This window comes from Mercurialis annua, linkage group LG7 (genome assembly GCF_937616625.2).
Source record: "Mercurialis annua linkage group LG7, ddMerAnnu1.2, whole genome shotgun sequence".
Classification (NCBI taxonomy): Eukaryota; Viridiplantae; Streptophyta; class Magnoliopsida; order Malpighiales; family Euphorbiaceae; genus Mercurialis; species Mercurialis annua.
Genome location: NC_065576.1, coordinates 43,493,759 through 43,637,155, shown reverse-complemented (window position 1 = coordinate 43,637,155; position 143,397 = coordinate 43,493,759). Strand labels below are relative to the sequence as shown.

The window sequence follows — 143,397 nt, the reverse complement described above, 5'->3', positions numbered from 1 at the left end:
GAAGATTTTATCAAAGCAATATTTACAGATTCACCATTGCGAAAAGAATGCTTATGGAGGATAGAAAATGTGAGCATATAGACATCACATTTTCCCCAAGATTTTGAATGTTCGAGAGGTAAAGAGCAAGACAAAATTGACTGCCGTATTTGTAACGCTACGGCAGCTGAATTAAAATCCTGCTGACTGATTGCATTTATTATGCAATGTAGAGAGTTTGCGGAGCAGCCTTATTTATTACTGAAAGTAGCTTAAAAGTAGAATGTGAAGTAAACAAAAGTGTTTAGTGTACAATCTTTTTGTGACCGACTTTGATATATAGTTGGAAGAGGAGTATATTTGAAAGGGGTGAAAATAATGGAAACATTAATTTTTCTCTTTGAAGCAAATTTTATGAAGTGGTTGTTATTAGCCATTGTCTTATTACTGATTATTGAATTGACAGGTTGCATGGACATCTTTGATATAATTTTGGAAGTTTGGTAATGCATGTATTTTTCTGTCTGCTATTAAACATCTCTCTTCAGATCTTAACTAAAAGGACTACCTGCCTCTGCATCTGCTTTCAGAAACTGATGCAGAGCGATCGTAGTTAAGGCTATAAACAAACAAGTCTTCGGTTTGAGATTTGCAGATTGAGATCAAGCTGGTTTATTTAAAATTTGTAATATTGATATTTAATTAAGTCTGTATTTATTTAGAAGCTAAATTTGAGCTTAGCTCAGACTCGTTAATTAAGGTGCTAAACATATCGTGAGCTTGGTTCGGCCTGTTTGGCACTTAAATGAATGAACTAAGATAATTTAGCATCTAAACGAATGAACATAGATTTTATTAGATTAATTAACTAAAAGATATTTTATCATTTTATTTATGTATAACTTAGTTCACGAGCTCTTAATCGAGCCAACTCACGAATTCATAATCGAGTTCATATACAAACAAACAAACCATTCATGCATGTAAATGGGTTAAACATTAATGAGTTCAAATGCAGCTTGTTTAAATAAATAAATATAGGTTAAAGTTTGAGCTTGTGCATTTAGACCAGCGAACATGGTCTAAACTTTTATCGAGCCGAACATGAAACTGCTAACTCACAACTCGATTCATCTACATTCCTAATAGTGTTAAATAAATTTTGCATGGGCATCGTCTGTCTTTTTGATGTAGGTTCATCTCGGTGTGTGAAAAATATTCTCCAAATCGTTGCACCAAAGTTGATTCCTTGTAAAGATGATTCAACATTTGAACAAGACAAATATCGTTGCAAAAGTCCATTTAACTAAAGGAATTCAAATACTGTCATTGGCTACACACCCACACACTCATTGTTTCTAATATCAAAATCGTTAAATGGAATTAATCTCGTCATAGCTCATCCTTGGTTTCTCCAACATCTTCCCCCATTAGTTCTTCAAGAGAGAACTCCATCTCTTCGAGGAGCTCTCCATCTTTCCCGTCCCATGCTTCAGTCTTTACTATTTCCGGAGCACCATCAAGTGCCAAATTTCCTTTCCCACCACGGCCAGCTTCCTTCACGAACTCTCTGAAACACAAACCGGATTACGTTTCAGACTCCAAATGCTATATATAAAAAAGAATATTGCCAAAATGATTCATTTATGACACTTACATAATATGCTCAAGCTCAAATGCACTTTTAAGTGGCGCATACACTCCTTTCTTCACGTTCAAGGCCACTAAAGCTGGATACCCATATCCGCCAACACTTACACGCTTCTCGAGATCTGGCTGCTTACCTGCTGCTGCCCAGACATAGCTGCATATACCAATTGTTATAATCAGTAACACATTTTGCTGATCAGTCTAAACTAACAAAATGTTTTGGATATATTGTCCCATTTGCAAATTCAAAAATGAGTTATAACCAGAACTAGAGGTATGCACAGTTTGGTTTAGTTCAGTAAAATCTAAAACCAAACTATTCAATAAGAGATAAAATGCAAACGAAACCAAACTACACCAAATATTTATATAAAATGTTATTCGGTTAATCAAAATTTTAAATTTTTTTAGGTTTAGTTTGGTTCTGTTAGATTCATATAGCTATAGGCTAAAAATAAATACGTTAAGTAAATACATATTAATTCACACATACATATATATATGCATATAATTAAATATTAATCAAAATGACGCTGTTGAAATTCGTTTTTTCCTTGGGTTTGGTTAACCAATGATAGAAATTAAATCACAGCCGAAAACTAAACTTTATATACATTCACATATAAACCCATCGTTTTAACTATTTTAACTGAACCAGAATAAACTTTGATCTGATCTAGCTTAAAAGAACCGTCTAGTTCGATATGCATAATCAGAGAATCACAATAAATTTCTCAATGAAATAATTATTAACTGCTTACCTGTAAGGATTCCTTTTAAACGTCTGAGCTACTGATAACAACTGCTCAAGGTACTTGTTCCTTCCTTCTGCCTTAGTGTCCAAAATGTCAGGTAAGAAAGCAACAAAACAGATGGCAGCTGGACCGCACTTCTCTTCCATTACATCCTATGTATTAAAATGACCAGTTTTAACAATCGATAAAAGAAACATGGCCTCAATTGAATTATATTTCACAGATATCAAAAGGCTTACTGGTCCAGTCAGCTCAGTCACTTCAGGTGGTGCACGATTGGTTTCCAGCTGCTCCAAAGCAAATGATTCAATTGCTGACGCAGTTCTGGCACCTTCATAAGGAATTGGAGCATCTTTGTCCGCACCAAACACCAATATGGTGGGAAATCCTTCCACTTTGAATCTGCTCTTCAGAGACTGAAAATGCCAAACCATTGCAATCATGTTTTAACAATTTGTTTTAAAAAATGCCACCCCATTACAATCGTGTTCTAATAATTTGTTTTTGAAAATGTAGAACAATATCTAATCTGATTACCAGAGATTTTGGAAACATTAGTATCTCAAAAAATATTTCATAATCTGGATAACGTTTTATCCTTTCACGAGATATCAATCAGGTTGAAAGCTATCAAAAGTGGACCAATTGCTAAGCCTGGACTGTTTTATAAGGAATATGTCGACTTTATCAGGTCATATGACTGCCATCTAATAACATAACACTTGTCTTCCCTAGGACTGCTGAAAACTGATGTGATTAAATTGGATAAGATGACGTAGCATCTGACTAAGATCCACGGATGAGCGGAGAGAGTAGGAATGGCGACGGTTATGCATAAGTTGTTTCTAGAAGTTCATAATTCTGTTAGAGGGAGCAAGGCATGTGAGGATAAATTGATTATCTTACTGTTATATATACAGACTATTTGGATTTGTATTTGTATGTTTTATCCATCTTGTTTGATAATGAAATATACATAGCTTTCTCTGTCCTCTATTTCTCTAAATTCTGGTATCGAAAACCTAGGAATTCAAACCAAAGATAAGGTGATTCAAAAATCGAGAGAGAAAAAATTTAACTGATACTCTCTACTTCAGAAACAGTTAGTATATTATGAAAAAATATGTATGATACTATAAAAGGTAACAGGATGATATCTTTACAAATGAAATATCTGAAGATCAAAATTACCATGTCAGCATCACAGTCCACATGACCCAGCTTCACCTTCCCTTTCAAGTTGATAGAAGCCCTCTTCCACTCAGGCGCCAGTTTTTTACAGTGTCCACACCTTGGAAATCATATAATGGATAGCTTTTAGTACCAATTTTCAAAACACAAATTTAAAGTCCAGATTATGCAAAATCAAATAACAATGCAACATATGCTTCAACTCATATTTTGCAATTCAACTTAAAGCATTCAACCAACCAAAGACCCAGCTATAAAATAACATCCACAGTCGACATTCTGATTTGTATTGCGTAGAAAATTGAACTCTCGCGTTTATTAATTTAAGACTATCCTCTAGACAGACATCATATAATCAGAATCATCAGAATGACAATCAGATAACATAAACAGATTCCACAATTATGCCCCTTCCACTGTTACTGTTGTTTCAGAATCAGAACAATTATTCTTCACAAATCCAAATTCTCAGAGCTTTTAATCTGGATTTGCCAACTTCATTCTAATCAACTCTTTTTGATAGCGTATTAAGTGCCATTCTAGGAATATTGGAGTTCATATTTCACATAAAGAGAGAAATATTGTTCTACTAGTTTTATACAATTTATGATATGAAAAAATGCTTCATTTAATCAACTTAATGCCATGCAGACTGCAGTCATGATATGAATGTGTGTTTAGATAGACAAACATATTTACATAAACAACAATAAAAAAAAGTCAATCTGTTTGCTGCTGCTGCTATGCAAAAAACCCCATAATCCCCTCAAACAAAAGAATATGGCACAAGCTCCATTATAGGACAAGCAAGGTAACATGCTTACCAAGGTGCAAAGAACTCCACGATCCAAAGTTCTTTACTTTTAACCACCAAGTCATCAAAATTGCTGGAATTTAGTTCTACTGATGCACTAGCAGCGCTACGTTCAGATTTCTCACTAGACCCTCCAGTTGATTTTCCATCCAAACGCTCCTTCAAAAGCACCCTTATCTGGAAAAAAAAAAAAGAATGATGAGCCCAAAACAAACAAAAACCAGAATTTTCCACATTTAATAAACAAACATTACAAACCTGCTTGAGTACAAATGCAGAAATAGATTTGGCATCTCTAGCACCTTGATAATCTACTGGAGGCTTTCCAGATGCAAAGACTTTTATGGTAGGAAAACCTTTAATCCCATATTCCTACAATCAAACACCTTAAATTCACCATCAACATTGGACAGTATGCAGAAGTAAAAAAAACACATAATGCAAAAAAATCGGAAATAACAGCCAAGATAAAGTCTACAAAATTGTATAAATTGCAAGGATATGGCACCTTACACATACCAATGATGGAGCTCAGGTAACCGTTTCAATGTTTTATGTTAAAAAACATGAAAAAAATGTATAATAAACAGCTAGTAATAATTGAGACAATAATGCCTCTCAATACAGCTCGTATGATCACCTATGTAGCGGACACGGACACGGAAAAATGGTGTTATCTTAAAGTTTTCTATGTTAAAAATGAAATTTCATGTCTGAAATGCCGAGTTCTCGACACGTTTCCGGAACGGGAAACGTTGATCGAATGAAGTGTCGGTGCTACTGCTACTTAGATGATCACAACTGGACTTGACAAACATCACTAAAAAGCACTTCTTGAAATAGGAAAAAGAACTTAGCCTCATTGAATGAGAAATACTGAGAAATCAAGAACTCGTAAATTTCTCTAGGTTCCATTTCTTCATGTAAACATTATTCAAGTAAATCAATGTGAATAGCCAAATCAACAGTATCCAACCAATTTCTAAGCTAAACAAGCCCTAAACGTCTCCACCAATAGCACAATATAGCAAAAAAAAGTACTCCCAACTCTGAAGAAAAACAAAAAACCTGAGCCAGAGCTTGATGTGCATCAGCATCAAGAGCTGCCACAGTGGCGACGCCCTTCAAGGTAGCTGCCGCCTTCTCCCATATCGGCGTGAGAGCTTTACAATGTCCACACCAAGGAGCAAAGAACTCAACCAGAACTACTCCATTTGCGTTCAAAACCTGCCAATTTCACAGCACACTCACAATTAATCAGATCCTTCCTATTCTGAAGCAGAATCAAAGTAAAAAATTTGATACTCTTATTTTTCTCGGCAGCCAAACAGATTATTTATTCATTACCTTGGACTTGAAATTGGAGGGAGTAAGCTGGAGTACAGGAGATGATGGTCCGTACAATGCGTGGCATAGATTAGATGAGAAGAATAATGTAATTGATAGAATAATTAGATTTAATGTTGGTGATCTTGATTGGATCATTTTCCTTCACTTTCTCGAGAAAATTCTCGTTTTGTTTTCTAAATTAGAGTGAAGCGAGAAATTATTTTCTAGAGTGAGTGACCGGGTTAAACTAAGAAAAAAAACCCATTCCTTACCAGAGTATGCCACGTGTGCTAACCAATAACGTGAAGACACGTAAACCATCTCAGGAAAGTGTTATTAAACATTTATTTACAACGAAATTTCTTATCTAATGTGTTGGTAAAAAAGTGCAAAACTCGCCTTGATGTTTTAGGTAAAGAGCACATATGCCTCTTATGTTTTTTGGGCTAAAAATAACCCTAATATTTTCAAAATCTAATTAAGTTTATTATTTTTCTTTTTAATTATTTAATTATATTTACTTTTAGTCACTATTGTTTTTATCTTTTGTGACTACCTACTAATATCAAACTCAATTAAGGATGGAAAATAGTTAAAGAAGGGTTTAAAGGGATTGATAATTTTCAATCCAAATATGATAATAAACTTTTTATATTAAAATAGTAATTTTAAAGGGTTGAAAAAAAATCTTTAAACCTTCAACTTTCAATCCACCAAAATTAGAGAGTTGGAAAGACATAAAAAAATATTTACAAGTAAAAGTTATTTGTGTTTACTTTATCCATATTCATTAGAGAATAAAAGTGTGATTATGCCTTCAATGAGAATTATCCATTCCCTCTTCACTCATCATTTTCATGGGATTCAAAATTTAATTAATTGTTTTAACAATAATAAATAATATAGAATTGTTAAAATAAAAAAAATAAAAAAAGAACAAAAAATATATTTTTAAAAAAAATAAAACATAACATTTTTTAAAATAATTTTTAATAAAAATAAAAAATCTTTTTAACTTAAAAAATGTCTAAAACAGAAACAAACCGAAATTTTATTTTATAATATTCAAATCGAATCAAATTGGTTCAATTTTTATACAATCCTACTCATTCTCATTCCTACACTAATATATTGAACCAAATAAGATATGAAAATACTCATTTCTATTTGTTCTTATTTCCATTTTTATTTTGATTCCAATTCCAAACTTTGAATCAAATGGCCTCTAAGATTAACTGTTCTAAATTGATATTTTAAGTGGAGCTCATTTAATTTAAGTATTTTAACAGTGATTTAAATACCGGACCGTGAATTGAACCGACGGTTTAATCAGTGATCGAACAAATTAAACTAAAGTTTGATTGGTCGAACCAGAAATTTGGCATGAATCATACAAGTTAGGTCTATTTTTAGCTTTTTTGCAATTTTATTTAATTGGTTCAAAAGCCGATCGAATCAGGAATCGGTTTGGTTTTTTAAATAACTGATTTTTCAATCTCAAGGACTAATTCACAATAGGTTCATTTAACTTATACCCCGGTTCTCAAAAAAAAAAAAAAACTTATACCTCTGATAAAAGTGATGTTAAAAGCACAAATTTAGAAGCTAAGATCGACGCCACCTTTCAACAAACTAATAAATAATACGTAACCTTCTAAAGCAAAAGCTTCTATTTTTCGCTAACAAACTAAACAATTATGTAACCTCCCATTTCAAAAAGCCTGCACAAATTTTTTCCAAAAACTAAGTTCATGAATTATAATAAGCACACGCAATTCCTACATTTATAGCACAGATTTCATGTGATTCAACTCATTTTTTACCGCTCTACTAGCTAGCTCAACTACAAAGAGAAAAATGGGACTACTAAAATGTGCAAGAAAGCTGAAGAAAATTTTGTTAGAGTCCTTGAAGAGGAGATGTGATCATGATGATCCAACTGTTTCGTTTTCGGGCTCGAGTCGTCGCATTGTACTCTGCGAGGAGCTTTTTTTGTCATCGAAAGGGGAAAATACGACGATGAGTTATTGTGAGGGTGATGATCATGGAATTATAGCAGCTCATATTGCAGCGCAGAATCACTTCAGTTTTAGGCCAAATATTTATATTTGAGGTAGTTTAATATGTTTTCATATGATTTCATGGACCTTTGTAAAATGTAAGAATTGAAAGATATCGATCCTCTTCTTGTTGCTGTTGTTAATTTGAGAATGGCATTGTCATAGCTTTTGAACTTTAATTTCATTTATTGTTCTAAAAAAAAAAAACTTTAATTTCATTTGCTTTACTCAAAAAAATATTCCTTAATGCCATGCTAGGCTTTAGCGATATGTTGTACGGAACTAGAAATGCTGAAACGGAAACGCTGAAATAGAAAATGGTGGATAGATTATAAGTCTAAAGTTTTGAAGTTTTAAAAGTGTGTTTTTTTTTGGAATAGAAACTAAATGTCAAAACAAGTTTGGAAATATTTATATTTAGGTCCTTGTATTTATCCAATTTTGACATTAAATTCCTTACTTTTTATTTATCAAAATAGATTGGTGTTGCGAAGTTGCCAACCCTTCCTCAAAAAAATTGATATACTCTCTGTCTTTCTTCAGATGATTCGAAGGTATCTTTTACTTCTTCTTTTTTTGCTCACATGATAACCTATTTAAATTAGCTGCAATATTATTTCCCTAGGCTTAAGATGTTCCTACATCAATATACTTTTTTCCTCAATTACCTTAGTACTGTAGCATAATCACCTTTTGACAAAAAAGAGGAAAAGTATATAATGCATCTGTTTCTATATCTTAATCTTCCTTTTTTTTATAAAAATTATCTTCCTTAATTATTTTATTCATCGTTAGAACAATATTACAGTAAATTACTATAATAACTTTAGTCAACAAAATTGTAAAAAAATCTTAAAATCCAAAAAAATTATAAATTTTAAAAATCCATCATTTATTAAAAAATAATATTAATTTCCTGGTTTGTTTTACAATTTTGAATGTTTCAAAATCACATGCATAAAAAATTAAAATTTGATATGTTCTTATTTTTAATTATGCTTTAATTATTATTACTTTGATTGCTAATATAGATGATTAATCCAAATTTCAAATCTATTTATGCTTTTAACACCTCTACGAACTCAACTCACGAAATAATACTGGCATTATACATCAATTAAACTAATAAATATAATTTGATTATCACTTATTCTCTCTTAATTCGTTTAATAAACTTTTTATCATCAATTCATATTTAGAGACTCATCAAGAGTTCTTTTAAAATAAATATCAGTATAGTCATAAAGATATATTTTTTACTGAAAAATCTAATCTATTGATTATACATTGTTGAAATATGCCTAGAATTATAATTCTTATTTGTATTAGGACTCTATTAATGAAGTGTTTGGGAGAAGTATAACTTTGTTATCATTAGCTAATTAGGATTTATAAATCCAATTAGGATTAATATTCTTAATGCTATATAGACTATTTATTCACTATATATACACTACCTTATGCACCTTTTAGAAAATACCAAAAACCGAACACACAATGTAGTCATTGATGTGAATAAGGGGAAAAGGGGGTGTGTGTAATGTGAGAAATATAAGTTAATTCTTACCCTTTTGGGTTACTTCTTGTAGAGAGTTAAACATTTTGTGGATTTTTCTTCTAAGGGCATATTTACTAGAGATGTTCTCTATTTGGTGATTCTCCACCAATTTTGTACTCCTTTTGATGATTAGTGGATGGCTCGAATCTTTCGTTCGTGGATGTACGCTTTAAAGCAGAACCACGTAAATCTCTTGTGTTATTTATTATTTTGCTATATTATTGTTTGTTGATCAAATCCATTGTTAAATACCTACCGAATGGTTTCGATTCCGCTGCGCATACCAATCCGGTCAAGAATCGGTCACGACAATTGGTACCAAAGATTCAACAGCCGGTCTCAATGTTACAACATATATAAAATACGTAGTATAGTTATAATATAACCACTTCCTCCACCTTATTTAAGAAGGGACATATCTATTTTATACATAGATTAAGAAAATATTAATTAATATTTTCTTTAATTTATTCCTATTAATTAAGATACTCTAAATTGAATTTTGAAATATAGTCATTAATGTTAGAAAGAGAGTGATGGATAAAAAAAATTCAATACAAATTGGCATAAAAAATATGATATGGATATAAATTTTATATGTAATACAGAAAAATAAAATATTTTCCTTTTTAAATAAGACGGAAAGAGTATAAATTAATATTATTGACATCAATTAATTTTTAAAATTAAAATATAAAAATATTAAATTTATTCCTAATAAAAATTCTAGCTAATTTAATGTTGATTGTAAATAAAATAAATTAATGAATTTATAATGAATTTAATTAATACATAAATCGAAAAATCACGTCACGAGCCACGTGTGTAGCACGTAACGCAAAACTAGTTTTATAAATATTAGGTATCCAGTCACAAAAATAAAATGTAACACATCTTCTATATTCTGATCCTGCACACATCAAATTGAAGCTACAAAAGTTGTTACATAATTCTGTTATGAAGAATGCTGAGCTGGCAGCAGTTACTTCTTCTTCTTGAGCATGCAGATGGAGTCAGCTTAGTTTGATTAGCTGTCAATTAGCTGGCAGCGGTTAGTTCAAGTCCTAGAGCTAGTATAAGTAGAGGTCAATAACTGATTTATCAGATTGTATTGATTATTCTTAAGATCAATAAAATTTATTCTTTTCTCTCAAGATTGTTATGGTATCAGAGCTTAGGCTCGCAGATTGATTAATCTTCTTTGATTGTTTTGATTGATTGTTGATTGTTTTTCATTGTAATTTGTTGATATTTGATTGATTGAAAGCTTCCGAATCATTATCAATGGCGAATCATCATGTTAGACCTGAAGAATCAATGTCCAGTCCCTATTTTGTACATCCAGGTGAAAATCCTTCACTTGTTCTTGTTTCTAGCTTGTTGAATGGTAGTAATTACCATAGCTGGTATAGATCTATGCGTATGGCATTGATTTCAAAGAACAAATATAAGTTTGTGGATGGTTTTATTGTTGTTCCTGATTTGAATGATCCTGTTTTTTCTGTTTGGGAGAGATGCAATACACTGGTTATGTCTTGGTTATATAGAGCTGTTGCTCACAATATTGCTGAAAGCATGTCATGTCTTGATAGTGCATTGGAAATCTGGATTGACCTGAGAGATAGATTCTCTCAAGGTGATGCTTACAGGATAGGAGATTTGCAGGAGGAAATATATACATATAAGCAGAATAATGCTTCTGTTACTGAGTATTATACTCATTTGAAAACTTTGTGGGATGAACTGTCAAACTTGAGAGGATTGCCAGTTTGTATGTGTGAACCTAAATGCAATTGTGGTGCCTTGAATGCTGTGAAGATTAATCAGTCTAATGATTATGTGATCAAGTTTGTTAGAGGATTGAATGATTCTTATTCAGTTGTTAAAACTCAGATTTTAATGTCTGAGCATCTTCCTGTGATAAATAAGGCCTTTTTCATGGTAATTCAATATGAGAGACAACTATCTTTGGTGAATGTGAAGCAAGGAGTTGATTCTAGTGTTTTTATGACAAAAGGCGACTTTGAGGAGCAATATGATACTGGTTATGAGTCAAATGTATGTTATGCAAGAGGCAGAGGAAACAACATTTTCAGAGGAGGTTTTAGAAGGGGCTTTTTTCAAATAAATCCAGGATTTAAGCAAAAACTTTGCTCTCACTGTGGCAACTCTGGTCATACTGTGGACTATTGCTACAGAAAGCATGGCTTTCCACCAGGCTTTCAACCAAAATATAAAGGAGAATCAAGCTATGCTAATCATGTTCAATATGAAGAATGTGATTATCCAGATTATGATGAAGACAGATCTGTTGAGAATAAAAGTTACAAACATGAGCCTGCAGGATATAAACATGAGATTAATGCCAGTAATGTTCCTAATTCTGCTATTGCTCCTAATAATCAGACAGGCAAAGTATTTCCATTTACTCCTGAACAGTGTCAGCAACTAATGGCCTTGATTCAAGGTGAAAAATCTGCTGAGAGGGAGAATTCCTATGTCAATTCTCTCACTGCTTCATACAAACCAGTGCCAACCTCTTTCAAACCAATTCCAGAAGAAAAAGGTATCATACATGCTTGCTTCTTTTCTTCTAAAACTTATGGAGATTCTTGGATCCTTGACACTGGGGCCACTGATCACATTATTTGCAAACATTCTCTTTTCAAGGAATGTGAACCAGTAAATAATGTTCATGTAAAACTCCCAACTGGACAACTCATAAGTGTCACTCATACTGGTTCTGTGCACCTTATAGATGACTTGACATTATATAATGTGCTTTATGTTCCTGTCTTCAACTTTAATCTAATCTCAGCAAGCAAAATGACTGATGACAAAAGGATATGTTTAATCCTTTATCATGACTCCTGCATTATTCAGGACATGGACAGGTGGAGAATGATTGGTTCAGCTGAAAAGAAGGAAGGATTATACAAGTTTGTCTCTGCTGCTAAACTTACTTGTAATTCAGTTAAGTCTAGTTCAGGAAATATTGAAAATAAGGATATTTGGCATTACAGATTAGGCCATTTATCAAATAGTAGAATTAAGCTTTTGCAAAGGCTAGATTCAAACATAAAGTCTCCTTCTCATTCTCTTTGTGAAGTTTGTCATTATGCAAAACAAAAAAAATTGACTTTTCCTGTAAGTTCTTCAGTTACAGATAGTATTTTTGATCTGATTCATATGGATATTTGGGGTCCTTTTCCAACAGCAACCATTCATGGACAAAAATACTTTCTGACTATAGTGGATGATTGTAGCAGATATACTTGGATCTTCCTGATAAAACACAAGTCAGAAGTTAGACCTCTTATGAACAAATTTGTGGTTTATGTTCAAACACAATTTGCAAAAAGGGTCAAGATAATCAGGACAGATAATGGTGCTGAATTTTCTTACACAGAATTATACAATCTTCATGGTATTATCCATCAAACAAGCTGCATCTATACCCCTGAGCAAAACAGCACTGTTGAGAGGAAGCAACAACACATTCTAAATGTGGCAAGATCTCTTAGATTTCAGTCTTCTTTTGCCACTGAAATTTTGGGGGTACTGCATTCTTCATGCTGTGTTCTTGATAAACAGGACACCTTCTCCAATCATTGATGACAATACACCATATCAGATTCTTCATGATAAGGTACCAGACTTTAATAGTTTAAAAGTATTTGGTTGTCTATGCTTTGCTAGAAATGATGATATCCACAGAAACAAGTTTGATAAGAGAGCATTAAAGTGCATTTTTCTGGGTTTGCCTCCCAACACCAAAGGATATTCTGTGTATTGTTTAGAGACAAAACAAATCATAGTTTCTAGAAATGTTATTTTCTATGAAACTGTGTTTCCTTACAAGCAAAAGGATGAGTTCTGTGATCTTTCTCATGATTCCACTCCACACCCTGATTTTCTGTTTCTTCCTTCAGAAAAATCATTTGATACTTCAACCAATTCTTTATCTCCTATCATCAATCCATCATCTCCTTGGCAAAATACAGAAACACCATCTACACTTCCATCTTCTGTTCCTTCTACCTTATTTCAGGCACATGATTTTCCTGAATTAAGAAAATCAACCAGACAAAAACACTAACCTTCTCATCTAAAAGACTTCTCTTGTTCTCTACCTCCCTCTTTTTCTACCCATACTACATCTCCACATCCCATTACCAATGTTGTTACTTATAACAAACTATCACCCTCTCACAGAACTTTTGCTTTAAATATATCTTCTCACACAGAACCACAAACATACAATGCAACAATCAAACATAAGTGTTGGCAAGAAGCTATGCAGACAGAATTAAATGCATTAGAGGCAAACAATACATGGATTCTTACACAGCTACCAGTCACTAAGAAACCAATAGGTTGTAAATGGGTCTACAAGATCAAATACAACTCTAATGGTACAATTGAAAGGTACAAGGCAAGACTAGTGGCAAAAGGGTATACACAGCAGGAAGGATTAGATTTCATTGACACATTCAGTCCAGTTGCTAAAATGACAACTGTCAGAAGTCTTATTGCTCTTGCTGCTGTCAACAACTGGCATTTGCATCAACTTGATATCAATAATGCATTTTTGCATGGTGATCTTCATGAAGAAATATATATGTCTCTTCCTCATGGCTTTGCTTCAGATACAAAAAACCAAGTCTGCAAATTGCAGAAATCCTTGTATGGTTTAAAGCAAGCAAGTAGAGAATGGAACTCTAAGCTCACAGCAGCTCTCTTATCCAAAGGCTTTCAACAAGCAACATCTGATCCTTCTTTGCTCATCAAAAGGACAGACACTTCATTCATTGCTTTACTGGTTTATGTTGATGATATGATTCTAGCCAGTGATTCTCTTTCAGAAATTTCTTCAATCAAAAGTTTTCTGCACTCAGAATTCAGCATCAAAGATCTTGGCATTCTCAAGTATTTTTTGGGATTAGAGGTTGCAAGGTCCACTACAGGTATTAGCTTGTCTCAAAGGAAGTATACCTTGGATCTATTGCAAGATACAGGTTTTATAGACTCAAAGCCTGTGCCAACACCCATGATCACTTCCAAAAGGTTGGTCAAGGATGATCAAGACCTTATCTCAGATAATACTGAATACAGAAAACTAGTGGGCAAGCTTCTCTATCTGTGCACAACTAGGCCAGATTTGTCTTTTGTTGTGCAGCAGCTTTCACAGTTCCTTGACTGTCCTACAACAACTCATCTTCTAGCAGCACACAGAGTCCTTAGATACCTCAAAGGATCTCCAGGCAATGGATTATTCTTTTCATCTTCTTCTAAGTTGCAACTGAAAGCATTTGCAAATGCTGACTGGGCCACTTGTCCAGATACAAGGAAATCAATCTTAGGGAATTGTATTTTTCTTGATGATTCTTTGATCTCTTGGAGATCTAAGAAACAAAATACTGTTTCTAGGTCCAGTTCAGAGGCAGAGTACAGGTCACTAGCTGCCTTAACTTATGAACTTTAGTGGTTATCCTACTTATTACAAGATTTGCATCAGTCTTGTTCTTTTCCCACTCCAGTTTATTGTGACAGTAACTCAGCTATTCAGCTAGCTCATAACCCTGTGTTTCATGAGAGGTCCAAACACATTGAGATAGACTGTCATATTGTCAGAGAGAAGCTTCATTCTGGATTACTGCATTTACTACCTGTTTCATCTGCAAACCAGTTAGCAGATTGCTTTACAAAGGCATTGCCACCTTCTGTTTTTCATTCTTCTATTTCCAAGCTTGGTCTCTGTGACATATATGGCCAAGCTTGAGGGGGGGGGGGGGGGGTAACACAGCTTCTCTATTCTGATCCTGCACATATCAGATTGAAGCTACAGAAGTTGTTGCATAATTCTGTTATGAAGAATGCTGAGCTGGCAGCAGTTACTTCTTCTTCTTGAGCATGCAGATGGAGTCAGCTTAGTTTGATTAGCTGTCAATTAGCTGGCAATTAGCTGGCAGCGGTTAGTTCAAGTCCTAGAGCTAGTATAAGTAGAGGTCAATTACTGATTTATCAGATTGTATTGATTATTCTTAAGATCAATAAAATTTCTTCTTTTCTCTCAAGATTTGTTAAAATGCGTGTATTTCACGCGCCGTTAGTGCAACTATAACAAGTTTTATCTGTTCTTTGCCTTCAAATTTATTAAAATTTATTCTCTACGCTTCTATTTTTACTGTCATTAAGTTCATAAATTGATTTTTTGCGGTTTGAATTATTAATTTACTTTTGACACTTTTTGTAATAGAGAAATCCCAAATCTAGAAAATTAAAAGTGTAAAGACTTGATACATAATGAATAAAAATGGAGGGATCCCATGCTAAAAATAAGACAAATACAGGGATCGAACAATACGTTATGCCCGACAAGTTTTGGTACAACTAGCTTTAGTCTACCGAAAGAATACTGCAATGTGTGATTTAGGTCTCGAGTTTGAGTCTAAACCGAAATTAGAGAAGTGATAAACTATATATATTTTAAATGGGAAACTCTATAAGCAAATGAAATTAATATGATGTATATATTCTGACATTTAATTTATCAAAAAAAAAAAATATTCTGACATTTAATTGATCAATTATGTGCGTGATGACAATGTGGTAATCAAATACAGATTGTGCCAGTTTTTACAATGAATTAATTTTAAAGAAATCCATTAAAGGATCATATACAACTTGATTAGCATTTACACCAAAAACAAAATCAACATGAGCATAATCCTTTACATATAGCAGCACCAGCTTGTTGGAATCATGATCTTTGAGCTTGTTTAGCAGAACTTGCACATCTTTTACATCCGAAAGAGAATCTTTTCCTCCGTACGCGAGCAAAAGTGGGAGATCATTCGGAATTGTTGTCATGTCGTAGACCGGAGGATTTGTCTGATTGTAGTGTTTTTTGTTGTCACCTTCATTTCCATAATCATACATTGCTAATGTCCCTGTTCTGATCACTGTTCAAAACTCACTATATCAGAACATATATATATAAAAATCAAATCTTATACCCTTTACTATGATACGCTATTTTGCGGAAATACGTTGATATGGAATATACCGAAATGTGAAATGGGCGCGAAATAATATTTTTTTATAAGGATGTGTTATAAATATAGAGTTTCGGATTTTTATAGACATTTCTGAAAACACAAATGTATACCGAAATATGAAACACTGAAACAGAAAAGGTAAAATAATTTTATATATTCATAATTTTGATCCTTTTAATTCCTAAAAAAAAACTAGACAGTTTGGTCCGTTAATCTGGTGAATTAGAATAATTATATTCAAATCTCAATTCGATTAAAATTATGTAGCTTCTCTTTTTGGTTGGACAAATTAAATAAATCCACGTAAGCAATCTAGGTCAGACTAGAAACATTTTGATTGTTTTAATTCGTAAAATTAATGGACCAATCTGTTAAATTTTATTTTAAAAAATGCATTTATTAAAATGACCAAAGTTATGGATATACAAAATTATTTTGCCAATAGAAATTGGTCAAATGATATTTTGTTAGAATTTGTCATAAATGTATAAGCAAATTATTTTAAAGCGTCCTTCTTATTTGAAAATCAAACAATATGGTCTCTTCACTTATGTTTCCGTCAACAATTTAGTTTTACTATCTATTTTTGCTCAAATATATATAGTTCTTACAAGTAAAATGAGAAGTTAGAGAGGCTTACTTTGAGCAAGGTGAATAACATTTTTAGTAGCAGTTGCTTGAGGTTCATTATTTAGAAAATTAGTTATTCTTGAAGAATTTACACAGCAATTAGCACCAGTAAAAGCATCCATTAAGTTGGAGCAATTTATTCCAGGATTATTGCATATATCTTCCAGAAGCTTCGAAACGGCCAACCTTCTCATTTCCAAAAACAAAAATTATATAAATTCTTTTCAGTTTCTTAAAAAAATGCAGATTGCACGATAATTAATTAGTAGCAAGGAAAAAAAATGCTGAGATATAAAACGCTCAAACGAAAGAGAATAGGAAAACAATATTTTTCATAAGAATTTGGATTAATGTTATAAAATTCATCAACTCTACACGTTTTGTTAATTTAATCACGCTGTTTAAAAATCAACTTTTCACACACCAATTACTAATTTTTTCAAATCGATACACTGAGTGAAAATCTGGTAAAAATCATTGAATTGACAACCGGATAGTGACATGTCAGAATAAACTAGATAGTGACACGTTATTGGTTTTCACTGAATTTTGAAACGGTGTATCGATTTTAAATAAATTGGTAGTTGATTTATGAAATGACAATTTTAAAACAACGTTATTAATGTGACAAAAAATGTACATATGATGAATTTTTACAGCATTATCTCTAAAAATTCATTATAAATATAGAATTTTGGAGTTTTAAAAGGGTTCGAGAAGTTCCCCAGCACCATAGCATGATAAGGCAAAAGAAAGTCGCTAAATTTTACTTTCTCACCCTCCGGGAATGAATTCGCGTAGGCCTAGCCAATACAACTCCTGAGGCAGAAATGAAAAAAAAAAGTGAAAATTTATGTTTAAAAATAGAGACAAAAATTAAAATTAGTTAAATTACCTCAGCTAAGAACAAATCAGCTGCAGCTTTAGTAAGTGGTGATGGAATCTGATTAAGGTATGCAATTGGGCTAAGCAAAGCAGCTGCTCTTAACATGTTTATCAACTTTTCTTGTGAAAATGAAGCCAAAGCCATTAAAGTTCCCTGAAAAATCAATTTTTGTTCATATCATCCACAATAATTAAATGACATTGAATTTAGAAAGCAAATTAGTTTTATATATCCACACTTATTATTAAAAAGTGATTGTATCAGCTTAATCCATCAATTTTACAAGTCAAAAACAATTATATTCAAGAAGAAAATAAAAAAAGATAAAAAATCTAATTAATAAAGGTAAGATATGATATAGTATTTCAAATTAATTTTATAATAAATTAGTCCACAATTAAAAAAAAGTATTATGTTTTTATAATTATACAAATATTTTGATAGTAATAATTATATTTTCAAAATAAATAGATAATTTTCTCAAAGTTTAATGATCTTTTTTTCAATTGCAGACTAACTTATTATAAAAATAAATTAAGAGCCTAATTTTTTTTTTATTTTTGTCAGTTAAATATGTAATTTTTTTATTTATCATTTTGATATAATTATCATGATTTTAAAATGGATGGATCAATCTGTCAAAATCATTTTTTATAGTTTTTTTTATCAATTTGATCATCTTTATGGATATATAAAATTATTTTTCCAAATTAAAATAAAATCAAGCAAGTTTAGAATTTCACCAAAGAATGTCCAACATAGTAAAGTTTCTCCTCTGTTTGATCATGAACATAGTTGAATGTAGCAGGAAGATCATATGCTGCTAATTCATCCCATGACCAATTCCAATAAACCTGCAATTATAACCACTAAAATGTATATTCATTAATAACGAAAATTCAAGAAATAATCCCCATACACGAGAATCTTTGTTCGTTTTGCGCTATGTAGCACGAAAGTAAAAACACTGAAACAGAAAGGTGACATATATTTTTAACCATAATATTATATGGATTTAGAATTTCAAAAGCATTTTTAGAAATGAATATAAAAAATATGACTCGAGAAGTTTCCATGCCACATAAATTTTGCACAAAATGCAATGAAACGAAAGAGACCGGATCGTTAGGATGAAGTGAGGTATGTCCTTGACTATGTCGCGTCCCGCGGGTGTTACTAATCCACACATCATAGCCATTGTCTGCCAATATGAAAGCCAAAGATTCATCTGGAGAATTGAATAGCCATGTTGAACCATCCTGCAACAATTTTTACTCTGAATCAACAAAATCTTTGTCATTTTCTCACCATTAAACGAGAAGTAAGCCTAAAAGTTGACTCAATTTTTAATTAAACTTAATGATTTTTTCTATCTTAAAGTGGTATATAATGTTATTAAAAAAAAGATTAAAATGAACCATCATTAAACATTTTTCTATTTTGGAGTTGTTCATACTCTGGACAACACATGACATTCACATAGGGTCCAATTTATACTTTCTTAATAACGTTAAGTTTAAGATAAAAATAAATCATTTATATCCAAATTGAACAAAATTCCACATGTATGTTATATGTCATTCACAAAATAAGGGCGAAATAAAAATCGAAAGGACAGTCAAATATTAAGGTCCAAATTAAAACCCGAATCTTATATCAAAATTGTATATTTGTCCTACAATTAAAATCAAAGAGCAACCAAGTAGTACTAACCGACATTATCCCGTGCTGCAGAAGAACCGGTGGTTTATCCGCAGGCTTACCATACCGATCAGCCGGCATTCTCTGCATGCTAAGAATATAGCCATCTTTTGTTGTCACCTAAAACAAACAAAAAAACAGTTTCAAACCGTTCCGGAATTTTCAGCAGACACAAATAACTGAAATAGAGTTGAGATTACTTTATGTTCTTGGCAAATGTAGCCCTGTGTGACTACCATGGAACTGCAAATACTATCATTAGCACCAGAATTGGTGCTATCATGTTGACCAATGGTGGAATACAGCTTAGTTCTTGTTGCTGCAGTTGCTGAAAAACATAACATAATTGGTATAAGAATAATTGTAGTTAAATTAGCAACCATTTTGAAGTACCTAAATTCAGCAGCAAATTTCTATGTTCCGGTATTTTATAGCGAATCCGAAATTACATGTACAAACAAAACAAAGCATGTAATATTATTTCAGTTTATGAGAATTCTGTTTTAACTAATTCAGAGAATGTCAAAATAAAGACATATAGTAGGCCCATCTCTAATACTTTTCTTCATCAGGAATAAGCTATATGACAAGGTAGTTATCCTTTTTTTATCTAGTATTAACTCGATTTTGGGGATTTGCAGGATCCCGATTCACGGATCTCTCTTTTCGAGTAAGAAAAATATTCATAGGATCAAAATATTTCTTCCGACTCCATTTTAAAATTTTGATTTAAAATTCGATAAAAAATTGTGTCAGTATTTTTTTTATCTAGTCATAGATGCTATTTTAGATTTGAATCAGATTGATCTATCTAATATATTGACTGACTACTTTCAAATTGCAATAATCGCGTGCTTGGTTCAAATGAATACTATAAAATAAATTAATGGAACTCCTTGATTGATGAATATTAAGATATGACTATGTTTGATTCATTTAAAAATTCATTTGGAAGTTGATTATTAAAATTTTATAAAATTAGAATCGTAAACTAATTATAAAATTACGATATAGAATCTTTACATTATTACTTATTTTTTATTATTAAATATTTTGCATGACTAATGCATTATTATTTTTATTGCACAGTGACGCAATGATTCTTTTGTATATATTTTATATATAACACATTCTCAAATGGTTGATATGAACTTTGCCCATTCCACTATAAAAAAAGTATATAATTTTTTTTTTTTTTGGTAAGCCCATCCGGTTTCCAAGGCTTCGCCCTGACTAATCCGGATCCGACCCGTGTCGCGCACCTGGCATGGTGGGTGAGTCTTCCAGTGGGAATTTTCTGCATTCACAAGGACTCGAACCCGAGACCTTGCTTAAGCGATACCAAGCCGCTTACCACTTGGACCAACTCCCATTGGTAAAAAAAAAGTATATAATTTAAAATAACGGTCAGTTACAACAATTTTTGAAATTAATTATAAACTATAGTACTTTTTATAGTGACTACTATAATACTATTTTTATGTATAAGTATATGACAAAAACATTATAAAAAAATTATATATTTAGTAATGACTTACTTTATATTGTTTCTAAATATAATTGTGTTACTGTAAAAGTATATTTTCTCCTATTCTTATAGCATATGAATGAAAAAGTAAAAATATTAAATTTTAATAATATTTAAATTATAAATGATTAATATTAAAAAATTATTTTAAAAAAGATTACAATGTATCAACACGTACAATTACTTATTTCTTTGTTAGTAGTAATTATAATCTGAATATTCATAATGATGACATCGCTAAAAATTATTATTTTTTGGCCTAATGTCTTAAAAAATCCTGACTTTTCATTCCCTTTTCAACTCTACCCTGACGTTGCAAATCAGTCAATTTTACCATATTTTATATTTTTTTCATTTCAATTGTACCCTATAGCATAAAATTGACCTTTTTTTTATTTGACAAAAATTCTTTAAATTTATCCTTTTTGCATTAGATTAACTTTTTATATTAAATTGACCATTTTTGAAGAATTCTTTTGAATTTTTGTCAAATAAATAAAGGTCAATTTTATGCTTCAGGGTACAATTGAAATGAAAAAATGCAAAATGGGGTAAAATTGACAAATTTGCAACGTCAGGGTAGAATTGAAAAAGGGATGAAAGATCGCGGTTTTTTAAGACATTAAGCCTTATTTTTTTAATGCTCCAAGCATATTTTGAGGTGCTAATAGGCCATCTAGCCAACAGCTGGATTTAAATATATTTTAAACTCAACTGATCTGATCCAACGTTTCATTTCGTATTCCTCTGTTGAAAACTGATGTAACCACAAATATAGAGACAAATTACAGGTAAGATGCTTAAGCTTTCCACAATGTCCTTTTAACCAATGTGTGTGAACTCAACATTAGCTAAGACAAATAGCTTGTAGTGCAAGAAAGACAAATTAGGAGCTACCACATTTTTACTTAGGCAAAATGTATATATCTACCCACAAATTTGACATATTTATCATATATATACCCACAAATTATTTTGGACTGACGCGACACGATGCTATCTGTCTATATATACAAACAAATCCTATACGGCGTATATAATACCGCGACCTTACATAATGCTACCCAACATTTATACCATTTGAATTATAACTCATTGGTATTTATGAATTCTACTTAAATAATCAAATTAATAGCTAATGATATAGTAATTCAATTCGATTTCGGTAAAAACTGAATCATAAAACTAAACAATAGTTTGGTTCAGCATGAAACATTTAATATTTTATAAAATCAGTTTAATGTTTAAAAATGAAAATTACGATTCAGTTCATTTCGAACGCAATGCACACCCTTGAGAATGAATTTTACCATATTGTAAACTTTAAGTTTTGACATTGAATATAAGTAATAAAATTTAAAAAACAAAAATATATTAATAATATATGAACCTCATCAATTATTTTTTATGCCAAAGTTAGAGGTGGACCGTACAACTGAAGACAAGTCCTCCCGGTTACAGATAAAAATAACATTATAAATATAGAAATCAACCAGGTTTCCGAGGTTAGGGGTTCCCTAACCTCGGAATGCACATTGAAGTGACATAGCCATTAGACTACGCCTTCACTTTCTTCACTCTCCTGAACTCGTCAATTGAATCTAGAAAATCCATAAGAGGATCATAGACTTTTTCATTGGCATTCTCACCGAAAACGAAATCAGCATGAGCATAATCCTCTATTTTGAGGAGAACAAGCTTTTCCAAGTCATGATATTTGAGCTTTTCTAGCAGCATGTGCACATCTTGTAGATCAGCAAGCATGTCCTTTTCTCCGAAGGCCAAAAATAGAGGAATATCATTCGGAATCATTGTGAGGTCGTACGCTGGCGGTGTTAGCTGATTGTAGTGCTCCATGTTCTCTATTATATTTCCATAATCGTACATTGCTATATTTCCTGTTCTGAGCACTGCAAAAATCCCATCGGACCATAACTTCTCATTTTAGTAAAAAATATTGATGTAAATACCGGAATATTGATATGGTAATCTAATCAAAAATAAATTTTATCAAAAGGAAAACTGCGATTTGAGCTCATTGTTTGGCCGAAAAGGATAAAGTAGTTTTGACCGTCGAATTGTTAATGTAATGAAATTCTATAGGCAACTAGTTCGTGATGTAAGTGGTTCATTTACAGACTACGTTTATTTCATAAAATATGTAACGAATAGAATACATATTCCATATAATGACTCTTCATTGTTTTGGGTTGTGGAATAGTAATTTAATAAAATAATAATTCCATAATTTTATGGAATAAGTACTCCCCCTCCTTCTGTGTGTATTCCATTGCGTGAACCAAACATAGCCTATATTTTTTATTACTCAAGAAAGGCATAAACATGTGAAAGAAAATCAAAATTCAAAAGTACCTATAAGATTTAAAGAAAGTTAGGGCTCCAATGTACAAAAATGTAAAGTTTCAGGAGCTAGATATTCAAAATTGAAGCAGAATTTATCAAAGTATAGAGCGAAAGGGGCTTACTTTGAGACAAATGGATCGCATTTTTGGTGGCAGTTGGTTGAGGTTCATGATCTAGAAAATCGTTTGTTCTTGAAGAATTTATACAGCAATTTGGGCCTGTGAATAGCAACAGAACATTTTATAACTCTAGTCAGTAATATGTATAAGCTATGTCGCAAAGGAAACACAAAATTGCCGAAAAGAAAAAAGACTGAGTTATCAATTTTAAGGATATCTTGTTTTGCAATTTGATAACTAAATATTAATTCGTTTGGTAAACAAACTTTAATTTTATTTTAACGGGAGGTTTTTGGCTAAATTGCACACGGGGCAGCAAATTTTTATTTATTTTTGCCACGTGACAATCAACTTTTGGTTTTTTGTTTGTCAAATAAACTTATCACATAAGCATTATTTCATTTTATCGAAAAGTTTTCAAATCAAATTATGCATATGCAGCAAGTTCTAAAACAAAAATTAGCAAAAATCGGTTGCTAAATATGCCTTTCTAGACAAAAAAAAATTCCCGTTGAAATGAAACTGAATGTAAGTAACTAATATGAAACGAGTCAAAGTTTAGTCAACAAACTGCAACGATAGTTTTGATATCATGAATATCAATTATCCAAAAAGGGTGAATCCAATAACTATTTTTTTTTAATAAAAAGTAGACTAAATAAAAAATTTGAAAGCTTTAGAAATATTTTCATAAACGAAACTTCGGGCAGCATAGTATACGTACCGGTAAAAGCAGACATTATGTCAGTGCAATTAATTTCAGGCTTAGTGCAAATATCTTTAAGAAGCTTGGTGGTAGCAACTCTGCAGATAGGAAATTGTTAATTGTCTATTTTGTAATTCAGATACATGAAAATTGCTAAATTTTGCTTTCTCACCCTCCTGGTATAAGTTCGTGCAAACCCAACCAATAGAACTCCTAATAAGAGAGAAATGGCAGATGAATTTATGTTGAGAAACATATAATTCTCTTTGGAAAAATAACCCGAAAAATATGTAATTCCCTCTTTATAAGTAATATATGTTACCTCACTTAAAAATAAATCGGAAGCCGCTCTACAACAGGACGATGTGGTGTGACTAAGGTATGCAATTGGACTAAGAAAACCCGCACCTCCTGTCATGTTTAACAACTTATCTTGCGAAAGGGCAGCCATCATTGTCAAAGTTCCCTTAAAAATACTATTACATCAGTACAAGGATCATGGCATATTATATACAAACAGAGACTTCAATATTTAATTTAGAATTAATTGTAAAAGAAAAAAAACTCAACCTTTCACCTTCGTAGCGATTTGAGTACGCCTTTTAAAACACAACACAAAAAAGTCAAATTTTTCATTTTTGGCATTTCTAGTCCAAAAGCATAATCTAATGTCGTTTCAGTCATTAAAACCCGCCAATAACAGCGCCATTCGGTGAATGAAAAATGTTTCTGGGACAGAAAAGCCGAGAAATGAAAAATTTGGCTTTTCGTGTCATGATTTAAAGGACGTGCTTAAATTGCTGCAAAGGTTAAAGGTGAAGCTATTTTTGGAATTATCCCTTTATTCTACTCTTTGAACTTGCACACAATCAACAATTTATACTACAATTGACTTTTTCTTATTTAATAGTCTCCCGAACTTATTAATTTTTATCAATCAGACCAAATATATCAATTCTGAAAACACTTTTAGGAGGCTAATTCATCAAATTTTAAGGTAAAGACTAGTTGGCAAAGAAAAAAATTTGTGTTATTTGTCTATCGGAAGCAAGTTCAGAGGGCATTTGATATTAAAGTCTAAAAACAAAAGTAAATCAAGTCCAGAGATTCACCAAGGAATGACCAACGAAGTAAATTTTCTGCGCTGTCTGATTATGAATATAGTTGAACATAGCAGGAAGATCATGAGCAGCTAATTCATCCCACGACCAATTCCAATAAGCCTGCAATAATAATAAGCACGGAAAATTTCAAGTAATGCCTGTCAATGGCGTATTTAATAGATCGTAATGAAGCGAACAACAGACCGGATCTTTAGGACAGAGTGAGGTATGCCCTTGACTATGTCTAGTCCCACGAGTGTTACTAATCCATACGTCGTAGCCATTGTCTGCCAATATGAAACCTAAAGCTTCATCTGGGTCATTGAATAGCCATGTTGAACCATCCTGTCATAAACACAGCAGAGACAGTTTAGCTCTGTATCAGTTTTGGTATAATGCCTACAATTAGGGGTGTTCAGTTTTCCTCATAACCGAGTTTATCCTCCTAATCATACCAAACCAAAAAATTTGAGTAAAATTTGATTTTGTTTCAGTTATAGTTTTAAAAAATTTGGTTTAACCGAACTGACCAAAAATTATTATATATAATTGTCTCAGCAGTTAAATGCCCTTCTATATTACACAAAAACAGAAACATTGATACTCTTATTAGTTCTTCTAGTTCTAGGTCATATTTTCGAATTATAAACTTCAATCGATTTTAACCGAATCAAAGTGACCTTTTCAATTTGGTCCCGTTCATCTCCAATTTGTTTATTAAAAAGATCAGTTTGGCGATCGAACTGACCTATGCTCACCCTGAGACCGAATCTTTTAGTTTTCATCTTTAGAAAACAAAGTAATAATAGAATAGGTAGAAACTAAAACTGACCGACATAATCCCGTGCTGCAGTAGAACCGGCGGCTTGTATGCTGGAGAACCAGAGCTGTCTGCAGGTAATCTCTGCATGCTAAGAACATAACCATCATCTGTTATAACCTGAAAACACCATATTCACAGATTAATACAAACATATAGTCAAATACTAATTAATTATCTCAAGAAATAGAGTTCAGTAATATTTAAATTTACTTTATGTTCTTGGCAAAGGTAGCCTTGTGAAACTACCATGGATTTGCAAATCCCATCAAGATGTTTATAATGACCAGCTGCTGCAGCTGCTGAAAACAAGAATAAAATTACTACAGCAATTGAACTTCCCATTCTCAACATGAAAATCCGAAAAAGCTTCAGATATCTTTGTAATTCATCACTTACTTGTTACTCAAGATACTTTATACTCTATATTTTGTTAGGGCACCAATATTGTGACAAGGTAGCTTAGTCCATACGTATGAAGCACTTGGTTTGCCAACCCTATTTACCTGGAATTTGTTACTTTTCTGGTTAGTTGGCATAAATAGTATAATTCCTCTTCTATTGTTCTGTTTTAAATTTATTTAATTTAAATGCAGAGATAAATTGCAGGCAGGATTTATAGGGAGCTGTCTGTAGGATTTATTGGGAGCTGTCTGTAGGATTTATAGGGAGATAAATTGCAGGCAGGATTTATAATTCAAAAAACCAACAAAACCGACTAGCTCAGTGTTACGATCCGGCCCAAAATCGTGAAAGGCGCTAGGAAACAGAAAAGCTAAATACTTTCCGAACCCGCAGCAAGCCTAAATTTACTGTACTTTAACAATTACACTAATATCAAATTCTTTTTTTTAAGACTAAAAAGTGTTTCCACTAAAACACACCAAATGAAAACGTGTTAAGGATATCTAATAGCATATATCATCTCAATTACGATGCATCTTCATCTTAAAACCATGACTATACATTCCAGTAATAGGAACACATCACGATCAACTATGACATTAATTTTGATGGTACTTAACATAGTATAAACGACATACTACCTCGGCACTAGAATTAGATAAAATATAATACATAAATCATCCGAAGAAGGACAAGTCGAGCGCAGAAAATGACTACTCAAATATTGTATTAAGAAAACATGAATAATGATTGAGGAGAGTCACAGAAATAACACAATGCATACACGTTACCGCTAAACATTCACAAAAAAATACAATATAAAAATGTATATACATATAGAGTACGCATATCTATGCAAATATTACAAGCATCAACAAACAAAGACAAATATTTACGAATTTACGATTGAACACCTAAACCTTAACTCTACGTATCAATCCTCTTATATTCAAAGGATTGGCTCCCGCGAGAGACTCAACCGAGCTCGCAGCAACCAAACTACTGTGGCCACTTCCATCAAAAAATAGTGGACTAGCCCCCAAGACAAACTCAACCAAGCTCGCCGTGTTCCAACTACTAATTTGGCTTGCCCCCGACAGAATACTCCCTCGAGAGCCATAACCAATAAGCTCTCCAACATTAATGATCAATAATGTGTTCACAGTCCTACTAACATTCACCAAGTAACTCGTCTTGCAATGATTCTCCGTCCACAACATACACGTTACACATCACATCATGTCCAAATAATATTTTTTCATAACATAATCCAACAGCATTAATAATAAAAGCTGTAATGGTAATAATACCATCAACAAATGTATTTTCAACAAATCAATGATGAATGTGTAATGCATGTACAAAATACTAACTCGCACTTACTGCATCACGCACTTCTTTGCGCTATTTTTATTATTCCCGATCCATGACTCTACTCCTGAAATATGTAAAGAATAACAAAAGAGTATTACTTTATAAATCTTTATTAAGCTTGTTTTTCCTTATTTGATTTCATGTTTTTCGAATTTTCCATCAAAAATTTGACAACATCTCTCCAATAACTAGTACGGTCCCCCTGTTTAAAAGGTTTGTTCATCTAATGACGACATTTTTAATATCTCAAATAGCATAACTAGAGTCAGTGACGGAACTAGAAATTTTATCGAGGGGCACAAATTTTATTTAATAGAACAATTTGGCGTTCGTTTTATTTTTTAGTCAAATTACACATTGTTTAGCCAATGTGAAGGACGAAGTGAAATAAAAGTGAATATATTACAAGGACTGTAGAATAAGTTTAGCCATTTAAAAATTAGACTATTTTTTTACAATTAATCGTAACACAATTTTTTACGATTAATTCCGCTAAATTGAGAATTAATATGGTTAACTATTTTTAATTTACGAGTTAGTTGATTAAGGATTTAATTTAAAAGTTCATATAATCTTTTTACAATATCTAGAGTGTTGAAATGAATATTTTTTTCAGAAACACATAGATTTCCTTCATATTTAAAGCAAAAATAGCTTTCGCCCCTTGTTCACTAATGGAGCGGCAAAGCTTCTGGCTAAGGGGTGGTCGACACACATCATATCTTCCGGCAGAAGAAGGGCATCCGACCCTCCTCGAATTCCCTAAATCCGACTCTGATTAGAGTCAATTTTCCCGAACTATATGATGTGTTTGCCTAGATAATCATCAATCAAATATTCAAAGCTATGTAGTCAAATTATAAATATTGTAGCATTTTAACTTCTCATTTCACATATTTATTTCATAACTAATTCACACTTTCTTCCCTCAAGTTTGAAATACAACCGTTTATCCGTCGCTAAACGGTTAGATGTTCAAATAAGAGAGATGAAAATATAAATTGTGATATATATGGAGGTTTCAAGGTAATTTGCTCTTAAATTTTATCCGACCATTATAACATATACATCTGTTGTTTTTATATTTATTAATAATTTAGACGCGGCGCTATTGTCAAAGCAACATTTGATAATGACAACATTTGATAATGACAGAGCAAAATATTATATTTTAACAAAATCACCGTCTTTTATTGGAGAAATTATTAGGTGGATTCAAATTAGAAAAGGATAATTTTGTCAAAATAAAAAAAATTGCTCGTTGCCTTGTCAATTACTGCTCTGGTAATAGAGCCATCCTGATTTAATAACACTATAATACTACTCCAAATCTCTGACTTGTTTATCTATTGCACAATTTCATTTCATATTCCAAATCTCTGATTGATCTTTCAACAGTCATTAGAAAGCGTTAATAATTGCTTTATATAGTTTAAATAATTAAAACAAAAATTACAGATTCTCCTCTGAATTTTTTTTCCAGAATTTTATAATTATGTATTTTATTAAAAATAAAAAAAAATGCATTTTGAACAGGATGCACCTTGACCTACCGTCACTGGTGTAGCGTTGTCCCCAAGAGCCGCCTCTGTTTTGCGGCTTTTTGGCCAGCCAAAGCCACCAAAAGAAGCGCATGAATTGCACAAAAGGGAAAACATACCTCCAACGCGCCGTCTCAGTCGTCGAAACGCCGTAGATCTTCCGGCGAAGCCTCGCGCCGCCGTTCGCGCTGTCGAACTCGTTCGGCCGCCAAACGCCGCTGAAAATATCGAATGAAGGTTTTCCCTCATGTTTTACCGCGAAAAATGTCCAGAAGTTTTCGCAGGAGGCTGAAAGTCTCAAATTTTTGAAGTCTTACTAACTCGTCCCTCTTTGTTACTTTTTCTTATATTCACATCCTTGGCTCTTTAAATTCTTTAATTTTCATCATTAATTCTGAAAAAGCTTCTAATTTACAGAATTGACTATAGATTAAATACATTTTTAAAAATTAAATTAATTAATTATCGTGAGACTTTACAATATTTATTTAATGATTTTAAGCTCAATTTTAATTAGTTTAACCAGCTAAAAACCATAATCAAGCAAAACTATTAATAAACGATTATCAAATTTTCATCTATGCGTTCCTTCAAATTCTACTCTAGATTACAAAATTATTTATCTATTATATATATTGTAATCCATTTTATTTATCTATTATCTAATCCCAATAATATTAATAAAACAGTATTAGTATACAACTTCTCATAACTATTTACATTAGTATAGGAAATTAAATTAAATTATAATTTAGGCCTACAACTTTTAAAAATCGTCTCCCCATATATAATGTGTATTGCATTTCGGCCCTTTTAATGACGGATTTTTAGCTCCATCACTTATTATAAACTTCCAGTTATGAAATTGATTATATATATCACTGACCAACTGAATCTAGAAAATCCATAAGAGGATTATAAACAAGTTCATTAGCATTAAAACCAAAAACGAAAATCAGCATGAGCGTACTCCTTTATCTTTAGTACCGTTAGCTTGTCACTGTCATGATCTTCGAGCTTGTTTAGCAAAATTTGAAAATCCATTCCATCATTAAGAAAATCCTTCTCTCCGCACCCAAGAAATAGCGGAATATCATTCGGAATCATCGTCAAAGTTCGACTGGGGTCTTAATCCCTTTAAATCTATTGATGCTTGGTTGAATCATGCCGATTTTGAAAAATTTTGCGTCTATATTTTGAGAATATATTAATCGAGTTGTGCATTCTTCCTCTCTTGTTGAAAAATTAAGAGATTTAAGAAGGATTCCTAAAGCATAGAGTATCATGGTATTTAGATATCAAAATTAAAGAACTAGAATTCTTTTTAATCATATTAATTTGCTAGATCAAGATGTTAAAGTAGATTCGCAACAGCTTTCAAATGCAGAAATTGTAGAGCTTCACTACCTGAAATTTAAGTTATGGAAAACAAAAAGGATTCTTGAATCTCAGTGGCTTCAAAAATCTCGTATAATATAGTAGCACAATAATGACAGGAATGTAAAGTTTTTTCATAGCTCGGCTTAGATTCAAATTCATAATAATAAAATTGTTGAAGTTCAAATTGATCAATTTGTTTACAGTACGCTTTGCGAGATAAAAAAAATAAATTCATGACTTTTTTGGGCTCATTTTCGACAAAATACCTTGGGCTTCCTCTAGCAAATTGGATTACTACGACTGGCACTTAGGACTATGTTATTTAAAAATTGAAATCTCGACTAGCTAGGTGGGTTCTCTTCTTTCTCCGGACGGAAGATTAGTCCTAATTAAATTTGTGTTATTAGTAGAGGAATTTACACAAAATACTCTTTTTTAAACTTATTTGTTCTCAATACCTGTTGGTTAATTTACAGACTCGTAATACTCGGTAAGTACGAGATCGATCCCACAAAGATAGAGGTTAAGCGAAAATGATTTTCATTCAAACCTTAATTCGTCTAGCAGTAGAAAAAGAATTTGTTTGGTTTTCGATAAGTAAAATGAACTAAAATTAACAACTATTGAACTAGAATGGAAAACTAGCGCAACGATTAATTAAAACGGATTTAAACAATAAAAATTAAAAGTGTTTAAAGGTCACTATTCATGCCAAGCGATTCCTTGGTAATCCGGGTTGGAAATGGTATTGAATTGGGTCAAGCTATTCAAAAGCATCAATTCCGCTCTCTCGAGTCTAAAATTGAAAGAATTGCAACTTGATTAATACACAAAAATCTAAATCGCCCTCGCGTAATTAGATTTCGGCAATACCAATCAACCACAATTAATTCCGCAAACTTACAAGACCGCCTAAGATCATAGATTAAGAGATCAATTCATTCTAAGCATTAGGCCTAATAAGCACAACAAACCCTAACACAAATCTTAACCTAGTCACCTAATCACAACAAGGCAATCATAAGCAATCCCTAAATTAGGGGGTTTAGCTACACATAATCAACATCACACAACTAATTAAACAAGAGTAAATAGTAGACATTAAGTGAAGATTAAGTATCTTTGGATAATAGATAAAAGCTAGGAACATTAATTAGAAAATGAAACTTCAATAATGGAACTACTACTTGTATTAATGATAATTTAAGAACACCAAAATCTGGAAATTAATTGATGCACCAACATTCAAATCTCTACTCTCTAGAGAGAACAAAAGGAATAAAAACTACTCTAATTGATTGATGTCCTATAAAAGTGGATATGATTCAAAACCTAAAAAGATAAGGTGACTTATATAGTTAAGACAAATAAGAAAAGTATAAACATCCTAGTACAAGAGTGTTGGGTTAAATTTATTTAATATATTCTATTTATAACAAAAACAATCAAAAATCTGAAACAAATAAAAAATTAACAATGAAAAAATCAATCGTATTCGTCTCAGAAAATTTGAAGCAATGAAACATTGCATCGCCACCATCATATCCTATTATTTTGGATCTTCTTCTTCCTCTTTCTATTTTTTATGTATTAATTTTTAATTTTTATTAATAATTTTGTTCATACGTTTGAAACTATTATAAACCGTTTGAAACTGTTTTCAGAAATCATTTTAAATTGTTTGTTTGAAATTTTTATAAACTGTTGAAAATTTTGTAAACTGTTTTTATAACTAATTAAACGTTTTTATGAAATGTTTGAAAATGTTTTTAAAATCCGTTTGAAACTGGTTGAAACCTTTGTAAACTGTTAGAAACTTTTGTAAACTGTTTTTGAAATTTTTGTAAGCTGTTTGAAAATGTTTTTTTTTAAACTGTTTGAAACCTTTATAAACTGTTTGAAATATTTTTAAATTGTTTGAAACTATATTGAGATAAAATTTGCAAATTGTGTTTTATGAAACTGTTTGAAACACTTGTAAAGTGTGTGAAATTTTTGTAAACTGTTTGAAGCTATTTTTTTTAAATTGTTTGAAACGCTTGTAAACTGTTCGAAATGCTTGTAAACTGTTTGAAGCTGTTTTTTATACTCTTTGAAACACTTATAAAATGTTTGAAACCATTCTATAAACTTTTTTTAAATGATAATAAAACTGTGTTTTAGTATTTTTTTGAAATTGTTTGAAATTGCATTTAAAACTGCATTTGAGTTTTTAATAAATTTTTAATGAGAACAAATAAATTAATAATTTATAGTTTTTTTTGTTTTTAGAGAAAGTTATGATCTTTGGATTTGAATTCGAAGTTAAATCTGATTAAGAATTAAAAATTCGAGCGAATCGGAAAATAAATTCGAAACTCAATAAATTTTTAAAAAGTAATGATGGAATTAGAGAAATCAGTTTGTTTAATTGTTATGAGCTGAAAATTTTGAATTTAATTGTTCAATTTATTATCCTTATTGCTCCATTAAAGCATCATCAGTTGTAATTTTTTTCTTGCTTTCGATCTTCGTCTTTCTAAAGGCGGCGGCGACGATGAGTTATCGATCGAAGGGTTTGCTGGCGTCGGCGTCGGCAATGGATTGTGGAATGATGGGTTTCATGGCGGCAATGGTGGAGGCGGAGATGGGTTGTCATTGTTGGTTCTTATGACGGTAGTGCTGGCAGAGGTATTGGCAGCGGGAGCAGCAACAACCACAATTTAACACATAGCCATCAGTTTGATTTAAGGTCGTGAATGTTCTGTTTAGCCATGGATGTTCTGTTTTAGCAAGATTTCGAAAATAAACCAATATGTATTTGGAGTTCTATAATTTAAAAACAGATTATTACCTTCTGTAACTTGAAATACGGATTATTACCATCTGTAATTTTAACAAAGGGCATCGTTGTACCACGCTTGGATTGACATATAATTAATATTGTAACTCACATCACGAATACATTAATAATATGTTGATAGATATAAATCCCTTTTTATATTTATCATTGATCAATTTGAATCTAGAAAATCTATGAGAGGTTCATAAACAACTTGATTCGCATTAAAACCGAATAGGAAATCGGCATGAGCGTAATCCTTTATCTTCAGTACCGTTAGCTTGTCGGTGTCATGATCTTGAAGTTTGTTTAGCAAAATCTGCATATCCCTTTCATCAACTAGAAAATCCTTCTCTCCACACCCAAGAAATAATGGAATATCGTTCGGAATCATAGTGAGATCGTAAGTTGGTGGAGTTAATTTCTTGTAGTGAACCATGTTCTCTATTATATTCCCGTAATCATACATTGCTAAATTTCCTCTTCTCACCACTGTTCAAAACCCACCATATCAGAGTTTTTCTTTTCGGTAAAAACATTTCTAGGCCTTAAACTTTAAATTTTGTATATCTAACCCCTTTAACTTGACCTCAAAGTAATCTAACTAAAAAAAAAAACAAATATAGTTCTAAATATATCTTTAGAAAAAACATGAATATTTGATATGTTAATTTACGCTTTATGCATGTATAATAATTATAACCAACTCTAATTTTAATCTTATTTTCAAAATTTGCTTTTATAGTTTATGCTTTAGTTTTAATTTTATAAATAATTATTTTATATTCTCTTTATTCCAAATTAATAGATAGTTTATGACAAACACTAATATTAAGATATTTAATATATTTTTCATGAATATTAAGATATTTAATTTATCTAGATAAATGAGTTGACTTATAAAAAAATCCACGATTAATTTTTATTTAATATAATTTTAACTTTTATTTTTGGTGTCTTGTTTTCTTTTAATGCATTACACTATAATTAATGAGAATATATATGTGGATATTAAACTTCGCGTGTTACTGAACTTACCTATTATTATAAAAAGGATATTAAAGTTTATTTTTTTTATAAAATGGCCACCAAGTTATACCTTTTATTACAAACAAGTTTATGTTGTTATAAATAGGATACTGAACTTTTCGTGAATTACAAAAATCACCGAGTTATACCTTCTATTTTACAAAGGTCACTAAATAGTGTACCTTTTTGTAATTTTTGGCTTGCCACGTCAGCAAAAACGACATTGCTTTACATGTGTGAACTCCCTTTGTAATAAAAAGTATAAGTCAATGATTTTTTTTATAATAAAGTAAAGTTTAGTACTCTTTTTATAATAATAGGTAAGTTCTGTGACCCAGAAAGTTTGATATCCTATAAATCTCAATTGATAATCTTTTTAGTAATAAATTAGTGCTTATAATTTAACACAAAAAATTACAACATTAATGCTTATCAATTTTGGAAAGAGGATATATATTTTACATTTTTATTTCAGTTTAAAAAGGGACATGTGAGTTTAAAATAAGAGTTATGTACTTGAATATGATTTCACTTAGATATAGTTATTACAAATCATAAAATTTACAGATCAAATTGTTATAACTTTTTAAGAATATTTTTGTTATTTTAGTTAAGAAAATAAATATAAAAATTAATATTGTCTAAATAAATTATATACAAAAATTGAAATTTGAACTCAATGATGAATTCATATCATGATTAAAGTATATGAAATGAAATAGTATAAAACAAATTATTTCATAAAAAATAAAATAGTTATTTTTAATTTTATGAAAAGAGTATTTATTTCACAAATTTATAATAAAAAATTATGCAAAGTAGTTATTATATTCTGAATATATTTCATGAACTAACATAACCTAAGAATCAAAGAAAGTTAGTGATCTTGATTTACAATAAAGTAAACTTTCAGAAGCAGAAACTATCAATGAAATAAGTGGTGTCTAGTCCCTTAACTTGTCATTTAAGATTAAATATTATCATTTTAATCAATTAAAAATAATATTTATTATTTAGTTAAAAATAATACTCTCTAATTTCTAATCAACTAAAATAAAATTTAGACATTTTAGCTCCTAAACTTTTTATGTTGTATAATTTATTTTTAATTTATTTAAAATAAAAAAATATTATTCTAAATTGATTAAAATAGCGGAAGGTCTAAAAATTGAATTTTTATTTTTGAGACTATTTTAAAACTGAATTGACCTTATGTTATATTATCAAGATAAAATTACGCCCTATGCGCTTTTATTGAAATTTTTGCGACGATACACTGTAATTTTTTGTTGTTGCAAAATATGTTTTTTTAACTTATTTTATTAAAAATATATCATCTATTAATAATCTATCAATAATCTACCAATAATCTATTAAAAGAGCATATTTTTATAAAAAAGATAAAATAGAACAGGTTTTTACAAAATTTAGTAGGTATTTTTGTAAAAATTCTTATTATTATCATCAATTTGGAGAGAGATGGGCTTACTTTGGGACAAATGGATCATAGTTTTTGTGGCAGTTGGTTGAGGTTCGAGAACATGTTCACTTGAAGGATCGATACAGCAATTTGGGCCTATGAGTAGCAACAGAACATTTCATAAGTCTTCAGAGGTTAAATATTTTTACTACTAATTAATTACTAATTATTAATTATAATATTTTGATAATTAAATTTTTATTTTCCTAATAACAGGAGGTTTTCCGATCAATTTCGGTTAGTAATATATATGTGGCTGACGAATTGCTGAATATTTAACTTTACCACATAAACAAATATTGATGGAATATGATTAGCTAACGTCATTTGGCCGATTTGGTTAAAATCCAACCGAAATATCTAAATTTGAATTAGTCAATCTACCAGACGCTAAAAAATGAACGGACCAAATATGTAATTCTAACTGATATATCAAAAAATATATTAAAATCAAATTGGCCGAAAACTGATGTTTTATTTTAAAATATCGCCTGTTCCAGTAAACCCTAAAAAAATACAAAGAAAAGGTCAAAATACAAAAAATTGATTATTTAATTTTAGTTTTCTAAAGTCAAAATTGAACTGGATTACCGAAACAATTAGAAATCAAAACTGAAACATCCTCAATTTAATCAAACCGAACCTACCATCGGTTCAGTATGTTAAATTGATTGGATGTTTTACTCACCCCTGCCTCTAGGAAAAATAAAAATCCAATTATTAAAATACAACAAACACAACACCACTAACCATTGAATAAAATAGTCTAATGATTCAAAAAGGTCAAACCTTTAACAAAAATTCTCATTTTGTCCAAACGTCTCAATAATAGCCAATATCGTATTATATAATTTAAAAAACATCCCAAATCGAAAAAGAGTGTGTTGATGCTGACATGTCATTAACGTGGACTGCCACCTATTTACTATGTATTCAAAATATGAAGTGAAAGATGCAAACCCGAAAAGGCAAAAATGTTTAGCGAATGTCTTTATTATATATGTTCAAATCATAAAATATTTTTCATACATGTAAAATATGTGAAAGTATATGTTAGCTACACATCAACACACCCTTTTGTTTCTATAATTGGGGAGGGGGGGCGTTTGTGTGAGAAAATGAATCCACAACCTTGACAATTTGTTGTCCAGCGCTTATATCATTTGAGATACAGCTCGTTGGTTCAGCACACCCTTTTTGGGTTGAGACATTTTTAAAACGATATAATACGATTTTGGACAGATTGAGACGTTTTAAAAGTTTTAATATAACGGAAACTTTCGACAAACGTTTGATTTTTTTTTTGTCAGTAACCCTTATAAAAATATAAGGTTCAATAACTGTAAATATTCAACTCCAAATATATATATATATATATATATATATATATATATATATATATATATATATATATATAAAATATATGGTTTAATATATTATTTAACCTCTAATTGCGATCCCTAAACTAGTTTCGTGTTCATTAAACCTCTTAACTACAATTTTTGTTATATTTAACCCTTCAAACTATACTATTTGTTCTATTTAACTCCTTAACTAAATGTTTTTCCTACTGAATATCTCAACAATTTGTTTTTACCCATTTAACCTCTCATACAATGTATTAATTCTAAAAAGGATATAAATATGTTTTTTACATTTAAAATAAAGAGCAATGTCTTTTATATATTATTTAAAAATCCATTTAAGGATTGATTACTTTAAAAACCACAAATTTTAGCGTGTTTTGCGATTTAAACACAAACTTGAAAGAATCATAATTGATTTGAAAAGTTTGAAATTACAAAAAAATTAAAAGTTGGTATTTTAAAATTTTTAAAATTAGAAATTCGAGTTAAATTTACGAAACACACTAAAATTTATAATTTTTTTAAACAATTAAATATTCATTTAATATTATCAAAATATAATAAATTTATTTATTTTATAAATATTGTCAACAAAAAGAGACAAACACCTTTTATCATTGTTGAAATATAAAAAAAATTAAATGATTAAGAAGTAATACAATGTAATAATTTGATCAAATTTAATTCCTTTTTATTTATTTTTGTCCCTTTCTGTCTAATTTCTACTGTCTCAATAATTTACAAAAATATTATTAAAATTTTAAATAAATATATTTTTTAAAAAAGTATATGTCATCGTACATAAATTAATTTATATGCTTTTAAGCATTCATGCTAGACATAATATGGTTGAAAATTAAATAATTGTATTTGTTAGGATGTTAAATGGATAAAATTTTAAAGTGTAAGTAAATAGGCAAAAAGGATGGTCAAGGGGTTAAATAGAACAAACAATATAATTTAAGAGGTTAAATAGAAGAAAAAAACTTAAGAGGTTTAATGAAATACGAAATTAGTTTAGAAGTCACAGGGAATAAAGTGGTACAATTTAAAGGTTAAATAATATATTAAGCCTAAATTATATTGTACAAAAATAGAAATAACTGAAATCGATACAGTAAATCTTTATAATAGTAATAAATTTTAAATAGTTTGTATTACCGATATCATATACTTCCTCCGTTTAAAAACAATAGTCTATTTTTTTCCTCAAATAATCGTCTATGTTTCTAGTAAATACCAATTTAAAATGTTGACTTTTTTATATTATCCTTTTTTAAAATTTATCATTTAATGCCATTAGTTTAAAAAGTAAATTAGGCATAACTTTAAATAAGGATAAAATAAGAAAATTGCAGATAAAATTGTGAAAAGTTGGATTATCAATTGTGTTTTTTAAAATGTATAAAAAGGATCGAGAAAGTGAATTATTGTTTTGGGACGGAATGAGTAGAATAATAAAACAAATTAAAGTACCTGTAATAGCAGACATTATATCAGAACAATTAAACCCAGGCTTATTGCAAATGTCTTCAAACAACATGGAAGTAGCAACCCTGTAATATGGATGAAATTTTTAACTACTCATGTTTTTTAAATTCCTATAAGTCCTAAATTGCTGAAAATTTGCTTTCTCACCCACTTGGCAAAAACTCGTGCAGACCCAACCAATAGAATGCCTAAAAACAGAAATATATAAGCGTTAAATTTTATGTTAACATTTTTTAATCTTCATTTTAAGGACAGAAGGAAAGTTTATTGACATATTTTACCTCAGCTAAAAATAAATTGGAAACGGCTTTAGCCATTAATGATTTGGTGTGACCAAGGTATGCAATGGGGGTAAATAAAGCAACTGCTCCTACCGTATTTAACAACTTTTCTTGCGAAAGGGCGGCCAAAACCGTCAAACTTCCCTAAAATACCAGCATGCATTGGTACAAAAAAAACACGGCGTTAAATTTAGATTACCCGAAAACATAAATGGAAACGAAACGAAACAAATACTGCGAAACGGCTTTCTTGAAAACAAAAAAATATGGAGAAATGTGTAAAAATTAAATACATATATTAAAAGAATTAAAATTTAATTTATAAAAATATACATTTTTTTGCAAATAAATTACCAATCAAGATTTTATTTCACACTTCTAACATTGGCACAAAAGATGTGGTGATTTTGGATAAATAAATCCACGGTTTAGCAAAATTTGGTCATTATATCCTAAATTTTTCAAAAATAACTCAGCAAACATAAACCAAAAGTATCCATTTTTAGAAATTTCACAATAATTGATCCAACTTCATCAGGTTATGAGTTTATTATCTAAAAATTATCAAATTAGACATTTGTGATCTTTTATGCCAAATTGAGGGGTGAAATGAACTTTTATTAAATTTAGTCCAAATGATTTAAAAAGGCCAAATCTTGAAAGAAAATTTCACAAAAATCTAAACCTTTCAATTTTATTCGTATTGTCCTGGAAAGCAAGTTTTCGTTTCAATAATGTCCAACTACAAGATTTTGTTGATGTGGCGACTACATGGCGCTGATGTGACAATGCCATATATCAGCGCCACATAAGGAAAATCGTTAATTGGATATAATTGAACAATATCTTGCATTTCAGGACAAAATTGAAAAATGTGAACTTTTAAAAAAAAATTGGGATTTTTTGGTCATTTGCCCTTGAAATTATTACTATGAAGATATGATAATCAATAAAATAAATCGTTTAAATATACCGAAAACAACCCAAGTTTATACATTTACCAAGGATTGGCCAACATAGTGAAGTTTTTGTGCTGTCTGACTATGAACATAGTTGATTGTAGCAGGAAGATCAAATGCAGCTAATTCATCCCACGACCAATTCCAATAATCCTGCAATTGTAATAAGCACAAAAGAGTTCAAGACATGCTCGTCGAATGTGTATTAAATAGGTCGTAATGAAGCGAACAACAGACCGGATCTTTAGGACAAAGCGAGGTATGTCCTTTGCTATGTGTTGTCCCGCGGCTGTTACCGATCCATACGTCGAACCCATTGTCTGCCAGTATAAAAGCTAAAGATTGATTTGGAGAATTATATAGCCATATTGAACCATCCTGGCATCAAGATCAGTTGCTACAATCTTTTAATATTCATATATAGTGTTAGGAATATCTTACACTTTATTACATGTATAATAATTAATCAGTTTTCTAACCTTTTATTTTTTTGACATTTTACAGTCTAAACGTCTTATTTAATGTCATTTTACTTATGTAAAAATGACATTGTTATTTCGAGGAAAAAATGCCTTGGTTGGTGCTAGACAATACCAAAAATAAAAAGCTGAACCTTTTGATGCCAAGTTTTAAAAAATATGATCGAATCGTAGAAAATACTAAAAGTTAAAATTTTATATAAAAATAATTAATCCTATGCATTAGTTTTTATACTATTTAGACAATTTTAAAAGTTGAGGTGGTGGACCTATGGAGTTTATTATTTTGAATATGTTTGAACCCAAATTTTGTAATTCTTGCACTCTAGTCTATTATAAGTAATGTTTCCAACAATTATTCAATAATAATTCTAACATTGAGAAACTAAAACTGACCGTTAGAATTCCATGTTGCAGTAGAACTGGCGGTTTGTATGATGGCGTACCAAAGCTGTCAGCAGGCAATCTCTGCATGCTTAGAATGTAACCGTCTTCTGTCGTAACCTGAAAACGCCATTTTCGCATATTAATAATATAAACTTCTATTCAGATTTTAGTTAATTATCTCAAAAAATAAATATACTTTCAAGAAATATAAATACTTTATGTTCTTGGCAAATGTAGCCTTGTGAAACTGCCATGGATTTACAAATTCCATCGTCTTGTTTACGAGCTGCTGCAGTTGCTGAAAACCAAAATAAAATTACTACGACAACTGAATTTATCAGACTATAATTAGCCATTCTCAAGTTTAACATGAAAATATAAAAACCCTTAGATATCTTTGTAATTTATCAGTTTTTCACATTTTGTGAGGGCGCTAATTTTATGACAAGGTTGCTTGGCCCATACGTATGAAGCACTTGGTTTCCCTAGCTTATTTAGCTGGAATCTGTTATTTTTCTGGTCAGTTGGCATAAATTTTTGGATTTCTTCATCGGCAAATTAAACTCCTGATTTGCAATAGAGTGCTTAATTTGTATTATTTCTTGGGTGTTCAAACCTTTCACAAATAATGAGTGTTAAAACATTTTGCGACAAAAAAGGGTGTGGCATTCAATTGTTCCGTTGCCACATTATTGGCCGAAATTGAACAGTAACCTCCCGCTTTAAAAAAATAAAAAATAGACTACCAAAATATTAAAAATAAAATGAAGGAAATTAAAATGTGAAAAGTTTATATTTCAGCAACAGTCATTTATATAAAAAAATTAATCCAATTAGGACAGTGTATTTCTTTCGCGGCCAAAATATGTTGTTGATTTGTTAGCGAAGGCACAATTTATAAACCCGTTGGTACACCTATTTATAGTAAACAATTACAATTAATCTTGACAAATGCTACATTAAATCATTCATCTTTGTATCATGGCGTGGTTGTCGAGCATAAGAGCATCCTCAATGGACTCTTTAAAATTGTCAAACTCTTTAAATTAAAAAGTTTGACAATAAATTAAGAGTCCAATGGTCTGTTCTGAGGGCCGGAAAAAAATATTCCGGCCGTGGGGGGCGGGGGTGGCCGGAGGTTGGTGGCCGGCGGTTAGGGTAGGGATAAAGCGGGTTGGTCAAGTTTATTAAGGTTTGTTTGAATGGTTGGGTTGTTTTAATTTTTAATTTTTTTTAATTGTATTATTGAAGGGTATTTTAGAATTTTTGGGTTTTTGGTGAGGTGTCACCTGACACCTAACATGGACTGACATGAAATCAGAATTTGTTCAGTCTGACATTTGAAAATCGCTGCCACGTCACCCTTTTTAAACAAAAATCGGCGATTTTGGGTCTCAAGGGGTTTTGTGATCGCCGCCACAAAGATCAGGGGGTTTAGCGCCCGTTTTTAGACATCAGGGGGTTTAGCGCCCGTAGCCCTTAAAGTCAGGTGCCATGGGTGATTATTAGCCTCATTTTTCAAATAGTAAAATTTTAAATTTTAAAAAATAAGATGGTTATTTTTACTTTTAAATATTATATTTTTACTTTTAGTAATAAACTGAATAAATAAATGAATAAAAAATTAAATAAAAAAATTTATGTTATTAATATTTAATATTTTATTAATATTTTTTATGAAAACAAAACAAAATAAAATCTAATATTAGAGAGGCAATTAATTTAATATTATTATTATTTAATACTTTTATTTTATTATTAATTATTAAAATTATATATAATAAAAAACTGATATTAGAGAGTCCATTGGAGTAAAATTTTAAATATCACTTTTTATCTTTAAGATGCTCTTTATTTTACAAAAGATGCTCTTTATTTTAAAGAATATCATTGGGGATGCTCTAATACCTCATTTTTACTCGACTAGAAATGAGGTTGTGCAAAATAGTTCATATTATACCGTACTGTGAAGTGATGACGTGACACATATGAGAAAAGTTTAAAAATATTTTTAATATTTAAAATACTTACCATTTTTATATTTATAATTTTTTTAACCATTTTCACTCTCTTTTTTATTTAAATATCGATAATAAAATAATATTTAATATTTAAATGTTTATTAATCAAAATTCAATTAAACACCAGATTACGAAATCCAATTAAACGCCATAGTACAAAATCCTAAACTCTAATTAAAATTAATTTAAAAATTATAATTAATTTAAATCAAATAAATTTTTTAAATCTACTTAACATTTAATTAAATTAGTTTATCTTGAAATTTAATTTTTATTCTAAAATAATAAAAAAAATTAATTTCGCTGCCGCCTACCGCCGCCTTCTTCCACATTATAATTAATATCGATTGTTTTAATAAATATTAAATTTTAAATATTATTTAATTATCGATATTTGACTGAAAAAGAGGGTGAAAATGGTTTTAAAAAGTTATAAATTTAAAAGTGGTAAGTATTTTAAACATTAAGGATGTTTTTAAACTATTTTCATATGTACCACGTCATCATTTCACAGGAAAAAACTGACGGAGTCAGCGTCCGGTGCAATATGAACCATTTGGACAACCTCAGGGACCAAAGTGAGCCAGCTTCCACCTTAAGATCTTATTAATTCTTTTAGTTTGACTTTAAGGGCTAAAATGTACATTTTGCCTATATATAACTATGACTCAATTGAATCTAGAAAATCCATAAGAGGATCATACACAACTTCATTAGCATTGACACCGAAAACGAAATTGGCATGAGCGTAATCCTTTATCTTGAGTACCGTTAGTTTGTCATAGTCATGATCTTTGAACTTGTTTAGCAGAATTTGTACATCATTCATATCAGAAAGCAAATCCTTCTCTCCACACCCAAGAAAAAGCGGAACGTCATTCGGAATCATCGTCAGATCGTACGTTGGTGGAGTTAGCTGCTTGTAATGTTCCATGTTCTCTATTATATTGCCATAATCATACATTGCTAAACTTCCTGTTCTGACCACTGCATGCTCAAAAACCCACCAGAGTTAGAGTTTTTTTTGGTTAAAACATGTCTAGCCCCTAAACTTTAATTTTGTATATCTAACCCATTTTCTAGCTCTCAGAGTAATTTGATTTAAAATAAAATTTATCAAATTTTCAATTGGAACTCATTGATGGATTCATATTAATATGTATATTATGATTAAGGAGGAGTTGTTTTTTTTTTTGGGATAATACGTATTTAGATTCACACACTTATCCTGTTTTTGGTATTGGATTCATGCACTTCTATTTGTCAATATTGAGTTCTTATATTTTTAGTTTTATAAATAGTGGGTCTTTCCATGACAAAAACTATTAACGATGACAGTTTAGAGCGGAAAAAATCAGTTTAGGTACTTAATGGCAATAAAACTAGAAGTACATAATGTTAAGATATGAAAATGAATAGCTTTTTTTTATCTCAGTTTGACTAACAGTTCATGAAGTACATGCACTTCATTTTGTGACCGAATAATCTAATGTCCACATAATTAAAAGTGTAGGAACCCAAAATTATCAAATAAAAAACTGTAAGAATTTAATGTCAAAAATTGTATAAATAAAGAAATTTCAATTTACGTTTTGTCGTTTTATTAGAAGAGTCACTGTTCTGTCGGCAAAAGGATAGAATAATTTAGACAACCTAATTTTTAATGTCAATAAAATTGTATGAAAATTTATAGGGAACTAATTTGTTGTGCAAGCTGTTCATTAATTTACATCTATATTGATTGCTCAATTAATACATAAAAAAAAATCAAAACTGTTTCTAAGATTTAAAGAAATCTAGGGGCTCCGATGTAAAAAGAAAGTAAACTTTCAGGGAATATGTATACAAAATTAAAGTTTACGGGACTCAATGCAACTATGTATTGCAAGTTCAGAAGCTTATGTGTGTATTTCACCTCAGCTTGTAAGGAAAAGCAAAAAAGAGGCTTACTTTGAGACAAATGAATCACATTTTTGGTGGCCGTTAATTGAGGTAGGAAATCGTGTGCTCTTGAAGAGTTCATACAGCAATTTGGGCCTATGTCTAGCAACACAACATTTCATAAGACTAGTCAGTAATATGTACACTATCCGTTTGCCAACTCGGCAATTTTTGCAAGATTTTTGAACGGTATATGGATTTGAAAAAAATTGATAGATCGTGTATGAAAATAACTATTAAAATGAGAAAACATATAAAATTGGTAAATTTTATTACATTAACCCTTGATTTAATCAATTCAACTATCGGTTTAATGGGTTAAGTAAATTATATATAAAAAATTGAATATGGTTCAACCATAGGAATAGTTCAGGTCAACCAGTTCAATCTGGTTGAGTAGGACTTTTGGATTTTATAATTAGTTAAACCAAATTGTTTGTTGTTTCTCAATTCAATTAGTCTAGCCCGTCGCTCCAATTTTATATTTTAATCACGATATGTATAACTGAAACAAACAATCTATAAGAATAAATTATAATTGCAAAAAAAAAGGATTTATAAAAAAAAAACGAAATTCCAAAACCTAAAACTTTAAATTTCCATGCAACATACTGTATAATTATTCTGTTTTTTTAAGGAAAATATAAGTATTCTATTTTGTTACAACATAACTACTTACCTGTAAAAGCAGTTACTATGTCAGAGCAATCAATCTCAGGATTAATGCAAATATCTTTAATAAGCATGGAACCAGCAACTCTGTAAATGAAAAAATGGTTTAATATCTATTATGCAAATTCAGATACATGAAAATTGTTGAAATTACTTTCTCACCCTCCTGGAATAAATTCGTGCAAACCCGACCAATAAAACTCCTGATAACAGAGAAATGACGATTAAAGATATTTGTATTTTTTTTACGTAAGAGTTTATTAATATGTTTTACCTCGGCCAAAAATAATCGGAAGCAGCTAGCTCGAGCGATGGATGATGTGGTGTGATTAAGGTATGCAATTGGGCTAAGCAATGCAGGGGCGCTTAACATGTTTAACAATTTTTGTTGTGAAAGAGCCGTCATAACCATCAAAGTTCCCTAAAATATATTTCGCCTTACATTAAAAATTATAGGATCTATCTGGCCTTAATAAATAAAATTAGATTTAAATGACGCACAAATTCATGGATCAAAATGACTTTTTCTCAAATAAAATATAAAAACTTACCCAATAAGAAATTAATATAAAAATTAAGTTTTTATCAAATAGTTGAACGTGTCAATATTTTATCAATTAAATAACATATATCAATTTTGAAAATAACTTTGAGGAAATTACATGTGTTACGCCTTTTTTTTAATTATTTGCAAAGATACTCTCCTAAAAATGGCCATCTCAAGCGTACCTCATTTAAATTTTTGGTTTCCATACATACGCTTTTTTTGCTAAGTAGACACTTCTTCTTACCCAACATGCAGCTACATGCTTTCTATTTGCATATTTATTAACTATTTACTCTTATAATAACACATGTCCACTATTTTTATGTAATTCATAATAATTTTGCCAAACCAACGTTTTTACTTTATTTTTCTTTTATAATAATTTGTATATTATTACAAATATTCAGAATACTTAATTACCATTTTTGTCGGTTAGTATTTTTATTCATATATTCATTATTTGTTTATGTATATCTTTTTATGTTAGTAATTTTTGATTTTTTTATTATTCAAATTACTCATTTTGATCCTTGTTAAAATTTAATAATTTCATTTTTTATATTTTTCTTTATCTATTATTTAGTTATTTCTTATTTACATGATAAATATTAAAATAAATTCATTCTTAATAAGTTTAAATTACCTTGCCAAAAAAAATAAGTTTAAATTACCCAAATTGTACACATGTCTTTTCAAATTAAACACTTAATTTTTATAATTGGGAACTTGTTATTTAATTTTATACACATGTATTGAATAGTTAAAAATTTATTATTTTATCTTTTTAAATTTATACAATTGTTTTCTATATATGAATATTTTTTTTATGTTTTTTTAAACTGAGACACTTATCTTTTATTTTTATACATTTGTCATTTTAATTTTAAATTTTAAAATTATATTTTAAAAATTTATTTTCATCTTTTTTTATTATTATTTATAGGTTTATTGATTAATTATTTTAAATTTATTTTTTATATGAAGACAACTTCCTTCATTATTTTAATTTAATATAAAAATATTCTTTATATCATTTAGTTAATCTTTCTATCATTATTTAATTAAGTCAATAATTAAAAATAATAAAATTGTGTTACTTTTAATTTTGATAAGATGATATCATTTCTTCACTTAATATTTATTTTTATTTTTTACTTTTTATTGCTTTGTAATGGTTTTCTGGTTGCTTTTTAGTTGATATCGAATTGCTTATTAGTTGCTCTCTAGTTGATTTCTAGTTGCTCGTAAAACTTATAATTTCTATTAATGTTATATATAAAGAATATTTTGGTGAAATTTTAATATATTTTTGGCTTAATCACCAAAAAAACTCCCACCTTTTAACCCCTTTTCAAATGGACCCTAACGTTGCAATTTTTTATCAGCTGCATCCTAATTCACACATTTGGTTTTCAATTCCACCCTCAAATACTAAATTGATCTCTTCTCCATTTGAAAAAGTTAAAATAAATTATTCATTTTTAACTTTTTGTGTGAAAAAGAGTTTAAACGAGTACTTTATAAGGGTTTTTATGAATTTTTTTCGACTGAAAAAGAGTCCAATTTGATTTTGACGGTGAAATTAAAACCCAAATATGCGAAGCAGCTGACAAAATTGCAACGTCAGGGCGCAACTGAAGGGGCTAAAAAGTGGGGGAGTTTTTTTGTGATTATGCCTATATTTTTTAGTTCTTTATAGATAGAAGAGTTGTATTTTTTTATTTTAAAAATAATTATTTCACTTGATATTCTATTATTTTTACTTTTAGTTTGTCCTTGGCTTACTCTTTAATAGCTACCAATTTCTACATACTTTATATTTAATTTGGTAAATAGTTAAAATATAAAATTATATACTTTGAATATTATTTCTAATTATATATAAATTAGGCCAAATAACCAAAAAAGGACAAATCTTTGAATTTGTTTTTTTATAAAAATCCAAATTTTTCAATTTTATTCAATTTGCCCTAAAATACATGAATTCGTTTCAATAATGTCCAACTACATGATTTTATTCATGTAGCGCCTATGTGGCGCTGATGTGTCATGCCACACATCAACGCAACATAAAAAATTGCATAGTTGGACATAACTGAAACGATTCGTTTCAGGACAAATTGGATAAAATTAAAAGATTTGGATTTTTGTGAAACTCGCAAGAGAGGTTTGGCTTTTTTAGATATTTGGCTTATAATTAATTAATTTGTATTGTCAGGAATTTGTTCTACATTTAATATTTGATTTTCTTATTTTTTTTAAGTTGTTGTTTTTTATTTTTCAGTGCTTTTTTAATTGCTCTTCTGTTATTTTTCAGTTGCTCTCCGATTGCTTTTTAATTGCTCTCCGGTTGCTCATATAATTATTTTTTAAAATTATAATTTTGGTGTATCTTATGCATGAAAAATACTATGTGTGTCTTATATATATTTTTTAGTTCTTTTATAAATTTGAAGTTATTTTTTAATTTTTTTAAAGGTGTCTAACTGTTTTTCTAATTAAAATTCTTACTATTTTATTGCTATTTAATTGTTAGTTGGTTGCTTTTCACTTGTTTTTTTATTTATTTTTAGTTTTTCTTATAATTTTTCAGTATATTATAGTTTTTTATTATATTATGTAAAGTGCACTTATACAAGATGGGTAACTTTAAGTCAAAGTATATGTAATGGAGTTGCATTTTTTATATTTTTTAAAAGAGTACAATCATTTTTTGCATGATTTTGTTTTGTTTTTTTTACTTCTGATAGCTTTTCATGTCGTTTTAGCTGCATTTCAGTTCATCGCACCGTTTTATTATAAAATATTAATGTAGTATTCTTTTTAGTATTGTTTCTATTATATCTAAATTACTGTAACTCATATATTGAGTTCGTCCTTCATCTAATGTATACAGTTTAAAAGAAATGACAGTTAATTTAATATATTTATTTTTGACAAAATAACTAAATATTATAATTAGAATAAAAAATTGATATATATTTAACTTTAAATTAGATATAAATTATCTATTTAAATTAAATACATCTAAATTTCTTTATTCTACCACAAAACATCTTACTAAAAAGAAGTCACAAGAAAAAAGATATTTTTATAAAAAATGCAAAAAATAAAATAAAGATGAGATAATTGAAATATGTACAAACATTTTTAATTGTCTATTACTGAAACAAACAAATAATTCAAATTAATATAAAAAAGGAAGAAATTACTTTTTAGTGAAACAACTTAATGACTACATAATAAACACTATTTAAAGTAACTTTTCTAAACAATTTATCACATTTATAAATTTAATTAGTAATGCAAAGTTTTAGTTATCATGTCAATCCCTAAATAAATGAGCACAATTATGATGTTCTCATATTTTTTGTCTTTTAATGAAAATATTAGTCCAGCTTTAGGAGTAGAAATAATATTTTTAAAAGAATATACTTGAAGAACAATTTAATTAGAGCTGACCATTTTCTATTCAAATTTTTTAGAGTTTTATTTATTTGGAAGGTGCAAATACTGACATTATTGAGAAAGAAATTAATATGGCAAGGGGTAGAAGGAAAAAAGCGTAGGGATGAATGTATATTTCATGGAAAAGCGTATTTGTGCCAAAAAATTATTCACAGCGTATAAAAGCTAACTCCTTTGCTAAAAAGGGTGTTTATGTACAAAGCCCAATAACTTTAGGAGTCCAATGGGCCAAAAAAATTAAGTTGCTTGATAAAAATTAATAAGGTCAGGAGACTATTCGATAAAAGTGTTATAATTTTAGTGTTAATTGTCGATCAAATGCAAAGTCCAAGGGGCATAGCGATATTATTTAAGTTTAAAAACAAAAGCAAAATACATTCACCAAGGAATGCCAACGTAGTGAAGTTTCTTTCCAGTCTGATTATGTACATAGTTGAATATAGCAGGAAGATCATAAGCTGCTAATTCATCCCACGACCAATTCCAGTACGCCTGCAATTACAACCACCAAAAAATTTCAAAAAACGCTCGCCCGTAGCATATTAAGAGGAACAAATAAATCATAAATTTTTACTTATTTTGTAATATTAACATGATTATATTTTGGCAGTTTAAAACACGAGGTAACAGTTTTTATTATTCGAAGTATGATCAATTTTTTGGAAAAAAATATTGATATAGACAATTTAACAGTGGCATAGTAATATATATTTGACATCCATATTATTATTTTCTATCAGAAAATTGTTCGGTATTTCAAATTGCAAAAAATTAATAGTTCGTTTTAACTTGTCAAAAATAAAAATTCATATTAAAGTTATAAAATACGCTAAAATTGATATTTGTTTTGCAATTAATCCTGCATATACCACATATTGTAATGAAACGAATAACGGACCGGCTCATTAGGACAAAGAGATGTATGTCCTCGGCTATAGCGAGTCCCGCGGGTGTTACTAATCCACACATCATAGCCGTTGTCTGCCAATACGAAAGCTAAAGATTCATCTGGAGTATTGAATAGCCATGTTGAACCATCCTACCAGGGGCGGAACTATAAATTTTAGTATGGGGATCGAATCATACAAAAAAAATCTAGAGGGCATTTACAAAAAATAAATTGGGGGAACGGTCACCCTTTTAGTCTAAAGGGCTGGTTCGGCCCCTATATCCTGCTATCAAAACACATTTTAACATTTTAGCTCTTTTAATTTTCGTCTTCATTGTTAATAATAAATGGATAATTATAATATTGAGAAATTAAGACCGACCATCAAAATTCCATATTGCAGTAGAACCGGGGGCTTGTATGCCGGCGAACCATAGCGGTCAGCAGGCAATCTCTGCATGCTAAGAATGTAACCATCTTCCGTGTAACCTGAAAACACCATTGTCACATTAATAATACAAACTTTTATTCAGATTTTAATTAATTATCTCGAGAAGTATATTTACTTTATGTTCTTGGCAAATGTAGCCTTGTGAAGCTACCATGGATTCGCAAAGGCCATTAACATGTTTATAATAGGGTTAATTACATATAAAATCATGACCTTTGCGCCAAGTTTCAAAAATAACATAACCTTTGAAACGTGTCAATTGTAGACACCACCTTTCATTTTTTTTCAAAAATAACTCGATGATTTTTAGTGGCATTTTTGCTGGCATGACACGTGGCAGACTCATCAGCTGTCCAAGTCAACAAAATTTCACCAAAAAATGGGCCCATGTTGAAATTGAAAAAAAATGAAAGGTGGTGTCTATAATTGACACGTTTTAAAGGTAATGTTATTTTTGAAACTGGGTGCAAAAGCTATGATTTTATATGTAATTAATCCTTTATAATAACCAGCTGCTACAGTTGCTGAAAACCACAATAATATTACAACAATTGAATTAGCCATTATCAACTTCAACATGAAAATCCAAAAACAATTTAGATATAATTGTAATTTGATTAGTTTCTCAAGATATATAATTTTCTAAATTTTTTGTTAGGGCACAAATAGTGTGACAAGGTCAATTAACCCATACGTATTAAGCACTTTTACCAAACAGAAAAAGTTCATTTTACCCTTTAATTTTGACGCAAAATATCAAAGAAGGCTAAGTTCGTGGCTTAAGAAAAACACCCTCGAATTCAACAATCTGACTCGTTTTACCCCTTCAGTTTTAAATTGTAAAATAATATTCTGCCACCTCAACTCCAATTTACATATAATGCTCGAATCGTTTTTTTTTTCATATCATCTGAAGGGATAAAACGAGTCAAAATGTTAAGTTTGAGGTTGTATTTTTTTCAAAGTCACAAATTTGACCTTATTTAATCATTTGTACCGAATTTGAGGGACAAAATGATTTTTTCTTAGTTTTCCAAATGAAAATAATACGATGATATTGAAGATGACGTCACGAGCTTCATTTTGATTACTAATAATTTAATATGCTTGAAATGGTGGCCGGGAATGGAAGAAATTGATCGCAGATGGTGACAGGTACTGTTCAAAGTTTTAGTAAAATTTCAGGCATTAAATCATATATATTCAAGTTCAGTGATATGGATAATTTATCCACTAATCCTTTTTTGTTAGATTTTTTATATTTATGTCCTGGCTTCTTTAGACTGTTTGGTTTTTTTATTATTTTTAAACAAGCTTAACTTATAAAATTCATAATAATAACAACACTTTTAAAAACTAAAATAAATAATTATTGTCATCTACGCGGCTTTAAAATATTAATTTTTCTTTTTAATTAATTAAAATAGCTAAAAACAACGATTAAGCAAAACTATCTAATTACGGTCCTTGAACTTTCTTTTGTGCGTAATTAATTGAAATTTACTAAAATTAATTCATCATCATGCTTATTAGTTTAATCATAAGTCGGGTTAGTTAATTTGGTTTGTTATGATCTTGGATTTTAAAAAAAAAAATCGGTTCGATTTGATTTTGAAAAGGTAAAATGGCGCAATTATTTTCTAAATCTAAAACAGTTGCCTCTTTTAGCAATTACAACCAAATCTTTTAATTTTTATAATTATGTCCAATTTGAAAAGTCTTTTTGCTATTATGTCTAAAATTTTGAATTTCATTTTTTAAATTCAAACTTTTATATCTTCTATCAATTACAATCAACGTTTATAAATGTTGTCTAACTTCTAAAAAGAAGGCTTAATCACCAAAAAATGCCAAACCTATACGTTTTGTGTCAATTATAGCCAAACCTTTAAAAATCACCAGATTTAGCCAAACCTTATATGTTCTGTTTCTTTTTTAGCCATTTTTAAATCGAACCGGTTTTTGTGACACCGTGTCGTCCACGTCACTGCCAACTAAGCAATTGGCTGGCATGGCAGCTGAAATATTTAAATAAGGTTTGGCTATAATTGACACAAAATACATAGGTTTGGTATTTTTTGGTGAATAAATCCAATTTTAAAATTAAATAATTAAATAATTAATTATATTATAATAAAATTTATATATATTTAAAAATAATATTTTTATTTAACGCTAATTAAAATTATTTTATTTTGTTACTAAATTTAAATAATTATAATAATTTTTTTGTACATATTTGATGGATATATAATTAATATAAATTCTATTAAAATAAAAAGTGTCATATTCATCTTAAAATTTATTTTTCTTAAATTCCAGTCGTCGGTTCTTTGACACCGCCACCGTTTGAGACCCAATTGTTCGTCTTCCGACGAATAATCTGAGAGTAATATACACAACAAACATACGACAGTGTTCATAATTCAACTATACACACATAAACATAAAAATAATCACTGAATAGACTGCTTATTTAAAGGACGAGTGTAAATATTTTCTTTTTAAAAAAAAAGTGAAGCTCATTGTGGTGTAATCAATATATATCATTATGTTTATAAGCATAAACGCATATGTCATTTTACTCGGTATAGTCAAAAACTTATTTTAATTTACACATAACTATTTTATTTATTACCTAAACCCAGTCATAACAAGATCTCAATAACATTAAAAATAGTTTTAATTACTTAAAAAAAAACCACCTTAAACATTTTTTTCGTTTATATCCTTACCTTGTAAAAAAGTCATTTGTACCGAATTTTGGGTTTTTAGGTTTCATCTTTACCCAAAAGTACTAAAATTACCTCTTTTCACTTGGAAAAAAATTTAAAATAATCCTTTAATTTATATTTATATACTAATTAGATGTATGATATATCTTTTATTTAATTATTTTTAAATTTTTCATCATTTAATTCATTAAATTGTAAATTATATTATTGTATTGGGTAGAGATGAAACCTAAAAATCCAAAATTGGGTACAAATAATTTTTTTACAAGGTCAGGGTATAAATGAACAAAAAGTTCAAGGTGGGTTTTTTTTAAGTAATTAGGCCTTAAAAATAATAAATCAAGTACAAAATCATCATGAATATTAAACCCATTCACCAAATTTAATTCACCATTAATTCCTAAATAATACATTAATTCATTTTTTTAATTACATATTCATTAAAATTTATTATAATATAAATTTATTAGATTTAATTAGGTTTAATAAAAAATTAAAATTAATTTTAGTTAGTATTAAATAGGAAATATTAATTATTTTTAAATATATATAAATTTCATAAATGATATAATTAATTTACTAATTATTAAATTTAAAAATTAGCTTGAATTTAAAATTAGGTTTACTCACCCAAAAAATACCAAACCTATTTTTTTTGTGTCAGTTATAGCCAAACCTTATTTAAATATTTCAGCTGTCATGCCAGCCAATTGCTTAGTTGGCGGTGACGTGGACGACACGGTGTCACAAAAACCGGTTCGATTTAAAAATGGCTAAAAAAGAAACAGAACATATAAGGTTTGGCTAAATCTGGTGATTTTTAAAGGTTTGGCTATAATTGACACAAAACGTATAGGTTTGGCATTTTTTGGTGATTAAGCCTAAAAAGAATTAGTATAAAAGTTTGGTCACAATGATAAAGAATGCAAATGTTTGAATTTAAAAAATAAAATTCAAAGTTTTGGAGCTAAAAAAATCTTTCAAATTAGACATGATTGTAGAAATTAAAAAAATTAGTCGTAATATATAAAAGACATAAAGGCCTAAATTTTAAAAATAGTTTGGCCAAATAAAATTGATTTTTTTAGTTCTGTTCGGTTTGATCCAAATACAATCCTCGTGAATTGAATTGGCATATGATAATCTTTGAGTTATTACATTAAATTGTTCAATCAACTCAATCCGTAATACAAATTATATAAATGTCACTATTGAATTGAATCAAGAAAATCCATAAGAGGATCATACACAACTTGATTAGCATTCATACCGAAAATGAAATCAAAATGCGCATAAGTCGGTATCTTCAGTATCGTTAGCTTGTCAGCATCATGATCTTGAAGCTTGTTTAGTAGAATCTGCAGATCCCTTTCATCAACCATAAAATCCTTATCTCCGGACCCGAGAAATAGCGGAATATTATTGGGAATCATAGTCAGATCGTATGTTGGTGGAGTTAGCTGCTTGTAATGAACCATGTTCTCTATTATGTTCCCATAATCATACATTGCTACATTTCCTCTTCTTATCACTGCTCAAAAATACACCACATCACAATTTTAATTTCTGGTAAAAACATGTCTAATTTTGTATTTCTAACCCCTTTTTCAAGCCCTCATCACGGGTCTGAGTACTCGTCCTGCCCGCTCAAGTCTGTTTGCTTTGGACCGGACTTGAACACTTATTTTTGTCTCAAGTCTAGCCAAAATCCATTTTTAATATATGGATTAGGACATTTGTAATTATTTAAAAGGGTCTTTTATAAAAATACCTATTTCCGACTAACCTGTTTGCAAAAATATGCTTTGATTTTTTCTGTTGTAAATATACGCTCTTTTTTCTTTGCAAAAATATGTTTTTGGTAGAATTATTGCTAAATTGTTGGTGGATTGGAAAAACAACGTATTTTTGCAAAAAAAAAAAAACATATTTTTATTTTTTACAACTAAAAAATCAGAGCATATTTTTGTAAAATTTCAGAAAGAAAACATCCAGGGTGTAAATTTTTTTCCTCTATATAAATTCCAATGTAGATCCGAGAAAGTTTGTAAATTCTTATAGATATTATATATTTGGGCCGAACTTGAATAAAAGATATGAAAATTGAAGCGGGTATGTAATTTGAGCTTGCATTTAAAAGAGTTAAACCTAATTGGATCCGGTCCGAATCCGGCTCATGAACAGGTATACTTCAAACTAATCTACTTCTGTTTGAAAGGTGCAAACTAATCTACTTTTAAGAAAGAATTATCAAAAGGAAAATTGCATTAGTTTCGTCCGTCTCTTTTTCTTTTTAGATCATTTGACTGTCTAATTGTTTAACGTCAATGAAAATGCATGAAACTTTATTGGCAACTAGTTTCTGATGTATACGGTTCATTTACATATTTAATTGCTACAAAATAAATACATAAATATGTGAAAAAAATCATAATTTAAAACTACCTCGTTCAAACTTTCAGGAGCTAGCTAGATGTACAAAATTTAAGTTTGTGGATCTAAATCCAAAAAAAAATTGCAAGTTTAGAAGCTTACATGTAGGGTTAAGAAAAATTTATCAATTTAGAGTGAGAAAAAGGCTTACTTTGACACAAATGGATCATATTTTTGGTGGCAGTTGGTTCAGGTACGAAATTATTTTCTCCCGTAGTGTTCAAACAGCAATCTGGACCTATGAATAGCAACATAATATTTGATAAGACTGGTCAGTAAAATGTATAAACTATGTCGCACGGAAACGGAAATATCCGAAATACAATTAATGAAATTAAACATCTATAAGAATAGGTTTAAAATTGAAAAGTTTAGAAATATTTTTGAAAACGAAAATAAAACGTTTCCATGCAACATAGTGTAAAGTAATAAGGAATAAATTAAGTACCTGAAAAAGCAGTCACTATGTTAGTGCAATTTATCTCTTTATGGTCAACGCAAATATCTTTAAAAAACTTGGCAGTAGCAACCCTGCAAATAGGAAATTGTTTAACTATTTTTTTTTTAATTCGGATAAATAAAAATTGCTAAATTTTGCCTTCTCACCCTCCCGGAAAAAATTCATGCAGGCCCAACCAATAGGTCACCTAATAACAGAGAAATCTGTTAAATAAATTTATGTTAATAAATTTGTAATTCTCTCTAACGGAACTAAAATTTATGTTACCTCGGCTATAAATAAATCGGAAGAAACTTGAGCGAGAGGCGATGTGGTGTGACTAAGGAATGCAATTGGACTAAGCAAAGCAGCTGCTCCTAACATGTCTATCAACTTTCCTTGTGAAAGGGAAGTCATAAGCGTCAAAGTTCCCTTTAAAAAATCAAAATTAATCACTGATTAATAAAAAAAAAAATTAATTTTAGTGTTAATTGTGTATCGTGTGCGAGTTCTAGAGATCGACCAAGGAATGGCCAACATAGTAAAGTTTCTGCGCTGTCTGATTATGAACATAGTTGAATATCGCAGGAAGATCATAAGTAGCTAATTCATCCCACGACCAATTCCAATAATCCTGCAATTAGTTATAAGCACGAAAAAATCAAGAACTGCTCGTCGATCGCGTATTAAATACATCGTAATGAAGCGATTAACGGACCGGAGCGCTAGGACAAAGAGAGGTATGTCCTCGGCTATATGTAGTCCCGCGAGTGTTACTAATCCACACGTCGTAGCCATTGTCTGCCAATATGAAAGCTAAAGATTGATCCGGAGAATTGAATAGCCATGCTGAACCATCCTGCCATCAAGATCAGTTGCTATAATCTTTTAATCAAATCTAGATTTCTGGGAGTTTTTGTACTTGATTGAGGGTCGTATTTCTAAAATAAAGAAAATAATGGTCCGCGGGCAACCAACTAAAATGATTAATCCTTGTCATTTTCGATATAATTGGATCGAACTTTCAAATTAACAAAACTTCATTTCACCTCTCTAACTCGGTACAAAAAAAATAAAAAATGTCCAATTTGGCGGGTTTGAATAAGTAAACCTAAACCCTGAAATTTTCTAAAATATTCAACAAACATACATTCCGAATATCTATTTTTAGAAAGTTCAGGATAAAATGTCCAACTTTGCCAAGGAGTGGGTTTATTTGTCTAAAACCATCAAATTTAACATATTTAATCTTTTATGCCAAGTTAGAAGGATAAATTAACCTGTTGAATTTCATATATCTAGTAGTCAGGGGTGGAGCGAAGGCATATATGCTCGGCTCGGGGGTGGAGCGAAGACATTTCATAAAATGTCCAACTTTTTTTTAAAAAAAAACTTTATAAAATGGTTTGTAAATTTTAATTTCTGTCAAATTGGTCCATTTAAATACCCCTCCAACTTATTTTTACAAAAAATTATGGTGTTATTTATTTTCAATTTTTGTATAATTGCCCCCCCATCCCCTCTAATTTCTTTTTCTGGCTCTACCCTGCTAATTTCTAACTCTAAAGTCGATCAATAATTATAACATTGAGAAAGTAAAACTGACCATCAGAATTCCATGTTGGAGTAGAACCGGAGGCTTGTATGATGGCGTACCGAAGCTGTCAGCAGGCAATCTCTGCATGCTTAGAATGTAACCGTCTTCTGTCGTAACCTGAAAACGCCATTTTCACATATTAATAATACAAACTTCCATTCAGATTTTAATTGATTATCTCAAGAAATATATATACTTTATGTTCTTGGCAAATGTAGCCTTGTGAAGCTGCCATGGATTGGCAATGGCCATCACCGCGTTTACGAGCTGCTTCAGTTGCTGAAAACCAGAATAAAATTACTACAACAACTGATTTTATCAAACTATAACTAGCCATTATCGACTTCAACAAGAAAATTCAAAACATATTCAAATATATTTGTAATTTGATCAATTTCTCAAGATATATATAATCTTGAAAATTTTATAAAGGCGCCAATACTGTGACAATTTAGCTTAACCCATACGTATGAATTAAGCACTTGGTTAAGGTTAGCCAAGCCTATAAAACTGGAAACTATCTTTTCCTTTTTTCTGCTCTTCTTTTCTAAACTGATACCATCAAAACTCTGGAGATTAATTGCAGGCAATTTTGAAGAAAATACAAATTAAGTTCAGTTTGATTTTTTATTTTACCAAAATATTAAAGTAATCCATTCTTTTAAAAAATAAAAAGTTAAGAATTAATATATTTAACTTGAACTAAATAACATTAAATTCATACGTTTTGGCTACTTTTATTAAAAAAATAAAATTGCATTTACATAGTTTGAATTTTTTAATTGTATAAAATTAAAATCAAAACGAACTAAAAATTATTTTTGATTCATAACAATTTCAATCGGTTCTATTCGGTGCACATCCCTAGCTATCTGCTTGTCATTTTCATCAAGCAATATGCAAACCCCTAGCTAGTAGCCACCACATTTCAATTTATGGTAATTTGGGAAGCAAGTAAATTTGAATTAATGTATTGCTCACAAATTAAAATTAACATTCAAAAACAAAATTTAGAAAGCATGAGCAATTTTATTTAAACGCAACCTAAAATGAGAGACTTTGCATTATACTACAATGTAATGTTTGAATTGTCCACCAACTTTATGATAACCATAAAAATGTAATGTCTAAGTTAAAAGGATTAGTTAGATCCATATGAAAAGCCAAGAAGCTAAAAGACTATTTGCATATCAGGTCTAGTTAGACTCTTCTTTAACTTTAGATAAAATAGCAAATTAAAATTTCTACTTTGAATTTCAACATCAACCGCTAAATATAACGTAACCCCAATTTCAATGACTTGAAGCAGCAACTCCCTCTATTCGAATTTTGTCGGCAGCACAAACCAGTACCAAAGTGCCACCTATATTTGCAATTCGGAGATGCTTCGCATTATGAATGTAACTGAAACATCTAAAAAATTTGCATTAATTATGCTCTCTTCTTTTTTGATTTAAGCATCACGAATCCTATAAATATGCATAGCAAGCAGAGAAGAGCTACAGCGGCAAATACGGGTATGAGTATCGCATATTCTTGTGGCAGGAAATACTGGTGGATAAAATGATCAATGTCGACAAATGGCTGCAAGATAAAAGTACATACATATTATGTAACCAAGTTCATACATTAGGGATCTTAGGCCATGTGAGATTGAGTTACTAACCAAAATAATAACCCAGAAAGTATAGTAAGTGAAGATAGATAGACTGGTGAATGATAACAGCAATCCAACTGCTCTGTCTGCTAATTCCATCCCTAATTTTCTGGCCGATGACTCCTAAAATAAACATCATAAGAAAATAAAGTAAGAAAAGCGAGAAAATGGTTTTGACGTGAAATTAAAAATGCCAATAGAGTCAAACTAATTAGTGAATGCATCCTCATGATTAGAACCACACTTGTTATGATCCTGGATTTATGATCTTATAATGGGTAACTCAACCAGAATTACAGTATAGATAATGGCTTGTCAGCAAAAATCTAAAATCAAACATAATAAAAAAACTACCCAGTACTTCATAACTATGTATAAAAAAATTATTGCCCTGGAACAAACTGAATAAATGTGAACACAAACAAAACTATTCATGATTTCCCTAGATAAATTAGTGACCGCCCTTGAGATTGTAAATAATTTAAAAAAACGAGCTATATAAAAAATCTTAGGTAATTTTTATATCCTAAAGAGTTTTTTCGTCCTAGAGACAAAAGGAAGAAAGTCTTGCATAAAAAACTTGTCCTGAGTCTGTTAAATGGTTTTAGAGCAGGAGTCAATAACACAACATCAAGTTTCAGATTATTTTCTGATTAGTTTGGAGATATCTTGAGGAATTCTTGAATCAAAGCATGAGCTAAATCTTATTATCGCATAATTATCTAGACGGGATCAATCAAAAGTTTTTGGGTGGCTATTACATGTCTGTAAATGGAAATAAATAGCAGCTTCCTAAGCTTCTTGACTGTTTATACAGGCACGAATTAAAGAAACATTCACTGACAAGGCAACAACACCAATACAATTATTCGTACTGATACTTGTTCTACAAATGCATTGCTTTTTATACCCTGACAGAGAACATATTCCTCAAAGAGCATTTCCAAAATCATCATCTCAAATCTTAAGACCTCATTCCTAGTGTCTAGATTCAACACGAATCTAAAAGAAAGAATGTATAGTAAAGTAGTTCCTAAAAATAAAATGCGTAGCTGGTAAAAGACATTAACAAGAAGTTCAAAGAACTGTAAAATAGCCTACTTAGTATATCAAACCAAACAAAACGAATCCTACTCACATCAACCTAATCCAACTTTACGATACACCAAAACAATAAGCAAAGGGAGGGCCTCGATATAACATAGAGAAGATCGCAATATCTTGAAGTGAGCTATGAGGTCAGAATCCCTAAACGCGATTACTTTCACATGCGAGTACTCAATTCAGTTCTTGCAAAATAATGCTATTAGAGGCGTGACAACATTTTCGTCAAAAACGCCTTCAAGGTGGCAATTTTTTGTTACCAAATCAATCAACTGATAACATTACTTAATTATAAATAAGAATTTGCAAGTATCTGCAAAGCCATCAATTGAACATTCAAATTTAAATTTACAAGCACTTTATCAAGCTTCAAAATTCACAAGTAAAAAACTTTTAATTCATAGTTTTCACCTACAATCAAATTATTTAATAACCTAAAATCAAATAAGACTAAAATGGATCAGATTTCGATCATTTGGAATGATTTACACATACAGATATCAAAATTCAGTACAATCATTCCTGCTTAATTGATCAAATTATTCAGATAATAAACAAGCAGTTTTTGAATAACTTACTGTTTCCAGATTATTTCAGTGTATCGTCTCGTTGAGCAGCAAAAAAAAAAAATCGATGGTTTCTTTCAACTTCCACCGCTGCTATTACAGTCGGGTTGGGCTAGCTCAAACCTGACTCGCTAGATCCGAAATTTATCAAGTCCAATTTATATGATAAAATAATTTAATTAAACAATAACTTTACAATAACTAAGTATAATATTTTTGTTAATATAATAAGTAATTATTAATTATTGTTTTATGTATAGCGTAGGACCGTAAACGAACCGAGCTACTCACAAACGACTCAGCGTTCAGTTCGATAAGAGTTTGGTTCGTGTCCATTCGTACCGTAAACAAACAGTATGTTCATTAATTTAAAACAAGCCGAGTTTGAACATAATTGTAAGTGTAACCATCTAATTTATGTTCTAATAGTTTGTGAACGAGTTCGAATATGAGCTTGATTAACAATTCGTAAAATGACTCTTACAAAATTTCGATGAAAGAGTTCGTGATTAACTCACATATTAACTTGATTATACGTTCGCAAATTATTTGATTTGATTTATCTTTAGACATTTATGATTGTCGTTTGATATTTGTTATTGGTGGAATTTATTTTTAAATATTTGATTATTATCATTTGACAGTATTTCTTATTAATGTTTTGAATAATCAAATATGTATTTGAAAAGGTAATTATTAGATATTATTATTTTATTTATTCATCTCATGTTCATTTATTTAGATCCGAGATGAGCTATGTCTATGGTCGTCTGTTTAGAGCCTAAACGAGCTTGGTTCGTGATCGTTCATTTAAGACATATGAACCGAGTCCAAACTTGGCTCGTTTAGTACATAAATGAACAAGCTCGAACCAATTCGTTTAGTACCTAAATAATTGAACACAAGTTTGGCTTGTTTAACACGTAAATAAACGGGTTCAAACCAAATTCGTTTAGTATCTAAATAAACGAACAGAAACTTGGCTCGTTTGACATCTAAACAAAAGGACATGACAGTTTCCAAAGCTCGAACTAGTACAAACTTAATATGAACACCTCATTCATGTAACAAGCTTAGCATGAACATCTCAAAACTCGATTCATTTACGGTCATACGAGTAGTCTAATATTAAATAAAAACAGTTTCAACTAATATTGAATCAAGCACACAATACAAACTGCGTTTTCTATAACTCCAAAGATACAAATAATCTATTGAAGTTTAAAGAAATCAATAAGAGGTACATAAACTTCTTGAGCAGCATTTTGAGCCATAACAAAATCAGCATGAGCATAGTCATCTCTAAACTGAATCACAAGCTTATCTTGATCATGATCTTTAAGGCTATTAATCAATAATTGAACATCTTTAACATCAGAAAGAGCATCAGCACCTCCATAGCTTAAAAATAGAGGAACATTATTTGGAATGCTTGCCATGTTGTATAGTGGTGGAGTTGGCTGTCCATAGTGTTTCTTGTTCTCATCTTCATCATTGTAATCATACATTGCTATTGTTCCTGTTCTTATCACTACACCAAAAATTCAATTTTCATTCCAATTTACAGTTTTTGTTAATATTTTATTATTTTTATTTTAAAAGAAGAGAAATGTTGAGACCGAATATAAGAACCGACACTAGACTTGTTCGATAGACTGGATATCTGTCAAGTCCGTCCATCTTAGGCCAGACTTGAACAGTAGACATGTTCAATGGGTTGGATACCCGTCCGGAGCGCGAGTACGGATTAGACTTTAATTTTAGCTTAAAACCGGTAAAAAAAACTTAAGAATATATTTTTTTTCAAATTCTTTTTTATTTTGTAACTAAAGAGTTTTCACTTTGTACCTTAAAATTTTCAATTAGCACGCTCCGTATTTGAGATGTATCAAAAATGTGTTAGCAAAGTATTTTTAAAGTATCTTTTGTGTATCTATAATGTAGTTTTTGTAGACAAAAAAGTGTAAAAATTGAATTTCCTTTTTTTTTTGGTAAAGATGAAAAAGAAGATCGTCCGGAATTTGGGCCAGTTTAAATACAGCAAACCCGATTAAGGCTGGTCCAAATCCGTCTAACCCCATGGGTCTATGCAGCACTAACGCTAGAAGTTCTTTCCATTAGAATTAAGTTTAATGATAAATGTTTAATATTTTTGTTAAGAAATGCTTACTTTGAGATATATGGATCATGTTCTTAGTAGCTGTAGACTGAGGCTCATGGTCTAGAAATATGTCTACAATTGAGGAATTCAGGCAGCAATTCCGGCCTGTAGATGCGAAACAGGTTTATGTATAATTTACAGTGAAAGTAAATAGTATTGTAGCTAAATTTGTAATGGAGTTTGTAAAACAAACCTGTGAAAGAATTCAACAAGTTGGTGCAGTCAATATTTTTCTTTTTACAGATATCCTTCAGAAATTTTACCACAGTTTCTCTGTGCAAAAGTTTGAAGGGAAACAAATAAAAATAGGAAAGTTAGAAAGGAACTGTAAAAAGAAAAAATAACTCCAATTGATATCAATGCTAGAAGATTAATACCCTCTTGGATCAAATTCATGTAGACCCAACCAATATAAAGCCTGTTATACAAAGATGATCATTAGAAAATATTATTAAAGAATGACTAATAACTCGTAAAATTTAAATATTTGCGGTTTCCATCAATTCTAACCAAAAAAATTAATTTATTCATTATAGCATTTGAAGAATTTTGCTTAAATTGCAGTTAAGTTCGACCAACTGAATCAATTGAAGATGACTTTGCTCACTTGCGTCCAGTGAATTGTTGCCGCCTAATTGAATAAGAAATGGTTGTCACGTGTCCAAACCAAATCAGTCTCAATTGCTTCAATTGAGCGGATTTGACTTTAATTAAAATAAAAAACTTACAGTTAAGCTATAATTGATAAAGTTAAATAATTTAATTAGAATTGATAAACGTGTTGAATTCTTTTAATCATTAACCCTATAAAAGAAATCAACAAATAATGGTAACCTCAGCAATAAAGTTGTCAGCAGCATTTGTTGCGAGTGGCGAAGTAATCTGACCAACATAAGCAATTGGAGAAAGTAAGGCAGCTGATCTTAACATGTTCAACTGCTGGCTCTTTGAGAAGGCAGCGAGAGCAATCAAAGTTCCCTGTATAACAATCCGTCAATAAATCATTAGTATCTGTCTCTGTTATTGCTTTTAACCAAAATGAAGATATAGAAATCCAAAATTTCACCAGTGAATGTCCAACATAGTGCAGTTTCTGTCCAGTTTGACCATTTACATACTCGAATGTTGCAGGAAGATCATAAGATACTAGTTCGTCCCACGACCAACCCCAATAAGCCTAACAAATACCCGTTATTGTAAACCAACCAGACAAACTAAAAAATATGATTGATCAAAATGAAAAAAAAAATTGAGAATTACTGCATCATTTGGACTGAGTGATGTATGGCCAAGACTATATTTAGTTCCACGAGTATTGGCTATCCAGACATCAAAACCATTATCGGCCAAGAGGAATGCTAAAGATTGTTCTGGAGGTAATAGCAGCCATGTTATGCCATCCTATAACCATATACACGGCTTGTTAACATTCAAAACACGCTTCAAAATCAGTCATAAAGATATTTTTTACTGACCATTAGTAGCCCGTGCTGTAGCAGAACAGGCGGTCTGCCTTCTGGAGATCCGCCAGACTGCCCAACTGGTATTCTTTGCAAACTCAGGATATAGCCATCTTGTGTTGTCACCTGAAACCACTCAGTCGAGACATATCAAATGGTATTAGATGTTGCACAAAAACTTATCGAGTGCTACATTTCGTTTATGTTTCTGCAAATGGTTTTGGAACTCCGAAACTTCATATGGATAATCTATTCTTGTAAAAATACGATTGCACTATTTTCCATTTCAGCATTTCGGTTTTCATGCAGTATAAATTAGTATTACTTGAATTGAATATAATTCAGCGCAAACATCTTTTTACCGTATGTTCTTCGCATGCGTAGTCATGTGTCTCGACCATTGATTTGCAAATGCCATCATTTTCTGCCTGGAGCAGTTCATGGTTTTTGGCTGAAGACAACTTTGTTCTGCTTCCAACTGCACACCCACAGAAAAGCAAAGATAAAATAGTAATTATTAAAGCTATGCTTTTGGCCATATGAATTATATGTGTATGATTGGTGGATTTGATATGTTTTCTACTTTTTCTCCCTGACGAGCAAATTTTTATAGTGTCATAATCCGCAGATAGGAACAGAAACCAGTATCTCATAAGCTGGTCATAGAAAATACATTTACAAGTTGTTTGAAATCAGGACATAAATGACAAGATATATGTAAGACAAGACATGTGCATCCAAATGAAAGAATATTATTTCAGACAGTTTCTTTTTTCCTTGATCACAATGTCTATTATTCCAATTCCAATAGATAGGAGTGTAAAAATTGAACCAAACCGAATAATCAAACCGATAAATTTAGTTTGTTCAATTTGAAATTATAAAAGAATATTTGATTTTCAGTTCGAATCTTTTTTTAGAATAAAATAAATCAGTTAATTTTTGGTATAAACCGAACCAAACAACTCAAAACAAAAAAACTAACCAAACCAACTGGTTTGAATAGGATTGTTTTGAACTTTGAACTATTTAAAGCTCTTGTAAACTCGGTTTGGTTTGATTTTAAAAAAGTTAAAATTTCAGTTCGGTTCAAACTGAATGCACACCCTTACCAATATATACATACAGAAACTAAGACTTCATACATTTGAAGATAAGGAATCTTGAGACCTTGTTTGCAGCTTCTTGGACATGCCGCCTACAATGAGCCTACAAGACCACAGCTAACTACAGTAAAACCATCCTGTATAATTGCATCAGGATTATCAGACTTGGTAGAATTCCTGAAACAAAATCATCAATATTTTGATAATAGATTTTGTTCATATGAAAAAAAAAATTATTCATAATCACACAACCATTTCAATAATATAAGGGCAAATCCAAGAAAGACGGCAACAGAAAACAAGAAACACAGTTTGCCAAAATACCAATAAAAAGTAGCCTTAAACAGCAAATATTATCTACAATGAGCTTTTATAACTGCCATGACAGGATCGTATATTAATTCCTGGGCATTTGTAGCAAATATAAGGTCCGCATGAGCATAATTTTCAATGTTCTGAATCACAAGTTTATCTTTAACATAATCTTTTAGGCCATCCAGCAAGAGCTGCAAGTCTTTGGCATCAGAAAGAGCATCCTTAGCTCCACATCAAAGAAAGAGGGAAACCCATTTGGAATGTTTGTCATGTTATACGCTACTGGTGTCGGCTGCCCATGGTGTTTTTTTTGTTTTCGCCAAATTGTTAAAGTCATACATTGTAACGGTTCCGCCCCTCATCACTATCCAGAAACCCAGGAATCAAACTAGAAAAAGCCATATGTTAGAGAAGAACTTTGCGAATCAGTAGACTCCATGCAGTTTCGAGATATAAATTTATATGTTTGAGGCAGATTAGAAACGAATCTAAACATTCGAAACTAAGTTGCATTAAACTTGTCGAGTGCAACATTTTGGCATATCATTTCCGTTTCTAGAAATGCTTCTGAATCTCCGAAGCTAACTTATTCTTATAAAAAATGTCATTTTACTGTTTCTCATTTCAGCGTTTCTCATTTCCATTTTCGTCCAACGTAAATTAGAAGGGGCAAAAGAGAAAAGCAGAAAAAACATCATGTTTAGAGAAAGAGAAAGAAAGTAACCAGGTCATCTGGAGTTAGTAATGCATGCCCACAGCTAGATGCTGTAATAGAACAGGCATTTTGCTTCCTGGAGCTCCACCAGACTGTCCCTTTGTAACTCTCTGTATGCCAAGAATAAATCCATCTTCTGTAGTTACCAAAACCAATCAAATTCCCTGCAACTGTAACTAAGCTAGCATTAAACTATAAGCTTGAGAACAAAATATTAACATTACCGTATGTTCTTCCCAAGCATAGCCATTTGTCTCCACTAGGGTTTTACATATGCCATCACTGGCAGAAGGGACCAACACTCACACAGCATCCTGAATTTTTGCTGAAACTATTGTCGATATCTTTTCATAAGCAATGTCATTTAAAATAATTAGTAGAGTTACCCAGGTTGCATCCCTAGACATCTTCAAGTGATTCCTTTCTTGCTCCAGCTGATCTCAGAGTTCCACATTTATAGATCTCTGGAGCATTGTGACAGCAGGTAACAAAAGGCATCTTCCGGGCGGCCTAATGTCAGATGGCATGACCATCATTAATCATGGAAGCTCAGATTTACTTCACACTTGAGATTCCACTTCATAACAAGAAATTCTACTTACATTTTCATTGATAAACCCGATAGCGGTAGATATCTAAGAGCATGGGCATTAAAGAATAAAAACATTATGTTGCAGCATGTTTTGGCATCATTACAAACCTATGGTGCTGTACGGCGGATAATTGAAATTTCAGTCCATTTTTCACCCTCTTCAGATAATGAATCAAGAAAAGTTCAAATTATTTTGATAGTTTTCAATCACGAATAAGCAATTCCATTTAACTAAAAGCCTAGAATTGCCTAAAATGCCACAAAGACAACAATTTTAATTAGTATGAAACTATTTAAGTATCTGTTTTCCCATGATCTTGGGAGATATAAACCAAGAAAATATAAAAAATGATACTGTTCCAACAAGACTGGAGAATTTTTCCAGGATTAAGTGATATTATATAAAACTATATCAGTATCTGTTTTCCCATGATCTCGGGGTATCTGAACCAAAAAATTCCAACTGCTACTATTCTAACAAGACTGGTGAACTTTTCCAGGATTATGAGCTGTAGGACCATCTTTAAGCATCCTTTCAGATGTCTTGACTCCGCTTTCGGGTGATTTGTATCTCGTTAATCTTCTTTTGATTGATTGAAATTCCCAATCCCTAGGTTTAATTCGCCCCAGCAACTGCCACCTCTTTGGTTTTATATGCCCTAACAGTTTCATCTGTTCCTCTCTGAACTTCCTATTTGCATACCATCTACCACCACGCCAACCAAAGCCATACCTGCAATTCAGCAAAAGCACCTAAGAACAATGCTACCAACTTCTTTCAACTGACTGAAACTTAAATATCCTATTATCAGTTGAACAATTTGTTTCAAAGTTACAATTATTTAAAAAAAGGTACAGATTTTTTGTACTTAGCAAGGCTAAACCAAAATCACAGAGACAGTCATTCATCTATTTTACACAGAAGATCTAACTCAAAAATGAGATGGGCATTATTAGCATTCATACAGCTAATTTAAAGCCTTTCTTAGGCATTTACTATATCTATATCCATATCCCACACTGAGTCTAGTATCATTTCTTATTCTCTTCATAAATATTCAAACTGTTTTGGCTCTAACCTTAGAAATTCCCTACTCAGCTAACACGCTCAAGGTCATTTGTTCATCTTTCCGTAAGGGAAGAACCATCTTCCACAACTTTCTTTCAACCAGCTAAATTTTATGCCACAACTTATTACTAATCCTCACTAGGCTTGGTTTTCAGTAGATTGTAATAAATCCATCCTATTCTCTTCATTCTGGCCATATACATTTATCATAAATGCTTTTTGATTATTCAGACTTCTTGAACATAGATAGCTAGCCCTATTACTGTACTTGTGCAGACTTGCTGTACATGGCTAGCCTTCCCATGGCCATTGGGCAGGCTTCCTGCACGTGACTAAACTTGTCAATTGCCCGTATCTTCAGCTTTCTCTTTTTATTTTTAGGCTCCCTCATTTCGGGTTTGTACGCTTAGATTCAAGAAAAGTTATGAGACTTTGTTCATAGTAATAAAACATAATTAATGATCTAAATAATATTAAAGAGCCTCCAAATATCATCCAACTTATAGCTGTAGCCTACTTATTTGGAACGGGGTATCAAGATGGTCCATAAGAAAGCAATTGACTTTAAAGCCATCTAGCAAGCCCAATCCACTTCAGTTGTAAGATTCAACAGTCCAGTATGGTGAATGTAGCAGCAGATATACATGAATCCTAAGGAAATTAATGAAGAAGTACACTTCCCCATAACACTGAGATTATATTTTCTTCGAACTACAGATATTTTTTACTGCTAAAGCCAGTTAGCAGGTGGTTACACTTCCTTAGACTTACTTAAGAATATTATCACATGGTCAATTATAATCAGCAAGTACATTGGCTAAAAAGAAATTCAGAATAACACATTTACTAGCCACTTCCAGATCCCTAGATGGAAGCCCAACCTGACTCTCACTCCCGTCCCTCTAGCTCCACAAGAAATGCATAAAATACCTTGATCTAGTCTATTAGGACCTAAGAAGCACGGAAATTTCAACAAAGTTGTGTGTCACGTTTCGGAAACCGGAAACTCTCGAAAACTCATACGAAACATTTCGGGCCGTTTCGGTAAATTAAAAGTTTAGGCAGCTATAAAAATAACCTAAGAAACTCTCAGCAAATAATTTTTTCTAATCAATTACCCACAAATTTTTTTTACTCACATTATCTACAATAAATCTAATCTTTTTATTTTTATTGGGTTTAATTATGTTTGATTTATCTTATTAATTGGCATAAATGTATAAATAAAATTTAATATATATAGCATTTTATAAATTTTAATATTATAAATATACCTCTATATTTTTATTATTTACATGTTTCCTTCATATCTCGTGTCCTTCATTTTAGAAAAATATTGTTTCTCCGTGTCCGTTTCATGTCGTTTCCCGTTCCCGTTTCCATGCTACTTAGATAAGGACTCTTGCCTTCAAATTCATAAAACTGTAAATGATTTATATAAAATCACATTTAAAATTTCTAATGATCATTAATCAAACTCCCCAATCGGCAGCACCTTGCCAGTTGAGCAGCATATATTAGCATACTGCAACTCTCATCTTTTGCAACCATAAATCCAAGTAAATTAAAATCAGTCAAATGGGACTTACCCCAGATGGTTTGTCTAGTAGGAGCCAAGATGTGTTTTATTGAGAAAACGGTGAGATTTAGGGGGGAAAAAAACAGTAATACAAGGAAAACAAATAAGAAGATAGGAACAAACCCAACAACAAATGTTGTCCCTGCAGTAGCGATGCAGGTAGCAATATTGGAATTCCCTGGATCTACAAGCTTTTTAAACTCTGCATGTTCAATGTGATAATTGTTTTTCATCTGCCAAATGACAAGAAAAATTACAATCATGTTTAACAAAGCATTCACCAACTGTAGCCATGATAAGGGTCTACCCAAGTTTGGACAAACAGAACATTATGGATAAACAAGGAGTCAGCAGTCATAACAACTTCATGACACCTTACAAGTAATTCTATACGATCCTTTCGTTGATGATAAGCAGAGAAAACATATCAATATAGACATTGTATTTGTGATTGTACTCACAAGTTAAGCATGGGACAAGGCAATTCTGAATATTAATAAAAGAACATATAAAAAGGAAACCACATTTTTCGGACAGATAGCTTTGCATACTGCATTTAGCTAGCCAGAGAGGAGGCAATCTAAAGATTTTAATATGATAAGGTACATATGATCTAAGAGACATGTTTACATATGATCTTCATACAGATAATTGAACAGCACTTGGTAAAAGGTACAAAAAGATCACCAAACGTAAGCAGCAACCGCAATTAAACATTATGTAACAAAGACTCACAGCATTTTCAATTGATTCAAGCCTTTGATTAACTTTGGATTCATAAAGATGGCGTAAGCAATATCCTGCACACATATACAAAATTGAAATAAGTTGCTTGGCCCTGCAAAATAATTGTTGTCAACAGCAACAACATAAAAGCACTTGCACCAATACATGAGTATAAATGTTTCCCGTTTCGGAAACATGCCGGACACTACAATTTTAACATAGGAAACCTTAAAATAACGCCGCCGTGTTCGCGCTACCTAGTTTAAGTAGGACTGTTCTGAAACTCTTTGATCATACATCAGAATCACAGAACAAAAAAAACTTTTAAAATTGAAACAAAGCTGACTGACTTACCACCCCATGCTGTAGCAACTGATGCTAAAGAAGTACCAATTGTAAACACCACTCTATGCCTCTCAAACAAATCCTAACACAACAAAAAAAGATATTGAATACAAAAAAATAAAAAAAATTGAAATTGAGTAACAAAATGATGAAACCTTAATAGAAGAATAGGTGTCCTGAACAGCAGATAATGAATTTAAAGCTTTGTTTTTGAGATAGGGTACTCCTGAGTTCCCTTTGCTTCTGAATCGCTGCATACTAACTCAACTCGGTTACTTCAGTTTACGATCAGAATCCTAAAGCTATTCATAATTTTCTTTTCTTTTTCCTGCTAATGGAAACTAAAATTAAAGCCTTTTAAAAACTTGGATTTTACTTTTATGAAATTAATAAACTTGAGCATTATTTCTTCAAAAAAAAAAATTGAGCATTAAGTCGAAGCATTATTCATCCTCGAGTTTACTAAAGGGGCCAAACAGCATTTGTTTACCTTAAGAAATGATAGAGGATAAACGTGCTGGAATAGCTCAGTTGGTTAGAGCGTGTGGCTGTTAACCACAAGGTCGGAGGTTCGACCCCTCCTTCTAGCGTTTTTTTTATATGTTTGTTCAAAATATGTTGCTATTTAAGTAAATAGTTTCGCATTACGTGCTACGCACATGCTTCGTGATGTCACTCGTCAATTTATATATTAATTAAATTTATTATAATTATATTAATATATTTTATTTATAATCCATATTAAATTAATTTTTTTATTAGAATTAAATATAATTTATTTATTTTTAAATTTTAAAACTAATTAATGTTAATAACACACATTTACTTATAAATTATTATAATTATACCAATGGATTTATTTATCTATAATAGTAAAATAATAAGAATTTAATCGGATTAGAAAATATCTTTTGAGTTGGATTAAATTTATTATATTAATTAAATTCATTCTAAATAATAACGTGTTTTATTTTTACTTATTCTTAAATTAGTTTGAGTTTTGATTGAATTAGGAAATATTTATGAGTTGGATTAAATTGATTAGTTATATTAATTAACTCTACTAATAATTAAAATAGTAGTAAGTGTATTGCTATTATATTAATTAAATTTGTTATAACTATATATAGTAATGTATTTTAAATAATAATCAATGTTAAATTAATATGAGATTTTATTGAATTAGGAAATATCAAATGAGATTAAGTAAATTTATATATAATTATATTAATGTGTTTTGTTTATATTAGTTAGGGATAAGTCAAAAACGATTTTGAATTAGAAAATATTTTAGATTGGATTAAAACTATTTATTTATGCTATCAATTAAAATAATATTAAAAATATAAATATCACTATAAAAATGGTTGTTTTATCAGAAATTTTTCATATAGTAAATATGTACTATGTGTATATGTATTACATTAGACTTGTGGAGTAAATCAAATAAGTAGAATTATGGTCGATGACAAATACTGTAAATAAGGAAAATAATGGTCATGATAAATATTTTACACTTGTTAACAAATAACGAAATCATGCAAAAAAAAATCCTATTTTGTTTCCTTTTTCTTTATTAGAGATGTTTAACTAATGTATTAGTCTAGTTTTCTTATTCTAATTGAATTCTTCTCTAACAGTAGTAGCTAAATGAATATTACAATTAATAAATTACCATTAAACCGTAATTTAAACAATCAATCAGTAATAATATAAAAAGGGTTGTTAAATAAACTTGCCACTCACTTCGTGCTTTTATATATAGTATAAATAAAGAGATTTTTACAGATTTAACCAACTTTTCTAAATTTTATATTTTTATATTGCTTCTACTTTTGCATTTCTAAAATACGGTATGAGCAAATTTTTTCTTTTATACGGTATTATATATATATCTCTTTCTCAAATAAACTCTCATACTTATAATTATTTTCTCTCTACTCACATTTCCCTTTCCTTTCTCTTTTAAAGTCACTTTTTACACAACTTTTTCTTCTTCTTCTTCATCAGCTCTTCACCTTCAATCAAATAGATTGGTGTTTTTAAATCTGTTTTTCGCGCTCCGTCTCTGCCGTTCCACTTTTGTTTCACCATCGAAATCATTTTCTCCGCTCATTATCATTGCAGTCGTTTTCATTAATTCTGAAGTTCATCGTTTCTTTTCTTCCTTTTCGTTTCAGATTTGTAATTTTTTCTGTTTATTTTTTATATAACAATAATTTTTATCTTTAAACATATATAAATATTATCTTTTCATGTTATGTAAAATAATTTTGTGATTTTATGAAATAAAAATCTATTATTTCTGCATTTTTACTGTGTTTGGTTGAATTTATGCGTTTTTTTATTTTGCAACACGATTTTTTTATGATGGTTGATTAATGAATTATTTACAGTCTTGTTAATTATATGTTAATATTGTGTTGTTAATCAGTTGATATTTTCTTGATTTTAACATTGGCAAATAAGATAATATTGTCCATAAAATAAACTAAAAAATAAAAAATAAACTGAGACTAGATAAGATATGTTAGCATTGGGAAATAAGACAACTAATTATGTTAAATTATTGTAATGTTACAATGTTATTGTTGTGTTGATTTTTGGGGTACAATTTTTTAACAATTCCACTATGGCTAATAAAATCAGGGTCAAAGTTATATATAATCTCAACTTCTCCATTTATATACTGCAGATTAGGGTCAGATAGCCACTCTCCACCATATTTGAAATTAATATTAATAGGATCAGGATTATACATTCTGCAATTTAAACCAAATTTCACAAGCAAATCAAAAAGTATATAACATATTTAAATATAAACAAATCACAGCTATAGATAATTTGTAATCACTTAATAAGCATTAAACCCTAAATCAATTGAAAATTACTGTACAAAAAAAATCTTAAATCAATTAAAAATTACTAGTGCAAAAAAACCCTAAATCAATTGCAAACAACAAGTCCAAAAAAAAACCCTAAAATTGAAAACTACAAGTGCAAAAAAAATCTAAACCAATTGCAAATTACCAAATCAATTTCGTGGACCACCAAATCAATTGAAAGTACAAATGAACAAATAAAAAATACCTTAATCAGTCTTCAATGCAGTTATGACTCGTTCCAGTGTTACTTCTCTGTTTTTTGCCACTTTCCCGTGTCCTTTTGCTTTCCAGTCACTTTCAATGTCTTATGTAGTGTCTTTTTGTCACTTGAAAGGGTAGTAAAAGATGGAGAAATTAATGAGAATGTAGGGGTTTAGGGTTTGCGCTTCAGAGAGAAGTAAATGAGAGAGGTTGGTGAAAATTAAAATCGATTGTGTAAGGTTTTAGGTTCCATTGATTTCAAATTCAGACTTTTTTTTTGCAGGCACGCTAGTTAAGGTTCTAGCGCCAAGAAATTACACTTGTCCTCTCCCAAACGGCTATTTTAGTCCAGATCAGCAACGTTAACGTGTGTTATTAACATTGTTTCAATGAAGTGTCAAAGTAATAGGCTTTGGCAATATTAGGGTCATTTTTGCTTCTCAATTTATATTGGGGTTATATGTGAGGCAGGGCGAAAACATTAGGGTCATTTTTGTACCTTTTTCTTTTATTTATAATGTCTTAAATGTTAGGTTAAATCATAAAAAGAAAGTGAAACGTTATGCGGATATTCTTTTATTTTTAAGCCACCAACGGAGCCAAACTTAGAATCTAGACTCCAAGAAATAATAAAAGGCAACTGTGCTGGAATAGCTCAGTTGGTTAGAGCGTGTGGCTGTTAACCACAAGGTCGGAGGTTCGACCCCTCCTTCTAGCGTTTTTTTTTTCTGTTTTTGTTAAAAGCTCATCTACATTGCATGTTATTTTTTTTTAATTCATAAATCATTTTTATATTTAAATTGAGAAGAAAATGGCTAGTGTACAAATTGCTACTTAACTAATAAAATAAGTAAAATATCAATTTGTAAAGATTAATTTTAGTATCAAATTTAGTTAATTAATTTCGTTATTTAAGCAATTATTACGATTTTAAAATTTATTTGATTACAGCTACTAAAACTTGTAAATTAATTGTAAAAAAATTTACATGCAATGCTAAACAACTTATATGTATTGCTTTCAGACGAGGATCTATAAAAAATAATTTATAATATATGGCAATCAATTCTTTAAATTATTCTATAAAATAAAAGATAAATTTAAATTACGACGGATTTAAATTTATGTACCACAATAAATGTGCAGGGACTGTAAGTAGGGACATGCCCTTTAAGGGAATAAAAGGGGGCGATGCCCTTTAATAGGTATTTTTAAAGTTAGAAACCTCCAAATAGCAATCCAACTGACCAAATATTAGTAAATTCTCTTAGAAATAACATATTCTAAAGATGAGCTGATCCGACCGTTTTAACACATGGCAATTTTAGAAAACATTGGAAAACAACTTTAATAAATACCTGAAAATGAATCGAATCAATATCTAATACCCACACGATACATGTGACACATACAAGATACAAAGTAAGACTCAATCAAGGTGTCACAATGCTAAACCCAATCTAAAACCATGTCGAAAACATAATAAAAAATAAGGGGTATTACATATGTCCAATAAATAAAGCCGATAACCGATAAGTTAAGCACAAGAGTCTTGCGAGGTCCACGAACCCTAGTCTTTGGTCGGTGAACGATAGTCTTACTGGAGGCGAGTAAGGCTATCTAGTCGGTTAAGTCATAAGCCTTGGGCGAGCGACCTCCAAATCCCGGTCCGCTCACAATTTCAAGAGATGATTTTCCGGTAATTACAAACTTTCTTATCAGAAATTTATGATTTCTATTTACTAATAATAGTATTGACTACTAATATAAACTTGTTGGGTTAGGCATTCAAGAGAAAATTTGCAGATTACAATGTTAGCGTGGTGGCAATTAGTTGTTTGTTTATTGCTATGAAAATGACTGTTACATCCTTAGACTTTGAAATTTTTATGGTATTTTCCTTATTTAGTACCTTTCCTTCACTAAAATGTTTAATTATGTTGCCTACTACGTTTTAATCTCCACAAAATTTATAGCAATCCCATCGTAAAATTTACACTCCCGCCCATTCCCCTGATATGTTTCTTGATGGAGAACATGTCAAACAAATTGGGCAACAGATTTTGAAAGTTATCGGACCGCTTGCGAAGTGCGTAAATCCGTTATTCTATTTGACGAGCTTCATGTCTTTATTAGAATAACCAGAAAGTAACGAAGCAAGTGTCATTCGGTCGATAATTAAATCAAATGAAAGTAAAAGAGTGCAAAAACAAAATTCAAATGTTTTTAGTTTCAATTTCCTAAGATGATTAATAGAATTATATATTGCAGACATACAGATTACAAGATACGCACCTTCAATAATAGTAGCAGCCAGTGACAGATTTACCACTAGGTCAAGGGGGGCACTGGACCCCCTCAAATTTTGCCACAAGAAACCTATGATCTCCATTATCTCTTTTCAATTTTGGCCAAGTAACTTATATTTATTCCATTTCAATGCAATTCTTATTTTCTTTTTTATTTGCTAATGGTTGTTTGCTCAACATCTTCAAACTAACTATCAATCATCACTCAACTCGATAATCTTTTAAATAATTATATTCATTTTCCACTTTCTCATTTTTCAATATCTATTTTGATAAATTCACGATTAAATTAGTTAGTTGTTTGGTTCCAATTTTGATTTCCATTTTCATTTTGAGTTATATGCAAAGTGTTTGAAATAATATAATCTGTATGTATCTATTGATGATTAGGTTGGAAAAGCTAGGTTTATTCTTGATTAGGGTTTTAAATTGAAGTGAATCAGTAAGAAGAAGTAGTGGTTAAAGTTGATTGTAATGTGATAATGAAATTCTGTTGATGATAAAAGATTATGACACCAAATCAACAGCACTAACAGATCTAGGTTGTGTAAGACTAATTGTTAGAATCTCTTTTTGTTGAATAGCACCTAGCACATGCTAGTTCAAAACTTGCTGTATTTCCGGACACTAAGATTTTAGTAAATTAATTTTGATGATAAGCGTTTATTCAAATTATGTTTCAATTTTGCTGCAATTTATACATGTTTTTATTATTTAATGTTTAGTTTTCAATCGTCCATATAAATACATATTATAAAGAAAATTACATAAAATATTTGATTTAACAAATCTAAAGTTCAAGCTTCGTTTCTATAGATTTATAAATTGAGTGTATTATAGATTTGTTTCTGCAATTATTATAATTTGGCATCAACCATTAAGATTCAATGCTCGACCCAATTATTTTGTTGTCTTAATATCAATAATTTAACATATAAATGAAACTTCTGAAAACATAATAATAAACTAAGCTATAACTACTATATCGATGAATAGTTTTTCCTATATATAGCTGCATTATTTTATTATTGTAATGTTAAAATCTCGTATTTGATTGTATATCTATAGAATTTGTGAGCCCCTCTCGTTAAAATGTATGTGTACGTCACTCGCAGCAACATCTACTATTTTGAATTCCAGCAGCAAGTTAGAGACAGCTATGAAGATATTTACAAGCGACAATATTGAAATGGTAAAATTATAAATATTAAGTATCGATTCGAGTCATGTTTATCCTTTAAGTTAAGAGATGTAATGCTTTTTCTTTTTTTCAGGATGAAATCAAAATAACTAATTGTAAAAAGTTGATGAGCGCCTTTTATGATAACCCGAAGAGGAAGAACATTCATGTTGAAGTATCAAGCTCCAAGGCGAAAATTGAAGAAGCATCAAGACGGATTGCAGAGGCATCAATATCGGTTGCAAAGTCATCAAGATCGATTGCAGAGGCATCAAACTTTATTGCAGAAAGGAAGGAAGAAGCAATTGTGGAAACAGAAGTGAAGGAGCGGGTGGAGGACCTGACATGGATGATGGAAGGAAATGAGAAGCTGAATCCAGTTGCAGAAAACAAGAAAAAGGCTTCACTGACAAAACTCTTGATTTGCTGCAACAGTGAGGGAACCTAATGAGGGAAACTGCTTAGTCATTTTAACAAAAAGAATAGAAAGTTATTGAGATACAGTAGAAGAAAGTTAAAATTGTTTGTTATTGAATGAATCTCTAAGTGCAGCTCTGAATTCTTCAAATTTAGACTTTAACCCAAGGCATTATTATATTGATGTCCAAAATTGGTTTAACATGACTTGGAATTCTGAAGGAGTTGTTACATTTTTGGTTCATCTTGCAATCTTCATATAAAAGATTATCTCAAGACTACTACTATGACCTTTTTACATTATGTACTATTTTCTTTACACTAATATGCCGTTTTGATTTGCAGGTTTCTCTTACTTGGGAAGATAAGAGAGCTGTTGAAAGCAAGGGAATTGGTCGAAAGATAATTGATAGGCTTTACCAAACATATTCCTCTGAACTTGGTAGTAAAAGGTTTGCTTATGATGGTCAGAAAACTCTCTATACAAAGGCTCTATCATCAACTCAGAGAGCATCTTTGGTTGAAAAATCTCGACAGAATGCGGACTGCGACTGATGTAAGAATTGCTTCATCATCGATCTGTATGCTTCTTTTTTCTTTTCCTTAATATAACCAAAAATTGCTTAAATCTGTCAGGCTGTGAGGAACTACAATTACGATGATTTAAACTTAACCGGTGTATGTTTCTACAATTTCCAGGACCATGGAAGAAGAAATATTTGAGTGATTTTGGCATCATTACACAGTGCATTTCTCCTTTTAAGATTAATGACCATTATCTTACAAATGTACTACTTAAGATCAACTCTATGGAAGCCTTAGAATTTATTTATTTCCTTACATTCTATTTTTTGGCTGCTCATATAAGGCATTGACATGGCATCATGGGGTATTCCATGAGATAAGCTCTGTCCAGGCCCCATAGCTTCTCACTCTCTTAACCTTATCTCATTTTGTTTGATGGTGGCAGTCTTATTGTTGGGTATAATGGTGATATGCTATTGTTCTGGTTTATGTCAAGTCTAATTTTTCTGCCACTGAAGAAAACTTAAGATAAATTAGAAAAATGAATTTTAATTATTCTTTAAAATAAAGTTTAATGCCTTAAAAAATCCCGACCTTTCATCCCCTTTTTAATCCTACCCTGACGTTGAAAAATTGTCAATTTTACTCTAGTTTGAATTTTTTCATTTCAATTGTACCCTGAAACATAAAATTGACCTTTATTTATTTGACAAAAGTTCAATATTTTTTTTTAAAAATGGTCAATTTAATATAAAAAGTTAATCTAATGCAAAAAGGGTCAATTTAGAGAATTTTTGCCAAATAAAAAAAAGATCAATTTTATGTTTTAGGGTACAATTGAAATGAAAAAAATGCAAAATAGGATAAAATTGACAGATTTGCAACGTCAGGGTAGGATTGAAAAGGAGATGAAAGGTTAAAGTTTTTTTTAAGACATTAAGCTTTAAAATAAATTAGCAAAAAAAAAATGTTCTTGAAAATAAAAGGACAAGAAGAAGAAGATGCAGAGTCTAACATTTAGGAGTATTTTCACGCATTACACGTAAAGTTAAATTTACCATGACATGTTTCTTTTTTTCTTTCATACTCTTACTAATGGAGAGTGAGACACACTTGTCAAATTTCATCCAAAGAGATTCTTCGACAAATTCATTTCAAGAGATAAAAAGCATGTATTCACAAACTATTCTTATCAGAATTTATGGTCTCTATCTACTAATATTACTACCTACTGATACAAACTTGTTGGCTTAGATTTTTAAGCGCAAAATTGTGGATTACAATATTCGCGTGGTTGCCTGTTTAAATGCTATGAAAATGGCAGATAAATCCTTGGACTTCGAAGTTTTTATGGTCTCTCTTATTTACCATCTTCCATTCATTAACATGTTCAATTTTGTTGTTTACTGCGTTTTAACTCCGTTAAATTTTATAGCAATCCCATAATAAAATTGTTGCTCAGACCTCTAGGCCTTGTGAGTTTCTCGATGGAGAAGATATCAAAAAGGTTGGGAGACGGATTCTGAAAGTTATCGGACCGCTTTCGAATTGCGTAAATCCACTATTTTATGTGACGAGCTTGCTGTCTTTATTACAGAAATCACCAACAAAGTAAATGTCATTTTGCTGATAATTAATTCAAATAATTGTAACAGATTGCAAATGCAAAATCTTAAATAATTTTAATTTCAATTTCTTGAGATGATGAGTAAAATTGTATATTGCAGAGATAAAGCTTACAAGATATGCACCTTTAATAATAGCAGCAGCAGCTACTATTATGACTGTCAGCACCCTCACTAATGAAAAGTATGAGACATCTATGAGGATATTTACTGGCAGAGATATCGGAATGGTAAAACTGTATATATAGAGTATTGATTTGAGTCCTGTTTATCATGTAGGAGATCTACTGTTGTTGTTTTTCAGGATGAGATTAAAATAACTGAGTGTATAAAACTGATGAAAGCATATTACAACGGAAATAAAGCGTCAAGCTGCAAGGCAAGTAATAACATTTCTGAAAATGAAGCATTAAGCGCCATTGCAGAAGCATCCATTGCAGAGGCATCAGCATCACTTGATAGTAGGTTTCATCGGGTGTTGATGATTGCTATAATTGAAATTGAAAATTGAGCAATAGACTAATATTGGCAATTTTGGTAATTTGGGACAAATGAAATAAGTCGAAAAAAGATTAAACCTTTGTTTTTTTAATGGAAAAGCATCTCTAATTCAATCAAATTTTTATTTCCAGTCCTTTTGTGGACCATAAGTAGTAGTGATAATATAAAAACAAAAAACAAATCTTGCAAAAATCTTTATCATTGCAGATGGATATCATATCAGCATATCCAAGAAATATTACAAATTTTCACCTGCATTTTATTCACAACAAAAAAATGCCCCATGACCCCCCAGATTTTGCTCATCACATTTCATTTCAAAACAACCTACCACACTCCGCAGAATCACAGGTGAAAAGGTGGGGCATGAGGTACATACATGTCTCAAAAATCTCCTTTAGAAAGTACCAATTATCCGAAAAGTATCAACAGAAAACAGAAACACGTGGTCTCGACGAAATCAAAATCAATCATGCGATGGTTCTGAAGAAGCTTGTGAGGAGTGCGGTGGTGGAGAATCAGCCTGCTCAGATTGATCTTCGGATATCTTAATATTAGTGTCTGAATTCTGATGTTTACGGGTTGCATTTTCAGGATTTTGCACCCAATCAGGAAATTTAGATACTAGGGAGACGCCACTTTCGGTTGAAAGAGTCGGCGGAGATATTCTCGGATAATTTAAGAGTGATAAGTCAAATATAGACAAAGGCTGCAAGCTCAAACCGTAACCATATGGATATGCTGGGAAAGGATGATCGAATCTGCAAGTGGGGCCGAATTTACAAATTCCATACATGCTGTAGTTTGAACATACAGGCTGCCCCTGCAGAAAATGGAGTAAAAATCATTTCAACTCGTTCACAATTTTCCAAATAAGACCAGATATAAATTTTCGTCATTAAACAGTTATCAAACCCGTCATGTACGGAATTACTTTAATAGTGTTGGCCTCTAAGCTGACTTTGTTTACATTAATTTCTCTAAAACAAGATGTAATGCAACTTTTTCGTCATCCAAAGGGAAAACATCTTTGAAGCAGAATTTATGTTACCATAAGTAGATTAGGTTGTAATCCTGTAAAAAACAGTAGAATTCGGTCCTTCCATACAATACAAATTTAGTTGGTTGCCTACTTGCAAATAGCTAATAAAAATTAGGGTTACTCACATTATAATATCCAAACTTTTATCCTTTTTAGCGCTTTAAGCTCCAGATTAAAAAAGTTGCTAAATAATGTCCTAAACTTTAACATTTTGGCAATTTCTGGCCCCAAACCATGTCAATTTTGGCACTAGTGTAATGAATAAAACGATGTCATATTATGGTGTTTGACCTGAATTTGCCAAACAATGAAGGTGGGGATATTATTTAGCAACTTTCAAACGTGGAGCTTAAAGCGCTAAAAACGGTAAAGTTTGGAATAATAATCCTAAAAAATTAGCTATGAAGCCTATGATTTAATGCTATCATCAAGTGAATTTAAAGCTTCTGGGGTCAACTATGAAAATCAGGAAGACATAGCGAAACATGAAATAAATCCGACTTACAGGTCTGGAGGGAAGACCAAGTGGGCCAACAGAATTTGTTGCTAGTTGTGCAATTCTTTCTTTTGGGTGATGGTACTTGCAGTCAGATCCATATTTGCAAAACCCAGTGTTCATAAAATAACGGCATTCTGGCTGATCAGGTCTCTCGGGGAGATTAGAACTTTCTGTTGATAACATATGTACTTGTCCACTAGATCCGGACTCGCGTTGATTCCTTGAGTTGTATGCAAGACCAGATCCCACAACACCAGCTGAAGACATGGGGCTCAAGTTTCCCTGATTCACAAATAAACACATGAAATGAGGGGCGAAGAAATGCTTGGCCAAAGAGAATTAAATTTAGAAAGACCAGTAAAGAGGTGCAACTTATAATATCAAAGAAATACTAGAAAAGGTTCCATCTGAAGATTTCCTGCAAAGTCAACCGCACAAAAATGCAATCACACCATACAAGGAGCATAAGGCCAAAGAAAAGCCGAAAACGTTATTTTCTTATTTAAGGCTTATTTACATTATTGCTTTCATAAGGATAACTTGTCCTGTATCTCCAAGCAATTACAGAGCATCCATCCCTCAAAGCTTCCTCCACTAACTCATCTGATGAAAATTGACACAGGTCTCAGCAAAAGTTACAATATCAACTACATCCCTCTCTCTCACAGACTCAAACATGGGAGCTGCATTTTTTCCTTTTGACACTTAAAGATATGTGCAGCTTATTAAAGATCCCCAATCGTTACACTGACATAACAATCATCATTCCTTAGTGGCACATCACATTATTGTCAACTTAGGTAGCATACATGAAGCAGAAAGTTAATATTATAATTATTTCTTACCACATAGGTGTTCCAGCCTTGTGCTGGAACAACACCTTGAGAAGGAGAAACAACAACAGGCATGTAAGTCTGCGGAGCCTGCAAACGAGGGCCAGACACATATGGTGCTCTTGGTAGTGACCAAGTTGGCAACCCACCAACATAAGGAGGACCTGATGAAGGCGTATTTGATGAAGTCATAGGTCCAGTGGCAGATGGTCCAGTTACAGGTAAGCCAGCTCCAAGTGGTGCAGGCTGAGGATGGTGGAACTTGCATGCAACTCCAAATTTACATGATCCAGTCCGCATATAATATGGACATGATTTTTCATCCTGGAAAATAGATGATATAGATTGTGACAATAGTTCATAAACATAAGCATTTTTTGCAAGCGTGGCAAACTAAAATAAAAAATAATTTGATCCAAAAATGCAAAGTAAGCACCTGCCGCATAGGAAGACCTACAATGTTAAATGAGACCGGTCCTGCACCATTTCTATCACTTGGATGATGATATTTACAAGTTGATCCATATTTGCAGGTCCCTGTCTTTAAATAATACTGCAATAATTTCAAGCTATTAGAAGAAACATCCAGCACGAAAGCCTTACACTAAATAATACGATACCTTCATAAAATTTATGAAGAATGATTTATAGATAAAAAATCTACCAAAGCCATTGCAAATATGACATTAACAGTTATTGGCTTCTCGATCAACTAACTAGCAAATCAGTGGTGGCGAATACATAGATGCCAAATCAATAATTTAAGAGAAGTACTAAAGTTAGGGCAAAATAAAAATAATTACTAATAATATAAAACCTATATAAAAGAATCAACAAATGAATCTCATATCTTTCTTGTCACCTGATTCCAAAAAGAAATATCAATCTGGCAAATGACCTAAACAAGAATTTAATAAAAGCAGTAAAGCACTAAATACCAAGTCAAATTCAAAAAAGCTGAAAATCAATATCATCGCATTTGTTAAATCAACTAGCTGACTTACTTTTCAAACTGCTTGCCACATATGTTCTTCTCTAATTAATTGCAATTTTCTAGCAACAAATTTGTGTGACAAAAACAGAAGGTACTTTAAATGGTAAAGAATTACAATAAATATGGAGACTGTTCAAACAGTAATAATTACAATGCCTTCTTAAACCTTCATCATAAAAGCAACTGATCAAAATAAATTATGCGGGCCACTTTTTAAGCAAACTCATCAATAAATTATGCATCTTGAATTACATTCAGTTCATTCTTTTCAAGTTTGCAGTTCTTTCATTCAACATGCATCTTTTCAATAAAATTCCTAATTTTCATTTTATGGAAGCCTATTCCTGCAATGTAACAGCAGAAAGGATATACCATATGTTATGCAAACCAAGATTGATGATGCCGTTCAAAATTGCATATGGAATAAGCCAGCCACAAGAGCAGACAATTCAATTTGCATTCAGATTACGGTTTCCTTTAGTAATGCATCCTTCTCAAGATGAGCTTGAGTTGATGGCTTAAATTGTGAATTCGAAAATAAATTTTGTATGGCTAAAGAACTTTTAAGCGATTTTCCTTTAGTAATCTATCCTTCTCAAAATTGTGTCCTCTTGTTCACTCATCTCTATAAGTATCTTAGGCTAAAAGAGAGAACTGGACCCTCATGTCCTAGAACAGAACATCAGAATAATTCAACAAACATATAAGCACACTCTACAATGTTCATGATTATAAATTGCATTGCCACGTAGTATAATTGTCATAGTAAAAGCTGCACTATATTGCATAACGTAGGAACAATATTTTCACCAAATAGGAACTTACTCCACAATCAGGTTGGCCAACTCTTTCTGGAAGTTCTTCTTTAAATTGATTACCCTGTAAAAGAATATCTTCATCAAAATATTAAACACTCAAACCCCAGGTGTAGGAAAACCAAAAAGACAGTAAATTCCGCATGGTAAACCAATCAATATAGCATCAACGCAACGTAAATAAACCAAAATAACACAGAACTCAACAGAAAGAAAAAGTACCTGTGCAGCATAAGGAGGATGATTAAAACGACAATTGGTTCCATAACCACATAATCCAGTTCTCAGATAGTATACACAATCCGGCTCACCAGGACGATCTGGGTATGGACTAGACGGAGCTAGATCACCCTGATCATCGTTGCCATGGATTTTCAACCGCCAAAATCCTTCTGCAATACACAAATGAAGCTCAAAATCTTAGGAAAAATACAGATCAAAAAAATTAAATTGCAACAAAAAGTTCAAATCTTTTACAAGCATCAACTGAACCGATCATTAAAAGCAAACGAAAACACTAAAATTTCCAACAACAAGCTATCAACTTTCCTAATCAAACAACAACTCCATTACGACATTAATTACAAAGATATTAACTCTCAAACGAACATAAAACAATCACAAATTCATAATAATCAAACAAAACACACGCATTTTAAAAATTAACAAACAATTAACAGTGATCATCACATAAACTTGTAACAACAATCAAACCAAAATAAAGAGATTTTTACCTTCAATATTATCAGGGGATTGATTTGAAACAGCATTGCTCTTAACCTGCCTGTGATTATTACTGCTACTGCTATAATTATTGTTATTACTGCTATCAGGCATCGGTTCCTATCAGAATTTTCCCCTTTTTTTAGTCACGATCAATGATCAGAACTCTGATGAAGATCATAAAAATGGTGGTTGATCACGTTAAAGAATGGAGAATTAAGAGTGATTTTAAGAGGAAAATGAAGTGATCAGAGCGTAATTTCGCTGTAATTTCAAGAGAAAAATGAAGAAGATGAAGAGGAAAAAGTAATGTGAGAGATATAAATGAGAAGGAATCAAATTTAGTGAAAAATATTATAATAGGAATAAATTATTATTATTTCATAATTTCATTAAATCTGCTCCTGTTTTTTCTCTGTACTTTTTTTCTTTATTTTTTATTTTTAGACCGAGAATAAAGTTGTTAAAAAATTAAAAGAGGGCAATTTGGGATATTTGGAACCAAAATTAATGTTATTATAAGTACATGAAAAAATCTTAGCTAATTAGTTTTATTATGACAAAATTGCCCTTCATGCTAATATTGAGTCTTTAAAAACTGTATGGAAATTGCTTTTTGGTTCGAACAATCGTCTCTTGTAAGATAAATATGAGGGCCCACGCGTAAATTTTCTTTTTCTTACTTGACTTTTTAATCACGAAACTTGGCCTCATGTGTAAATAGAGCATTTCTTTTTTATTTCTTTTTTCTAATAATCTAATTGATGAAACAAAAATAATATTCTACATGCAGTGGCAGCATAAAAAGTGGAATAATAATTAGTAAAAGAAAAGTGAAGTGAAAATATATAACGTCAGAAAAATAGCAGTCAAAATGCAGTCATTTATTTTATTTCCTAAGATATGCTTCTGCTTGTGCATATACATTACTAATATTAATATCTGAATTTTAAATGTTATATTTATTTTAACAAATCAATAATTAAGGAGGGCATTAATTAATTTAATGATTCAATATATAATTAAATTTGTCCTAAATAAAAATATATGAGCAAAAAAGTTAAAGCATATTTTTCTGTTATACAATATAATTATGAGGTTAAAGTGGTGTTTGATAAAACTGAAAAGTAATTTTGACTTAATTAATTAAATCAAGTTGAACTTAAATTATTAAATGTTAAAAAATAAGTGCTAAATTTTTTAATTTAAATAAAAATTTGACTTATCAAACACCACTGCAAATACTTTTGTCATTCTATTTAGAAAGTTTATTTGTTACACACATGTTAAGACGTCATAAAATATACATATCATTAATTATATTATTAATGTCTTTAATCATTAATATAAAACAAATGGAGAAATTAAGTTAAAAATGTATAATAATTTTTTAGGTTTAATTGTAAAACAAATCTAAACATTAGTGTGTTTTTACAATTTGAGCCGACTTTTTTAATTTTGTTAATGCTATCACAATTTATTTTTTCGTTGCAATTTTATTTTAATTTTTTATAATCAATTTAGTTGTTTCATTTTTCAGTTAAATTGATGCACGGATTCCGTAATTAGTATAACTCATTTTAGAATTTCAAAATTTCAATTTTAATCTAAAAAAATTAAAAGTAATACTAAAATTTAATTATAAATTCTCTAACTTTGGATGGTTATAGTAAAAAAGAAATACAAATTTAAAGTTAAAAGTTATCAAAAAGGTAAAATAAAATAAATAATTATTGTATTGAAGTGAAGCGAAAAATTATAAAAATTAAATGGTCTGGTAGTTGATTGCAAACATACAGAAGGCTTAAATGCACCAAAAATCACCAACTTTCGGGTGTTTTTGATATTTAATATAATCTTTTGATTTTGACATATTTAACATGAACTTTCCAATTTTTTGCAATTAATGTGTTTTCCTTTGAAAAATAGTGTTATTTTAGATCCAAAACCGTGTCGTTTTAATATAAAACGTTGTTGTTTTACATCCAAAACGGTGTCAGTTTCTTTAATTGCAAAATTTTTGAAAGTTAATGTATTTTTTTGCCAAAATTAAAAAATTATATTAAATACTAAAAATACGCAAAAATTGGGGATGTTTTGTACATTTAAGCCCACACATATATACTTGGATTTTTTTTCATTTAAGCCAATTATTTTAGTAAGACATAAAAATGACAGTTTTATGTCAAAACTATTAAATTAAAGTCTAAACTAGCAGGAAAGAAATTAAAGTAATCAAGTGAAAATCTATTATTGTAGTTACATCTATATATTTAGGTCTCGCTTGATTCGTTTTATACCAATTCCTGAAAAATAACTTTCCGGAAAGTGTAGTTCCTGGAAAGTTAACTTCCCAGGAAGTTTGATAAATGTTTTTTGTTTCAATTTTTACTTTCCGAAAAGGACACAATTAATTTTAATATAATATACTATATTTTTAACTAAAACACATAAATGTCCTTTGATAATTTTTATATTGTTAAACAAATAATTTTAATTTAAAAATCGAGCAATAAATAATTTAATTTTTGCTTATTATCTCTTATTTTACGATTCAAGAACTATTTAGGAGAATTTTTAAATATTAAAATTTAAAAATTATATTTTTTTATTTGAATTTTACATAATATAAAATATTTAATAAAAATATTTACTTATTATAAATAACAATTAGTATAAAATAATATAACTATATTTTTATATGAATTTAAAAAAAAAGAATTAAGATTAAATTAGGAAAACCAACAAAAGTGTCAGGGAAGTTCTACTTCCTTGGGTTTGTTAGGGAAGTTACTTCCCCAATTAAAGGAAAATCAAACATCCAACTTTCGGGAAGTAAAATGTAAAAATTGAACCAAGTAAAAAAAATGCTGCTTTCCGGGAAGTACAACTTCTCCGGTCAAACATCCAACTTTCCGGGAAGTACAACTTTTCTACTAACATCAAGTAACTTTTAATATTAGTGAGTTATAACTCAAATATTTTTTTTAGAAGAAAATAATAATTATATAACTCAAATGTTATAAACGTATAGCAATAAATTGCTAGGTCGTGTGTTTACTTCTTCCCACAAACGCTTTAAACTTTCTAATTATATAAAAAATAATTTTAATATGATATCATGATTAATTATGATTTTAAAATAATCATATTTAGATTAAATTTTTGAAATAAGTTGAATAACCTCTTCTTTTTTGTTGCAAAAGAATTGTCATATCTCGAAAATTACAACTAATTATTTTTAAGCAAATATTGTTATGGCAATAAAAAGAGTAGGCAAGAGGTATTGATGTCTTTGAGCTGGTCTTAAATGCGCACAGAAGTAGGCGTAAGTAACACGATATAAAATTTTGGTTCTTTCAACTGAAAAAGTAAACATTTAAAATAAATAAATAAATAAATTTTAAAAACAAAATAAAATTAATAAAAAGATAAATGTCACAGTCACAGCGCGCGAACTTGGGGAGGCGAATGTAAGATGTGGGCCATTGGATTTGAATTAAGACTGGGACCCACAAAAAATTCCTTAGATTAATCACATTTAAAATAACTATAATAGCCCCCAAAATACTGTTACTCCGCTTATGTTGGGAAGTTTTTAAGGGATATTTATGTCATTTAAAATTGTAAAAGGCGCGAAATCACTAAAAATATCACTATAGTTCATGATGAGATTATTTTTGTTAACGGAAATTGTTAAGAATCGTCGCCGTCAAAGGACGAGAAGATCTGGACCGTTGGATTTGATTTTTTCACGTTTTCCCAAACCCTAAAGATCCAAGCAAGGGAAGAGGCCGTCTCCGGTTTGTTGCGTTGGAGGAAAGGTTATGGGTCCCACATTAACGAATGAATATTAAATGGTTCTTAAACCAAATCTATAATTAATAGTAGCCGATATTTTTTTAACCAAACCGACCGAATCAATTTATCACCAAACCGATTTAATTAAAACTAATGTCATATCAATTTGCCCGAAATTTTGCTGACCATAGGTTCATGGATTTGAATATCTATTCTGTCTGTCTAGACCTGTCCACCTTTTATCGAAATTAAATTAAAAATTTTGGTTTCAAGTTTGAATATGAAGCTGTTGACATCGGCCCAAAATATGATTATAAAATGATCGGCTGTCGAAAAAGAGAGCATAACGGGCTGTAATGGAATAGGGCCCATATTAGCTATTTTTTTTCTTTTGCGATTAGGGTTTAATTAGGTTTTTTAGTGTCAATTCGCTTCCTTTTTCTATTATTAGGGATTTGTCCTTATAAATAGTGATTTTATCAGATTAATGAAGTCTACACAATTTCATCAAAAAACACAAATCAAATCTCAGGCTTTTTTATCTTAATCTCCGGATTAAACCCTTAACTTAGGAGTAGTTTGAAATCAATCCCGCTTATGTTTCTGAACCTCCGGAGCGATACTAGTAATTTTAGTTTAATTGGTCACTATTGTTCTTTTGTGTGACTTGATTGAAATTCGAGTTTTCGATTAAAGCATCAAACTGAAACAGTTCCCATTATCAAATTCAAAAATTTGAGTTTGGAAGTTTTTCCAGCGAACAGAAGCAATCAACTATTTTATGATGGGTCTGAACTTCCATAGTCATAATTATTTTATATAATCGACCCTTTAATAATTAATATATATTATAAATTAAAAATTTATTAATTATTATAATTATTAATTTATTGAATTTATATAGAAAAAATTGTAAAAATTATAAAATATATTTTAAACATCTACATTTGTAGACTTAATATTAAAATATTATATTATTAAAAAAATTCAACTAAATACGTTTCATAATCACTCAATTTAAAAGAAATAACTTGCAATTAGTTCAAAAAATATCAATTTAATATTAAACCAAAAATAATTTTGAAGTAATATAACTTCAAATATCTTACAATAAAAAAAAACTTCAAATATCTTTTTGTATTAGGGGTGTTTCACTTGTTTTTACTTATTCATCAATAATTTATCTTAAAAAAATTTCAAATGAACAAAAAAATCATAATTTGATGGTATTTCAGTTTTCATCTTACGAACTAAGATTAATGTTGTTCTCAATAAATCATCAATTGTTATGTATTTCTTTAAAAAAATCTCTCTAATAATTAAGATACATATAGAATATATTTAAATTTTATTATTTATTAAATAATAGAATTATTAATTATCTGATGTGGAACGTAGTTGACCCTTCAATTTTCTATTAATTACTAGAATTATTAATTTATTGAATATTAACTTATAAAGTTTACTATAAATTCAAAAAGACTAGGCTCAAATCCGCATATATGAAGTGTAAGAGCCAGGTTTGGATAACAATAGTAAAATCTTTATCAGACTCGAATCGAAATTGAACTTACATGAAAAGTCCGTCCCATAAACAAGTGATCCCTACAATTATTTACCTAGTGCTTGGAAAAATATATTATTGCTAGTCTATTTTAATTATATTTATAGTTGTTTGAGGAAATTTTAAGTTGTAATAATACAGAAAATGTGAAGAACGTTGCCATCGAAAGATGAAAAGATTTGAACTGTGGATTTGATTCTTTTGGCATTTTCCTAACTTAATTCTTTTTTTGAAATATAAAATAATTAAAATTTAAATAATAATAATAATTTAATATTTTTCATTTAAATTTTCACTTTATTAAATCTAAAAATAGTAATTTATTTTATACATAAAAGCCATATAAATAAATACAAACACAGGACACAACAACTATAAGTAAAAAAAAACATCTATATCTTCTCAATTTCTATAGTTCGACAATAACCAAAATGAAAATTTATAGAAAAGTGTAAAATCGATAAAATTAGAAATTTTAGTTAGAGTTTAGGTAAAATGAAACTTTAATTTTTTTTTTTTATATTTTCAACAAAAGAAAATCAGAAACTTGAAAATGCATATTAGATAAGTTATTTTAAATTAGTGGTGTGAAGAAGCTCTATTTTTAATGTTTTATTAATAATAATTTGTTTGATTATTTTATGTATTTTGAATATTCATAATTCATAATAAAGGTTTCTTTTAAAAATAAAAAATATTAATATTGGCTTATATATAAATAAAATTTAAATATTAATTATTTTTAAATAAAAAAACTTATTATAAGACGACGAAAAATATCCCATTCAAAACTTCTAGATTAAAAGTTTTTTGTAATTAAAAAAATGTCACTTTTGGAGCACACCACAAGTTAATTGGTGGCAGGCTACCTTTGTATGGTATGGCAGTTTCCTATTGGATGATAACTCAGTAGATCCAATAAAATCTATCCAATCTTACGTGAAATCGTTTTATAATCTGCAATTTCTCCAACAGCAGACAAGACAAGTATGGTCCCCAATACACGTGTCCTATTTCTATTTAATCAGGAAAAGCGAAGGCCAATCAGAAGGTTAAACAAGTAATTTAATTTGGTATAATCTTAAAATCAAAAAAATAAATAAGGGTAGTATGGTCCAATTAAGTTAATTTTGGGCCAAGAAACCTCAGAAAATGTCAGATAGTAAGGTCCCAAAAAATGGACATTATTTTGAATTGTCAGAAAAATGCTAGGGATAGCAACAATACTGACAACACTTATATTAAGTGAAAATGTGAAATGGCTTATATCATCAACTACACGTATTACACGTGTCCTAAACAGTATACAAATTACAAATAAATAAAAGTAATAATTATATTAAAAAGGCCAAATATCGTAAAAAGGCCAAACTTTTCATAAAAGTTTTACAAAAGTCCTGACCTTTCAATTTTATCGATTTTGGCCAAAAACAAATTATTTGGTTTCAATTGTGGCCAACTCTTAATTTGATTTCAATTTGCCTATGTGACGCCTATATGGCGCCTATATGGCATGTCAAATATTGAAAGGTCGGGACTTATGTGAAACCAAATAATTCATTTTTGGCTAAAATCAACAAAATTGAAAAGTCAGGACTTTTGTGAAATTAAATAATCAGTTTTTGGTCAAAATCGATAAAATTGAAAGGTCAAGACTTTTGTGAAACTTTTGTAAAAGGTTTTGTCTTTTTACAACATTTGGCCTATTAAAAATAAGCTAATCTATGAAATTAAACATATTACATGAATTAATTTTCAATGTTTAAAAATATTAAATATTCTTGACTTTATTTACTTTACACTAAAAAATGGGACTGATAGTTTGTGTCGTTGTCATAAACGTGCCATATGTCAATTTAAATTTAATCCGACTTATTTAAAAGTTATGTCAAAATATCAAACACAAACACGATATATTCACATATCAAACTGTCTAAAATATTTGCTTAAGAGGCTATAACTAATTACTATATACACAAAAAAGGTATTTATAAATAAATATAAACGTAAATATAATTATTACATTTACTAATAATTTACTCAATGACTTTAACTCATTTTTTAATATAACAAATATAAAAAAAAACTTTTGACACAACCACAACCCTCCATAAAAACAAATAATAAATAAAAATTATATAATATCAAATAGAATACTATTCTTTATGAAAAATTAATATTTAAAATAGAAAAATGTTATATATTTAGTATAAATTTTATAATAAAATATTTCTTTATGTTTTTGAATCCGCTAAAAATAGCAAAATGCTATATTTATAAAAAGATAAATTATTCAAAGCATAATCTAACAATTTTAATTTTGTAATACCCCATATGATTAAATTGTTTAATTGACCCACGTGTCCCGTTTGGGTTGCCAGAGTGGCAATATCGGAAAGATTTCCGAAAAATTGAGATAAATATTACTCTAGTAGATCGGTTTTAAGAATAATATTTCTAGAAATGATAACATATATTCTAGTTTAAAAGTTGGAATTTGAACAAAAGAAAAAATGGCAAGAAAGGTCACAAAATAAAGTTCAGGTACTAAATTGGTAATTTGGCCAATTACCTTTTGAGAATCGAAATTTATAAGTTTCGACGGGAAAATGTTAATTCTTTGGTCGTATTATTTATTAGATATAAATAATACGTATAGGAATTGGTTAGAGGGTTAATTGATTTAATTATGGACTAAATTGAACAAAAGAAAAGTTCAAAGGTTAATTGGTAACAAATAAAGAAAACAAGGAACAAAGTGGCACTTTAGCCAAACTATATAAGGAAATGAAATATGAATGAATGATCAGGAGAAGGATCCAGAGGGTTGAAGCTTCATCGTTCCTTTTACGTTTCTCACCGTCGTTCGCTTGATGTTTCGCCGTTCGGCGTCCATTTTGAACGATTCTCGCGACAAACTCTTCGGAATTGGAAGCTCCATCAATCCTAACCTTCATTTCAAGGTAATATTTCTGTTTTGGGTGTTAAAACTGGAGGTTACGGGCTGTTTCGATGAAAAACGTTATGTTTGAATCGAAACGTCGAAAACATGTTGTTTTTCATCATTTTCGTATGGATTCTTGATGAGTTTTGAGTCTATATGGATTAGGTATGTGATATAAGGAGTTTTGAGAGTTTTGGAGCTTTGGAAAGGGTTCAGAAGTATCAAAAACGTCGCACTTGAAGGGGTACGGCGTGCTGAATTTCAGCACGTCGCGCAGGTGCACGACGTGCACCATCAGGGAGCACGACGTGCACCCGAACGTCGTGCACAACGGAAGGGCACGACGTGCCCTTCATGAAAATTGAAGGGCACGACGTGCCTTACCTCGACCCTGATCTCCGGGGAACTTCCGGGAGCGAAAAATGGCCTCCGATAGCCTGACACGGATGTGGAACTCTGGCAATGTCTTGAAATAATAAGACATTATAGAAATGACAATAGCATGATGAATAATTAAGATAAGTATATCGATTGAGTGAGAATTCGATTAATAAGTTATCAGAATTGAGAAACCGAATACGAAATAAAGTGGTGACAACCTAAATCTATAACCTAGGGTTTTAGGTTTACGAGGTTCACGTTTATATACTAAACGTGCATTTAATTTATATATGTATTAGACGTGTCAGTAAACGGTAAGGTCAGCAGACGTGAGTTAGTACGAGCATACTATCATATTGATTACATCATAGATTGGATAACGGTCACAGTGAGTTGCACTTTACTTTCGTGTATTATTTATTTATGTAATTTGATATTATATCTTATATTATTATTTAAACGCATCGCATTACGTATGATTTGCTAGATTATTATATGTTTCTATTAAGTTTTATGTACGAGAGACTAGTATGCGATCCGAAGAGACTAGCTACCTATTGGGTGTCAATAGGCTGTGTGATCACCAGTAATCGAGTCAGTGTAGAGTATCTGATTATGAGATATGATTTGATATACATGTATGACTTGATTATGAATACGAATTTCGAAGTTGGATATATGAATACGATACGAGCGAGAACTCGGTTAAAGTACCCGTATTTAATGGGTTGGACCCACACTTTGGGACTAAGAGATTGGTCGCGGCTGACGTGGTTGAGTCAGAATAGCTCCCGGGTCGGACCATATGGATCGTTTTGATTTGAATATTAGTAAGTTACGTTAAGTTTCAAGATTTTAGTTTCGAAAGGATCAAATACTTGCTTATATGTATTTTTATATTAATACTTATTTGAAATGCAATGTTATAATAATACCGTAAGTAAAATGCAAGCTCACTCAATATTTTTCCAAATACTGACCCCTCATTTTTGATGTCTTTCAGGTGCTTAGTGTTTGGACCTAGCTAGAGGCCGTTTTTTGGATCTGGAAGTCAGTCGTACATGTTTAATCCTCGACTTCCATTGTGCTGCAGTAGTGGTCTTGTGTCGACAGAGTCGTAGCCTTTACATCAATGTATTTTGGTTTTATGTCTTATCTGCTGCTTATGGTTATATCTTTTGATAGGCTACACATGTTGTGTTTGTTCACGGCACCAGATGCCTGTAATATGAATAATTACACTAACGTGTGTATATAGTACCGTGAGTCCAGTTCGTACATGATACAGTAACTAGAGCCCACGAGGTTACCAGAACAGTTAGTGTAAATATTTGAATATATGTTATGTATGTTAGCTTCCGTTTGTGTATGTATTGTATTATATTTGCAAAAAAGTTTTAGTTAATTTAGGCTTGCTACGGGTTTCGGAGCTAGCACTCCCATTCCCTAGCGCCGGTTGCAGTTCAATAATATGGGTCGTGATAAATTTTTGGTTAGCTAATTATAAAAGAATTATAAATTTTAGCTTATTTTAAAATTTTAACATAAATTTATAATTTTGACTATTGAAAAGACAATCAATTGTTCGCTTTCAAAACACCAAGCAATATTTTGATAAAAAATTTGATTTGAACATTGACATATAGGGGTGAGCAAGAACCGAAACGAAAACCGAAAAACCGAACCGAACCGAACCGAAATTCATTGTTTGGTTCGGTTTTTCGGTGAAAACGGTTTGGTTCGGTTTCTACTTAGATAAAGTTTGGTGTTCGGTGTTCGGTTTAGTTTGGGCGTTTTGAAAACCGAACCGACCAAAAAACCGAATTAACCGAATTTTAATATAAAATATATGTATTTTTTAAAAATAATATACATATATACTTATATTTATATGTTTTTCGTCTTTATATCTTAATTATTATTGATATATGAGTTTATAATTGTTATTTAAACATATATGGAAGATTATTAGAGTCTAATTATTTAATATTTCAATTAATTTTAATATAAAAAATTTTAAAAAAATAAAAAATGGTGAAATTCGGTTTTAACCGAACCGAACCATACCAAACCGAAATTTTCGGTTTGATTCGGTTCGGTTTTTTCACCTTCAAACTAAAAGTTCGGTTCGGTTCGGTTTGAGAATTTTCCAAACCGAAAAAACCGAAAAAATTCTAACCGAACCGAACCGACCGATGCTCACCCCTATTGACATATATATTATCATCATAGTTTCGATGTCCATCATCGTTTTTTAATAAGGAACTCATTCGATGTTTTAAATTATATATAAAAGAATTATTATTATTTTGCTCTTAATTTCGTCTCATTTAGAAAAGTCTATTTGTCAATATTTTTATATCCCATTGGAGAAATTATATTGTACTACCTTTTAGCATATATATTTTTCATTTTTTTTTTGTTTTATCTTAATTGCTAACACATGTATAAGCCGATTAATAATATATAATTTGAAAGTATAATCAATAAATACAAACAAAAATTATGTTTTCTTGATAGTGTTGTTTAAAAGCAAATAGATTTGAAAGGCTGTAGTAATTAGTTTTTAATTATTTAAAAGCAAAAATTAGTTTTTTTTTAATTCTTCTCTGTTTTTTAAGGCATTAAGGCTGTACTATCATTTATTTTTAAGTAATTTTTTACTTAATTTCGATAAAAAAATATTTAAAGACTAAATTATTATTTACTTATTTGTATTAAATTTCTATTTTATTCAATGATATTAACAAATTAAAGAAATAAAAATTAATGACTTGATTAGTGTAATAAATTAAATTTGAAAGGCTGTAGTAATTAGTCCAACAATTTTGAAGGCTTTAAATGTAGGAATGGCAATGGCATAATTTTGGAGAAGTGGGAGTGGGGAGCAGAGGCATGACATAACTTGAAGTAAATGGAAGAAAATTAAATGACCAATCAAATTTTCCACAAAAGACTTCTGTTTGCTACTTCCAAAATTCAAAGAATTCAAAAAGTATAACAACTTCAAGTGTGGGACTCGGTGGAGTCCAACATCCATTAACTATAATTATTGTTGTGCCAAGATCTTCAATGTGCGAGCGGTCCGGTTTTAATTTGGAATTTTTTCAAATTCATTTCAATTTCAGGAGGTTAATCAATAATGTTTACGATATACATCGTGCATTATAAAATGAATAGTGTACATCAAAAAATGTAAATTCATCTACAACATTCATATTACAATGCACAGTGTATAGATCGTAAATATTGCTCTCAAATTGAAATGAATTTAAGAGAATTTTAATTCAAATAAATTCTATAATTTTATACTGATTCATCAGATTAGTTAGTGTATTTTCCATTTTTTCACTCTTAAATAAGTGAATTATTTTGCTGTTATTATTGAATACAAAATACAAATGTAAATCTATTTTGTTGGGTAGTTTTTAATAATTGTTTTAAAAGATAGAGACTCAAGTGTTGAATTTATTTGTTTCACAAGTTTTACTCTCCCATATCAAAACTGATAAAATATTTGGAGGGGATAACATAAGAAGAACTCTAAAAAATTATATCAGTTTCTATGAGATTTATTATGTTAGAGATGAATTATGATAGACTTTATCACAAATGTTATATCATTATTGAATTCTTTTGATGGAAGAATATATTATTTCACCGTTTAATAATCTCTTAAATAAATAATACCTACAATCAATGAGATATAACTCAAATGATATAAGCACCGGCAAAAAACTGTTAGATTGTGGATTCAAATCCTTCCATAAACGCTCCCCCTCCCCAATTATATATAAAAAAAAAAAACCTACAACTATTTCATTTTGGACACTTATGATCTAAAAATCCAAACATTCATCCCTTTATAGAATTTATCATGATTAAAGATTTTATTTTAGTTATAACTAAATCTATTCAATTATTGAACCGAGTGAACTTGAGTTTGCTAACGTGAATGGCAATTTTTTTTTTACCTTTTTTTTCTTTATTTATGGGTGGATTAACTTCAATAAGCCATCATTTAATGACGATCACGAGAAAAAAATCATGCCTAACTTATTCAATTGAATTTTTTTAACTATAATTGAAATAAAATTATCCAAATCAGAGTATAGTGATAAAATATTTTAAAAAAATTATCACTATTAATAACAAACAATAAATATTTGGATTCTTCAAGTCATTGGCTATAGTTTTTTGATAATATTATAGTGTAAATGATAGTAGTAATTTTTTAGGATGGTAAAATGAAAGAACAAAAAGAGTTAGTTCAACCAATAAAACAAAAAGTCTATGCTTACAAAATAATTATTGATAAAAAAGAAATCTAAATACAAAAAGAGGTCACTATCCGAATCAATTTTGAATAGGATAGTAGACTATCAAATTATAAAGCAGCAGCCTTAAAAATATTCCTTATTACCACGAAAAATTTAGATATACCGTGCATACTCTTCCGTCCCAATAAAATTGTCAATTTTCTAATTATTGTACAGTTAAAAAAATTACTGTATTTTTTTCACTTTTTTACTATAGACATTAATTCTTGAGGGAGCTGACTCATTCTTCAGTTATTCCCAAAATCTAATTCCTTTCCCTCATGAGTGGAGAATGTTTCCTTAAATTAAAGTTGTCCCATCTCCTCAGCAAAAGAAACACCTCATATTCAAGTTTTCATCAGACAAGAATGCAATTTAAGCGCCCAACTTACGGACACAGTGTCGGCCAAAGCGTATCAGATCAAAAACAAAAAAAATAACTGTCACTCTAATAGAACAACACACTGGTTGCTTCTTTAAACACTAAAGCTAGTCTTGCTTCCAAAAATGAATTGAAGAGACTTTGAGACATTTCTATTCCTCTATTAACTTTGTGCTATCTATTTGCAGGACTACGTTAGAAGAAGGTTTAGGGATCTGAAAAATGCAGTTTGTAGTTATGCCCAGCAAGTAAAAAATAAACACCAGGCAACATGAAACCTAAAGCCCTATTTTTTTAATCTGTACTGGTCGAACTTTAAGTCAGCAGAAGAACATGGAACCGGCGACATCTTTGTGCAACCGAGGAAGCTCTGGTACAGGAACTGGTCCAGATGATGTCACGCTTCCATGTCCTGATGAGGTTTCAGAAAAATCCTCAAATTTGATAAACTGCCCCATCTGTTGTGCAGCAAGGTGAGCATAGCATACCGGAGCCACTGCGCGAAATTTAACAAAAACATTAAAGAAGAAACTCATGAAAACTTCCTTGTTAAAGATGGAATATTAATTGGGTAATTACCGATTGAAATAGCAGTCGTACTCCTTTGGTACCTAAAAAAATGAATAGACAAAATTAAAGGATAAGGTAGAATGTTAACCGTCCGTCGATTGAAAAATAGGGAAAAGCTGCTTACACATAGGAAAGTGAGTGGATCAGGTTTTGCAAGTCATCAGGAGAAAAACCAATCTCATTAAGCAACACAATGTAATGTGCTGGCCTTGAAGTGCCCTATGAAAAAGAAGGAAAATGTTAACATGTTATGAGGGATGAATAAGAAACTTGATTTTATATTACGATGCATTATTACTTGTAAATTACAGGATGAAGGACTTACTATCATTCCTGCATGAGCACACATATAAAAGTCGTAATTTCTAGGATGCACGATCTTGGTATCTACAACTGTCCCTGGAGAAAAGGAAATAGTAGAATAGAGTAAATACTGAATACATCTTGCGATCCATGAAATTTATACACACAAAACAGCACGTGTAACTAACCAGCAGGAACGTTTTCAGGGCCACTAGCTTGAAATAGCTTTGTATGGTGATTTTTTTGAGCAATAATTACTGTGAATTTGGGAATTTCATCCTCGCCAAGATGTTGAAACGCCTGTAAAACCAGATGTTCACCAGATTGACATTTTTAAATATGCAGGTAAGAATGGGCAACCTACAGCCCATATAGTCTTCAGAAAACGACAAAAGCAGGACTACAAGAATCAAACAATCAGAGGTTGTGAAGGCCAATGGTCAATGAACATGATCAGTCTAAATGATGAAAATACTCATGTTTCAAGAGAAAATCGACTTATCTACAGTGCACAAGATGGCAGATCCTAAGGGAAAACAACTTATAAACTCCTCATCAACATGAAGAAAAGCAGGATACTGGTCTACCACAGAGCAGTCTAATGCATGCAATCAACCTTGGTGAAGAATGGAAAAGCAACTTATCCAAGACAGTTAATGTACTAACATCGCATTTTGAAGGACACTGAAGATTAGATCATTTATGGGAACAACAAGGATAAGTTTAATAACGCACAAGCACACAATAATATAAACATTCAAAACTTTTCTAGCATAATTAAGTTTAACTTTTTCACGAGACACTAGCAGAACCTGTTTGATTTGCTCCACTTCAATGTTCAAAACCTGATTGAACTGTGACTCGCTCACACCATCCCTGAAAGAAAACCAAATTTTAGTTATCAAATAATCCAATGCTTATTGGCAGGAAAAGAAAATTAAAAATGAACATACACATCCCTTTCATCTTTTAACATCATACGAACTCCATTTGAAGCAATGCAATATCACCTCGTTATAATTATATCACACAGAGCATCCACACCTTATTGTTAGACCTTACTACAATATATGCAGCTATGATTTGACTTCAATCTCTTAATTAGTCCTTAAATTATAAATGTTGAACGAATAGCCCGAGTGATACGCATAGGGTCACATATATTTTGATCTGGTAAAAAGACTGGACACTGAAAATTTTCAGATGATGAAAAAAATCTAGGGTAGTAATATATCAATCAGAGTCTGCATCAAATTAGTAGATGAATAGCATCCAATATCAGGCTCGAACTTTGACTGCAGTTAAAGAAAACAAGCTAGAGGACCAGCCTGGTTCCATATTACATAGATTTAATGTGGAGGATTCATGTTCAAACTTCAAAGCCAAAAAAATAAAATAAGCAGTTTTCTTTCAAATTATCAGGCAAGTCATCATGCTATTTGGAATATTTATCAATAATAACCTAATATAATATCAACAAAAAACTAGTAAACAAGTGAAAGTTCACAAATGCAGCGGGACCTGAACAGAATAATCTGCTTTGGTTTTCGCCCATTGCTGGTCTGATAGAAATCTATTAGCAGCTCCCTGTAACAAGGAACAATTCCAGGTATAAGTTTATCAATAGACTAGTAGAAATTAAGAGATTTGAATCTACAAATACTTAATAATTATTTCCAACTCTAAGAAATTACTTGTTTGCTAGCAAACAAAATTGTAAACAATGTCCTGCATTTCATGTATTAATATCCAAGGTTACATAAACAAAAATATCTTCATTTCTTTAGAACTAAAGGGGTAGAAGAAAAAAAATGTAGCAGCATTGCACTCAAGACCGGTACACATATGCATGGGGCTAAAGTAGCACCAGCGAGACATGTATATTATCAACTTTTCTGCGCAAAAACACAAGGAAGAAAGATAACCTTTGCTGATATAGAAACTTGGATCATACTTTTCTCATGTGACTGCAAAAACTGATATAGAACTAGTTTTTTACATGACAAAAGTACATTAATATGATTTCAAACATTAATAACCTTCCAAATGAGCAGAAAGCAGCAAGGATAAACAATTAGTAAAGGAGCTAATAATTTTATTAACATTACAAAAATGGACTTGCAAGAGAATGCTATAGATGTATTAACATACAAGCAAAAAAGCAACCATAAAAGATAGCAATACAAAGATTATCTCGTGGAATACCTCATTATGCCATCATCATTCTTATCATCTACAGGCTTGAACAGAGCATCAATCATCTCCACCTTAGGAGATTGTGTTCTTACTGATGCTCTATATCTTGAAATCAATGGCCAATGTAGCGAGCCAACGACCTGAAAGCTTAAGTTTTTAAAGCAACAGTTTCACGAAATAATAGAACCTAATTCATTAAAAATATGTAGCAAACGAAGAATACCGCAGCTACTGATGGAATATCTGAACGGCCAGGAGAACCGTGAGACACATCCATGCCCAAAATCATTGTGGGAGTATCCATTATGTGGCGTATATGTTTGGTGTGTTCAATTTCTAACAAAGAGTTTATTCCTCCAAGCTATAAAATAGATTACCACAAGGTCATCTCAATGCCTTATATGAGCAGACCAAAAAATAGAATGTAGGGAAATAAATAAATTCTAAAGCTTATTGTCGACATATAGTACCTTAGAGTTGATCTTAAGTAGTACATTAGTAAGATACTGGTCATTAATCTTAAAAGGAGAAATGCACTGTGTAATGATGCCAAAATCACTCAAACATTTCTTCTTCCATGGTCCTGGAAATTGAAGAAACATACACAGGATAAGCAATTTAAATGATCAAAATATCTAAAAATGTAATAGTTATAGAAATCAAATGAAACTGTACCATAAATATCAGAGTTTTTCCTCTCTGGCAAAACGCACAAAATAAATTGTGGAGCACCTGGAAGCTTTGCTCTAATCTGCTCAAACATTTTTTCTACTCTAGCAAGAGGACCAGATCTTCTAGATTGTGGGTCCTCCTCAATTAATGTATATGGACGTTCAATTTGCTAAATGGATGGATAGAAAATACACATACTTAGATGAATAAATCAAAGTTTTAAGCAAAAGTGCATTTAAAGTTCAAAAGGATAAAGTAAATGTTGAAACATACAATGCCCTTTTTCCTTCCACAATTAATAAGATCACGAGAGATATGACTAGTATCGCAGCGAGCAGAAAAGTTGACAACAGCCCAGCGGTCAATGGTGGTGCATTTCCAAAGTGTCTGAAAGACCATTAACAGCTTATCAGCTAATTTTAGCTAGAGAAAAGTGATATAATAAACGACTGTTTTAAACAGACTGGGCAAGTGAAAATTACTATTTTAAGTCGGAATATCATATAGAGATCAGCACCTTGTTATTGAAGTTCCACCGCCCATTACGTGGGATACAGTCCTCGCTATTTCCAACCTTCAACTACAAATCATATGTAAATGCATTTTATCAATTTGAATGAAGTGAACACGCTAATGCCCCATACAACCATCCCCACTTACATACACAATGAAAGTAAAAGAAATAAAAATAAGAATTACTTACTTTTGGTGTCTCAAGAACACGACCATCCACCTGCGTCAGTTGTTTCTCGATAGATATACCACATACAGAAAGCATAGAATCATCATCATAATTGTAGTTCCTCACAGCCTGACAGATTTAAACAATATTTGGTTATATTAAGGAAAAGAAAAAAGAAGCATACAGATGATGAAGGAATTCTTACATCAGTCACAGTCCGCATTCTGTCTAAAGGCTTTTGTCGAGATTTTTCAACCAAAGATGCTCTCTGAGTTGATGACAGAGCCTTTGTATACCGCTGGAGTGATACAAGTGAACAAAGCTACAACAAAGGGAAAAGCATAGGAAGTAAGACAGGTTAAAGCAATATAAGCTATAAAAGAAAACATTAAGTTAAAACAGTTTGCCAACCTCTATTGGCAGATAGTTTGGTCTTTTTGGTTTTCCAACATCAAGGCAGGGTAAGAATGCAGAATAGGTGAGTTCTATGCCACAGTGTCTATTGAAGTACTCATTTACGGTTAACTCCACAGTTTCTGATTCTCCATTTGCACTGTCACTGTTTTTAACTTTCATAGGGAAACTAAGAGAGAAGAACAAAGTTAGTATTTGTTCCAGGGCGATCAAAAAGAAGAGTGAGAAATTAAAATGAAAAAGGCAAATATGGGAGTGAAGCACATACTACTGCTGATTACAGGGCTTCTCACTCAAGCCTATAATCTTAAATTCCATGTTACGGTGCCTAGGCTTAATCCTCATATTTTTCAACATCCTTTTTGCCTGTATATTGACAAAAAGATTAACACGACAGCAAGACACTACACAGTACATAGAAATGCACGAATGATGTTTTAGCAGTATCTCGCCTTCACCCAGTCAACATTCCGTGGCTCCCGTACATTCTGATTAGTTAACAGAAAATCGATCACTGGTCCAGGGGTTAAGATCATTGTAGTAGAAACATCTGCAGACCACCGATAAATAAGAAGAAGATAATCAAAAAGAAATTAATGCTCATCAATTACATATAGTTTAAATATTTTCAGAACTAACAACTATAATACAAGCTCCACTTAACTAAAGGCCAGCAATGATCTACAAAATAACAGCTGTAAGATGTAATCAGGTTAGGAAGAAAAGCTAATACCCATATTGAGAGACAGGCCACCCTGAGTGGTCCGGAAGCTGGAATGGAACCCCCGAACACCAGTAACACCTCCTCCAACATCAGTAAAGTTCCTTGAATCATCATGGAAAAACGACTGTCTTACTAAAAGGCACCCCCTGTTCAATATTTAAGGAAATCAGATTGAAAGGCTGAAGAACTATGGCATATTCAACATATATATATATATATATAAAGAGAGAGAGAGAGAGAGAGAGAGAGAGAGAGAGAGAGAGAGAGAGAGGTGGGCAGATAGAGAGGGACTAACGCTAGTACCTGTTCGCTGCTTGCTGCCTCAAGATAATATCTAGCACTCTTAGAGCATCTTGAGTACTATTATCAGCCTCAACTCCTTTCAGAGCTAGAGCAATTGACTTCAAGGGAATTTTAGCAGCATAGCTTATTTCTACGTTAAAAGTCTTCGAATGAAAAGAATGCTTTGACCTCTTAGTCGTAGCATGCGGGCTTCCACCACCATTTGGACTGCAGTTTTCCCTGTCATGCAAGAGTAATGCAGCATAAATTAGGTGTTTGAGTGCTAAACATAGAAGTGAAATGAGACGGGTACATACTGTTTTGCAAATGACTCCTCAAGCACTACTGTGAACTCCAACTTGTGCTGGGGCAGAGGGCCCACTGTATAGAGAGTTTTCTCACCATCATAAGCAAACCTTTTACTACCAAGTTCAGAGGAATATGTTTGGTAAAGCCTATCAATTATCTTTCGACCAATTCCCTTGCTTTCAACAGCTCTCTTATCTTCTGAAGTAAGAGAAACCTGCAAATAAAATGGCATATTTTACAGAAGCATGTAACAATATTCCAAAAAGCACAGGAAAAACAATAAGTAAAAAAACTTACACTGTATTGGTAAAACACAGCATCTGGAGCATTGACCGAAACTTTAAAGTGGTTGCTGAGCAAAGGTATGCGCCGACCGGTAGTTCCAAATCCCTGCCTGCTGACAATAGAATGTCTGAGAACATCCGACTGGTCTTTCTTCAGTTTGGGAGCATCCGTCTTCTCTGTCTTTCCATTGGTTGAAGTCGGAGGTGGTGGGGATCCACCAGCTTCTTTCTCCATCTTCCTATTAGATCAAACACACAAGACTTCTTAAGCATTCAATGTAACAGAATATAACGATGTCATACGCAAGACAGACATTTATCAGCTTCACAACATGTTGAAAAAGAGTTATGTAAGAAATCTAAAATTTGCTATTAAGTTTCCAGGCAAGTTTCATACCAAATGTCACTGTTATTATAGAGATAGAATCATGAGCAACTTTAAGAACTGTGCTTCTCGATCTACTTATTTCGTAAGAAATTTTTTATCAATAAGTTAAAAGAACAACTAAAACAGTCACTCTAAATCTTGTTTAAAATTAAGATTATAAACCAATTTTGAACGTCAGTATCATAAAATTGAGATAAAGCATTCTAGAATATCTAATGGATCATACAATTCAAGTATTACCTAAAAATTCTGAAAAACATAAACATTACAGATAAGATAACCTGCTATAGTTGTAACTGTAAAAGGCAAACTAAAATGTAAACACAATTTAAATCATTCTCACAAGACAAACACTATGTTTCAAGAAAAAATTTCATATACAGTCACAAGAAATTAAAAAACAGCATGTAAAACAAACCTTAAGATAGTAATCAACAGAAACAAATTCAAAAAAAAGTAGAACATAAATAAGAACAACATAATATAAAATATAGTAAAATCGGTTTTAGGAGGAATAAATAAATAAACAAATGACAACATAAAATAGTCAAATAACTTTTACATACATAAATCAGCAAAAGAAACAAAACAAAATCATTTTACTCAAAATAAATAAAAAAAATAGCGTGAATAAAGAGCATTACAAATAAAGAGATTTATTCAGCTTGCAAAGAGAATTAAAAATCAAAACAAGAACATAAAAAAAGCGGGAAGATATATAAAAACAAACTTGATGAATAAAATCAAAACCCTAGCCGATAAAAATCACAATCCCAGTTCCAATAAACGTATACAACATACAACGAAATCACATATAAACACGGAAATCAAATAAAAACATCAATGCAGTGAAAAATGGACTAAAATCAAGCTAAATAAAAACGACTAAGCTGTATAAACTACGATTAAGCTCATCAGAGCAAAAACAAAGTCCAAACACTGAGAGATAACAAAGAAATCAAACAAAAAGAAGTAACAAAACTTCACAAAAACTTAAACAAAGCGAAAATCAACACAAACTTAGCAAGTAAAGCACAAAAATGGCGTCGTTACAACGATACAGTTAGGGTTTTAGGCATTGAAAAATCGAAGAAGAAGACGAAGAGAAACCTTGGTCAGTAGTGAGTGAGTCGCTGCTGAAGGAGAGTGAGGAGAACTATGGAGGGAAAATCGAATGGGCGTGTGTTGTGTGTATTGTAGACTTGAGAAATTATTATAATAACGCCTTGGGTTATATTTACCTACTTCGGTGTACAAAATACAACGGATTCTTTTATTTCGATCATCACCGTTGATTGATATCATCACCGATAAACTGACGTTGGGACCCTTGGATTTTCTGTTTTTAATACAAAGCGTGGATCCTGAGGTTATTTGATACTAGTGTAGAATACATGTAATGCGTTTTATACGATCACAATTTCAAAAGTTTGTTTGGTTACATACGACATGTGTGTTAGTGCTAATAATTGCGGAAACATCAATGGTTGCACCTGCTAATTGATGTTAGTGTTAAGACATTTTAAATATTTAATTAATACTCACTAATTTATTTTATTTTTCCGTTGGTTGATCGTATAATCTGAGTTTAGTTTGAGATACTCTTCTCAAGATTTTAGCCGAGTTCGAATCTTTAAATTTATATATAAATCTCCGCAGTCAGATGCTTTAAACCAGGTCATAAATAAAGTGCATTCACAAGATGTGATTAAAGTAACTAGTAAATCTAAAGTTAAAAGGATCCATGGTTCTAGAATTAAATTTAACTCGGAGATTAAGATAAAAAAATTGAACTTGTTGTTTGTTTGATTGATAGTGTGTGTAATTTCTCTTTCTTAAATAAGGAAAATTCTTACCTAAACCCATTTCATACAAAATTCATATATATGTCTAATGAAATGTTAGAAAAATTAGAAGAAACGGAAAATTATGACAAGAGAGAAAAATTTATGTTAGATTTCCTAACACCTTATTTGATAGGTTCATGGAAAATTCGTGAATTATATCTATATTAGAATTTCCTTTTAAAAATAATGACGAAAATCAAATCAAATCTAATCTGGTCTAGCCATTTGAAGAGTCTCCGTACTTAGAGCATACCCAATGGACTCTCTAAAATTGTTAAACTCTTTAAATTAAAGAGTTTGACAATAAATTAAGAGTCCAATGGACTCTCTATTCTTTATATTTAGAGTAGAGAGTGAAAATGGCTCTCCACATGTAGAGAGCCATTTTCACTCTCTACTTCATTTTTCAAATAGTAAAATTTTAAATTTTAAAAAATAAGGTGGTTATTTTACTTTTAAATATTATATTTTTACTTTTAGTCAAAAAACTGAATAAATAAATGAATAAAAAATTAAATAAATAAAAATTATTTTTTTAATATTTAATATTTCCTTAATATTTTATATGAAAACAAAATAAAATAAAATTTAATATTAGAAAGGCAATTAATTTAATATTATTATTATTTAATACTTTTATTTTATTATTAATTATTAAAATTATATACAATAAAAAACTGATATTAAAGAGTCCATTGGATTGAAATTTTAAATATCACTCTTTATCTTTAAGATGCTCTTTATTTTACAAAAGATGCTCTTTATTTTAAAGAATACCATTGGGGATGCTCTTAGATCACCATTCTGAAAAGTTATGAACTAGGCTTGGGCTATCCTCATAGTCATTCGAGTTGGGCCCTTTATCTAGGCCTGTTTTTAGGATGGTGCCCGACAAATGCATTATTTTAAGAGGAAATTACACATCCTACGCTTTTTTATCTATTCTTTTCAAAGATACCCCTTCATCTTTTTCGTTTTCAAGCGTGCCTTTTTTTACTTTTGTTTATGCAGTTATACGCTTTCTAATCTAAAGCCATCTTCTTTAACAAAACAGATTCTTTTCTTATGTCTATTATTCATCTTTTCTTTGTATTAATAATCAAATTATTATTCAAGCCTGATGTTCTTCTCTCGCTTCAGACCAGATTTTGATTTCAATACCTAAATAAATCATCTAAAATCTAGAGTTTTTTCTCATTATTTTAAATCTAAGGTTTATATTTCTTATTTCTAAATTACAATAATAATTGTTTTTGTTTAATGTTTCTTCTTTAATTCAAGGAAACTAATTATAAATTTAGCTGTTAAACACTAGAAAAATCAAAAAGAAAATAGAAAAGAAGAAAACAATGGCAACCATAAGTGAGAAAGCCGAGGAAGAAGCTGAAAAAAATGGATATCAGAAAATGGTGTTTCTTTTGGACTAATATAGAATGAAAATGGTGTTTATTTTGTTGTCTTTTTACTGATTGAATTTACTTGATTCATTAATTTATTTATGTTTGATTTTTTTATTCAGTCAGATAAATTCTTTAGGAAAGGTGCATTCAAGACTCTGTATTATAGTTTTGCAAAAGAACTAGTAGCAGAAACAGAAAAACTAAGTTGAGAAAGCTTATGTTTGCAGCTGTTGTGTACCACATTGAGGGTGCTAGAAACAACTTTATTTTCAATTAGAAGAAGAGTTCAAGCAGTCATATTTTCCAGAGAATCAAGGCTGAAGTTATGACTAGATGTTGGGATAGGAAATAATCTTGCTGGTGTTCTTAGTCTGTTTTTCTTTGCTTTTGTTTTGCTTGGCATGTTGCTTTTGTGCCAGTTGAGTAGCCCTTGGAGCACGTATCTGGGTGTACCTCTCTTTGAAATTCTAGTAAAATTGCTTTTTTTGGTGATTAACAAAAAATAAGACTGTATTATTCTATATATGTAGTTGTTGGCACCCTTGACAGACTCACGCAAGTCAACTTCATTCTCTAACAAATACTCCATTCAACACTTACATTTATTAGTTGTGCACTATTCGGAGTAACCTTCTGATATGTTATAAGAAGATATTACAATGATTTTCAACTAAATACCAGGATAGTTGTATCTTTTAGCTTCGTCAAAAGTACAAGTTTTGATTATATTCAGAAAATATGCAATTGTTTGGACTTAATGTAATAACGAGAACATGATGGATTGAGATGTTACTGATAATTGGAAAAAAGATTTACAATGCAGGCCTTGCTATGGTTGTCGGACGACATTCACTGGATAGGAATGCCCGAACTTTATTATCTTGGAGATTTGATGCTACTCTCTATGTTTATGAAATTTCTTGATCTTTGTCTTAAAATGAGGTTTTTAACTTTTTCCATATAGGGAGGCTACAAAATTAATGAAGAGACAATCATACAATATATTTTCATTTTTATCAACTACTGAACAATTATTATTGTTGAGGTTGTCACTCCTATTGTTATTGTCTTGATTATAATTGTTTTGATTGTCATTCCTATTTTTTATACATATTTTTGTATTTTTATTTTTGTACTATATAATAAGTGTCGCTTTAAAATTCTAAAAATCTTACACTTTGTAAGATAATTGACATCGATTTTTAACTAATATTAATATAAATAATGTTATTAAAAATGTTTGATTATATTTGTATGCAACAAAAACTAAATAAGCAACTAATGAACTATTAAAAAACAACCAATTAGCAACTAAAAAGCAACAAGTGAGCAACCAAAAAACAACAACCAATGAGCAATCACTGAGCAACCAACGAGCTACTCAAAAGCTACTTAAATCATACTAGAATATTATATTAAAAAATTGCAAATAAATTCATTAAGAATATAGCAGCTCCAATAGCAAAAAGTTACCAGCTAAACAGTATTATTCTAAATTTCAATAAGAAAAATAAACAATTTGACAAGAAAAAATAGTATAATGTCATTCACTTTATATTTTTCATATTGTACTTTAAGTTATGTTCATAAACAACATCATTTTAAATATAAGTAAACATATCATATCATTGTTGTGCATACAATCACTGAAATAAAATGCAGAAAAAAATAGATACTTATTTCTCAAACCAAAAACAAACGTTGAACAAATCAATCATATAAATCACAAATGAAGGAAATAACGTGTAAATATATAACAAGCATTGTCGCAAATGTATTAAGACCATCAAAATAAGTTAAAATCGTCTTTGAGACATTCTATCGAACATGTTACAAGCAAGCTTAATTTATATTCACAGTATATTCAAATTTACAAATTTGGACAAATAAATAAATTTTACAATCTCTATTGTTATCAGCTCTATAAACCGAAAATACACACAAATTATATTCAAAAATAAAAAGATGTTTAATAATGAAAAATATTAATACAAAATTATATTGCTTCTAAGCTCACTCATAGTTCATCATCTAACATTTTTACCTACAAGAAAGAAGCTTATAATTCATAATCTCTTCTTGAGACAAACCGGCTTAAATTTCAAACATCTCTACAAGCTTTAAAACTGGATTAAAATTCAGCCAGAATTTTGTTTTGATTTTTAACCCAACTGAAATCTGAAGCGATCGAGACCGAGAGTAGTGCCGCAAATTCAATCGTCGAATTTTTCCAAATTCAAACGGCCGAAAGCAAATACCGTTAAAGATCTGCGTGAATTTAATTTTTCTAACCATAAAAAAGACTGATTTTTGCTCTGTTATAATAAGCCTAGAGAGAAAAGCGTATAAATGGAAACATGTCTTTTAGAAAAGAGTATCTCTGCCACAGTTTATTTTCCAGCGTATAAAAGAATATAGTTATACTATTTCAAGTGTTTATGAAAAGAACCCTTATTTTAATACTGGACTTGTTCTTTCATCCAGCTCAAAGTTATATCTCCATTTGGGCTTTCTCATAACCCACTCGGTTTGTGTCCATTTTTTCAAAAATGACTTTTCAATTCTAGCCCATGAATTTTCCATTTTTGAATAGTACTTCCTCCGTCCCAAAATGATAAGCCATCTGGAGAAACACAATATAAACACCTATTTTTCGGACAGGTAAAAAGTGATAAGGGACTGAAGCGTACAATGACGATTTCTAGAGAATCAGTCCGGGTGATGAACTACATGCCTACATATTTGCTTGTTGAGTCCAAAGAGGCGTAATTTGTGCACAGCTGCAAATTTTTAGGATTAAAACGCAATTAGCCGTAAATAGCCCATAAAAATCCAAAAAGATTGTAGTCTAAGTCCATAAATTTTAATTGCAATGTTTTAGAAGTTTATAGGCCAATTCGCAAGTTTTACGGACTGAAATTGACCATAACTAAACCCATAGGGTCTTAGTAGCCTTTTTGACACTTTTAGGCATCAAAATAGACTTTTGGCACATTTTTAACTAACTAGCAAGTAAAAATCCAAAAATTAAAAGAAAAAAACTAATTAATTAATTAAAAACCTAATACTAATCTAATTAGAAGCATATCACTTAACACTTCTTCAACCCCTAATCAAAATCTAACAGGACGAAACTATAAATGGACTTAACCTAACCCTAAACCTAATTCACCGCTATATAGTCAGCCTTAAGCCAGCCTGGTTAGAGGTGGCACACAAACCCTAGAAAAAAACCTAGAAAATTCGGCACCCTCTCCTAGAATAGCCATAGCCGAAAATCACACACCACACACACACAAAATCATATCAATTCTAATCCTAAAAACATTAGAACACATGTTAATTCTCCAAGAACGCAGCACCAGCATCAAATTTGAAGCTGGATTTTGCATCCACTTCGCCAGCAAACGAGCCAAGGACTTAGACCGGTAATTCTGATGACGCTTTATTTTCCTCTTTAATTTTGTAGATTGCATGTTTAGCTTGTTTTGTTGTGTTACCATCAAAATTGTCATATTAGCTAAATTCGACGTTTTCAATAAATTGCCATGAATTTGATGAAAAAGCATGTTAATCACTGTAATTAGCTGTTTTTATGATTCAAACCTAGAAAAAAATCAATTAGATGTCTTAGAATGCATGTTTATAGGTGTTTTTAAGTGTTTTTTGCCATGAAAAATGCTTGAACAAAGGATCACTTTACCCCCCGAACTTGGCGCAAAGTATCAAAAACGTCTAAATTAGCGAAACCGGATCACTTTTACCCCGAACTTGGCAAAACCGTTTCAAAAACACCCCTATGCTGATGTGGCGCCCTAATTGGAGAGTGAGATTCTAAATTTCAAATAATTAACTCTAATTAACCCTAATTAACTTAATCTAATTAATACTTAATCCTAATTAATCTAAAATTCATCTTCTTCTACCTCCATCACCACTACCCCTCCACCTCCATCAACCACCACCAAAAATCAACCACCGCCGGGACCCATCAATAACCGCCCAAAATACCACCGCCCGAACCCATCGGACGATAAACGGCATCTGAGCCGTCTCTCATCTGAGAGACGAAGAGTTCGTCTCTCATCTGTGAGAGACGAACTCTGAGTTCGTCTCTCATCTGTGAGAGACGAACTCTGAGTTCGTCTCTCATCTGTGAGAGACGAACTCTGAGTTCGTCTCTCATCTGTGAGAGACGAACTCTGAGTTCGTCTCTCAGATGAGAGACGAACTCAGTGTTCGTCTCATCTGAGAGACGAACACTGAGTTCGTCTCATCTGAGAGACGAACACTGAGTTCGTCTCTCATCTGAGAGACGACGGGTTCGTCTCTCAGATGAGAGACGAACCTTCGTCTCTCAGATGAGAGACGAACCTTCGTCTCTCATCTGAGAGAGTTCGTCTCTGCGAGAGACGAACTCAGTTCGTCTCTGATGATGAGCAGCTGCCGGAATCCGGCAACTGCTCATCAGAATTTTTTAAAAAAAATTGATTTTTTTATAAAAAGTGCAAAAAGGTTCCTTATGTTTTTAATTAATATAATTTATATATGTAAAGTTTTAAAATTAAATTATTTTTTCTAATTATTATGGACTAATTTATATAATGTTAAAAGAATTAGGATTATTTTATACCTTTTACCATTACAAACCACCTATGAGAAAAAAAACCACCTCTAAAACCAGAGAGTGTGCCTCACTCTCTTAGGTGAGAGTGGGGAGGGGGGTTTTTGTACCAAATTTGACAAGTTCAGGGTAAAAGTGATCCCGTTTCGCTAATTTGGACGTTTTTGATACTTTGCACCAAGTTCGGGGGGTAAAATGATCCTTTGTTCAAAAATGCTTAAATAAAGTTGCTGAAATTTTATATGTTTTTGTTTGAATCAGTTTTAAACACTTTATAAATGTCATATTTGAATTCCTTGTTCGATTTTATGTGTTTTTTTACTATTTTTGCATGGGAAACGGAGTTGAAACGAATGAGAACATACCAAAAAATAAAACCCCTGACCTGCTGCCCGCACCGCCATCATCGCGCCGGTTAGTTTTGGCGGCGCCGCCACTCCAACCTGCCCGCGCCGACAGTCACACTGGCGACGCGTTCTTCACACATAGATTTCCATAACCAAACTCTCAAATCCTTCTAAACGCGATCCAAACTTCCAAACGTGTTTCAGACTCGTTTGGGCTTGGAATCAGGCCCGGCTGGAACCCAAACGTAGAGAATCCCATATACTTTAATATTTTGTAATGTAATGGACAGATCCGATATAAAATGGACTCAGAAGTCCAATAAAGTAATATAGTGTAAAAACTGGGCCTACGAGCCCGACGCCCAGCAAACCAGCAACTTTAAAAGCCGATTTTGGGTTAACTCGAACTTGGAATCAACCTTGGATCAAACCAATAGAACCGGATCGACGAGACGCACAAGTCTCGTGATCTGAACGAGAACCCGTTTTGACCATACCAACGGTCAAAACCTGTGCGAGTGTCAGACACTCAAAAAATCAATAAGGTTTAAAAGTATTTCTAACCTTGCATGTATATCAAACTGCCCCTGAGCATTGCCAGCATTGTGTACCTCTTTCCAAAAGCATCCAAATTAACTGGTTAAAGGACTAAACACATAAATTACCTATAAAACAACACCTTTCCAAGCATAATTTCCTAAAAAATAGAAAGTATTACTAACAATCATACTTGGAAAACGCTATGCAAAATATGTGTATCGAGAAATGAGGGAACTATGTCTATTTTTCTTATCTGCAGATTAGTTTAATTTTAAATATTTAACATTTATGCTATCTCAATGTTTCAATGACGTGTATTCTGGAGTAAAAATGAAAATGTAGCATAATTTTTTTTTGGACTAATTCTCGGACTGATTTTAAAGTAGTATGAATGTATAATAGTAATTTCTTAGAGAGTGTTTTTCGGACAGAAGCTTTGATTCTCCTGGCAGATATCTATGGTTTTGTTCAAAATTAGATTAATTGTGTATTTATTTTCTCTAACTAAATCAATTAAAGGCTTTTGATGGGTAAGACATCTATCAAACAATGAGCTCGGCAAGCCAATAAAACTTCAAAGAATCAGCTGGACAATTTGGGGAGGCAAAAATATATCAAACGATTGCTGTAGAAATTAGGGAGCTTGTGTTTATTTCTCTTACCTGCAGATAGTCGTAAAGAAATTGCAGTCACTGTTCTTATACAAAAGAAGAAGATTATAATCCGCCAAGCCTTGACGGCGAGTTAAATGAGATTTGATGAAATAGTTGTTGCTTATGAGAGAGTGCCATTGTTTAGAGACAGACTTGAAACGCATGAGAGATATTCTAGGCAGATACACAAGTATATTTTCAATCAAATCATCAGGAAAATTAACTGCTGCTGCTTCAATTCGCTTCTATTTTTTAATGGTTACGCATTGCTGCATCTAATCCTTGTATTCTGTCAACATGGGTAATGGATTGGTGCGATTATCCTATCCTGCTTCTAATATATATATACAGTTTGATGCTACTCTTTGTATGGGGAGGCAAAAATAAATCTTTAACATTAATGATATCTCAATGTTTCAATGATGTGTGTATTTTAAAGTAAAAAAGAAAATATAGCATGACTTTTTTCAGACTGGTTTTATAATAATATGCATGCATAATAGTAATTGCTTAGAGCGTTTTTTTACAGAAGCGATTACTTTATTTATTTATTTATTTAAAATTTAATTACTATTTTCTTCATTATCATTAACTATAAAATATTATTCACTTTAATAGTTACCTTTATAATTTTACCATTTTTCTAACTAATTTTTATCTTTGGTCTAACTACTTTTTAAATTAAATTTTAATTATTTCTGATATAAAGTTTATAATATCACAAAGTAAGATTTGATTCAAAAATCAAAGGGAAAAGGTGTATATATGCCCCTGATGTTTATACTGGAGAACACATTAGCACCTAATGTTAGGAAAGATGCAATAACAGTATTGATGAATCCAAAATAGGGCTATTATGCCCTTAACACTAACGGGCATCTATTATCTGTTAACATTTGTTCATGTGGCCTGACAAAATCCTACATGGCTAACTATGTGTCATTATAGGACACATAAAAATTAAATGGAACCCACGTAAGTCACATCATCATAGGCAATGCTAATTTGTTTAGGGTACTTTTCAAATCCCTAATTCTAAAAAGCTCTTAAACGAACAAAAACAAAACCCCTTCATCTTTTAAATCTCTAACTCTAATATGGTTAGGTTTTTTGATATTTCCTTCTTACAAACAATCTACTTGTTAATTGATTGTTATCCTTCCAAAATAAAGCTGGTAATCATCTTTATAAGAAGCCGATTACAGGTAACCCTTTTTTACTCTTCTTGATAAACTTATTTGTTGTTTTTGCTTTTTACTCTTTCTAATTGATGCCCATTTTTTAAACGACAACATGAGCAATGTGTTTAATGTTAATTTTAATTTCGGGGGAGCATGGGGTTTTGATGGTAAACTGAACTACATTGATGGAGATACCGACACCGTGTATGATTATGATGTTGATTTTCTTAATCTGCGTAGTATTAAGAAGTTTTATATTGAAGAACTGAAATATAGGAGTGTGAAGCACATCTTTTTTCTGATACCTGGCAAGTCTTTGAATGATGGGTTATTTTTGATTGAAAATGATATGAGTGTTAGAAAGATTTTGAACTACATTGGTAGGATGTCATATGGGTTAATGAGGTAAATCTTTATGTTGATCATGGTGTGGATGTACTTACTGACTGTTGCTTTGATTTACCAACCATAGTAGAAGTGCCTGAATGTGTGAATGTTAATATGGATAGTAATATTGGGGTAGCTGAGGGTGGAGTAACCACAGGGGTAAATGATGGCCAGTTAAGTGAAAGGGGGGTAGCTGAGGGTGGGGTAAATGAAGAGGGTAGTAATGGATTAGGCATTACAGATTTGTGTAGTGATGAGGAAGGAAGTGATCGGGATGGCAGTTATAGAGAGGGAAGTGATGAAAGTGATAGCAGTGATAATGATGGGGTACCAATAGAAAGAGAAACGTATAATGAAGAGGGTGGACTGCCTAACTTCATCCTTGGAATGACATATAAGGATGCAAAATAGGCTAGAGAAGCCATAGCTGCATATGCAGTTGCAGGAGGAGTTTCATTGAAGATAAACCCTAATGAACCTAATAGACTGAGGGCAAAATGTGTTTCTGAACGGGGGTGTGAGTTTCTTATATTTATCTCCAAAGATGGAAAAAATCTAGGTCTTGTTGTGAAGACATTGCATGCTGAGCACAAGTGTTACAAGAAATTGATGTTCCAAGTGCTACTTATGGATTTTTAGCTAAGCATTTTAGAAAGTATATTGTGGGTAAACACCCGTGGCAATGTTGGCAACGATAATATTTACCATTAGTTAGCCATGTAGGATTTCGTTAGGCCATATGAACATATGTTAACAGAGAAAAGACGCATGTTAGTGTTAAGGGCATAATAGGCCCATTATGGAATCATTAATACTGTTATCGCACCTTTCTTGATATTAGGGGCTAATATGTTCTTCGAGGTAAACATTAGGGGCATATTTGACCCTTTTCCCAAAATCAAATGAAAGAAATGAGATACCGCACCGTGTTATTGACTATATTTATGTTCATAAAAATTCCCTAATAACCCATACATGTTTTATGCAACTTTATCATATTTAACCCACATAATAATTGTATAATTTACAACCTATTCATTCAATTGATAATCTTTTTTTAAATTATAGGCTAACTTTTAGTTTTAGTAAACAATTTGAAAATAAAAAGACTTATATAATTATCCTAAATGAATTAACCGCTTGGTATAAAATCGAACTATAATTTATTTTAATTTGGTTAAAAAATAAAAAAATATTGGTTTCAATTTGAATAATTAGATTTATTATTATTGGTTTTATTTCTATTTTTATCAATTTGTTAATCAAACCGAAAAAGAATTGAAATTTAAACTAGTGAAGCAAGTATATGAAATTTATTACACAACTGAAGCAGCACATCCATGGAAAAATCTTCAAAATTAATTTCCACTAAACCTATTACATAAAAGAAAATAAAAATTCTAAAGTTTGTAAAATTCAAAAACCCCAATTTTAAAAAAAAAAATATTAATATCACGGCCACACCAGAGCTTAATTTTAAAATTAACAGAAATATACTATTGATTAGTGGCATCGAAAGAATCTCCTTTTAGAATCATTGATTATTCACGCCTTTCGCCTTATTCCCATATCTGCAGTTGGGAATGTTTTCAAAAGAAAAAAGACTGTCATAATAAAAGTCACTGAGAATCACCATTTTTAAAAATATAAAGAGAGCAAACAATGAATCAGAGGGACAAAAGGAGAAAAGTGAAAAAACAAAATAAAAGAAAGATGGCGAGAGAGAATAATAGGAATGAAAAAATTACTATCGCTTAATAAATACCAAGTCACATGCCATATATTCGTCCATATCATCAACATCACCAACACTTTCCATGTCCCCGCGACCTTCATACATTGGCAAGAGTTGAATAACAGAGAGTATGGTGCATTTTCTAACTTCTATTAACAAAATGACCTTTTAAAATGGATATATAAAGTACTCCAATTTTTCTCAACACACGCGATACACGTGGTTTTTTAATTTTACATTAAATGTGATTTTTATTCGAGAATTCTCAACATAATTTTATGATTTTGTATCATACTTGTACTTAATATAAATAAGCTAATGTATAAGAAAACCTTATAAGCTATTGTGTTATATTTTTTTTTTATGATTTTAGTGTTATTAAAATCTCTCATCTATTAACATACTTTATTATTATAAAAAATGTAAAGATTTGGCGATTTCAATTCTTTCATTTATATTAGAATAATGTGAATTTATAGCTTTAACCACGACAATAGTTATCGTGTAAATTTTGCCTCTTTCAAACCAATTGAACTTTTCCGAATAGATAGCTTGTATTTTGTTTTTTTTTAATATCAACTAATATGATATTTCATTATTTGATTATTTTAATAGATGAAAATGGAATTGAAATAAGTCTAAGAAAAAAAAAAGAAAATATTAAAGTTTTGGCCTGAATATTATGACATGATTATTCAATGTTTATTGAAGGTTATTATATTCTTGTATTTATAGTGGTGTATTTATGCAATTCATGGATTAAATACCAATCCATATTTTTTTTAATAAGTAGCGCAATTTCTTTTAATATTAGGAATACCCACCTGAATTTTAATATTTATCCTTAAAGGATGAGGATTATCAACTTGAAAGCACATATATTTTTATTTGTTTAGGTCTTTGTAATTATTAAGCACACGTATTTTATATGTTTATGTCTTTGTATTTGTTAAGCATAAGTACTCTTGTATGAAAAGTGCATCAGAATTAGGAAAATTGAGCGTATTTTTGTCAATTAAGGGAAGTATTTTCCCCGCAAATACATTTTTATATATGTTATAGATATAGATTATAGATTATAGATGTGGATGAATTAAAAAAAACAGACGAACTAAAGAAAAAAGTGAAAATACATGAATTTTAGGATATTATTATGCCGTAATTTTTGATGATCCAAATTCAAATACGTCTCAAATGACCCAATTCTCCACAACCCAAACCAGTTTCCACCTCCAATAACTAGTACCACAACAAAATCTTAGAGCCTTACGATTTTGAGGTCAAAAAGTCAAAATATTGAACATAATGATTAAAATGTAATTTTGTTTATGAAAACATGTGACAAAAATAGGGAGTAAAATGCTCAATAAGCCCAAACCTAGAGGGGTTATCAGTAATTTTCATAAAACTTATAGAAAACCATATAAAAAAAAACAAAATCACGTGGATTTTTCTCACCCTCACAGCATATACACTCTGGACCCACTTTAATTCGACCACAGCTGCGATTCCAAATACATTTTCTTCTACTTCACACCAAACGCAAATTTTCACACACCATCGACACTTGAAAACGCTGTCGTTTTGTACTTATGGAAGAGGTATCGACTGGGGCAACAGTCCCGGCGGTTAAGTTAGAGCCGAAGCCATCGTCCTCCTCCGCCGCTGTGGTGGCCATTGCAGCAGCACCGGCGTCGTCCGAGCATACAGCGGAGGAGGAAGCAGGAAAATCGGAGGCGGATAAGGATTTTCTATGTCCGATATGTATGCAAATCATTAAGGATGCGTTTTTAACAGCTTGCGGACATAGTTTTTGCTATATGTGTATAATTACTCATCTCCGTAACAAGAATGACTGCCCTTGCTGTACTCAGTATCTCACTACTAATCAGCTTTTCCCTAATTTCTTGCTCCAGAAGGTTCGATTATTATTCTTATTATTAATTTTATTTTAGCTTATTTTTTCATCATGTTAAATTGAAAAATGTTATTGAAATTGTTAAAACTGCAGCTATTTATTTGTGTTTGAACGGTTTGTTTTTGTACTGCAATATATTTATAGCTATTGAAGAAAGCTTCTGCTCGTCAATCTTCAAAAAATGCGTCTCCTGTTGAGCATTTTCGCCGTGTATTACAGCAGGTTAGTCGTCGTTTTTTATTTTTTTTACCAAGTTATTCATTGTTAAGTTGAATTATAAGTAATGCTTTATTTATTGTGTTTTGATTATGTTATGTTTATATGTAATTTTATCAAAAATTAGCTGTTTGTTTATGGAGGAGAGGGTTCTGTAAGGTAGTAGAGAGTGAAGTTTAGGGTGATTTACTAATTTTATTATAGATGAGTAAGTGTTACTTTCCATCCAGAATTAGAGATATTTCACTTAAATTCAATTTAGTATTAACCATACAAATTTATGGTTATATTGTATCTAATCCAATTAAAGTTTTCAACAAATTGTTTAAATCCTTGCTTATGATGAATTATGTGCAAGAATTCAGTTGATTCTTGCGAGATTATGTTATTGCAATTTATATTTTTATCTCGATTTTCTTACTTTTTTGTTGTTGTTGGAAGCATTATATTTTGGCAACTATCACTTGTTGAAAATGAGAATTGACTAATTGAAATTCAATTGGCAATTTTTTTATTTTCCTAAAAACTATGTAAATGAAGCTAACTTGAAGCACTGTGACTCTTATTACTTTGCCTTCAATTAGCTTTAACGTTTTATAAACTCTTAAGATGACACGTTCTTGTGATCACTAGTCAGGGTTGTGAAATTTCAATTAAGGAACTGGACAGTCTTATGTCGATGCTATCAGAGAAGAAGAGGAAAATGGAACAGGAAGAAGCTGAGAGAAATATGCAAATACTGCTAGATTTCTTACAGTATTTGCGGAAGCAAAAAGTTGATGAATTAAACGAGGTATGGTTTATGTGTTTCGACCCTAATAAAAAAATTAGCACTGGTCCATCATATCATTTGGTATAACCAGATTAATTTTAAATGCTTAATTATGTGTTCTCGTTTGTGTAATAATTGTTTCATTGAATGCTTAAATGTTGTTTTACTTACAATAATATATGCTGAGATACCAATATAGATTATTTATCTTTTCCTTTTATAGGTACGCTCTGATCTCCAATATATTAAGGAGGACGTAGAGGCAGTAGAGAAACATAGAATGGAGTTATACCGCGTTAGAGATAGATACTCTATGAAATTAAGGATGCTTGGAAATGATCCCAATATGAGAAATCTACGGCCTTCAACTCACGAGAAGAGTAATAGTGGTGTGATTAGCAGTTCGTTTAGTGGAAGAGGAGGGATGACTACAGGGAATCTTCCAACCAAGAAAATGGATGGTAAGGCTCAAGGAAGCTCTCATGGGCTTCAGAGAAAGGATTCTTTAACTGGGCTAGACTCACAATTTAATCAGTCAGGGCTATCTGTTGTAAGGAAAAAGCGAGTCCATGCTCAGGTTTGTAGTCCTTCAAATAAAAATTGGATGACTGATGTACACTAATCTGAATTTGAGAAACTCATAATTTCAATATTTACCTGTTGGGTGGATAGTGAGGTGGAAAAAAAATCTAACACCTAAAGGCTATCAATCTTCTTGATGAGTTAGTTATATCTAAAAGTAGAAAATGAGGAGCTAGATCCCTTGTTTGCCCCCCTATGCGCATACATTCATTCGTTTCTTCATTTTTTTGACTGCAGTTTAATGATCTTCAAGAGTGTTATCTGCAAAAGCGTCGTCAGTCTGCTAATCAGGCGCTTAATCAGCCGCTTGACCAGCTTGAAAGGGATAAAAGTTTAATACAAAGAGAGGGCTACAGCGTGGGCCTTATAGATTTTCAATCTGTCCTCAGTACCTTCACTCAGTACAGGTAGAAATATCAGTCTATTGCCCTCTCGCATTATTTATAACTTGGAGTATTCTCGATGTTCCTATTTTCCTTTGTTACTTTACCTACATGTGATTGTGTGCATTCTTGTTTGTTCTTTTGAATTTAGTCGGTTAAGGGTCATTGCTGAGCTCAGACATGGGGATATCTTCCACTCGGCCAATATAGTGTCAAGGTGAGCTAATTAATTTTCATAACATAGAGGATTATTCTATTTGGTGAATTTAAGATCATTGTTTTCTTAATTTAGCTATGACCTATTAAAACGTGTTTTAATTATAAATATTTAACCTACATAAAGAAAGTATCCCTTGTAAATAAATTGTAAGGTACATGGTATTCTTTCCTCAAAGATAGTAATGTTTGTCATTACCAAATTTATGACATGTAAGTTAACCTGTGAGATAACATACAAAGCCACACAACAGTTGAAGAAACTTTGTTTTTGTCCCATTTAATTAATTAGTTTATTTTATGCTTAATTTATTCTCTTAGATTCTTCTGGTTTACATGTATAAGCATAGAAATGTAAAACGTTGATGTACTGAAATTTCAGATAGGGAATCTCTTTCTGAACTTCAATTCTATTAGTTTAATATGGTTGGACAAAATAGTTTGCAACCTGCATTACTGGGACAGTGGAATGTAAAAATACAGGGCAATAATTTTTATTCTTAGTCTCTTCATGATCTTATCAGTCTCTTTAAGATGCTGACAAGAAGTAAAACTAGAAAGTGAATCATCTACATTCTTATGCAATTGTGTTTTCTTTTGGAATGATCTAACTTGACTGGTTAAACTGGCGGAGAGGGTCACTCTCGGACTCTCAGTGTAGGTGTACTGCATCCCTTCTCGAAAATAGAAAAGCAAAATATTTTTTAGGATTTCCTTGAACTTGTGGCTTAGTTTCCCATAGCAGTAAAAAGTTAAATGATTTAACTTAAATCTGCTCATTCTCAACTGCTGAAAATGTTGAATTGCAGCATAGAATTTGACAGGGATGATGAATTATTTGCTACTGCTGGAGTTTCCAGGAGAATCAAAGTTTTCGACTTCTCTACAGTGAGATCTTTATATTTCAGTTCCTTTTACTTTGTATCACTCATGATGAATGACATGGAATACAACATACATACAGATTTATGGCTAATTGTTGGATCAATATGTGCTCTTTCTATCAAACTATTTAAATTGTATCCATCATTAACGTTTGGCAGAACTATAATTTTAGTTGTGTGTTTTGTTTTGGGTTGTTTTGGGTTTTGGGGGGTGGTTGCGAGCTGTGTGTTTTGGGGTGGGAGGGTCATTTTTTTTCAAGTTTTACCATAAGGATGTGAATGAAAAAAATAAAAAGACATTTTAGCAATACAAGAGGTTCCACATTTAAAATTAAAAGTATATTATATTAACTGAAGTAAATCTATAGGATATGAATTAGAAATATCAATTTTTTTGGGAGGTTTTCATTTCTGAGTTATTAAATAGTTTACGGGCAAGATTGTAACAGTGAAATTATTTTAACATATTTCCACCCCGGATCAAAGTTACTCCATAGAGTAAAAATTTGACACCATCAACAAACAGAATTGTGATCCTTTTTGGCCAATCTCTCCGAGTTGTTTGAGCTCATGGGTATTTTTTGATATGCATACATTAGGTGGAGCAGAAGTAATAACATACACCCTGCTCATGTAATTTTGTGCACAAACAAGTATCTCTTCAATTCAATATATTTTTTTAAGTTTCTTCGACTGTTTTTTTACCTTTGCCTATGCTTGCCAGGTTCTCAATGACCCTGCGGATGTGCATTGCCCTGTTGTGGAGATGTCAACACGCTCTAAACTTAGCTGTTTGAGTTGGAACAAGTTTGCCAAGAATCAGATAGCTAGTAGTGACTATGAAGGAATTGTAACTGTTTGGGATGTGACAACTAGGCAGGTAGTAATGAACTAATGACAATGGTTTGTTAAAGTTGTTTTATTATTACTCATACAGTTGTTTTTTGGAATTCTGTCAAAGTAAATTCTATATCTATTGGATAGGTTCTCACAGCTTGCTTTATGTACAATCCTCCTTACAGAGTGTGATGGAATATGAAGAGCATGAAAAACGTGCATGGAGTGTTGATTTCTGTCGCACAGAACCCTCAGTGCTTGTATCTGGCAGTGACGATTGTAAGGTATGGTACACTTTCTTTCTATTTCCAACTAAGTTTTTATGTTTTATATTCGCTCGGAAAGTTCAAAATGTTTAACCTGATAGCATTTCAGAGGATAAAGCAAATGCATTGTGTTCTATGTGCTTATTTACATTCTGCTCTGCTGGAATTCTCTTGTTGTTTTCTCTTAAGGCTGGGCAAGTTTTGCTTGTGTATTGTGATGTCATATATCCAATTATTTTCAAGTGGTACATAAACTGTTGCTAAGTATACGTGACTATATGAAACGCATGGGCAATATTAAGCATTTAACTTGAAAGCATTGTTGTAGAATACTGTTGATTAGGTTATACTGGAAAGTTGTACTTCTCTTCTATGTGAAAATATGGAGTTTCAGGGTTTTGCTCTCTCTCTCTCTCTCTATATATATATATGTATCATGTATGCATGCATGTGTATATTCTATATTTTTTTTTATGTATGAAAAGTTATGTAGGTGTAGTAATAACATATCCATTTATGCAAATTTATATCCCTGTTATCATCATCGCTGTTGAACATGTATGACCCTATTCTCATGTTAATGGTAAATGTGCTCGGGGCCGGGCCCTTATATTTCGCTTACTGTTAAGTGTGTGCGGATTTGTAGTAGCATCTGTTTCCTTTTTTCAATAAGTTGTTTTGAAGAGTTGTTGGATATAGATATTAAGTATTTGTGCTTTTTCATATTTTAATATAACTAAGTTCTGTGCTCATGCAATATTTAGAGAGAAAAGCATGTCCCATGGGGCATATAACGACGTGACAAGCAAAAAATTACATGATGTTTTTGATTGAACATGTTTTTTGGTGATTATGTTTTGCATTTCTTCTCAATAACTAGGCCAAGCCAAGCGTATAATGAAAACTCCATGCTTCGTGTATTTTTCAGAGAAAAGTGGTCTTAACTCATGTTCTGATAAGATAAATATACCTGAATCTCTTGATTGGGGAATGTGCTTGGTTTTATCTTTCTACTGCATTCTTGCACTTCCTTTCTTTTCCCACCATGTTGTCTACTTCGTATTAAACTAATTTTGTGCCTTTGCTTTATGAAACATTCAGGTCAAAGTTTGGTGCACAAATCAGGAAGCTAGTGTTCTCAACATTGACATGAAAGCGAATATTTGTTGCGTCAAGTATAACCCTGGATCTAGCAATCACATAGCGGTATGCTCCTCCCGGTTACATTGTTATTAACTTATCCTCTGTTAACGTTAAGCCAACTTAACCCTGTACCTGATATTAATTAGCAGATGCTTTGCACAGTCTATTGCGCTTATGAATTCCAAAACCCAGGTCTTTTGCAATCAAATTATGTATAGAAGCAATATGTTTTGCTCTTTGAATTCACACTTGAGTTGTTTCGGTTAATAAGAATGCATATGCGGGATTTTCCTAAACCTTTCTGAAACTGGTAAAGGAGTGATAAGTTGATCGCCATATGCTAAAAGCTTTTGCAGAAAGCATTAACTTTGATGTCTTATTGAACCGAATTTTGGTCCGATGATCTATTTATAGTTCAAAATTTATCAGTATACTTTGTCATATTTCAAAGATCATTATCCAATTTTGTGATAAAAGGCCTCACTCAATTTCGTTGTCAAGCCCTTGATGTAAATGCAGCCGTTAAATTAAAATCCTCATCTTTTTGCAGGTTGGGTCGGCGGACCATCATATTCATTATTATGACTTGAGAAACATCAGCCAACCACTTCATGTATTCAGCGGGCACAGGAAAGCTGTTTCATATGTAAAATTCCTGTCTAACAGTGAGCTTGCTTCAGCATCAACAGACAGTACATTACGATTATGGGATGTGAAGGAGAATGTGCCTGTAAGTATCATGTTTATGGGAGCAAATTTAGTTAACTTTAGTACCAAAAAACCAGCCTTGTGCATTTTTTGGTCTTCTTGAAATAGCTGAAAAACATTGAGGTTTAATTTTGAATTTCAGAATTGTGATGCTAAAATTTGTCAATTTATAGTCCATAGATGAGAAAATAAGATCTATGCTATGTGAATTAATTGTCAGGAATCTGAAATAGGACAAGTGTTAATTAGTGCATAAAAAATTTACAAGTTTGTATGACTGCTAGATATAGTTCATTTTAGATGAATTATATCAAAATGTCCTGATAATGGAGACGACGAAGCCGGGGAGGGGATTCTGGAATTTCGTTCTCGGTATCATTAGAATTCTTTTTACTGTTATTAAATTTGGAGTTCTATTGATGATATTCATATTTGGTTTGGACAAACTTCAGGTTCGGACATTCAGAGGCCACACAAATGAGAAAAATTTTGTCGGTCTCTCGGTAAATCGCGAGTACATTGCATGTGGGAGTGAAACAAATGAAGTTTTTGTCTATCACAAGGTTAGCTGTATATAAAAATATCAACCTCTACGGCATTATCTGCTCTCCTTTTAAAAGTTCAAATCAATTGAAGTTCCGAATCTGTTTTGCAGGAAATATCGAAACCTGTTACGTGGCATAGATTTGGTTCACCTGAAATAGATGATGCCGAAGAGGATGCAGGATCTTACTTCATAAGTGCTGTATGCTGGAAGAGTGACAGTCCTACGATGTTAACTGCAAATAGCCAAGGAACAATAAAGGTTTTGGTTCTTGCAGCTTAATAATTAAATTACTAGGGTATGAAAGAAAAAGGGAAATTAATGTTTTGAAAATATTTAGCGATAAACTGTTTATGGGTGATTATTGTTTTGTATATATATATCGCTCGAGCCTCCATTGGTTGATGGCGGAGCCTGTGGTTGTGGTTCCGGTTCTGTTTTTTTAGCTAATAAGTGTATAAGCTTTTACAAGAAATGCAGTCTCATAGAATTTGTTAATGCGTTAACTATCTATAGTTATTAGTATCAATTAGCTCTCTATAGACTATAGTCACTCTTTTCTTCAAAAGACGTTAAATCCCGACCACCTAGGATTTTAGTTGTTATAATTATGGAGATGGGTCGCTAATTCATAACCTGTCAACTGTTATTTTAAACAGTTTTGAAGAGGTACCACTACCAGTTATTAAAAATTATTTCCCCCAAACTTCATCCGAAGAACACCAATTTAGCTTGACTGGTAATAAAATGTTTTAGGACCAAAGTTAGAATACACTTTAATTTTAAACAAAAATTGACATATTTTGTCCATTTTCATCAAAAAGAGGAGAAACTATAGACACATGGTTTACACTTTACCGGTACTTGATAGATTATAAATTCTTTTATTAATTTATGAATTCGTTAGAACATTATTGTTAGTTGGAATTTCTTTAAATTTCATTTTCTTTTTTGAGAAAATAAACTATTGTTTTACTTATAATAACTAAAATTATTCAATTCTATTATTTTATCTTAATTATTGGAATTGCTTTTAAAAACAGCAAGAACTGAACTAAATATCCTAATATTGTTTTCTTTACAACAATATAATGCTAGAAAAACAGAATTACAAGTAGATTCTTCATTTTGATATGGAAAGTAAAATATGCACCGAAGCGAATCCTTTTCTCCCTTTCATTATGTTAAAATAGGACTTTGATTTGAAGCCTAAAATTCACTTTGTAAGATAGCTTGTACGCTATTTTATGCATTTTGTGTGTGGAAATTTTATCCGTTTTAAATTGATAGACATTATTCAAAAGAAAAAGATGTAACTATTATTTATATAATTAGTTGTTATAGTAAAATACTTTAAAAAGAAAACACAAGATGCTAAAAATTACAAAATTATTTATAACTACATTAAATAAAGATAAGTTTGAATTTTTTTTATATACTAACTCATTTTCACCTAGATAAACTAAATTTTTAATATTTATATTAGTCCTAAACCATCTATCAATTTAGAACAAGAAATACCGATTTTGGTATATGCATGAAAATTACAATCAGTGCACATATGCTTACAACCATTTATCCTTCATTTATTTTAACAAAGTTTATATGACATTCTTGAAACTAATTATACTACCCCGTCACTGTGACAGGAAAAAAAGGTTAGCAATAATGCATAAACCCTAAATTACGACATAAACCATTTTAGTGAGGCTGTATGGACATGGTGTCCCCAACCAGAAAGACTAAATCTTCATAAATAAAATCCTCAGAGCCAAGCAAGAAATAATAGTCAAGATGTTATCAAAACGAGCATCTTAATTACTTTATACGTAATAAAATTATACATTGACGAAATAAATGTAAACAAACATGCATCTACAATTCATACACCAAAAAAAAAAAATTGAGCTCAGGAGGGGTAGACAAGGGAGAAGAACTTCCACTATCTTATATAATTTTCACGCATCGAGATACTTTTATCGAGTATGATAAGCGCCTTTAACACGAAGACTCAAAATCCCGGACTTGCAAGGTCAAGAAAACTTGAGCCGTCTTAGTGGAGTTTGAAAAAGTAGAAAGAAGATATAAGAAGAATAAGCTCAGGAGAGATATCGCCATGTACGTTTACAACATTACGCCGCAGTAGTGCTGGTTTACTGTAGAATTATATAGAGCAAGAAGAACAACCATGGCTGCTAGTAAAAGTTGGTTAGCAGCTTGAAGAGCCATGGAAAGAACCAGAGAGCATCCATAGTAATTATTATATAATGAAGTCATCCTGAGGTTTAGGTTTTGTGCCATTTGAAAGATAATGTGATATGGATATAAATATATAGAGAGAGATAGAATTAGGGTGGTGCATGGGTTGGATTGGTTGGTTTGGTAGTAGAAATATTAGAGCCGTTCAGTATTTCAAGAAAATCAAAATCAAACTGAATTGAAGTATAAATTTTTGTTCGGTTTGGTTCGGTCTTTGATTTAACTGGAATATAATAATGTTTTTTTCTTTTTTGAATTTTAAAGATAACATTATAGAAAATTAATAGGTATTATTTAGAAATTAAATGTAAATTAACATTACATCTTTATTATTTATTTAGACGTAGTTCGATTTTTTCGGTTTTTCAAAATGAAAACCAAATCAAAAAGTCTGAAAATTTACAATAGACAAATGAACCTACTATTTTTCAATTTGGTTCGGTTTGATTTTTCAGGTCAATTTGTTTTTTTTCACCCCTAGATAGAAGTGAAATTTCATTTTTAGGATGAAATAAAGGGTGAGGGGTACAATTGGGTGGTTTTAAAAAGAGATGGGTGTGATGCGTCATTTTCTGGAAAGGAAGAGACAGTAAGAATAATAGCAATTTGTCTCTTCAGAATTGATTTTCTTTCCATTTCTATTTCCAGGCCGGGCCAAAGTTATCTGTTTTACTTGTTCACACTGTTCAAGTAAGTATAAGTCAACACAACTTTTTCTCATCACCGATTTTTTATGATCATATTAATTTTTTTTTGATTAAAATGATCATATTAATTAGTTTTAAATTTAACTTTTTTTTTTTGTAAATACTAGTTTATCAAAAACCCAAATTAAGAATAGATTTTTCTTTTTATTTATGCTGTAATAGATAAGTGGCGCCATTTTTTAAATGTATGAATGGATATGTTAGATAAATATGTTATATAACCAATGAGTTGTAACTCAAATGGTGTAAGCGTTAAGCAGCAAACTGCTAGGTCGTGGGTTCAATTCCTCCCACAAGCGCTCCCCTCCCCAATTATCAAAAAAAAATTCTATTATTTGTAATTTATAAATAAATTTATGTGAATAATAGTTTATAAAGTTGTGAATTAAGGAAAAAAAAAAATTCTTTTGGACTCCTCTTTTATTTGAATTTGAGTATTAAAGATAATTTTTTGCTGCTGTTGTATATTGTTTAAATAATTATTTAATCAAAAAATTTATAAGATAAGTGGTTTAAATTTTGGATTGTCATAAAAAAAGTTAGAATTAAATGATAAATGCAAATATGCATTTAAGTGCATTTTATATTTTCTAAACATTTTCGTATAAGGTATTGTTAGAAACCATTACTTGAGTTAGTATTATATAAGAGTTTAAAATTTTGTATTTAAATTTGACAACTTTTAGTAAGGTACTTCACTAATAAGTCTTTGTTATTTTTTGCTTTTCTAGAAACATAATTAATTATTTTTGTTATGATTAATTTAAGATGGAATTTATTTGGCAAATAAATCAAAATAAAAAGTTCATAAATCATGATTTACAAGACCTTTTGGGGGTGATATAATTTGAGATGTTTCAAGCTTTTAAAATAAAATAAGATGTTTCAACTTTCAAGTTCATATGATATTATTTAGATTTATATTTTGTGTTTAATTTTTACGTAATAATTATAGTCATATACTCCCTCTGTCTTAATAGAGTTGTCCACTTTACTTTTATTACACAGTTTAAGAAAAGTAATTATTGTGTATAGGTTTTATAAAATTTTATTTATTTTTTTATAATACCCCTATTTAATATAGGCTCTACTTGCAATTTATTTTCATCTTATTCATTAGTGGATTTTAAATAGGGGTAATATAAAAAAATTAAATGTAGAAATTAGTTATTTTTTGAAAATGGACAAGAGTTTTGAGACAAAGTGCACAACTCTATCGGAACGGAGGGAGGGAGTATATCCGAAAGAGACAAAAAAAAGAAAAACAAATCTGATGGGCAAATTAGGAGCTGCTTCAGCTTGTCAGTTATGTGCAGCTCTGTTATGCCCTTGTTAATGGTCCCTTTTTGAGGGTCCTAATTAAATATTATCGTATTTATGACTTAACTCAATTTAGTGATTAGATTATAATGTCAAAAGCTATGGCAGATTAGCTTTAAAATTTCTCTCTTTAATTACTCTCTTTATTTTTTTTAGTTGTCCATTTAGCAAAAATTATACATATTAAAAAAGTGAAATTTTTGTCTTAAATTATGAGAGTAACTACTCATATAACCCTACTATATAATAAATACTTTTGTAAATTAAGTCATAGAGTCATTTATTAGGGAGAGATAAATTTGGAAGATAATAGCTAATGTTATCTTAAATTCCTAAAAAGACAATTATTGATAAAAAAACACATTTGCATAAAGTGACAACTAAAAAAGAATGGAGGGAGTAATGAGGAATTCGTTTTTTAATTTAAGCATTATTTTTTTTATAGAAATTACACAGAAAATATATAATTTATGTTAGTATATAAATAAAACAGAATACTAACGAAAATATTTATCTATTTTTCATTTAAAAAATGTCAACTTTATTTAACAGACACGTTAATAAAAATACATAAATAACATATTTAACATTAAAAATAAAAACATTATAAAAAGGAAAAGTTAATCTTCCAGCCGTAAGTCCAAATGAAATCAATAATTAAACGAAGAGAATACCCATCGTTCACCACTTTATTTTCAACAGTGTGCGTTTCTTTGTCCGTGATCGAGCTGATCTAAGTCTAGTGATCGATCTGAGAAGTCGGCGCCATTTGATAAAGAAAACAAACTTTAGAAAAATGGTCCAGAAAGCTTAGCCTCGTTTTCTAACTTAAATATTTAATGCTAAAAATTTAGAAACATGTAATCAATTGTCTGTTGCACATCAATACACACGCTAAACTCCAGAATAAAACGTCTCCAATTTAATCCTTTAGTATTCAAACAGAATATCTTAAAAGACAATCATCTTTATGTGTTTTTTTTATTTTATTATGACGTTATAAAATCGTCAATTTTATCGAAATTGTCACATTTTACTTTCAATTGTATTCAAAAAAATATTAAATTGATCTTTCTTTCGTTTGAAAAAAATTCAAATAATTTTTTTTAGTTTTTAATATATACTCTAAATATATTTTTAATGTCGAAAATGGTACTAGAAAACCTTTTCCCCTACGATTTAAAAAATAATTATTAAATTATAATTATCAAATTCACTAACCACCATTTTATTTCATTAACAACAACCAAACTCCACCACCTAACACCACCACTAACCACCACAAAAATATTAATTTAATTGAAATTATAGTGTCTGTATGTCAATTTTGCAACTTTGTTTCTATCTGTCAATTTTGCAACTTCATAAGAAAAACAAAAATGAAAAAAAAAAACCTAATTCGCATGTCGTATATAATTATTATTTACTGCTGTATCTGCACTGTGTGGTCAAATCTGAAATGGTCCTCTCTTCAATATTTATTGCCTCTTTACACTAATGCAGTGTGAATATTCAACCTGCTCTTATTCTTTTTAACTATCGTACTTTTGGTCGTGCTGAATGTTTGCCTTTGCCTCTATTGTTTATATTTATTTACTTAAATGATCTCAACTTAAATTTAGTATTGTTCGACTAGTTTACGATTCACGAACATCTCGTCTATAAAATCGTGAATGAGTATGAGCTCGCGAATGGATATAAATTTGCTTTAACACACGAATCAAATCAAATCATAGTAATAGACTTAAATAACTTTGATAAAATTAAATTCAAATATAAATATATTTGAATATAAGTAAATCAGTTGGATTTAGTATTATTATTCGATAAATTCAGTTAAACGTTATTCTTTTTGTTCTAAATTGATAAAGCGTCTTCTTGTTCTTGGCGTTTCAAATTATAGGTCATATTTTATTTTGATGAATAAAATAAAAAATAAAAATCTTATTTATTATTAGTAAATTACATAATTATCATCAAATACATTAATTATTTCATATTTTATTATAAAATAAGCTAATGAAAAAAGTTATTAATATGTTATTAATATATCTACAAAATAATAAATTGATAAAATTTTAAAAGTTAGATTTTTCTTTATCTATTTTAACTATTGTATAAAGTTTTCAGGCTGGTCTAAATGGCCATTTTGGGGCGGAGTGAGTATTATTATCAGTAATTTTAAAAATGAATGAAAATTAGGTGAAATTAAAAAATAACGTCACCAAATCTTTGTCTATGAAATACTATATTTTTGAGTGAGCCTGCTGGGTTCTGCCATGAATTAAATAAGCGTCATGATTAAGTTTTTGCGTCATACAATAACTAATTAATATGAGGGACCTCATATTTGTATTTCTATATAGAATCCTGAAATCATATATTTGCTCATGCTCTTGCTTATACCAACTGGTATCGATTTAGCTGTTTCACATGTTCTTCGTAACATGATCCCTCAATTAATATTTTATATAATTAATTATTTATTTATGTTAGATGTTTTTCTAATTTTAGTAAAAAAACCATAACAAGTGTGTAGTGCGGACGTGTCAGGAAACAGATTTTAAATTTGTGTAAACTTAACTTGTAACAAGCAAACGGGGATTGATCAACTTTATAATAAGTACTCCAGAAATTTACTAAATAAATTACAATGAAAATGATGCAAATAGTTTGAATTCAATTGTAAATGTGTTTACAAAGTGAAAGATAATGAAAAATAACAAATATTTGTGTGTGTACGTTTTTATCTTTGAGCGTGTATTTTTCGAATGTTTGATCAGAGGTCTACAATGAAAAATTATTCTTTTATTTATAAAAAGTATAGTGGCAGTTGAAAACTATTCGAAAACTTGTTTATCATTCCAAAATTTCTTCAAATACCATTTTATGCATTTTTGCCATGTTCTGCAGCAACAACTACTTTTTTTTTTACTAACGTCTTTGATTTTGTTTTTTGTTTTTATGGCCTACATAACTCATACTTGACTATGTGAAGTTAATCTTGTAAATTAAACCAACGTTTTTTTAGATTTACCAGGAGGAATGAGTGTTGGTTACATGTTAAAATCTCTTGAAGCCTCAGTTTATTTCTTAAGGTTGAGATTCCGTGTATCATGGATTTAAGACTACGTTAGTGGGTTTGGGCTTCATATTTGTAGGCTTGGTAAAAGAAATGGGCTTTTCACAAAAATGCTTGAATAAATGGTTGGGAAAATTTAACTCCAAAATCATAGTTTAAAAGTCTTATTCCAGCTCATTTCACATTCTATTGTTTTACTTTGCAAGTTGGTTTACTATTCCAAATCTTGTTCTACCGTGTTTAAAAGAATAATTACAAACAAATTTCAAATGGTTTTTAAAAGTACAATTTACAACTGTTTCTAGAAAATCATTTCTTAAACAGTCTATATAAAAATCAGTATTAAAAACGTAATTTGTGACCGTCTTTAAAATAAATTTTTTAAAAAAATTTCTAACGGTTTCAGATGATTTAAAAAATTAAGTAAAACATAGTATTTTTGTAGGTTTAGAGAATACGAACAAAAATATTAAAAAAAATAAAGTAAAAAGAAAATCTTTTAAAACCGATATATGTTTTACAAATAATATTAAAAAAATGAGTATTTTTTCAATGCCCTTGAAATTTTGGCTATGTTTGGGTTGGTCTTAAATAATGGGCCGGATCGTTTATTTTACACTTATATATCTTGACCCGGAACATTCCATATCTTCTTTTTAAGGAAAAAATGTCCATATCTAAACTTTAAAAAAATTATAAAAAAAATCATTTTTTAATATAAAAAATAGCCCACATGTACAAACATAAATTTAATAGTCTTCTGTTTTAAAAGTTTACTTATTTAAATACATTTTTTTAAAAAGAACATGTTAAATTTAATTTTTTTGCTTTTTTATATTTTTTATAATATTTTGTTACTCTTTCCTCTCAAATCTTTCTCCATAGTTTTTTTTCTTAATTTTCAACTTTTTCTAAAATTTCTAGTACTATAATTAGATCTGTCAATTTTAGACATGACACGATTAAATGATATGACACAATACAAAATTAAACAAATTTGCATTAGATGTACACAAATTTGGCTCATAAACGAGTCAACTTGTTTATAACATAATTAACTTCGTCTCCAAACAGGATATACACGCCTAACCCGTTTTAACACGTTTAAACACGATTAATTAGTTTTAATTGAATATTATTTATCTTAAAAGTTTGCAAATAAAATTCTAAATTATATTTGTATTTTTAAAAATAATATATAATTATAATAGTATTTATCTTAATATAAAGTAATAATATTAGTATTATATAAAAAAAATTATATGTTATTCAAAACTAAATGGGTTTAAACGTGTCATCTTAAACATATTGATCTATTAACCTATTTAGTTAAACATGTTTATAAATGTAGTGTTGTGTAATCTATATAATATGCATGTCGTGTTTGAGTTTTGTGTGTCAAATCCGATTAATAATCATATCGTGTTTATGTTTAGGCTAATCGTGTTTCTGTTTAAACATTTATATATGACTCTCAGATACGAATTACCATGTCTAACTATAACGATGAGATTAGTCAGGTTTGGAAAATCGGTCATAATGATATAAAATTCCTAAAAGGGAGGGGGTGAATTAGAATTTATAGGAAATTAAAAAATCTGTTTAAGATAGAAAGGGATGAAGTTAGGGTTTAGAGAGAAAACAACTTTTTTTTAGATTGATTCAGATTAAACATAATCCTACATCCGTACTCAATCAATGATTCAGATTTTCATTAGAATCAACTTAATCATAAGAATACAAATTGTGTTTTTAAGCTAAACATCTGACTTAAAAAAATTTCAAAACTAAATTTCTAACTTGCAACTAACTGATTTTTATAAGACTTAATCAATAATTCATAAAAAACAATAAAATCTCTAACAAATTAAAACAACAAGTTTTCAATGCTAAATAATTGATGCACAATTTTAAGAATTTTTTAGTAGTTGAGCGTTTTAAATGTTTGCAATAATTGTTCTAACCAAACTTAATGTTTTAGAGCAAATCTTTAAAGGTTTCTCGTTAATGTGGCAAAGTCCCATTAGTTTAAGCCAAATTCTTCCCATTATTTTGGTTTCAAAATCAACATTAATATATGTGTTTCGATCCTAATAAAAAATTTAGCGCTGGTCCATTATATACTAACAAAATAAAAGTAAGCGGGTTAACCAAATCTCTGAACTAAAAACAAAAACCAGTATTGATAGTTCACGATCACAATTTAAAGTGAATAAACAGAGTTCCATACTAGATCTCATAGATGCATATAGAATTATGTGAAAAGCCGTATTCAGTGAAAGTCATATTTACAGCTTGGAGGGAGGTCTTTCATATCTCATTTATTATGACCATATTAATTTTAAATGCTTAATTCTGCATTTTCATTTGTGTAATATTGGTTTCGTTGAATATTTAAATGCTTTTTTCTAGGTACAATAGTACATGCTGAGAAATTACACGCTATTTATCTTTTCCTTTTATAGATACACTCTTATCTCCTATATATTAAGGAGGACATGGCGGTTGTAGTAGAGAGATATAGAATGAAGTTATACCGCGTTAGAGATAGATACTCTATTGTTAGCACAACAGAAAATAAATAAGAAAAGAGAAAAGAATCACACAAGATCTTTTACGTGGTTCGATCAATGCGATCTACTCCACGGCAGAGAGAGAATTTATTCTATATGTTTGTTGTGAGTTTACAATAGGGTCATCACCTCTATTTATAGTGAACCCTTAAGACACAATTTAAGTCCTAATCCAATAAGGAACTAGACTATAAATCCTAAAAGGAAAACAATGCTAAACAAAGGATTAAGTATCCTAATCTAAATAGGAACAATATATCCTAATCCAAATAGGAACAATATGAGCCATAACTCAACAATCTCCACCTTGGCGAATACATCCAACAAGATTAATCTTGAAACCTTCTTCAGCAAATCACAAAGGCCACCAAATTGCATCACAGAATAAACTCTCCACCTTGACTTAAAATTACTCCAAAGTCAAAGTTAACCAAGACCAACTCTCTCTCTGCCATCCATGCCCCTTAAGGGCCTCATGCACTGCGTACATTGACCAAGTCCAAGCTGAGCTTGAACTTTTCAGTAGGCAACGGCTTTGTCAACATATCCGCTGGATTAACTGCAGTGGCTATCTTCTCTATAAGAAATCTCTTGTCTTCCACGACATCCCGAATGAAGTTCATCCTCACATCAATGTGCTTTGATCTCTCATGATACACCGGATTCTTCGCCAAGCACAAAGCACTTTGACTATCGCAATAAATCACAAGCTTCTGAACTTCTAAACCCAAGCTATCAATTAGACCTCGCAACCACATACCTTCCTTGACCCCTTCCGTCAATGACATGTATTCCGCTTCAGTTGTGGACAAAGCAACTGTAGATTGTAAAGTTGATTTCCAACTAATAGCACATCCATATAGGGTGAAGATATAACATGTTAAGGACCTCCTTCGAATAAGATCTCCTCCATAGTCGGAATCTGTGTAACCCACAATTCCATCAGAACCACCACTAGAACCATAAACCAGACATATGCCACTCGTTCCCTTCAAGTACCGCATAATCCACTTGACCGCCTCCCAATGAGTCTTTCCCGGATTACTCATAAATCTGCTAACCACACTAACAGCATGTGCTAAATCAGGTCTTGTACAGACCATTGCATACATCAAGCTTCCAACTGCACTCGAATACGGAACATCGCTCATGTATTCCTTCTCAGCATCAGTACTAGGTAGTGCATTATCATCAAATTTAAAATGCGATGCCAAAGGAGTGCTTACTGGCTTAGAGTTCTCCATTTGAAAAGATTGCAGCACCTTCTCAATATATTTCTGTTGAGAAACATACAACAGGCCTTCTTTCCTATCTCTCCAAATCTCCATGCCCAAAATCTTCTTGGCTGCACCCAAATCCTTCATCTCAAACTCACTACTCAACAAGGCTTTCAAGTCGTTAATTTCAGCTTTAGACTTAGCTGCAATTAACATATCATCCACATATAGCAACAGATAGATCAAGGAATCATCAGACAGCTTCCTAGAGTAAACACAGTTGTCAAACTGATTTCGAACATACCCATGAGAAAGCATGAAAGCATCAAACCTCTTGTACCACTGTCTAGGAGACTGCTTCAAACCATACAAGGACTTTTTCAGCAAACACACATAGTCCTTGTGATCAGAATCAAGAAATCCCTCCGGCTGTGACATATAAATCTGCTCCTCTAAACTCCCATGCAAGAATGCTGTTTTCACATCAAGTTGTTCTAACTCAAGATCCAACGCACTCACCATAGATAGAAGAACCCGAATGGTTTTGTGCTTCACAACAGGTGAGAATACTTCATTGTAGTCAATTCCCTCCTTTTGTGAAAAACCCTTCGCTACAAGTCTCGCCTTGAATCTAGCTGATTCAACTCCAGGAATACCCTCTTTCTTCTTGAAAACCCATTTGCATCCTACCGGTTTCACTCCTTTTGGTCGAGGTACCAACTCCCATGTACTGTTCTTCTCAAGAGACTGCATCTCCTCATTCATGGCAATTAACCATTCAGATGCTTCTCTACTCTGCACTGCCTCTTTATACGACTGCGGCTCATCAGAATCAATGATCTCACTTATTGCCAAAGCATAAGCCATAGGATTAGTATCAACTGTATCAACACAATCCACATATCTCATTAGTGTTCTGATTTGCCTTCTTCCTCTCCTTGTTGCTATACTCTCTTCTACCACTTCTTCATTAGGCTCGTTTATAGGATCAGTAGTAATCCTATTTGGAGCTACAAACTCCACCTTCTGGCTAGCACCCAGATCAGTTTTTCCTGCAAGATCACCAAGTTCCTCTTTCTGGCCAAACATAGTAGATTCATCAAAGGTTACGTCTCTACTAATAATCAGTTTTGGAGTTCTATCCATCTCTGTGCACCACAGTCTGTACCCTTTAACTCCAGTCGCATACCCTAGAAATATGCATTTCATTGCCCTCGCCTCAATTTTACCATCATTAACATGAGCATAGGCAACACAACCGAAAACACGCAAGCCAGAATAATCAGAGGGTTTACCATACCATACCTCTTGAGGTGTCTTCAAATCAATTGCAGTAGATGGCGATCTATTCACCAGATAACAAGCAGTGTTAACTGCTTCAGCCCAGAAACGCTTTGGAAGACCCGCGTTTAACCGCATGCACCGAGCACGCTGTAGTAGTGTTTGGTTCATCCGCTCTGCAACCCCATTCTGCTGTGGCGTGTACCGTACAGTGTGATGCCTCACTATACCTTCCTTTCTACAGAAGTCATCGAATGGTGCATTGCAAAACTCTAACCCGTTGTCCGTCCTGAGTGTCTTGACCTGTTTTCCAGTATGTTTTTCAACCATGGTCTTCCACTCCTTGAACCGCCAAACACTTCATCCTTCGATTTCAGAAAATACAACCACACCTTTCTCGAGTAGTCATCAATAAAGGTCACAAAATATTTGAGTCCCCTGTGGGATTCAACCCGAGCAGGACCCCATAAATCCGAGTGAATATAATCCAGGATGCCTTTCGAAGTGTGCCTTCCAGAAGTGAATTTCACCCTGCGTTGCTTGCCAAGAATACAAGTTTCACAGAACTTCCGCTTCCCCGTTTCCGCTCCTTCTAACAACCCTTGTTTACTCAATATGGATAGCCCCCTCTCACTCATATGACCTAACCTCTGATGCCACAACTCGGTTTTACCATCATGTACCTCCAAGGACCGAGCAACCGCCACAGTTCCCACTACTGCACTTCCTGTGAGAATATAAATGCCGTGTTGTAGCACACCCTTCATCACAGTCAATGCACCTTTAGAAATTCTGATATGTCCATCTCCACCTGAGTGGTTGTACCCTTGCTTGTCAAGTGTACCCACAGAAATCAAGTTCTTCCGCAATTCAGGAATATACCAAGCATCAAATGTTCTAACCATACCATCATACATCTTGATCTGAACAGAACCACTACCCTTGACAGCAAGCTCCTTATCATTCGCCACCTTTACAGTGCCATTCCACTCCTTGAAAGAATTAAACAATTCCTTTCTAGAAGACATATGATAAGATGCACCAGTATCTAGGACCCAGGTACTATCAGAACTTGATGTACTCACAGTCAAAACATCACCGCTTTCTTCCTCATCAGAACTCTCCTGTACCACAGCTGCATTAGCATTACCGCTTGATTCCTTGTTTTCGCCACCCTTTTTCAGCTTCGGACAATCTCTTCTAAAGTGCCCCTTCTCCTTGCAGTGATAGCATCGTCGTCCATTAGACTTCGATTTGGAACGCGACCTGTTTCCTTTCCCACCATCTCTCTCATGACTCCTGCCCCGACTCACCACAAGACCAGAAACCGATTCCTCCTCATTAGAGTTAGAGACCTTTTTCTTTAGTTCTTTGGATTGCAAAGCATCCTTTACATCACTAACAGAAATCGAATCTCTACCATATAACATTGTATCAACAAAGTTTTCATATGAATTGGGCAAAGAACATAAAAGAATGAGGGCTTGATCCTCTTCTTCAATCGAAACACCAACACCTTGTAAATCTATAACAATTCGATTGAAGTTATTAACATGATCTCTTACCTGAGTATTTTCCGTCATCCTCAATGTATACAAACGTTGTTTCTGATACAACCGGTTTGTAAGAGATTTCTTCTGAAACTTGCTCTCCAATGCTCCCCATAAAGCATCAGCAGTTCCTTCACCGATACCCTCTCTCAACACCTCATCAGAAAGACTCAATAGAATCGTACTATGTGCCTTTGACATAATATCTGCCTTCTCTCCCACAGACAAACCTTCCGGTAAATTGCTTTCTCCTCCTAACGCCGCTACGCATCCTTGTTGAACCAAAACAGCCTTCATCTTGACTTTCCACAAAGTAAAGTCATTCGAACCATTGAATTTCTCAATATCAAATTTATGAAGCGACATCTTCAATCAACAAAATACCTAGAATCTCAGATTTGAAATCTAGGCTCTGATACCACTTGTTAGCACAGCAGAAAATAAATAAGAAAAGAGAAAAGAATCACACAAGATTTTTTACGTGGTTCGATCAATGCGATCTACTCCACGGCAGAGAGAGAATTTATTCTATATGTTTGTTGTGAGTTTACAATAGGGTCATCACCTCTATTTATAGTGAACCCTTAAGACACAATTTAAGTCCTAATCCAATAAGGAACTAGACTATAAATCCTAAAAGGAAAACAATGCTAAACAAAGGATTAAGTATCCTAATCTAAATAGGAACAATATATCCTAATCCAAATAGGAACAATATGAGCCATAACTTAACATCTATGAAATTAAGGATGTTTGGAAATGATCCCAATGGGAGAGATCTATGGCCTCCAGCACTCGAGAAGAGCAATAGTCAGGATTCATATACGAGAGAGGCCGATCATATCTATTGGTAATAATAACATATTTTAAAATAAATAATAAACCAATGATTGATGAATATCTAAAATTCATACTAATAATTAAAATACAGAATGACTCTCTTTTATATCGCGAAAATCATCAATAACCAAATCTTATTCAATTTTTTTTGCAATTTCTTTTTCTATTAACACTAGTACTAAACAATCAGAAAGATATTCGTCCTCCATCTTATTACAAAGCGTAGTCTTGACTATGTTCATAGCTGAAAAGGACCGCTCTGTAGTAGCTGTAGAAACTGGAAGTCTGAGAATAAAAGTTATACCGTGAATGTGATTGCGAAATTAAATATGCAAGTTTTTTTTTAGATTTTGGGTATAGACTTTTTGATTTGTTTGAAAGGACCCACGACAAGTTTTATAAAGAAATAAAAAGTGGAAGGAGCCATTGTGTCATGAGCGTTATAATTTTGGGATTTTAAATTTTTTTATAGTAATTTTTAAAAAAAAAAAGTTGGGAGATGCCAGGGGCCCCTCCCATGGTAAGTGTGCCTCCGCCCCTGCCAACAACATAAATATTTTATAATTTTAATAAATTTAATAGAATTCAAACTGACTCACATGTCATTAAGTAAATTATCAAGTCAGGTGGTACATTGTTAAAAATCAACGGAACTAGAAAAAGCTCATAATATAGACACTTAAATTATTAAATAAAAATTTAAAGATAATTAGAATACGAATTAAAATTTTATAATAATTGAAGAAGAGAAATATATTTTATTTTTATTACTATAAAATTCATTT

The 143,397-nt window shown here is 31.1% G+C and overlaps 13 protein-coding genes, 1 long non-coding RNA gene, 2 other non-coding genes and 1 pseudogene across 20 annotated transcripts in view; 6 read left to right on the top strand and 11 right to left on the bottom strand.

Moving 5' to 3' along the window:
- LOC126655839 (centromere/kinetochore protein zw10 homolog) overlaps window positions 1-411 on the top strand; it is a 7,036-nt gene extending 6,625 nt beyond the window's left edge. For both annotated transcript variants that reach the window (XM_050350163.2, XM_050350162.2), the window contains exon 14: window positions 1-411. This exon is cut by the window's left edge and continues 3 nt beyond it. In XM_050350163.2, coding sequence (XP_050206120.1) covers window positions 1-81 — 81 coding nt within the window. In that variant the 3' untranslated portion in view covers window positions 82-411.
- Window positions 412-1,262: 851 nt separating this feature from the next.
- Window positions 1,263-5,943, bottom strand: LOC126656341 (protein disulfide-isomerase like 2-2-like). The gene is made up of 9 exons (XM_050350885.2): window positions 5,737-5,943; window positions 5,458-5,616; window positions 4,648-4,761; window positions 4,400-4,566; window positions 3,576-3,675; window positions 2,624-2,800; window positions 2,391-2,536; window positions 1,637-1,783; window positions 1,263-1,549 (listed from the first exon to the last, which is right to left on the bottom strand). The coding sequence occupies exons 1-9, from the start codon at window positions 5,872-5,874 to the stop codon at window positions 1,372-1,374; spliced, it is 1,326 nt and encodes a 441-aa protein (XP_050206842.1). The 5' UTR covers window positions 5,875-5,943; the 3' UTR covers window positions 1,263-1,371.
- Window positions 5,944-15,975: 10,032 nt separating this feature from the next.
- Window positions 15,976-19,997, bottom strand: LOC126657222 (triacylglycerol lipase 2-like). The gene is made up of 8 exons (XM_050351883.1): window positions 19,815-19,997; window positions 19,627-19,734; window positions 19,032-19,172; window positions 18,657-18,767; window positions 17,923-18,066; window positions 17,806-17,846; window positions 17,038-17,213; window positions 15,976-16,301 (listed from the first exon to the last, which is right to left on the bottom strand). The coding sequence occupies exons 1-8, from the start codon at window positions 19,995-19,997 to the stop codon at window positions 15,976-15,978; spliced, it is 1,230 nt and encodes a 409-aa protein (XP_050207840.1).
- A 2,500-nt stretch (window positions 19,998-22,497) lies between these two features.
- On the bottom strand, window positions 22,498-26,648 carry LOC126655058 (triacylglycerol lipase 2-like). The gene is made up of 9 exons (XM_050349063.2): window positions 26,468-26,648; window positions 26,267-26,374; window positions 25,639-25,779; window positions 25,444-25,554; window positions 24,654-24,797; window positions 24,504-24,544; window positions 24,350-24,429; window positions 23,629-23,724; window positions 22,498-23,052 (listed from the first exon to the last, which is right to left on the bottom strand). Exons 1-9 carry the CDS (start codon window positions 26,606-26,608, stop codon window positions 22,700-22,702), a joined length of 1,215 nt encoding a protein of 404 aa, XP_050205020.1. The 5' UTR covers window positions 26,609-26,648; the 3' UTR covers window positions 22,498-22,699.
- A 20-nt stretch (window positions 26,649-26,668) lies between these two features.
- Window positions 26,669-29,952, bottom strand: LOC126655062 (uncharacterized). The gene is made up of 3 exons (XM_050349068.2): window positions 29,577-29,952; window positions 28,043-28,097; window positions 26,669-26,760 (listed from the first exon to the last, which is right to left on the bottom strand). Exons 1-3 carry the CDS (start codon window positions 29,821-29,823, stop codon window positions 26,757-26,759), a joined length of 306 nt encoding a protein of 101 aa, XP_050205025.1. The 5' UTR covers window positions 29,824-29,952; the 3' UTR covers window positions 26,669-26,756.
- Window positions 29,953-33,825: 3,873 nt separating this feature from the next.
- LOC126655059 (triacylglycerol lipase 2-like) lies at window positions 33,826-41,658 on the bottom strand. 3 transcript variants are annotated; one of them, XM_050349064.1, is made up of 9 exons: window positions 41,464-41,657; window positions 41,258-41,365; window positions 40,620-40,760; window positions 40,419-40,535; window positions 39,424-39,567; window positions 39,290-39,330; window positions 39,128-39,207; window positions 36,294-36,380; window positions 33,826-34,267 (listed from the first exon to the last, which is right to left on the bottom strand). In XM_050349064.1, the coding sequence occupies exons 1-9, from the start codon at window positions 41,617-41,619 to the stop codon at window positions 33,948-33,950; spliced, it is 1,194 nt and encodes a 397-aa protein (XP_050205021.1). In that variant the 5' UTR covers window positions 41,620-41,657; the 3' UTR covers window positions 33,826-33,947. The 3 variants fall into 3 exon arrangements, with proteins under 3 accessions (XP_050205021.1, XP_050205022.1, XP_050205023.1); XM_050349065.1 differs by having other exon boundaries at window positions 40,425-40,535; window positions 41,464-41,656; XM_050349066.1 differs by lacking the exon at window positions 36,294-36,380 and having other exon boundaries at window positions 41,464-41,658.
- A 2,251-nt stretch (window positions 41,659-43,909) lies between these two features.
- LOC126657221 (triacylglycerol lipase 2-like) lies at window positions 43,910-51,418 on the bottom strand (annotated as a pseudogene).
- Window positions 51,419-55,070: 3,652 nt separating this feature from the next.
- LOC126655061 (triacylglycerol lipase 2-like) lies at window positions 55,071-59,070 on the bottom strand. Its single transcript, XM_050349067.2, has 9 exons — window positions 58,638-59,070; window positions 58,451-58,558; window positions 57,563-57,703; window positions 57,368-57,478; window positions 57,133-57,276; window positions 57,012-57,052; window positions 56,854-56,936; window positions 56,557-56,643; window positions 55,071-55,503 (listed from the first exon to the last, which is right to left on the bottom strand). The coding sequence occupies exons 1-9, from the start codon at window positions 58,776-58,778 to the stop codon at window positions 55,181-55,183; spliced, it is 1,179 nt and encodes a 392-aa protein (XP_050205024.1). The 5' UTR covers window positions 58,779-59,070; the 3' UTR covers window positions 55,071-55,180.
- Window positions 59,071-59,450: 380 nt separating this feature from the next.
- On the bottom strand, window positions 59,451-61,914 carry LOC126655063 (dolichol-phosphate mannose synthase subunit 2). Its single transcript, XM_050349070.2, has 3 exons — window positions 61,781-61,914; window positions 60,108-60,221; window positions 59,451-60,025 (listed from the first exon to the last, which is right to left on the bottom strand). Exons 2-3 carry the CDS (start codon window positions 60,195-60,197, stop codon window positions 59,873-59,875), a joined length of 243 nt encoding a protein of 80 aa, XP_050205027.1. The 5' UTR covers window positions 60,198-60,221; window positions 61,781-61,914; the 3' UTR covers window positions 59,451-59,872.
- Window positions 61,915-62,896: 982 nt separating this feature from the next.
- On the bottom strand, window positions 62,897-72,218 carry LOC126655757 (triacylglycerol lipase 2-like). Its single transcript, XM_056103585.1, has 14 exons — window positions 71,992-72,218; window positions 71,846-71,918; window positions 71,501-71,565; window positions 70,889-70,998; window positions 68,740-68,850; window positions 67,599-67,672; window positions 65,405-65,442; window positions 65,190-65,330; window positions 64,996-65,106; window positions 64,764-64,907; window positions 64,307-64,347; window positions 64,123-64,202; window positions 63,939-64,034; window positions 62,897-63,299 (listed from the first exon to the last, which is right to left on the bottom strand). The coding sequence occupies exons 1-14, from the start codon at window positions 72,091-72,093 to the stop codon at window positions 62,980-62,982; spliced, it is 1,506 nt and encodes a 501-aa protein (XP_055959560.1). The 5' UTR covers window positions 72,094-72,218; the 3' UTR covers window positions 62,897-62,979.
- A 134-nt stretch (window positions 72,219-72,352) lies between these two features.
- On the top strand, window positions 72,353-72,426 carry TRNAN-GUU (transfer RNA asparagine (anticodon GUU)). Its single transcript has one exon. It is a non-coding gene; the product is annotated as a tRNA-Asn (tRNA).
- Window positions 72,427-75,566: 3,140 nt separating this feature from the next.
- On the top strand, window positions 75,567-75,640 carry TRNAN-GUU (transfer RNA asparagine (anticodon GUU)). Its single transcript has one exon. It is a non-coding gene; the product is annotated as a tRNA-Asn (tRNA).
- A 2,711-nt stretch (window positions 75,641-78,351) lies between these two features.
- Window positions 78,352-79,638, top strand: LOC126657554 (uncharacterized). The gene is made up of 3 exons (XM_056103853.1): window positions 78,352-78,423; window positions 78,506-79,384; window positions 79,465-79,638. Exons 1-2 carry the CDS (start codon window positions 78,391-78,393, stop codon window positions 78,857-78,859), a joined length of 387 nt encoding a protein of 128 aa, XP_055959828.1. The 5' UTR covers window positions 78,352-78,390; the 3' UTR covers window positions 78,860-79,384; window positions 79,465-79,638.
- Window positions 79,639-81,662: 2,024 nt separating this feature from the next.
- LOC126655992 (zinc finger CCCH domain-containing protein 3-like) lies at window positions 81,663-86,712 on the bottom strand. Its single transcript, XM_050350424.2, has 7 exons — window positions 86,397-86,712; window positions 85,885-86,054; window positions 85,673-85,726; window positions 84,290-84,406; window positions 83,866-84,177; window positions 83,027-83,302; window positions 81,663-82,302 (listed from the first exon to the last, which is right to left on the bottom strand). The coding sequence occupies exons 1-7, from the start codon at window positions 86,497-86,499 to the stop codon at window positions 81,946-81,948; spliced, it is 1,389 nt and encodes a 462-aa protein (XP_050206381.1). The 5' UTR covers window positions 86,500-86,712; the 3' UTR covers window positions 81,663-81,945.
- A 13,026-nt stretch (window positions 86,713-99,738) lies between these two features.
- LOC126656402 (protein argonaute 16) lies at window positions 99,739-107,818 on the bottom strand. Its single transcript, XM_050350970.2, has 23 exons — window positions 107,711-107,818; window positions 106,226-106,451; window positions 105,937-106,142; window positions 105,641-105,859; window positions 105,347-105,483; window positions 105,066-105,163; window positions 104,882-104,979; window positions 104,611-104,782; window positions 104,405-104,521; window positions 104,221-104,328; window positions 104,035-104,097; window positions 103,791-103,904; window positions 103,521-103,686; window positions 103,316-103,428; window positions 103,069-103,206; window positions 102,855-102,985; window positions 102,171-102,236; window positions 101,462-101,525; window positions 100,838-100,949; window positions 100,672-100,745; window positions 100,471-100,565; window positions 100,356-100,387; window positions 99,739-100,272 (listed from the first exon to the last, which is right to left on the bottom strand). The coding sequence occupies exons 2-23, from the start codon at window positions 106,445-106,447 to the stop codon at window positions 100,097-100,099; spliced, it is 2,721 nt and encodes a 906-aa protein (XP_050206927.1). The 5' UTR covers window positions 106,448-106,451; window positions 107,711-107,818; the 3' UTR covers window positions 99,739-100,096.
- A 1,688-nt stretch (window positions 107,819-109,506) lies between these two features.
- On the top strand, window positions 109,507-110,370 carry LOC126657471 (uncharacterized). Its single transcript, XR_008789560.1, has 2 exons — window positions 109,507-109,660; window positions 109,967-110,370. It is a non-coding gene; the product is annotated as an uncharacterized LOC126657471 (long non-coding RNA).
- Window positions 110,371-120,809: 10,439 nt separating this feature from the next.
- LOC126656263 (E3 ubiquitin-protein ligase COP1) lies at window positions 120,810-128,281 on the top strand. Of its 2 annotated transcripts, none has more exons than XM_050350783.1 (13): window positions 120,810-121,233; window positions 121,377-121,454; window positions 122,086-122,241; window positions 122,444-122,797; window positions 123,040-123,209; window positions 123,337-123,402; window positions 124,211-124,289; window positions 125,010-125,165; window positions 125,308-125,406; window positions 126,490-126,594; window positions 127,082-127,261; window positions 127,692-127,802; window positions 127,895-128,281. In XM_050350783.1, the coding sequence occupies exons 1-13, from the start codon at window positions 120,907-120,909 to the stop codon at window positions 128,063-128,065; spliced, it is 2,052 nt and encodes a 683-aa protein (XP_050206740.1). In that variant the 5' UTR covers window positions 120,810-120,906; the 3' UTR covers window positions 128,066-128,281. The 2 variants fall into 2 exon arrangements, with proteins under 2 accessions (XP_050206740.1, XP_050206741.1); XM_050350784.2 differs by having other exon boundaries at window positions 121,103-121,233; window positions 122,082-122,241.
- Window positions 128,282-143,397: the final 15,116 nt, after the last annotated feature.

Coding starts and splice junctions, on each gene's coding strand:
- LOC126655062 (XM_050349068.2), bottom strand. CDS start 29,823: ATGAGGGAAAACCTTCATTCGATATTTTCAGCGGCGTTTGGCGGCCGA. Junction 28,098..29,576: donor ACCAGTGACGGTAGGTCAAG/GTGCATCCTGTT, acceptor TACATATTTCAG/GAGTAGAGTCATGGATCGGG.
- LOC126657554 (XM_056103853.1), top strand. CDS start 78,391: ATGAAGATATTTACAAGCGACAATATTGAAATG. Junction 78,424..78,505: donor CAAGCGACAATATTGAAATG/GTAAAATTATAA, acceptor TCTTTTTTTCAG/GATGAAATCAAAATAACTAA.
- LOC126655992 (XM_050350424.2), bottom strand. CDS start 86,499: ATGCCTGATAGCAGTAATAACAATAATTATAGCAGTAGCAGTAATAAT. Junction 85,727..85,884: donor ATCCTCCTTATGCTGCACAG/GTACTTTTTCTT, acceptor ATTCTTTTACAG/GGTAATCAATTTAAAGAAGA. Junction 84,178..84,289: donor TAGGTCTTCCTATGCGGCAG/GTGCTTACTTTG, acceptor TCTATTTTCCAG/GATGAAAAATCATGTCCATA.
- LOC126655063 (XM_050349070.2), bottom strand. CDS start 60,197: ATGGAATTAGCAGACAGAGCAGTTGGATTGCTGTTATCATTCACCAGT. Junction 60,026..60,107: donor CTTTCTGGGTTATTATTTTG/GTTAGTAACTCA, acceptor TTTATCTTGCAG/CCATTTGTCGACATTGATCA.
- LOC126656402 (XM_050350970.2), bottom strand. CDS start 106,447: ATGGAGAAAGAAGCTGGTGGATCCCCACCACCTCCGACTTCAACCAAT. Junction 105,484..105,640: donor AGGCAGCAAGCAGCGAACAG/GTACTAGCGTTA, acceptor AATATTGAACAG/GGGGTGCCTTTTAGTAAGAC. Junction 102,986..103,068: donor ATATTCCATCAGTAGCTGCG/GTATTCTTCGTT, acceptor TTAAGCTTTCAG/GTCGTTGGCTCGCTACATTG.
- LOC126656341 (XM_050350885.2), bottom strand. CDS start 5,874: ATGATCCAATCAAGATCACCAACATTAAATCTAATTATTCTATCAATT. Junction 3,676..4,399: donor GTGGAGTTCTTTGCACCTTG/GTAAGCATGTTA, acceptor ATGATTTCCAAG/GTGTGGACACTGTAAAAAAC. Junction 1,550..1,636: donor TTTGAGCTTGAGCATATTAT/GTAAGTGTCATA, acceptor TTTGTGTTTCAG/AGAGTTCGTGAAGGAAGCTG.
- LOC126655058 (XM_050349063.2), bottom strand. CDS start 26,608: ATGTTGAGAATGGGAAGTTCAATTGCTGTAGTAATTTTATTCTTGTTT. Junction 26,375..26,467: donor ACCTTTGCCAAGAACATAAA/GTAAATTTAAAT, acceptor TGGTGTTTTCAG/GTTATAACAGATGATGGTTA. Junction 23,725..24,349: donor CATAATGTCTGCTTTTACCG/GTACGTATACTA, acceptor TGCTATTCACAG/GCCCAAATTGCTGTATAAAT.
- LOC126656263 (XM_050350783.1), top strand. CDS start 120,907: ATGGAAGAGGTATCGACTGGGGCAACAGTCCCGGCGGTTAAGTTAGAG. Junction 123,210..123,336: donor AGTACCTTCACTCAGTACAG/GTAGAAATATCA, acceptor TTTTGAATTTAG/TCGGTTAAGGGTCATTGCTG. Junction 126,595..127,081: donor GATCTAGCAATCACATAGCG/GTATGCTCCTCC, acceptor ATCTTTTTGCAG/GTTGGGTCGGCGGACCATCA.
- LOC126655059 (XM_050349064.1), bottom strand. CDS start 41,619: ATGTTAAACTTGAGAATGGCTAATTATAGTCTGATAAATTCAGTTGTC. Junction 40,536..40,619: donor CGCTTTGTCCTAAAGATCCG/GTCTGTTGTTCG, acceptor TTACAATTGCAG/GATTATTGGAATTGGTCGTG. Junction 39,331..39,423: donor CCAATTTATTTTTAGCTGAG/GTAAAATATGTC, acceptor TTCTGTTTTTAG/GCATTCTATTGGTTGGGTCT.
- LOC126655757 (XM_056103585.1), bottom strand. CDS start 72,093: ATGCAGCGATTCAGAAGCAAAGGGAACTCAGGAGTACCCTATCTCAAA. Junction 71,919..71,991: donor ACACCTATTCTTCTATTAAG/GTTTCATCATTT, acceptor TTGTTGTGTTAG/GATTTGTTTGAGAGGCATAG. Junction 64,908..64,995: donor ACTATGTTGGACATTCACTG/GTGAAATTTTGG, acceptor ATTGTTATACAG/GGAACTTTGATTGCTCTCGC.
- LOC126655061 (XM_050349067.2), bottom strand. CDS start 58,778: ATGGCTAGTTATAGTTTGATAAAATCAGTTGTTGTAGTAATTTTATTC. Junction 57,277..57,367: donor ACTATGTTGGCCATTCCTTG/GTCGATCTCTAG, acceptor GATTTTTTAAAG/GGAACTTTGACGCTTATGAC. Junction 56,644..56,853: donor CATAGTGACTGCTTTTTCAG/GTACTTAATTTA, acceptor TGCTATTCATAG/GTCCAGATTGCTGTTTGAAC.
- LOC126657222 (XM_050351883.1), bottom strand. CDS start 19,997: ATGGTTGCTAATTTAACTACAATTATTCTTATACCAATTATGTTATGT. Junction 18,768..19,031: donor CACTTCATCCTAACGATCCG/GTCTCTTTCGTT, acceptor TTATAATTGCAG/GTTTATTGGAATTGGTCATG. Junction 18,067..18,656: donor ACTATGTTGGACATTCTTTG/GTGAAATTCTAA, acceptor TTGATTTTTCAG/GGAACTTTAATGGCTTTGGC.